This window comes from Emys orbicularis, chromosome 24, assembly GCF_028017835.1.
Source record: "Emys orbicularis isolate rEmyOrb1 chromosome 24, rEmyOrb1.hap1, whole genome shotgun sequence".
NCBI classification, from domain to species: domain Eukaryota; kingdom Metazoa; phylum Chordata; order Testudines; family Emydidae; genus Emys; species Emys orbicularis.
The window spans coordinates 16,074,244-16,199,255 of NC_088706.1; the positions used below are offsets into that span (position 1 = coordinate 16,074,244).

Consider the following 125,012-nt stretch of genomic DNA (forward strand, 5'->3'; position numbering starts at 1 on the left):
ATTGCCCACCTGCACGAAGGAGCCGTGCACACTTCCTGCAGCAGCGAGTGCCGGCAGGATGGGGACATCTAGGACGACGGCTCTGCTCCCTAAGCACCAAGCACTACTTACTGGATTGAAACTAAATACAAAAACAAGCTATTAGCACATCGGTAACTTTCCCCTGGCTGGCAAACAGCTCCCCATTCCACTCCTGGTCACGATGATGATAGCCTGCCAAATCCATCAGCCACTCAATCAGCGCTGCGGGGTCCCGTGTACTCGTACCATGGAAACACAGGATGAACACCACGCGCACACGGGCCTGGCGTTTACAGCTTTGGTTGGCAGCGTATCCAAGTGCAAAGGCAGAGCCTGAGCGAGTTCCACAGTGCAGGCCTGGGAAGCCGTCCCTCTGACAAGCCAGCAGCTCTGGGTGGCTCTGCAGCAAACCCACCATCAGCAGGGAGAAACTGCCCCTGGAACAGACTTGTCTCCAGCTCATTTTCCCCATAGCATCCGATCAGGCTAAGGGGGGTCCGCATCGTCAAGCTGCTTCAGATGGAATAAGAGACCTGACCCTTCACCCAAAATTTGAGTGGACCCCTTGACTTTGTGCTGGTAACTCAGCCTACTTCCCCCCACCCCTCTGTTCCAGCTGATGCCCCAAACTTTTAGCCCAACCCCTTGGCCCTGTGGCAAGGCTGGAAAAGCAGCGCTCTAGCCATGGGAAGCCTGCCTGAGCTCTAGGCGAGTGGCTCTCAACCTTTCCAGACTATTGTACCCCTTTCAGGAGTCTGATTTGTCTTGTGTTCCCCCAAATTATACCTCACTTTAAAACTACTTGTTCACAAAATCAGACCTACAGAAGTGTCACAGCCACACTAGTACTGAACAATGGCTGACTCTCTCATTTTTACCATGCAATTATAAAATAAATCAATGGGAATATAAATATTGTACTTACATTTCAGTGCATAGTATATAGAGCAGTATAAACTAGTCATTGGCAGTATCAAATTTTAGTGTGTACTGACTTTGCCAGTGCTTTTTATGTAGCCTGTTGTAAGACATGGCAAATATCTAGGTAAGTTGATGTCCCCCCTGGAAGACCTCTGGGGTATACCTCCCAGAGTACACCTAACCCTGGTTGAGAACCACTGATCTAGGCAATCTGCCTACAGCCGAGTCTGCTCCCCACGGCTCACTATTTCTCAGGCCTCGCTTACCTGGCTGACTCTTTACAAAGTAGAGGACAGGCTGCCTGGGGTGAAAAGACCCTGTCCTCGGCCAGGCCCTGCTCTCAGGCTGGTCTCCCCCAAAGCCTGCTTCCCCAGGAAACGCCTTGTGGGAGGCCCTGCTAACCGAAGCCTGTGGAGCAGCAGGCACTGGCTTCTGGGGTCTCCTCGGCCACCAGGTCTGAGCATTTCCCGCCCCAGCCACAGCCAGAGGAGAGAGCAGAGCGGGAAGAGCAGGACAGAGCCCAGAGTAGGGAGAGCATCGCCTCAGCTGGGAACGGCCTGGGAGAGAATTGCCTGCACGATAGAGAGCCACGCTCAGGCTGCTTTGACCCCAGGAGCAGAGCGCATGCCCCACCCAGGCCAGGGCCCATGACAGGATCACTTGAACCAGTGGGGGACCAGAGGGACTCATAAGAGCTCTCACCCACTGTCACAGCGTCAGTCCAGGCCTTGTCCCTCCAGTCTGCAGAGCGAGCTCACGCCAGGAGATGTTCCAGTGGGAGCTGGGGCTTCTCCTCCCATCTGAACCTATTCTGAGGCTGAATGGCCATGCAGCGCCCGTGCTCCTTTCCAGGAGATTGGTCTGTGGGGCTTCCTCCCCCTGGGCATAGGGGAAGGGGAGGCAGCCACCTCAGGCTGTAGTGGGTAAGCTTAGCCTCTCCTGGCCCCCTCCCTGCACGCTGCCCTCCGGGGGCGTCCAGCCACCTGAGAACAGGCCCCGAGGGAGCTAGCAGGGTGTGGCTTACAGCTGGGAGCCAGGGCTCCTGGCTCTGACCCCAATTCACTGTGTGACTGGGGGTCAGTCACTCCCTGGGCCCGTCTCCACTGCCCCTCCCTAGATCATGGGGCTGGTGACACCACCCCGTGGGGGACGTGGTCCTTCTCGCTAGCAACATGCCCTGAAGCCAGTCCCTGGGCGAGGCTCCAGCTGCTGGACTGCACAGGGCCCATAGGGCTGGGTCCAGATTGTTGCCCGGGTTCCAGGCCAGCTTCTCCTCCAGAATCCCAGCCATTGCTCCAGGGCATCCCTCCTCCCTCAGTGCTGTGGGTGGGTGTTGAGGGCCTGGAGTCCAGTGGGGCTCCTCCTTCAGGAGCCATGGGGCAGCCCCACAACCTTCTCTTGTCCCAGCCCATGGCCTGCAGAGCACGGGTGCCCCTTGCCCCTCCTCTGCTCCGCCACAGTCAGACCAACGCCAGCCTCCACCGCAGGGTGGAAGGGCTCCTGGAGTGGGGAGCCGTGCATGCAGGCCGATGCGGACAGTCCAGCCATCACCCCAGGGGAGAGCCGGGGAGAGCTGAAGGTACCTCCCCTGAGCATGCTGCCAGAGGTGCTGGCTGCATGGGGCCTTGCCGCTGGAGCGGGCGAGAGGACAGCTGGTGCCTGGGTCTCCTGAGGAAGTGACGCCCGCAGGCACCTGGGAGCAGCACAGAAGCCCCTCACCTCAGCTTGGGGGCAGGCACCTTTGCAAAGGAGAACAGGCGTGGGGGAGGCGGCGCAGGGCTAGGGCCTGTCTGCAGCCAGCCAGGCAAGAGCCTGGCCTGGGGCCGGCTACCGTGGGAACCAGGAAGCCTGAGTCACAAGACGCCCAGTTGCCCAATGTGTGGGGATGACGGGGGGCCAACCACATCAGGGTTCCTGCCCTGTGGCTGGGAGACAGGCCTCTGCGCGATTGGACGTGCGGTGCTGCCACCTGGCGGCTGGCACCTGAACCATCATCTCGCCCCCAGGCAGGCCGGCCCTGGGCAGCTGGGCCAGGCTCCTGCCCGTGCCCTGCGGACCGAGGGGGGCTTGCAGGTCACTGCGAGAGAGGGACAAGCTGCCCGGCATGTTTCACCGCCCCCAGGTCCCAGAGAAGAACAGGCCAATCCCAGCAGGGTTCTAGCACCCCCGTGCCAGGGCGCAGGCGGGGCGCTACGCTAGGGTGAGAAAGACTGAACATCAGGGAGGGGCCATCCCTCCCTCCCAGGGTGTAGGGCTGCCCTCTGATGACTGTGGGGTGCCAGACACACCCCACGCAAACTCTGACCCTGCTTTAGAGCCAGGGGCAGCTGCAGCATGTGCCCAAACCCCAGCTCCCTCTGCCGCCCAGCTGCACTGCGACCCCTCTCACCACACGACCCACCAACACCAGAGACTTCACTACCTGAGGCCAAGAGCATCTTCCCCAAGCAGCTGGCCCACCCCAGTGCTTCCGAATGCCTCAGCTCCCTCCACAGACTGGGGCAGAGGGGTGGCCTCAAGTTACAGCCACTGCCCTCAACCTCTCCCGTTACCCCAAACATCCCCCGTCTTGGCCTGGAGCCCTGCATCCCAGGGGCCTTCGGGCCAGTCCTTGCAGCAAGGCAGCGGGCGTGGTGTGGGGAGGTGAGTTACAAAAGCCCACGACCCAGAGCTAGTCGGTTCTCCCACAGGCCATTGCAGCAATCAAACACCGAGGCAGGGCCCGGGAGTGTGACTTACCCAGGACGTGGGAGGCCTCTCCTCAGTACACTGCGGCAGTAGTCTCATCAGCCCAAGCCCCGGGATTCTCCGCCGGGTATCGGGACAAGACACACATCAAGGCTCATCTCAGAAGTGTCAGCAGCTGATGGCTCAATCAATCCTCTTGCCACTTCCCCTTTCCTGAGTTAGTCACAAACAAACCTGCCCCTCCTGGCCTGCGATTTGCTCAGACCAAGGTAGCTCCGTTGCTTGCAGACACCTGCAGTGACCCTGCTGGGTGACATGGACAGGAGAGGCCCAGAAGCACCCCAGGGGCGCCCAGGCTGGCAGCTCACAGCACAGCCCGAGTCGGCAGTGGATGTGCGGCCAGCAACTGCCACAAATGGCTTCCTGTTCCGCTCAAAGAGAAACCACTTTGCACTTGCCTGCGCACAAGCGCTCAGCACCCCACCTCCCTCCGGCGCTCCTAGAGAGCAGCAAGGCTGCTGGGGAGGTCGCCTAATACTTTCCAGTATCCACAGCCTCGTGCCCTTTTCTCTGGAGCACTCCACTGTCACGGTGTTTTGCTGCCAGGCCCTGAGCATGGCCTGCCTGATGCCCTGCGCAGCCCTACAGTGATGCATGAAAGCAAACAGGAGATGCCAATTGCAGATAGAGTCTGCAGACGGGGTCCCAGCATGACAGGGGAAGAGGTGGGATGATGGGATACTGCACCACGCAGTACAGCAACTGGCACTGGCTAATGGAGACCGACTCACCAGCGGGACAGACCCTCCTCTGCTCTCCAAGCAGGAGGGGGAGTTGGATGCCACAAAGACTCTTTCCTTGTCTGGGCACCAGGCTGGCTCCAAGCCTGAGTGAACCCACCGCTCCTGGGAGAGCTCTAGGTGAAGGGCTGACCTGCTCCCTCCCTCTGGCAGTGGGACCCAGGAAAGGAAGTGGGGGCATCTCCTCGCCCTCGGCACCCCTGTCCAACTGGCTGAGCTCTGGGCCCTGCAAGTCCTGGGATGTGCTGCCACAAGCGGGTTTCTGGTTCAGAGTCACCAAGGGCAGGATCCTTCCTGACATATCCTTGCAGCCTAACTGGTGTGAGCATTGTTTCATGCTGTGGCGAGCACAATCCAGCCCCAGCCCTAACCAGAACAAGCATCGCTCATACTCCAGGTACTGAGACCGTGGCTTCGGCAGCACTTGGAACAGCTATTACCCTGGGCTCCAGGAAACCACAAGAGTGAATAGGAATCAAGGTTTAACTCCTCTGCTGCAAGACCCTGATAAGCATCTGAGCTCAGACTGTCCCACACTGGGCAGGGTGCCCCAGCCGCACAGGAGGCGAGTCACCCTCAGATCAAGCGAGGAAGGGACATTGCTTCTAGCTGCATAGCACCTAGCAAGCTGCTGGCGCTCCTGTTTATAAACAGCCACTCAGCAGAGAGAGGCGCAGGGGTGCCCCAAAGGGCGGGGAACGGAGAGCCCGATCATGCCCTGGCCTGATGCTGGAAGAGTGTTTTCCAAATACAGTTTGTTGGATTTTCTTAGGCCAAACACAGTCACCTTCCCTCTCTCCCATCCCCACCTTCCTAGCATCAGCCGCCTGCCACGCACCTGCTCCAGGCCCACCGTGCCCAGGCCACTTGGGAGAGTGCTCCTCCAGTCCCTCACGACTCCAGGGGCGCACCTCGCACCACGGGGTCCCGGTCCAGAGCTGGGAGTGCTACACACTACTTTGCTCTATTAGCAGAAGGGAGAGGGAGTATCGGCTCTACAAGCCAGGTGCCGTTAGCCTCCTGCTCCCTGCTCTGCATTTACTGCCCCCTTCCAGCGCCCACCTCCCCCTCCTGCCCAACCAAGGCATGCTCAATCACAGCTGCTTTCACCACTGCAGAGGCATCTGACCCAAACCTCGAGGGAGCCGAGCAGCAGCTCTGTGGGGACATTGGCTGGGATGATACCCAGGGAGGTCTAATGGTGGCTGGTGCTTTATGCTCTGCCCTTGGGGAACGTCAAAGATTTGTCCCTGCAGGCTCTGGGATCCCCACATGGCCACAGAGCTCTCCCTTTCCCCCAGAGCCCCATGTGCAGAGTGGAGCCCCAGCCATCAGTGAGTGCTGCAGGTCTGTTTAGAAAAGGACAGCTTGCTGATGTCAGATGTGTGTCCATTTCTTCTTTTGCGTAGAGACTGTCCGGTTTGGCCAATGTACATGGCAGAGGGGCATTGCTGGCACATGATGGCATATATCCCATTGGTAGATGTGCAGGTGAACGAGCCCCTGATGGTGTGGCTGATGTGGTTAGGTCCTATGATCATGTGGAGATTCCACCACCTCATTAGGTAACCCATTCCAATGCTTTACCACCCTCCTAGTGAAATAGTGTTTCCTACTATCCAACCTAGTCCTCCCCCATTGCAACTTGAGACCATTGCTCCTTGTTCTGTCATCTGCCACCACTGAGAACAGCTGAGCTCCATCCTCTTTGGAACCCCCCTTCAGGTAGTTGAAGGCTGCTATCAAATCCCCCCTCACTCTTCTCTTCTGCAGACTAAACAAGCCCAGTTCCCTCAGCCTCTCCTCATAAGTGATGTGCTCCAGCCCCCTAATAATTTTTGTTGCCCTCCGCTGGACTCTCTCCAATTTGTCCTCATCCCTTCTGTAGTGGGGGGACCAAAACTGGATGCAAAACTCCAGATGTGGCCTCACCAGTGCTGAATAGAGGGGAATAATCACTTCCCTCGATCTGCTGGCAATGCTCCTACTTATTCAGCCCAAAATGCCATTAGCCTTCTTGGCAACAAGGGCACACTGCTGACTCACATCCAGCTTCTCGTCCACTGTAATCCCCAGGTCCTTATCTGCAGAACTGCTGCTTAGCCAGACAGTCCCCAGCCTGTAGTGGTGCATGGGATTCTTCTGCTACAACGAGCCCCCACAAAGACAAAACAAGGGAATCCTGAGCACAGAGAGCAGCAGTAGGCCGAGGTTTGCATGCCCTGGACAAGATCTGCTCACTATGGGCACGTTCAGGAGATTAATGGATGTTTTTTATTTGCACCCAACCTGTTGGCAGAGCTGCAGCCCATCTGGGCCCTTCCTGTTCTAAAGGATAAATATTTTCACTAGGACCCTGCCTCCCAAGCCAGGAACGTAGCATCTCCATAACACGCCAGCACGGCACAATGCAGCCTAACGAATTACCTACAGACCGCCTCGGCTGCTCTCTCACCTTTGCAGGACTCCAGCGCAGGCTGCTCCGTCCAGATGCTCTTCAGACCAGCACTAAAGAGCCCCTCAGTGCTGCTGGCTCCAGGAGGATGCAGCCAACTGCTGCTCTTTTTAAAGCAATCCCCCTTTGACACTGGCAAGGGATCTGCCGACAGAGAGGGAGGCGCAGCACTGGTGCCACTTAGTGGGGGCAGCAATGGGGGGGGCAGCTCCAGCGTAGACAGAGCATAGGCACTGGAACTAGGGGTGCAGGGGTGCTGCAGCACCCCCTGGCTTTAAGTGGTTTCCATTATATACAGGGTTTACAGTTTGGTTCAATGGCTCTCAGCCCCCTACTGTACAAATTGTTCCAGTCCCCCCATGCCAGAGTTGTTACTAGTGTGATCTCAACTTGCTGGGAGCAGCTAGAACTCCAGGGGCAATGGCTAGGAGGCCGGCACCTCTCATCACAGTGGGGAATTCCTCAGGAAAAGGCCAGCGTAGGCACTGCAGTATCCAGATCTGCAGGCCACCTGCGGCGTCCCTCGTGCATTAATCAAGTGGTTTGAAGACCTTGTGCAAGAGGCTCTGTAGTGCGGCATCCATGATGCCCCGGAACCAAGCCAGACGCTGGTTATTTTCCAGGCAGAGTCTCAACAAGAAGAAAGGGGAGTTCACCAGGACTGACGTATCTGTGTTTGTGTCTAGTGCCTCCCTGAATTCCCATTAACGAGAGATGGGCCTGAACCAAAACCTGGGATCCAAACACTCCTAAACTCCGAGAAAATCCCCAGCCAGATACAAGCATCTAACCTGGCTCCTGTGTGACACTGAAGAGCCTGAAGGTTTGGATCTGAACTCTGTGGCTGAGGCCCAGCAGGCTGGTTTGCCTTTTGTAGTCCTGGGAGATGTGTGCACACCAGACGCCGGGTCCTGACTTAGTTTAGAAGTCAGGTGGATCACGCTGCTGTCGTATTTTAAGGAATATATGGAAGAGTTTGAAAGGTGGCTGCGCTATTTCAAGCACTTGAATGTGAGTTCTGTATCAGGGACCATTACCTGGTGCAGACTCACAGCCAGCTGCAAGTACACAAGGGGCTTCTCCCCGTATTGTTAGAGGCACTAGATGACATCAGTACAGCACGGCGATTCTAACCCTAACCCTAACCCTAACCCTAACCCTTTACTCTCTCTCCAGTGCACCCCTGGCAGAGTCCAGCATGGTCGGGCGAGGGAAACACTGAGAAAATGCAACAAGCTGCCCTGTGTTTCGTAACAGTACGAAGTGACCAGCAGCCTTCGGGGATAGGAGCCAAGTGCTCTGTGGGCCTGGCGCAGCGTGAGCCAAGACGGGGCCAAGACCGTCACAATTGCGAGTGCAGAGATTGCGATCTGGGACTGGGGACAGTTCAGAGCAGCAGCACCGATTACATAGCGCTAACCGCAGAAGCGGGATGGCATTCTGGGGAGCTACGCTCCACAACGTGACGCAGGCTCTCAGTACTAACGAAGGAACCTGGCATGGCTGGCGATGGGCAAGGCAGGAGAGAGCAGTGAGGGGCTTGGGCAGCAGCGAGCACAGAGAGTCTCTGCCCTGGGCAGGAAGGACTGGGGAGCACCCAGGTGGGGCCTGAAAGGGCAGGTCTGCCATTGGGACCGGCTCTGACGGCATGATGGATTTGTGGAGCTCAGCAGCAGGACGGAGAGCATTATGCTTGAAGCGTTTAGCACTGCGATCCCACAGAACCTCAGCCCGTCATCAGCAAGCCAACCGACCAGGCCTGGGCAGAGCGGGAACGGCCAGCCACAAGTCTGAGCACGCGGCCAGGAAGGGGGGGGGGGGGTCCAAAGGTGCTTCCTGTAGGCAGCTGATGTTGCAGCTACTAGGCACGGCAGTCTCTAGCATTGATCAGACCAGCTGACTGGACCTGGAGCCAGAATACAGATGGCCCCAAGAACTGCTGATCTGGGCTGACGCGTGTCCCTCTGTGGGACACTGGTACATTTCCCCATCTGTCTGGGAACAGCCCCTAGAAACAAACAGGCATAAAACAGCTGCCAGCAGAAGCTCCCCACCCCGCCCCCAGGGATTAGAACTCACTCCAGAGGCGGCGGAGGAGGGGAGCAAGAAAATGAGAAAGCAGCCTCCAAATGAACAGTGCCGCACCCTGCCATGGGGGCAGCTACCCCTCAGTCACGGGCTGATCATTTGAAGAGATTCCCAGTTCCCAGGGCCAGCCAACATCTGCTGCAGGTCAGGAGTGAGCCCCCTCTGGGCGAGCCAGCAGGTGAAGAGACAGCTGGTCCAGCCAGCAGTTCTAGCTGGGAGCTGATCACGTTCCAGACCGGACCTTGCAGAGCATTGTACAAGCTGCTGCCTGACACTCACACCTGTTCTGAAATGAGTTCACGGTTAGCCAGGCTTCCTGCCTGCATGGAAAGGCCCTGTCTTAGACAAGGCAGGGTGGGCCATGTCTGCTGTTCAGTTGCTACCTTGGCTCATGATACAAGGGCAAGAGAACAGTCAATGAAGTTTAAACAACTGATAAAAGGTCTCACTTTATTTCTTTACATCATGCACAATTAGCCTCTGGAACTCACTGCCACGGGATCTTGCTGAGTTCAAGAGCTTAGCAGGATTCAGAAGAAAATGAGCCTTCTTTTGGAGTAATGAGAACATCCACAACTAAACGATGGGACAAAACCTTGCAAAGACAAACAGTCCTGGCCTTAGGGCATAACCAAGCTTCTAACAGGATTTCAGGAGGCACTTCCCCCTGGGAGGTTGCTCTATAATTTTCCATTACTGAATTCTGGTACCTTCTTCGGAAAAGTCTGGCACAGGGCAGGATGGGCCTTTAGTCTGACCCAGCCCATCGCCATTCCTGTGACCTCAGTTCGGTGTTCTGCCTTGTTCCCTTTGCTCCTCACGGTCACTGGATTCCCTCATTTTTCAGGATTGGAATTTCCTCAGATTTTTTGTTTACTTGTTTAACGTATAAATAACCATTTCCCACAGCCAACAATGCTCAGTGTGACAGGCGGGAGGGATACAAAGTACCAGAGGCAAGGTGGCAAATTCAAAATTGACAAAAGAAAATACATTTCCACAAACTATTAAGTTAGTCTGTGGAACTCACGGTCACAAGATGTCATTATGGCCAAGAACTGAGCAAGATTCAAAGCAGGATTGCACACAGCGTTAACAAAGATTACATCAACGCTGCAATAAGAGACTCGTGGCAGGGCCACTGCTGACTCACGTCAGCTGACTAGGGCTTGTGGGACTCTGGCTGTGGGGCTAAAATTGCATTGTAGACGTTTGGGCTCAGGCTGGAGCCCGGACAATATCAGAGTCCGGTGTCCAGCCCAAGCCCAAACATCTACACTGCCATTTGTAGCCCTCACAGTCAGTCAATTGACACAGGCTCTGAAGCTCAGTGCCACGGATACCCAAAGCCTTTTACAGCTAAAGCCACAAGCTTCAGGCCTCAAGCCAATGTCTGTTAGGGGTTAGGACGAGCCCTTCCGGGAGTGCCCACTATGGAGTTCCTGCATCTTCCTCAGAAGCAACTGGTGCCAGCCACTGTGGGAGACAGGAGACCGATCAGATGGAGTTTGGGTCTGACCCAGTCTGGCATCTTCTCATCCCCAGTGCTCCCAGAATTAGGGGAATGAGCCTGGGATGCTCAATGCACTAGAAGCTTCTCAGCTGAAAGGAGTGGGGTGGGGGGTTGACTTGTCCCCCAGTCTCGGAGGGGAAGGAACGAGAAACCCCTGACCAGGGAGATGGAAAGAGAATCTGCTACATGTCAAGGAAACAGTGACCTGGACCAGCCCTCTTCCTTCCCGCCTCCCCCCAAAAGCAGGATCCTGGCCCCAAGGCTCTGCTTTCACAAGGGGAGACAGAGGTGGGGTCAGGTCGGAAAGTGAATAGCCACCTCCTGGTCTGGGACAGGCCACTGGGCTCCCACAGAACTGCAGAGTGGGAGACCTCCAGCCCCTGAGGAGCAGCCGCCAGGAGGGGTTGCCCAGCTCCTGGTTTCCTGTGGCATGTGCGTGACTGGCTATGGGGTGGGGAGATGCCCTCCGGTACATTCTAGCATTTATAGAGCACGCAGGAAGGATCATGCAGACGGCCCTGCAGAGTCACTGAGCCCAGTGGCAGGCCACCCAGATAGGATGGCCACGTGGGCTGCCAGATACCCACTGCCTGGAGGGACGAGAGCAGTTTGTCCCACTCCAGCTGGCTTTTCTCTCCAGACCCTGGGGGCGATTGCTGGCATTCGGAAGCCAGGTACCCCTAGTAGCTTTGTCCTAAGACTGTTAAGAATCAGGAAGGCTCTGTCCATCCAGATCCCGTGGGCTGGTGGGGGTGGAGGTGGAGGTGCCCTCTTTGGCCCTGCTGAACTGTGCAAACCTGGTTTGTGCAGATTGCTAAACTGCCCTATCACCAGCAGCTGCACAAGCAGCTTTTTTGTATTATTCCCAAGCCAAAGACTTTGGGCCAATTTGTGTCTTTTCAGGCCAAACTCTTGTCTGCTGCTGCTAGTAAAGCTACAGGCCAGACAGCGTCAGGCTGCTGCTGTGCTGCCCACAAGCCAGTCTCTCCTGCCTCTGTCTCAAGGCCACACTCTCCTGATCGCCCAGGGAGGCTGAACCATGACTACTGTTGCCATGGGAAGATTCTTCCCCAACCGTTTGCTACGATCTATAGGACAAGCCACCACAGCCCCGACCACGAGCGAGGCTTCCACGGAGATCAGACAGTGTGGGATGAATCCTTACCCGAGCTGCAGCTCCTCTTGCTCACTCCACTCAGTTTGGATTCATGCTGCTGGTACAAAGCACATTTTCCTTTTGCCGTTACGCAGTTGTGTAAATCGCTCTGATCTCCAGGAAAAGCCCATTCGGTAAGAGTCCGATACATCTGCCTGGGCTGAGTGAATTCTTGTGGGGACTTAGCAGTAGCCATAGCCAAGTGGCTGGGCGAGGAGCAGAAGAACCATGCTGAATTGCCTGGAGAGGGCATATGGATGGTTCCTGCTCCAGAAGAAGGGATTTACCTTTTCAATGGTCTGCATTAACTGGTGGCATCTGACAGGACTCACACCATGGATGTCACCCAGACCCTGCCCCCCTCCCTGCAGCTTGCCCCAGGAAAGCCCTAACACAAGCCAGTCCTTACAGAGAAGAGCATTTACAGCTCCAGCTGGAGTCACCGGGCACAGCAGGTGTTCAGCACCTCTGGGACACAAGCCCATAATCCTTAGCCCACAAGCTCCCTCCCGAGCAGGATTTCTCTGCCTCTGCCCCCACTTGCGTCAGATACACACTTAGCCTGGTGAGCTCCTTAGTGGGGCTCATGCGACTTACCTGGTTTGGGTTCAAGGGTGAGTCAGAAGAAAAGCTCTGCACCTCCACCCAAGAGCCTACAGTCGGACACCTGCTTTCCCAGCCCCAACAATTCTGTGATATATCACAGATCACGGTCTATGCCACAAGTTGTACCATTCTCATCTTATGACACATACAACACATTACATGCTAGCATCCCACGTGGCAGTCCACTGTATGAACCTGTAGACCAAGTGGGTGGGACAACACAGTTAAAAGAAATGCCATCAGTGCTTGAAATCTAGTCCTTTTGGGAGGGGGGACTGAGTGAAAAGCAGTTCAGGTCCTATACTTCCCCCAAACCAATTTTTATGGGTTTTACCAACATAGTTTCTTTTGAAAACATTCTTCTCACTCTTGCTGCTTTGTGATAGGCCCAGATGAACAGCAGAGAAGGCTGATCTTAGAGGGGAAAGACTATACAAAAGGCCGGTGAATCTACACAGCAAACTAACTGGAAATAGTTTCCCTCCAGTCTTTTGGTTCTAGCCATTTCAGGGGTTACTTGTAATAACAGCAGGTAAAACATTTTCAAGTGGCATAGTTTTAAAAAGTTGAGGCCATCCCCTTTCCTAGCCTAAGGGATGGAATACAGGTGGCTGTATTTTCTGGTTGCAGTCCAGGCTGCGTTAGTGAAGAGAAGGGTGAATTGCAAGGAGATTCAGAAGGCACTAACAAAACTAGGAAATTGGGTAACAAAACAGCAGATTAAATTTATCTACTGTAAGTGTAAGATAATGCCCAAGGGAAGGGACAATTTGAATTCCTCTCACACACTGATGGGTTCTGAATTAGCTGGCCTCCCAGGAAAATAACCTCCTAGGCATTGCGCAGACATTCACTCACCTCTCAGCAGCAGTTAAGGAAAACAGGGTTATGTTGTACTATAAATACCAACAGGCTCTTCTTTAAATTGGTGGCATGCCCATTCCCTAGAATCCTGCGTTCAGTTTGGGTTCCTTCTTACAGGAATAAGGAAGGTCTAGAGACAGGCGCTGATAATCAGATGATTCAGTGGACATTCACACAGGGAGAGGTTAAAAAGACGAGGGGTATTTTGGCCCTGATTCTTCGAAGAGTTTGGGCTCATTGCAGCATTAGGGCTCTAGTCTGTGAAGCAGTATGAGGAGCCAATCGGGGGCTCGCATTCACTCCATCCCATAACACAGAGCGACAAGGCTTCTAACAAATGGAAGCAGATGCTTTTTACACAGAGTAGAACTGCCCGGCACAGGAAACTATTGAGCCTTACCACTCAGGAAGATGTAAGCAGGATCTATTACTTAACTGAGTAGGAAACAATATCTGCAGTTACAATAGCAACTATAAATCCTGCTTCATGGTTGGAGCTGATCTTCAGTTGGGGTCAGGAAGGAAATTTCTCCCTCCGGTAAAAAAATTAAACAAGATGCAAGTGGGAAAATAAATAAATGAATAAAAAAATGGTTTTACATCTGCCTCCGATGCATCCAGCACTGCTTGATGCCTGTCACGGGACACCAGACTAGATGGGTCATCAGCATGTTCTATCAACTCTCTGGTTAGGCATGAAGGAGGTGCCTGGAACAGTCTTATTTAACCTGCCTGTGTGGTACGAGTTCTCTCCAAAAGGCAACAGTGGGGGGAAAAAACAAACCAAATCAAACACTAATTTTCCCCTTGGTGTAACAGAAAGGCAGCTCTAGACGTCTCCTGGCAGAAGGCGTTCCTTCTTGCCAATGTTTATCTAATGGCTTCATGCTACACACTCCTCTGCCCTAAGGACAGAACCCAGGACAGATCACACAAGCAATTATGCAGAGGAGTTAAACACACCTCAAACCACAAGCCTATAAATTGGCAGGTCTGACCGTTTTTTTCTTAACACCATTCATTTTGCCAGTGAAAGTATCGCTTATTCCAAGAGGTGAATCGAACGCCTTTAATGTGGTGAAGCAGCATTCAGTGCACAGAGAGCAGAGACACAAATTACTAGAGTTATTCTGGGATAATTTATTCAGAATTTTAATATAAACAGTTAATTGTTCAATATTTTACACACAGCAAGATTTTTAATATTCAAAGGTATTTTTTATACTTGTCACTGCTTGGCTCTTATATGAAAACATTGAAAAAATAAATCAAGCTTTTTTTTTTTATTTTTATTTTTTAAAACCATGGCACATTTTGATCCTTTACTTTATTTCAAAAAAGAGGTATATGCAAGACTATCAGCATTCTGGGACCTTGTGTGTGCAGAAAGGAAGGCAGGAACAGCAAGATTAAACACAGAAAATATAAAGACTTCACAGAACTTCTCCTAACATTTAACTGGATTTGCCTTCAGTTTATTTAAGGTACAAGCAGAACAATATTCACTTTTGGCTGAGTCTGATAAAGCTGATGACCAGTACCCACATCTGCGTAGTTCCTCAAACACAAACTACTGTTTTGATACTTGAACAAGTGTATCTGCACCCCACATAAAGCTAAAGGTAAAAGCTTTTAATTTTAAGTAGGATTTTAAAATTTTAATTCAATCTTCCAAAGTCAAAAGTGGCCTCTCTAAAAATTCTATCTTTGGGGGTGGGGTGGGGGTAAATATTCAGTAATGGGTGTTGAAGGGTTACTGGGTGCTGCTGGGAGAATTTAAATTAGATACGAGTGCTTTGGTAACAAGGGGGATAGTACATCAGAGAAATGCAAGGACTTTCTAGTTGAGTCAATATTTCCCAGTTCAACCTAGATTTTTCTGTTCATTGTAATACAAAGCGAGAGCTGAACTGGGAATATACTTTGCAGTGTGTTCATATTGGCCCTGACTCAGCTAGTTGCTCAAGCACATGCCTTAATTTAAGTCAATGAGATTTACTCAAGTACTTCGAAAAGTTAGGCATGTAGTTCATAATTAGACTATCAGGGTTGGAAGGGACCTCAGGGGGTCATCTAGTCCAACCCCCTGCTCAAAGCACGACTAATCCCCAGACAGATTTTTGCCCCAGATTCCTAAATGGCCCCCTCAAGGACTGAACTCACAACCCTGGGTTTAGCAGGCCAATGCTCAAACCACTGAAGTCTGGGCCAAAGCGTCTGTCAATCATGATTTTCTGGAATGAGTGAAATGAACCATTTACTAGGATTTTGGACAATGTAGGGAGTTAAGAACAAAAAAGACTTTCAGGAACGTTCTTTCTTGCTGACTGCAACTACTTCAGCAAAAAAAAGAGTAACACTGTAAAAATTAATACTAACTTTATTATACAAGATAAAAGTCACCACTTCTCCACCTGTACTTTTATAGCTTGCTTTGTGGTGCAGTACATTTGTTAAACTGCAAGAATAAGTGCTTATCTTCTGGAAAGACACGAATGGTTTGTTTTTTTAAAAAAGGACATATTTCATGGCAGCAAGTATTTGATAAAAACAGAAGTTTTAAAATTTCCTTCAAATATTCAAATTCTTCCAAAGGGAAAATTTAGTGTTGGCCTCATTCTTATGATATTCATAACAAGGCAAGCCAAAACAGAACAGGCTGAGGCATGTTAATGCTCTTACATCAACATTTGTGTACAGTATGCAAGCAAAGTTAACATCGAGCCAAGCAGAAGATAATAAGGCCAATTTTAATTTAAGTTCATAGAAACAACAACTAATCTTATCTCAGAGACTTTATGTATTTCTGAAGTTACTATTCCTCGATTCCAATTCATTCAACAGCTCCTTTCCCTGGACACTACTCATAGGAAACTGATAGGCGGCACCAGCTGTGCTTTCAAAGGCAATTAGTTCATGACATAAAACATGCCCACCTAGTCTCCAAGTAAAAGAGAAGATCCAAGAGAAGTTTAGTCAGGCGGCTTTTGAGGCAGGCTAGGAAATAAAGAGGATCAAAGGTTCTCCTGCAGTTTTCTTGCTTCCTCTGGTATTATTCGAGATGCCAGAGCAGAGCCTCGGAACCCATCTCACATGGATTGATGGGGCTCCCAGCATGAGCCTCTTTAGCAAACTTTTATGGCACAAAAAATTTTGGTTTGATTTCTAACTTGTAAAACAAGTGTACAGTCTCAGTAATATCTGGAGGCACCAGCTCTGTAGTGAAGGCTTAGTGCTCCTCAAGGCCCCTTCTTCATAGCACAGTGATATTCAAGAGGGAATTTGCTCTCCTCTCCCCTTCCCCCAAGAAAATGAGGCTCAAGGATAATTGGCACAGTATCTACCTCACTCCTGTCCTCCTCCTCCATCATATTCTAGGTAAATAGCACGGGAAACAACTTTGAGATTTTCCAAAGAGAAACCATCATCATATGCAACATACTAAAAATTAAGCAAAAAAGTGTCCCAATATTACCACACAAATTTGACAGGAAACAGATATACTACCCATAATCCAGAGTACCCTTTAGCAACCTAACAGCAGCCTTTTCCCATCTGATGTAGCTGCTTTACTACTCAATGTAAGAAAGATTGTGAAGCTGCAGCTTGGTCTATGTCATGTCACATGTCTAACCTAATCACTGCTGGCCCAGTTAGTTTACCATAATCAGCTCTTCTATTTTACGATAGAATATTTACAAGCAGCCACAATAGACATTTTTGAACCTAGCAGATAGGTTTTTGTAGTGCAAGGTGTGCTGTATTGCAAGTGAAGTACCACCAGCCTCGCAAGAGACATTCAGGAAGTGGCAACTGAATTTAACGTGCAAATGCTTCTGAGAAACCCGTCTGTTCTCACGCTTTAACGTTTGCGTTACAGAAAGACAGCCGTGCACAGGGACTCACTGCTCATCTCTTCTGCTTTGCTAGCTTTAGAAATAGTGTTACATTGTGGGGCTGGACACCTTTCGCAGTGGGGGATGTGGAGAACTTCCTACCTGCTTCACGGGTTCTCAGGTGAATGCTAGGAAGGGGGGGCCCATCCAGACATATGTTGTGGTCATCAGTACCAATGATAGCCAGAAAGACACGTTTTGGACAAGGAGAAAGAGGGCTTCTCAGTAGTGTGCTGCAACTGCTCATCCTGAGCCATTCCACCCTGGGTCCTGGACTACTGTTCTCCTCCTCCTCACCTCTCACCAAAGGGCAGGATTTCTCCCTCAGCATGTGCCTGTGCTTCTGTTACAGTCACAGTATTTTCAGCTCTGATATGAATCTGTTAAGTTCACGAGAGCAACAGAGCTCCCCAGGGACTAGGAACAAACCAATTATTGCTAACACCCTTTCTGCAAATGAGTTAGTAGGAACAGCTCAAAACCAGAAACTTTCGTACACCACACACAGATCTCATCAACTATATCCATGCGCGGGCCCTGCTGCCTCTTGGCTGGGGTTACAGGAGTAGTTCCCAGCAAGACACAATGCCAGGGTCCTTCTGAGCCCCAACACGCTTCAGGATAATGACAATTTCAACAGCATGGACCACAATGTCAATTGTGGGCTAAAAATGAAGATTTCCCACAGCAAACGTTGGGCTTTAGCAGAGCATTTTCAGTTGTGCTTCTCACCTCTACAGGAAAACAAGCATCAGCTTTAAAAGCTAAGTGCTGTAACAGCTGATTTTTTTCTTTTTTAAAGGAACTCGATTTCAACACCCACCCCCGCACCCACACACACGCATGCAGAGAGAGAGAGAGAGAGAGAGAGAGAGAGAAAGAGAAAAGAAGTTTGAAGTAACCCATTGAGGAACATGTATTTATGTCATGTGAATGGACTGCCTGGACCACAAAACACGGTATGTATTCCCTGCCTTCTTCAAAGAGCTGGACATTGCAAGTCATGTGCACTACACAGGGCCAACCAATATCAACTAAAGCTAGCCAAACCCAATACGGGGTTCCAATATTTGTGTACATATAAGGTCTTCTACAGTGCCAATAACAGCCAGAGACAATCACTTCAATTCTGCAATGTTCCTAAAGCAACAATATGGTGAGAAAGTTGTACTTTCAGGGTCACATCTTGCTATCATTTACTCCAGATTCACACTAGTATAAATTAAGAACATGGACATGATCCAAGCTGTCCAACTCAAACTAGATCTATTACGCACTGTTGATTATCTGGTCCACACTGGTCACATGTTATTCCAAACAAATGCCATTTATTCTATTTCAGGGCACTGCATCAGGAAGAACGTCCAAATACTTAAAATATTTAGCCCTGGAAATTGCTATTTTGTCCATATCAGGATATTTTCCTGATCATAGCAGAACTAAGAGGATTGCATCAGTCAAATTTGGCCATTGTGTACTTAGAGCCACAAATAGGGTCTTTGGTCGTTACTGCTTAAGTTAAGTGATAAATAATGATTAGCTGTTCTCCCATCCCTCCGGTGAATGGTCCCTCGTATTGGAATCAGTTGATATTGATTTTCCCCAATTCATAATAGGTCCAGACCAGAATATTTCATCCAGTCTAGAGATGCACAATATTAAAAATAGCCTTATGGGATACTGAGGTAGACTGTGCCAGAATAGGACAAAACAAAAAACAAAAAACCCACCACACCCTCCTGCCTAGTTTTCAAAGATAAAAATGTACACGTTTTGTATGTTTGAAGAAAGAAAATTGTTTGTTTTTACAGTGATTTATTTTATATTAAAATAAATAAAAATTTTCCTAATAAGAAAACCTCTCTCAATTAGAAAAGTGTGTGACTACTTCTTCCCTGCAGTGTAGTGTGGAGCTGCTAAACAGTTACTAGTTTGTAAAGCACAAGAATGCAAGCTGGGCCTTTCGACCTGTGAAGTTCTGGCCTCAGATTTATACAATACATTTTGCATCTCATTTTGTGAACAATCTTTTTGTACCTTCTCCCTTTGTCCCAACTGAGTCAGGCCCTACAAACATAAGGGGGTGCTGTTCCTTTCAGGAGGTGCAGAAAGTCCATAATTCTTTATCTAGGTGCCGTACTACCAGGCGTCTATAGTTTTGGGTTAGCAGGGAGGGATCAGTGATGTGCTCCCTATTAGCACCAACCCTTATTTTATTTTCAGTGATTGGTCTTTCAATTGCAGGGACGCCGAAGCAGCCACACGTGGTCTGGAGTAACAAGCCACACACCTACATGCTTAGTGCCCCACCCAGATGAGCCAGGACTGCACCCAGCACAGGGAACTCATGGGGTCACAAAGAAAAGCTGCCGATTTTCACCTTCGGTCTCCCTTTGAAACCATCACCTGCATTACAATCGCCTGCAACATCCAGGGGTTTGCTTCTTTCAAGCCTATTAGTACATTCACTCCCCCCTGCTTCAGCCCCTTTCCCTGACAGTACATCCTTTCATCACTGTAGGAGACATGTAGTTTCATGATGCTTTTCTAACACCCTAAGCTAAACAGCTTTGCCTTTTATGCAAACAGCAGCAAAACAAAGCCCAGCCCAAAACACAAAAGTTAGCATCCTGAAGAGCTGGAGGTGTTGGCTAAGAACAAAACCACCCCGTAACTATCCACGGGGCATGGTGCAGGTATCTCAGGAAAACGCCAAAGTCCCACTTGTTGTGCCAGGCCAAATGCCCATGCAGGCTGCAGACAGGCACAGACTAGTTCACCACAGTCACGTTCAGCTTCAGCTCCACTCATGGAGCCAGGAGCCTGGCACTTCCCCCTTTGGGTTGGGTTAGTGTCTGTTGTTCTGTTAGAGTTTTTGCTCTTTCACTTGGTGCCGTTTTCTCCAATGTCTGTGGGAAAGTGCACATGGAAGGGAAAGAAAGTGAAGTAGCAGAGCGACGGAGGGCTGAGGCAATGCTTTGTCTGTCAGCCTCCACCAACCAACTCAAGTCCAAACGACTTTATCTTGGGGCTTTAGCTGGAGCCGGCTGACTGTGTGATATAAATCACGAAACTATATTTTAAAGCCTTGTCAAGTACAAACTTAACATGTGCTTCATAGTTCCTAAGAGGGTAATCAGCTAAAATAAAGTTCATTCTGAAATCCATGGACCACTTTAAGACCAAACAAACTCCCCAATCCCCTCCCCCCAAAAAGAATCATAAACACTCAATAATTTATATGGTAGTTAACATTTAAAACTAAAAACATTTTAAATATGTTACAACAAACAATATATATACTCAATGCTATAAGGACAGAAAGCTTGATATCAGGTCAGGGGTTCCTGTTTTGTTTGGTCTTGAAAGTAGCCACAAATCTCAGATTTCTACTCCTTTGGCTCCTAGCATATTTTTCCTCATATGCTAATGAGAGAAAACTGCTCCCAAGAGTCCTTAGTACAAAAATAATCTGTTTGAGGTTCAATCACTCCAGGAAACTGGGAAAGAGAGGAGTACACACTTCCAAGAAGAGGAAAGCTTCTGTGAGAACATACAAAACTTATGTACAAAAGAAGTGTATATTTGTATATATATACACACCCCATGTATATATACTGCGCGCGCACACACACACACACACACACTCGGATTTAACTCATTAAAAAAGTATGAAAGCAGCAGCTATTGGTCAATCTGAGGAAATGGCGTGTCCAATTGATGGGTGTTAAAATCCTTCGGCTGTAGTGAAAGAAACGCTTCTGAAGAGGATGCCATAAAGCTTGGAATTCTACTGAGAACATTTATGTCCTGCGGAAGTTTTGTTCTGCACTTTTATAATGTAGCTCAGATATCATTGATTTTCATTTCCTTTGTTGGCAAATGTGGATTCTCTTCTTTCAACCTAATTTACAAGGTCAGTTCCTGTTTTGAACCATGGCTACAGAAGGGACAGCCACCATGGAAACCTTTTCCATTTATGTTCACAGATAAGTCCATTGACAACCACTCAACTTGTCAAAAAAAAAGTCTCTTAATCATAGGATGATTAAAAATCTGAACAGAGAATTTGTAGTTGTATGTCATACGCTGTGGCAGCAACAACAAGAGTCCTGAGATTCACAGAGGGGAAAAGCAAAGACACAACCCTTGGGCCAAACAGGAGGTGTTAGGAAGGGCTCGACCTAGGCATGGACAGAATCCGCCCGTTTTTCTTGCCACCGTTCATGTGAGTGTAAGGTATATGCTCTTCATAGTTCCCCTTGAGGCCCATGGAGGGCCCATTGTCCCGCCCCAGTACTTTGTCCCTCTGCGAATAGGAGGAAGGGTCAAGGGGTATGCTCTCCATGTTCTCAAAGTCCATCTCAAACTCCTCTGTCTCGGGAGGTTTGTTTTCTTCACTGTAAAAGAATGACACCTCCTGGAAGCTGGGGTGCAAGTCCTCCTTCAGCATCTCAATGATCTCGATGAAGGTAGGGCGCATTTTGGGGTTGTACTGCCAGCACATCTGCATCAGGCTGTGCCTGAAAGGGGACAAAGATGAGAGTCAGTATCTGGGAATCACTTTCACAGGCACAGACCTGAGCAGGGGCTGGTGTCATTTAATATCCAAACCAATGTTGGGACAAACTCCCTGCAATGGCTGTCAACTCTCTGATTCCGGGTCGAACATTTCCACTTACAGTCTCTTATGTTTTCTTCTCTTCCTCTCCAGTTTCTCTTCCTGGTCTCCACTTTTCCTATTATAGCCTCATGCTCCTCTCCTTCCATGTCTGTCAGGGCCCATGACTCCCTCAGATTCATTCAATTGTAGAAACACAGGAATGGAAAGAACCTCCTGACCATGGAGCCCATTCCGCTGCTACTGCAGGCCACCCCATCATATAACCCTGTTCATAAAACTTACTGAGCTTCATTTTAAAACTAGTTGTTTGCCCCACTACTGCTACTGAGAGGCTGTTCCAGAACCGCTCTCCTCTAATGATCAGAAACCTTCTTCTAATTTCCAGTCTCAATTTTCCCATGGCCAATTTATACCCTATTTTATTCTTTTTCCAAGTCTGCTTAATGTTTGTTCTCTCTCTCTCTCTCTACAAGAGGTTTTCTTTTCGAGCCTCCCTGTATTTCTGACCTCCAGTGTTTGCCCTTTCCCCATCCCTCTCATCTCTACTTGCCCTGCCATTCCTCCTCCCAGCTGCTCCCATGGGCAGCCCAGGTCCTGTTCACGTTCCAAATGCAGGCTCTGGAAAATGATGGCTAACATGCCAGACAACACGCAGTCTAGAGCTGGCTAGGCTTGGGTAGCAGGACACAAACAGCTCCACTGCCATTTTTAAAACTAAACCCTGGAGCTAGCACTCCAGCTCTTAAGCACCATCACTCTCTTAGTAACCCCCCCACCTGAGGGGCCATAGGGGGTTAGCCTATTGTTATTCCCATCATTTGAGAGGAGAGTTTCAGTGCTCCCTTGAGGCTGGCTACAGAAGCAAACACGGAGCACACGCTGGGCAAGGATACAACGCTGATGGGATGACAAAACCACTGGAGAGGACAGACTAACTTAGGGCCCTTGCTATGCCTGAGAGACAGGAAAAAGCACAAGACAAGACACTTTGCGCCCTCCCTTCCCATTCACCATATGAGGGATTCCTGAAAGTTAATGCATGGAAAGTGGCCACCACTCTTGCCTAGAAGCAAACCAGGTGGAATTGTCTAACACAGACGTATGACCAGGTGTCGATTTGCAGACAGCTTCTACAGTGCATTAGCCCCCTCCCCCTTTGATTGATGAGCCTCTCCCCAGCATTTCCAGCCACTTGGCTAGGAACTGCAGAGAAGCAAGCACAGTCCTGGCACATCACTCTGCAGAGGTGAATCACTGTGCATTAAAACACAGTGATGGGAAAAGGCCTTTTGTTTTGGCCTATTTATATTTTAGACTTTCCCTGTGTTCTGGCCTTCACACCCTCTGGTGTGCACTCTCTCTTCTTACGATCATACAGCCCAGTTTAGTTTGGCTTTCCTTTCTGGTCGCCTGAGCTGCCCTTGACTCTCCTCTTCATCTCTGGGTCACTCAGGATGGGGTGACAACATTTCTTTGTCAGGTGGTTCTCAAAATTCAGCTTTGCTCCCCCCGTTCATCAGGGTGGGAGGGGGGTGGAATTACAGTCACCTTCACTGGCCATACCTTAACCAAAGGAGCATAACTTGGTCAGTTCCCACTCGCCTCTAGTACTTACAGTCTCTCTGGACAGTTGTCTGGCTGATCCAGGTATCCTCCATCCATTACAAATTTTAGCACTTGTTCATTAGAGAGTCCCTGGTATGGCTGTTCCGCCAAACTACTTATCTCCCAAAGGACAACTCCAAATGACCTGAGAAAAGACCAGAACCACTGATCAGACTGATATTGAGGATCTAGAGAAGACAATGTTCAGCTTACTTTTGGAGCAGGGAGATTTTAGAAGATACACTACATATTTAAGAAGCGGCTTCAAAATATAATTTCCTGTTCTCTGAAGAACTTACCCGCCCCCCCCACCACACACACACACAGATCGAGTCACACAGATCGAGTCACCCATGTCCCTATTAGGGTTCATACTGCAATTCATCACGGAATGCAGAGTGCAACTTACCACCCATCTGAGTAAGCAGTAAAGACACCATCCTTTAGAGATTCGGGTGCCATCCACCTCACAGGCAGCAGCCCTTTGCCTCCTTTACGGTAATAGTCGGTCTCATAGATGTCTCTGGTCATGCCAAAGTCTGACAAAAGAAGTTAGGATGTATTACTAATGCCCAGTCCTTGCTGAAAGGACTCCGATTTCTGTAACATGTGCACATTAACACTGTGTGTACCAGCACAGAAGGCAGGGCCAGGTACCCACAGCGCAGGACTCCTGCCTACTTCATTCCACAGGTGTCTTCCACAATCCTCTCCTGGATCTCTGCACTGTGGGAGCCACAGTCGCTTGCCTTAGAGTCTGTCCTGCTGCCCAGTGACTCCAACTATATTAAGTTACACCACAGAAAACAATTCCTTTCCTTAGGGTCAGGCTATTGCGCCTATGACACCCCAACTTTCAGTCATGCTGCTATCTTGAGAGTATTTAGAGAATGAGCACATTCCCCCCTCCCCACATCTCCTTCCTAAACTATTATGCAGCCATGGTACCATTCACGCTCACAGTTGTAACTAAGCCCTATTTTGACTGATCTCTTCCCACTCGTTTGATGAAAACAGAATTCCTTTTGGTCTGAAATTCCAGATGGCTGGCCTGAGGCCAGAGGAGGCTAGGGGGGGTTGGATTATTTTTAAATTTTATCGACTCAACTGGTGTTAAGAACTTGTTTTATACATTTGTCCTCCATAAAAACTAGTCCTTGGGCCTAATTACATCTTTAGCAGTCCTTAGCTTTTAGTTTATGCTCCATGAATAGGATACTTTCTCTGTCACAGTTCTCATGGAAGCAAGAAATAATATGACATTTCCTGAGGAGCTCTCATTAGAGGAAGTTATTAACTACATTTCAGTAGAAGCTATAGAAGCTGCAGTGAGGCTCACCTAGACAATCCACTTACCAAAGCGCCTTCAGGTCCTTCTGCAAGGCAGGTGAAACAGGAAAAGATATTAGACAAAGAAGGTTCACCTTAGCGTAGAACTTTAAAGGCAGTTAAAAACCAACGGAGATCAGCTGGCTTTTTATAGCACTAGTCTAGGATTTCACAGAACCTCCTTCTCAACAGGGAAAGCTTAGTATTAGATTTGACACACACATTACATACCTCCAATTTTTACAGTAAAATCTTCTGCAACCATACAGTTACGGGCTGCAAGGTCCCTGTGGACAAACTTTTTGGCATTCAGGTAAGCCATACCATCTGCAATCTCTGCAGCCATCTGGATCATCTCTCTGAGAGTTGGTGGGGGACGGCCAGGGTTATTCTGAAGTTAAGTCAGAAAGTATTAAAGACCAAAGCAAGTCAGTCAGTTGTATGACACCCCCACCCCCCATCCCCTCCAATATCGCTTCTCTCCCACCTTTACCTCAGCATCAGGTCTGAGGGAGCGAAGGTAACTTTTCAGATCTCCATGTGCCATCAGTTCCATGACAACCAGTGTGGGTTGTCCTTTTGAGACCACCCCTAGGAGGCGAACCTGAAAAACAGAAATGGGGATTCTCCCTTAGCGTTGTGTCTGGGCATGGCACATTTGTGAAAATGGAGTTTACAATGAAACCAACTGTGACACATGGCTGGAAAGGGTTAAACAGCTCGCAGGCTGAATGACCCAAAGCCCACCTTTAAAGTCATGTTAGAAAGGTACGTGAATGATAAATTAGGGCCATTCATGCTAAATAGGCTAGAACTTTGAAATGCAAACCTATATTGTTAGAAGTAATACTAATTGTGTGTATCTTAGATGCTCCCTGTAAACAGACGAGATCAAAAGGGAATATTAACATTTAGATGAATCTTGGGTAAAATAATGTCATTGTCTATATGTCTCTTTGAAGTCTGTAATAGACTGCCTAATGGATAAATTGCCCTATGTTAATTTGTGTAACTAATTACTGGTGTTTAGAAAGCAAAAGGTTACATCAAAAGCCTATTGTTTAACCAGGACTGTGTGGTCAAGTGGATGCTAGAACACTGTATAAAAAGACCCTTGGATCCTGATTCTGTCATCTCAGATCTGCTTAGGCTTCGTCAGGGAAGTTTGAGTCGTAAGACTGAGGTCCCAGTTATGCTGGTATGCCCTGAATATGAGATTTGGACATTGGACTATGACCTATGAACTGAATTCTAAAAGGAACTATTTGCAACTACAAAGCTCACCATCTCTGCTATGAATCTGAACCTCAATGGATTGAACTCATGTCTGTATGTATATTGATCTTTTAACCATACTCTCTCTCTCTCTCGTTTTTTAATAAATTTTAGTTTAGTTAATAAGAATTAGCTGTAGCGTGTATTTGGCTAAGATCTGAAACATTCATTAGCCTGGGAGGTAATGTGTCCGATCCTTTGGGATTGGTAGAACCTTTTCTTTTATATGATGAAATAAGATTTTCAAAAATCATCATATTTGACTTAGGTACCTGGTTGGAGGCCTGAGGCTGGATCACTTTTAAGGGACCTGTGTTGTTTGGACTTCTGAGTAACTAGTAAGATAATAAAGAAGCTGTTTTATGCTGGCTTGGTAAATCTAAGTATTGGAATATCCACCAGTTTTTTGTCTTCCCCATTCTTTCAGTTCACCCTAATTGAGTGACCATAGCTGGCCCCATTCCGGTCACACCAACACTTCTGTAGCAGGTTTCAGAGTAGCAGCCGTGTTAGTCTGTATCCGCAAAAAGAACAGGAGTACTTGTGGCACCTTAGAGACTAACAAATTTATTAGAGCATAAGCTTTTGTGGGCTACAGCCCACTTCTTCAGCAAGATCCCAGAGTGCTGTCATGGGACACGGGGCCCTATCATGAAGGGGGGGGGGGGGGAGTTTGAAAGAGCACAAGGGAAATGATACAGGAAGACGAATTTTCCAGACTCTGCCAATCTCTCTCACTGATGGATTTTGCTTCCCTTTTAACCATTTTTTCAGCCTGATTCTCTAGCATTATAAAGCACTAAAGGGACATTAGTTCAAAGGTGGTATTTTCACCAGCAAGTCATTTAATGTAGAGAAACTTCACTTACCACGTGATGGCAGCTGAACCCTTTCATTACAGAAGCTTCATTCAGAAACTCAATGCGCTCCCGGAGGCTGGCAGATTCGTTAACGGTTTTCACAGCTACCCGAGTCTCTGGCTCCCCTTTCACTATGTCTTTGGCTATCCCTTCATACACCATCCCAAAGGAGCCTTGGCCGAGCTCTCGGAGAAGGTTAATCTTGTCTCGTGGGACTTCCCATTCATCAGGCACATAAACTGTCACATGGAGAAAGACATTTCTGAATGAGCAGAGTGGTTACTGGAGAGAGGTTTCTGCAATCAGGCACAGGAGACAGGAACACCCAGGCCTTGACACTGTTCCCACCTCAGCAAGACAGGGGCTAGACTAGAGACTGGGGGCCAAAGTCACCCCCACCTTGTGCAGCCATTTACACGTGGGTGTGAAACACTGCCTAATCAGACAGCAGTATTTCATTCCCACTTTATCCTGGTGCAAATGTCTGCACAAGGGGTGAGGCGAGGAGCGTCTGTCCCACAGACAGTAGGACTGAGTCTTGCAAAGCGTGTGCCAGGGAGAATCTGCAGGAGGAGTGACAGAACGCAGCAGCAAGTGCACAATGCAGGTAAAAAGGGGATTATGATCCACAAGCAGACATCCAGCATTTGCATTCACTAGTTCAAACGCCCATGTCTCGCTCCTGTACTGGATGTAATATTCCGCACCGAGCTCACTTTCCATGAAGATATAACAAATCTAAACAAATAACGGATACAAAGACACTGTTCTAAAACTCAACATCTTAAAATAATCTTGCTTTGTTCAGACTGTCAGCCTCGTACTGCAGAAGTCTGGGCGAGAAGACAAACATGACTGCTTCAGTAAAGAAATAAGCTAAAGCTGGATTCCAGTAAACAGCCCCCTTCTTACTCCTCTTAACACAATGAAATTAGATGCACAGTACTTTGCTTAAACACAGTGTATTTGTCCAAGCTGATAGGCATTCCTACAGCAGGAAAAGGAGGAAACTCCTTTCCAAACCCTTTTCAGTGGATTACACAGAGCAGCCCTGAGAAATGCAGGGCATGCGAAAGATGCAAGTGTTGACTGTGATCCCATTAGATATTCTTTGCAAAGCATCAATGTACCAGAGATTCTTGAGCAAAAAAACCTGGAGATATACAACAGCCAAGAGTGGCAGTAAAATATGTTCCTATGCTGCAGCACACAGCTCGAAGTAGTGAGCATGTTAATAGCACACCACTTCCCAATAGTTATCGCCAACCCAAAAGTGGGCTTATTTTTTTTAAACTAACTGAGCTCCTCTTCTCTACCCTACAATTGCTCTAGTAGCAGCATTTGCCCACCCAGGAATGGACAAGAACATCCTTTAAGCTTTTATACGTTGATCCATGTTTCCTAAGTCATAATTCAAAACCAAGTGAAGCCCTGGAATGGTCAGAACTGCAGCATACTCTCACCGTCACTGGCACTCAGGTACTCCGGGTTAGAGGATGCATAGAGCGGCCCAGTTGGTCCTTCAGTTTGTCTGGAAGCAAGACAGATACATAAAAAGTTTCAGTATTTCTACAGTTTTATGCTTTGTGTTTTTGTCACCTTAGGGCTCGCGGGGCTGATTGCCTGACCAACCTGATTGCCTTCTATGATGAGATGACTGGCTCTATGGATATGGGGAAAGCGGTGGATGTGATATATCTTGACTTTAGCAAAGCTTTTGATATTATTATTATTATAATAATATTGTTTCCCATAGTATTCTTGCCAGCAAGTTAAAGAAGTATGGATTGGATCAATGGACTATAAAGGTGGATAGAAAGCTGGTTAGATTGTCGGGCTCAATGGGTAGTGATCAACGGCTCAATGTCTAGTTGGCAGCCAGTATCAAGTGGAGTGCCCCAGGGGTCGGTTTCGTTCAACATCTTTATTAATGATCTGGATGATGGGATGAACTGCACCCTCAGCAAGTTCACAGATGACACTAAGCTGGGGGGAGAGGTAGATAAGCTGGAGGGTAGGGATAGGGTCCAGATTGACCTAGGCAAATTGGAGGATTGGACCAAAAGAAATCTGATGAGGTTCAACAAGGACAAGTGCAGAGTCCTGCACTTAGGAAGGAAGAATCCCACGCACAGCTACAGGCTGGGGACCGTCTGGCTAAGCAGCTGTTTTGCAGAAAAGGACCTGGGGATTACAGTGGATGAGAAGTTGGATATGAGTCAGCAGTGTGCCCTTGTTGCCAAGAAGGCTAACGGCATATTGGGCTGTATTAGTAGGAGCACTGCCAGCAGATCGAGGGAAGTGATTATTCCCCTCTATTTGGCACTGGTGAGGCCACACGGGGAGTACTGCGTCCAGTTTTGGGCCCCCCCACTACAAGAAGGATGAGGACAAACTGGAGAGAGTCCAGCGGAAGGCAAACAAAAATGATTAGGAGGCTGGGGCACATGACTTATGAGGCGAGGCTGAGGGAACTGGGGTTATTTAGTCTGCAGAAGAGAAGAGTGAGGGGGAATTTGATAGCAGCCTTCAACTACCTGAAAGGGGGTTCCAAAGAGGATGGAGCTCGGCTGTTCTCAGTAGTGGCAGATGACAGAACAAGAAGAAATGGTCTCAAGTTGCAGTGGGAGGGGTCTAGGGCAGTGGTTCTCAAACTTTTGTCCTGGTGACCCCTTTCACATAGCAAGCCTCTGAGTGCAACCCCCCTTATAAATTAAAAACACTTTTTTATATATTTAAGACTATTATAAATGCTGGAGGCAAAGCGGGGTTTGGGGTGGAGGCTGACAGCTCGCGACCCCCCATGTAATAACCTCATGACCCCCTGAGGGGTCCCGACCCCCAGTTTGAGAACCCCTGGTCTAGGGGAACCCTGACATGGTGGCAGCGCGGTGGGATCATTTTGAACCAGAAGCACAGACTTCAGGATTTTAAAAGAACAAGTGGCCTTTTTCCTGAATTTCTGGCTAAATCACTTGGTGGTAGCAGCAATACCGTCCAAGGACAAGGAAAGGATTTGTGCCTTGGGGAAGTTTTTAACCTAAGCTGGTAGAAATAAGCTTGGGGGTCTTTCATGTGGACAGGTTGGATATTAGGAAACACTATTTCACTAGGAGGGTGGTGAAGCACTGGAATGGGTTACCTAGGGAGGTGGTGGAATCTCCATCCTTATTGGTTTTTAAGGCCCAGCTTGACAAAGCCCTGGCTGGGATGATTTAGTTGGTGTTGGTCCTGCTTTGAGCAGGGGGTTGGACTAGATGACTTCCTGAGGTCCCCTTCCAACCCTGATATTCTGTGATTCTATGACTTGGGCTCACGGGGTTGTTTCATTGTTGTGTAGACTTCTGGGCTCAGACTGGAGCCTGAGCTCTGGGACCCTCCCACCTCGTGGGGTCCTAGAGCCCAGGCTCCACCAGTCCTGTGGCCTCAGTCCCGCAAATCAGAGTCGGCTGGCATGGGCCAGCCGCAGCTGTCTAGTTGCCATGTAGACATACCCTTAGAGTCTACATACAGCCATGCAATTAAAACAACTCCCAAAGCACAGGACAGATAACAGCTCCTGAACTTTAGATCTCCAAATGCAAGATGTTTCCTAGACAAGTCATTTAGCTGTTCTGCTAAAATCTGTTACCTCTTTTATAAAGCCACAGAAAACTACTAGCGTATCTCTTTGGTAAAACATTTTGTTGTTCTGCTGAGAGCGATACACGTCACCCACCTCTTTTTCACAAATACGTAGGCAGCTCCAATAATTCCAGCAATTATTATGGAAAAAATGATTGGGACAACAACAACAGCAATATTAGACTGAGGGTTCACTGAGAGAAAGAGAGAGAGAGAGAGAGAGAGTGAGTGTTACGTGGGCTTCCAAGCAGTTTAGTCTTTTCTTGACTGAAATCCCCCCAGGAACACCTGCACACCCATGAGTGCAGGGTGAGATTCTGCCAAAGTGACAGGAGTCAGAGGTGCTCCATGTCACTACAGAGTTGACCCAACAGTGCACAAAGCAGGCATCTCTTCCTATCCAAACCTGCTGTGCTCCACCCAGAACGAGATTGGCAAGCACCTCAGCACTTTGACGGCTGCAGACGATCCAGCTAGCTGGCTAATTCATGTCAAATGTGGGCAAATCAAAGTGCTTAGGAACATCCCTGATGATGGAAACTTTGAACAGAACCAAAGGCGGCTCCCAAATGATCTCCCATCTCCACTGCCTTCTTGCGCTCCCAAACTCAAGTGCAGAGCAAAGCCATTTCCGACACAAAGTGGATGGGAGTGCTTTTCTCACTATTCAACTCAATGCAGAAGGCAGCTCTTCAGTTTCAAAGAGCCCATTTCCAGAGGTTTCTAAGCTCACACACAGGAAGACAGTTTGCTTTGCCCTGAAGCCATTGGCAAGCAATGCACGGCCACCCAGGACTGTGACCTCAGCGTTAACAAATAAGTGAGGGAAATAGATCAGCTTTTAAGAGACTGATTTTCAAGTTTCTCTAACGCGCTTGCCACTTGTAATCCCCATATCACCGTACTTTTCCCCATGCACTTCTATTCCAGTGCACCTGCTCTGTGCTGTGCTTCCCTCTCCAGAGAATAGCCCGGATTTCTATTAAAACATTAAACTTTGAATAAGCAAACTCACAATAATCAGCCACGTAGAAATATGTGGGCTCTGTCCACGACCCATTTCCTGCCAGCGAGGTGGCTCGGATTCGGACGCTGTAGTTTCCAGGCTGTAGTCCACGTAACTTAAAGCCCTGTTCATTAGCAAACTGCTTACGAGAAACGCAGCGGTGTGCCTCCTGCAGGAGGATGGAAAACGACAGCTTTACTTCACTGCCTCTTGAAGAATGCAGCACAGGCAGGAGGCCTGTAACAATCAACCTCCCTTCCACAAATTAATCTGCAAATCTTCCCCGCCCAGCCCCTGCTGAACCCCAATAGACAGAGGGCACAGCACAACAGCCCCGTGTCTAGGGAGACTGAGATGATGCTGGAAATAGCAACTTGTGACCAAGAATTATGAGCTCTCAGATCTGGCCTGCCCTAAGGCTGTTACTCGAGAGCACTGCTCTCCACCTGTGCCCAATGAAACAAGCACGTGCACTTCTTTGACATGCAGCCCCTGTTGCAGTCATCCAGGCCCTTTGCACCTCGAGACATGGCTGTTCCTCAGAACTCCCCCAGACACCAGCGCTGGGGAAGATGAACTGCAGCACCATAATCGGTGCTAGCTCCCTGCACGTTTCCAAGTGCGATTCCAGGTGGTGGGTTTAGACTATAAATTCTAAAGCACTAAGTCACTCAGGACCTGATTTCATGGGGGCTGGCTCTGCCAATGGGATGTAAATAGGTGGATGCTGCTAGCAAGGGTTATCCCCACATTCTGGAGTCTCCCCTCACCCCCAGCTCACTGCCAGAGCCCAGATTAGTTAAGCTTTCCAGCACCTGTACTTGGGTGGAGAGTCTGGGCCATGTAACAACAGAGCAATTCTGGCATTTGGGGTGGATTTCAGAGTCTGCTAGAGCAGACATTCCTATGTATCTGAACACGCTAGTGGGCAGGCAGCCAGAGCACAGCATGGCAGCTTATCACCTGCATTGTTTATACACAATCAAATACAGTTACTGCAAGTCAGAACAGGAGAGCGCCATGAGTCCCCAGGGTCCTTTTGCCTTTGTCCAGGAGGATGTCTAGGAAGGGCTTTTATTTATATCACTAACATCTGGGTGCTTTTAAATGTATTTCAGCTAACGCCATAATGATTTATTGCAGCCAGTGGGCAGTTTCCTATGAAAGCCGCTGAGAATTCTAATACCCTGGTTAATGGTGATTTTCATTTGGCATCAAATCAACATTCAAAACACCAAAAGAAGAGTTCTTAAACAAACAAAAGGGTGGGAGAGCTAGAAAGGCCAAGACTTCAGCCTTCCTACCAACTCATAACTTAGGCACATATTTAACACCCAAAGAAGTTCAGTGACTAGCAGTAGTTTATTCCTAACACTATTTATTCATGAAATCATTCACCGATCTCAGCACATACCCAGCCCACTGCAGGGAGGGAAGGGCTGCATATCACCCTGAGAGTTGGATTTGAAAGGCAAAGAAAGAAAAGCCATAAAAACATGTTGCCCAAAGATCAAGAAAACAAACGAGAACAACAGCTATGTTAGTCCAAAGGTTAACTCTGCAAGTGGAGTATTCTGCTGATCACCCAAGAAGGAAGCTCATACTAAGCACCGTGCTACAACAAGTAACCAAAGGAAGACGAGCTAAATCACAAGCTATTTCAAATGAAGTCCTCCCATGGATACCTTTTAAAGGTTATTAGCATGAGGACTCCGCCCCCCTCATAGTTCTCCTGAACAGCAAAGAGACAAATAATTGTGTGTTGGAATGCTCCGATCTTCCCCATTATAACGGTATATCCTGGGTTTGCCTCTCATTGTTAAGTAGTATCAGATCATGTGGGACGCATGCCATTTGCTGTACTGGGCCTCAATTCTGCCGTTTGTACTGGGCAGGCAAACCCTTCCACCCATGCAGAGCCCCACTGGAACCCTGCCCAGGCATTGGGGTCTGCCCATGCAGTTCAGGTTGCAGGATCAGGGTTGCCATTTACTATATCCTTGAACTGTAACTTCAATTGTTTCGCAATAAGCAGCTGAGATTTACATCTATATTGTTTCCATAGCTTTCTGTGCACTAAAATCCCTACAGAAATCCCTGCACCAGGCTAACAAATTAGAGACTCATGCTGAGGACACCGATATGTAGTGCTGTCCATCACCATGGAACACACTCCCAGAGGGTAAGAGTGGGCACATTTCTGTGCCAGAGTAGCTGGTAAGTTCATGCAAAAAAGAAACCAGTCAAACTAGAACAATAGGGCAGGGTGGGCTGCCTTGCATTTCCGGAGCAACATCATGCAAAACAGAACTTCCACAGCTGGGTTTCCATGAACTCCTGCAGCCAGTCCTCCCTTGCAGCTATAGAGATACACTCCACGGGCAGAGCTGTGCTCTGTGTTACTCCTGCAGGAGGGGAGTGCATAGCTGCAGCCAGTCATTACCAAGACAGACATTCCAGGGCACTTTCATCATCATGGCAAATTCCAAAGGGATGTGGTCTCCTTGAAGATTGAGCACCATCCACATCGCACTCTGGCTAGCTCTTTAAAGGGGGTGCTGCTATATTCAGTTTACGTCCATCACTGGCAATTTGATTGTGCCACCAAAGTTTCTGGCGCCCACACGATTGCCGGCTGTGTCACAGCATTCCTTGATACACACACTTTGGAATTCATTGGTCTTCCGTTCTAATATGTCCATACCAAGAAAGCTACCGAACCAGTGGTGATGGAGGCAGTTGGTGGGCTCTGCTTCAAACAGCCTCAATTCTGATCTTGTCCTGACACTTGATAAGGAGGAGATGAGTCCAGAGAATGTAGGAATATGCAAATTCAACTTCCCAGCTGCCACTACCAGCTATCTCCCCATGTTAAAGCAAGGGTGTAGAGTGCACACCTACTCACATACCATCTATGGACAGGCTGAATGAAAGAAGCTCTCACCTCTGGCTCCCCAAGACGCCCATAATTCACTTCATAGAGCACAATTAGCCCATTCGGCTCCTTTGGCTCCTGCCACTTCAAATGAACAGCATTTTTTTCGACCAGCTCATGCGTAACTGGACCAACAATGTCATCAGCCTTTGCTAAAACCAACAGATTTTTTACAAAGTTATGTTTAGAAAAAACGTTAAGTTCTAAAATATTTTACAAAATGCAAACCTGGCCCAGCCCAATATGTCAGCCTTTCCCACCTAACCAATGAACAGGGATATTTATTAGCAATAGGTACAGCCTAGTTCATCAGCATGAGCTTCCCAAGGCATTTTCTGAAATGCAGCTAACACATCGAGAAAACGGCCATTTAAAAATATTAGATTCCCCTGAAGCAAAGCTGAGTAAAGGCAACTCACCTTCTGGCATGGTTCTGGCACTAACATATGCTGCGACACTGCACCGGAATTCTTGGGCATCATGATTACAAGCATGGAGCTCAATGCGATACCCTGTAAAATGCTGCAGACCTGAGATAACCAAGGACTCCTTAGACTTAACTCTCTCAAAAGGTTTCTGTTCCTCTACAGTTTCAGGTGCTATTGCAGAGGAGGTATTCAATGAAGATGGGATGGTGGGTACCACCACAGTGGCATTAGCCACACTGCCAAGATCTCTTCGTTTTCGTGATGGCCTGCAGAACAATACATTTAAGAAATTATTCACCATATTTAGCTCAAACATATTTATCTGGGAGTTCAGAGTTCATCTGAAAACTCAAATGCAAGTAGAGTGCACTTGCAATGCAGCACAAACTAAAGAATTCAGAACTTTTTGTTCTAACAACCCTGTCTCAATGTCTTTGCAGAAACGTTACCTTTTAGTGGTGCCTGATCTTGATCTACCTTTGTTTCAGAACTGTACATAGAAATAATAAAAGCTAAGGCCAAAGTATGCAATGACTCAAGTTCTCCCAATTCAGCGCAGCTGAACATTGCAAAGATGTTACTAATCTCTGGGTTCTACAGAGGTAGGATGCTGCCTTAACAAGACTGCAATACTCAAGACTTCGCCCCCATTTACTGTAGCTTTGACCATATGGGATCATGTCCTAAGCCCTGAGTTTGAGCATATTGGGTGCTGCACATATTCCAGGCATCCTAAACCTGCATTTAAAACTCATAAGACTGGTTTCATGGCTCACTGGAGTGTGTCCACTACTCTGAGACCTATAGTTTCTGTTTTGTACATGAAGAGAATTTTCACCCTTTCACACCAACCAGGTCTTGAATGTTCATTTCAACATTTTAAAGAATAAAGTTAAACAAAGATCCCAGTACTGCCAGACTCACATCGCACACATTAGTAACATTCAGTAGTGGTTAACTGAAGTTTTTCTTTCAAATTACTGTATATTAGTTAGCAGATTTACTTCAACTTCTTGCTGTTGTGACTATCAAGTTGTCAGACATGACTTTGGCAGTCCCCCATACTGTAAGAGAGAGCTGCTAGTTAACTTCAAAACCAGAAAAGGGGACATTTTTGTTTCACTAGAATTCAGTACCAAGCACCAGCCTGATTCTCTCCCCCCCCGCTTCTCCCCCCCCCCCCCCCAATTATGTTAAATCAAGACAGTTACAATCAGCGTTTGAATCCTGTGATCACATTTGCAACTAGGAATTTCAGGCTGGGAACTCTGAGCGAATTGGGGGATCCAAGTTATGCCAGGAACAATCAATATTAGTTGCATGAGGGGAATCCATGTTCCCTGTTTCCCTCAATGAGAATTTTCCATCAATCTCTTACCAGACACGTTAAAATCCAAATCACATGTTAATGGGAACAATTGTGATCTTTGCTATTAAAGCGAGTCATCTGAAAGGAACCAGCACTATGAACATCTCCAGAGTTTACAAATGCAACAAGCCGTTGAAGCAAATCTTTGCTGCTGAATTGAACTTTCCACTGCCACCCTCAGACTATCAAGCACATGATTGGCTAACTAAAATTGCAGCAGGTGATTGCATGGGTCAGGTCTTTACCTAGAGTCCTCAGTTCCATTCCCTGATGTTATTTTTCTGAAAAAACAAATGCAACCACTTTGAAAGCAGATCTAAAATGTGGTAGATTTAAACATTATGTTTCGCACAGTAATACAGACAAATTCACTGGCAAGAGAGAACGTGACACCAAATGGCAGGCTCAGCACAGCACATTCTTGGCTTTAGATTTCTATTCCTGTAATTACTAATTAACTCCAGACAAACCATTTTTAAGTTGTTGTTCTCCTAACTTGCGCATTGCTCTGAACTGTGCCCTCTAATAATGAGGCAGAGTTCAAAGATGCAATACTAGGTCACAATTAAAAACAGATCACCTCCCACCCACCCCAAGGAATCTTTATGGTTAACTAGAATCTTGTTTACACTTCACAATTTAGCTCTTCCCCAGTTTACAAAGTGCTGACTCAGCAGTTTCCCCAAATCCGAGATTATTTTTGTTTTTCACAAGTACAACAGTAATCTCCCTGATGAGAGCTGTGCTACTCGGCACTCTCCTCTAACCTAGAGCTGTGAATGGAAAAATACAGAAAGAACTCTTAAAATGCTAGAGAATAAGAAAAGCTTCTGAAGCTGCAAACTCAAGAACTCCAAGTCTTTTATTGTTCTAGATCGGACCATAGGCCAAATCGGACCGCAAGACGCTTTTGAACAGACCCCAAAGTCTTTTTATTTACTTATTATTGTTGTTGGGTTGTTGTTGTTTTTTTAATTTTCTCTGGAGTCTGGACCTTGACTATACCTTGACCAATAAATTTGGATCTTGACAAAAAATAATTAACTAACCCTTCCTAGATTTAAAGCAACTCCCTTGCTAAATCCTCTCTGCTCTCCTCGCTGTCATTCCAGCCTCTCTTTTCAATACAACCCAAGGCTATTCAGGTGGCTTCAGTGGTTAGCTATGTGAAATACCCAGGTCTGGTCTCCATTCCCAGATTTCCCTGTCCCCCAGAGAGGCTGGGTCTAGCAGCGCTGTGAGAGAGTGCTCAGTCCCAGAGGAGGGGAAACACCTGGGAACACCCACCAGGGATGGCCCTGGCTGAATCAGAAGCATTTATTGGCTCAGTAGCAGCCATATAGTCCTTTCTCAGGGGTAAGCCTTCAGGAGGAGGGGGCATTTGAGCCTCGCTCTGTTTTATTCCGATGAAATACTCCCCACCCCCATTCGAGCTCTCACGTTCCAATTGCTTTGGAAGCTTCTTCCTTACTGTTGCTCATCCCTGTGTGAAACTCTTTCCAGTACAAGAGCAAACCATGTGATAAAGAAGAAACAAAACATCAGCTTGTGACCACCACTGTGTTCAGCTGCAAGAGGAAGTCACGAATCTCACAGCTGGGGTGAAAAGTTCCCTACCGATGGCTAGGAAGGGGGCTATGGGAAGGCAGTGCCTTAAGAAATCCATAGCCTATTCTATCAATGCAAAAGGAAGTTAGCCTACAAGTTCTATGCAAGTCCCACCCCACCCGCACTCAGTCCGCCTTGCACTTGGCCAGGGAGCAGTCCTTGTGACACTCCTTCCCAGACCGAGTTCTGAGAGTGGGTCAGACAAAAAAAAAAGAAAGAGAGAAGCAGTGGGATTCAGGCTGGCTGGGTGTGTCTGTGGCAGGGCACGGCTTTGGGCACAGACATTGCCTGGGGAACAGGTTTCCTGAAACCAACAGGGAAGGGGGAAGGAGGAAGAAAAAAGCCGAAAGGAAGCAAGGAGAGCCAACAGGGAGGCAATCAGGGGGGAGATGGGCCCCTCTTTACTACCCCTACCACCTTCTGCTTACAGCCCCGCACAATTTCACAAGCCTCCTGCTGGTCTCCTACAAGGGCCTGGTCTTCCTTTTCATGACGAAACAGGCTCTGCTTTCAAGTAGGGGTCTCTGCAATGCTGCTAGGGAGGAGGCCATTGGCAGTTAGCGGCAGCAGAAATGAGATATGGAATTAAATACATACCCGATTCTGCTGCCAGACCCTGGATAAGTTGCCCTGGAGCAGACTAGCAGGCAAGAAACAGCAGCAAAACAACCTCTAATTCACTTTGCCACTCATCACAAAAGTCAACCTAGCAGGCAGACTAGATGTCAGGAGAACTGTGTCTCTGCTGCTGGCTGATGACAGTGAAGGGGCCCTGTATTAGTAAATTAATTAATGTAACAGGGCTGGAGGTTTCTTCCTTAGCAGGCTGACAAGGTGGTGTCTTGGTTATTTGTTTCTTCTTAGAATACATACCCCAGAAACTGGCCTGAGAAGCATCCTGGACTGGCTGCACAATAAAATTAAAAATCACATTATAAGAACCGTTTGCCTAGATCAAGAGGATATTGCCTATGTGATAATGGCTTGTATCCTCTCTGCCTGCTGAGTACACAGAGTCCTGGGCAATCCCACTGTAGCTCTACATTTCACACTGAAACCTGCTCATCGCCACAGCGCAAGCAGCAAGAAAATAGAGAAGTAAGGGACTTTGCAGATGCTTCCATGTGCCAATGGCAGGCATCACTCACTCAGGCTCAGAGAGAGGAATGCTGTTTAGTACTGCACTTTAAATAAAAGCATTCATTGTCATAGCTAGGCCTTTGTCAGGCAGCTGCAAATAAATATTTTCTGGTTAAGTGCAACCAGCAGAGAACAGATTTGATGCCTGAAACTCATTATGATAGTTTAGAGAGAAAATTACTACCAACCCCAACTTGATTCCCATAGTGCATTCTCTGTAACTCATATGAAGTGCGAACACATTCAACGTCACTTAATGTGACACAGTGTGTGCCATTCAAAACAGGCCTTTTACCACCCACAGCAGTTACATTCCTCATGGTATTGGAGGTATTTCCCATGCTAAGTACAGGGAAGACCGCAAATACCGCAGTAAAAGACAAGGCTGTGGCATGGTAAACTTCCCTTTTTCTTCTTTTATTTTTAAGTGGCTATTGCGCAAAAGCTGCAAAAAAGTTTCAGGCAGAAGAAACGGTCATTTCTGGCATCACACAAGTTTAAATAAGCTTCCAGGTTTTTAATAATTCGCTGAGATTTCTCAGTTTATGAGGTCAGGCTGAGGAGAATGCCGAGATCATGCAGCAAACTGGGGTTTCCCAAAACTGAGGTAACATCAGTTGTTCGAGTTCTAGTTTCACCAGTCTCAGCCACATATCCATCCAGATTTTGCTCTAGACAGCCCTGTAGATATCTTTGTCTGACATAGTGCCCTGGAGAGACTGGCAACATGACCAAACCCTGCCTTCAGTCTTCGGTTTCACTTTGTCAATTTACATTTCCCCACCCCAAGCCAACTAAACATAGCAGCAGTGGCAGAGTTTGTTACCTGGGGACAAACACCTCATTGTGGAGATAGTTCTCAAACATTTTGCGGAAGGCAGACTCTTCCTGCTCCTTCTGTATTTGAGAGTCAGTTTTTGGACAGGAACAACATTCTCCACTGATGTCCTCGTTTTCACTTTGATTATATTTATGAGGGTCTTCAGATTCAAAAGGGGGAGACCAAGTCCTCGACGGCAATTTTAGTCCTATGGAGAAAAGAATTCTTAGATCACACACACCGCCTTGCAAAAGTCATTAGCTGATTGGCACAGCAGTTTAAGTCACATAGATTAAAAAAGTCAGAACTATTTCCAGATTATTCCTTGAAGGTCACTGAGCTGACATTCCTTTTGGCATGTCTCTTCCCCACATGGAGCCTTGAAATCCAGTCGCAGCATCCTGGCTGGCAGCTTGTCACATATATACCAGCAGCAGTGAACCATCCTGCCATGGATGCTCCAGTCTAATGAATTTCCGAACACTAAATCAGCTCCGCTTAGCCACGTTGGGCCAGCATACAACATAGCTGATGCCCTCCTCAGCCCTGAAAGGGGTGTACGTATTGGCAGATCAGAGGTTACAAGTAGGATCCTAGGTGAGGTAGAGTTCACCACTTCAATGGATGTTTATGACACACGCAGCAAGACAGCAGGGCATTGTTCACTGGTGACATGTTTAAGGGCTTGTCTACACTGGCTTTCAAACCAGGATTAAGCACAGCATACTGTTGGCTGTAGCCAAAAGGGTCTTCTAACATGACTCTGCCAGCTGAGGTGGGTGAAGCCTATAACCTGTAACTAGGGGCTGCTGGATTCATGAAACATTCAGACAGCCAGTCCTCTCACACCTTGGGTCTAGAAGTCTCTAGTCTGCAGATGTGAAACAGCCTTTGGCTCTAATCTGTGCTTGAAGTGTCATGACACTTGGAAAGACACCCGTAAATCTCTTTAGCCCCAAAACAGATCTAGAAGCCACGGAGGGGGTTACATTTCAGATTAATCTGACCCCAGGTCTCCAGAAGCCCAACAATATTTTCATCTCACTCTTATTAGCTTTGATAAAACTGGTTACCCAGATTAAGAGAAGCAAGAGCAGAAGGCAGATCCCAGAAGGCTTAAAACATCTGATTTTACTGTGTTCAAACCAACCAACCAACCAGCCATTCCTCACGATCTCTGATGGCGGGCCTGGCAATAGTGACCAGGTCAATGCAAAAGACAGTGGGAGAACACAGCCTTAACAGCTTTGGCTACATCACTGTGTGCTCCAAGAGCATCACCCACTAACACGCCACGATCCTGTGTCCCACCCACCTCCCACATGACAGAGAAAAACCCCACAGCTAGTATGAGACTAGCAGAGCCCGGAAGCTTGAATGTTAAACCCGGGATGCGGGATGGGAAAAAAGGGCACCTACCCTTCAGGCAGTAGTCGAGTTCGAAAAGCTCGCTGTCCTCCAGCTGCTTCTGCCAGAACACAAGGTAGTGTGTGATGTTCCCGTTCGGCTCAGAGGGCGGCTTCCACTTCAGAATGATCTGGGACGAAGAGTTGGAAACCGATATTGGATCTAATGGGACTGAGGGAACTGAAGTGAGAAAGACACAGAGGTCACTCAGATCACTGTACCAAAAGAGACCGAGGATACGAGGCAAGAATTATTGTGACGCTTTGGGATTCAACCCAGACCAGGGAGGGATTGTGTCACTGCCTGCCCTGCAACTCTGGGTGCCTTCTGTGCTATGCTGCCATGGCTCACAGCCCTGACACCAACAGCCAGCCTACAACCAAGCAGGTCACACCCTGGCTTCCACCACCCAGTTACTTTTTGCAGAATGATCCCAACACCCTCCCAGCCCTGAATTTCCCCCAAACCGTCTGTCCTGTGACCATCTGCAGGGGTCCCAGAATTAAGAGTTACTGTGTTACCCCTCTCAGTCAGCCCCACCTTAGAGACAGGAGGATCAGAGCCACCCTGCCCTCCCCACAGGACTCCCGGCAGTGCTAGTACCAGTCTCACCTATTGTCTGGTACAGTCTATCGACTTTTTTCACTAAACTGGAGCCCTCTCACTGCCCCCTGAATGAAACATACACAAACTGACCCTGGTCCTGATCTCATTGCTGATAATCATCATCACAATAAGGGAAGGGAAAAAAAGTAAGCTTACTCTGGGTCTTCCAATGCACCTGATTTCACCTGTCTCTTCTCTGGACAGGGACTATCTTTATATTTTGTGTGTTTTGCACAGTGAAAACACACATTGCCAGTACTGAAGTAAGTAATTATGGGGATTCAATTCAGCTCTCTCCCCAGTGAATGGTCAATTCCCTCATATATTATTTCCTTATAGTCTTCCAACCAGGCCTCAGAACATTAAGACTCACCTTTTTCCAACATTACTTGGTTTGTCCTGATTCAACAGTTTGCTTTACCAGGCAAATAAACAGAAATGAAGGGAGAAATGTCCTGCACAGAAAAAAATTCAGGCCTCCCCCATCCCAGATTCAATGGCACTTGATGACACTGCAGCAGGGTTACACCAGCGTGTGAACACGATCATGCACAAAGAATGAACAAGGAGCCTGCGTGCATTATATTCGGGCACACAGCGCCAGTGGAGAGACCAAGAACCATTCAGGCAAGGAGTTTGGTGGGTATGTTTTTCCTTGCCATATGCAAGGGGACAGTACTCACCGGTAGCATTGGTCTGGACATAGATAATTTCGCTCTTTGCACCGTATGTCCTTCGTTCGTCCGAGAAGGTGACCAGCGTCTTAACGAACACAGCGTACTGAGTCCACGGCTTCAACCCCCGCAGGAGCCACCCCGGCTGGGCCTGAGCTTTCGGCTCATTTGACCGTGGGGGAGGGTCAACATCAACCACTGTCCAACTATTTGATCCACAGGCATCTTGTCCATCAAACTCGGTCACATTCTGGTATGGACTTTTTCCAAGGGAAAGAGAAGGACAAAGGCCTCACGTTAATAGAATCCAAACTGCAGGTTTTTAGGAAATAATCACAACAAATATGAAACACCAAAGACCATGATAATCCTTTATCCCAGGATTGCCAAGAGCTTTACAAACAGAGCATCACAACATCCAGGCAGGGGGAGGGTATTATCAGTTGGAGGAATTGAGGCACAGAGAGGTGAAGGGAGTCTGTCCATCCAGGAAGTCTGTCGGGAACCCTGTAATCTTGACATCCAGCTGTCTAACGGTGCCACAAATCATCATCAGTCACTGCTCCACAGACACAGGATTTACCAAGCCAGAGCAAACCACTGGTCTGCAGAACACTATTCTCACTACAGTAGCCAGATAAAGGAAAATGCAACAACCTCAAATGAACCCACTGAGCCCGTGGTGCAATGGCTTAGCAGTGAGTGGGGTTGGATAGGGGGATGGGCATTATTTCTTCCAAACGGTCAGCTGACGCCTTGAAGCAGGAGGCAGCCAGAACCCAAAGCTTCTCCACAAACAAAAATGGAGGAATTCTACTCTTGCTTCAACATATGGAGACAGGTCTTTGCCCTTCTGTTCATACAGCCTGTCCCAAACGATGCTCTACTCAATCTGCCGCCCTGCTAAAGGAAAGCCAGCGATTTACAGCTGGTTTAGGAGAATGGAATGAAATGGCAATCAGACAAAGGTGGCTGTAACTTGATCTGTTATAAGGAAGCTCAGAACAGCTGCTTGAGTCACCCCATGGGGAAAGAACAGTTCTCTCCAGGATCGAAACTAGTTCTTGTCATTAGCTGCATTGCCCACCGCTGAGAAAACAACACAGCAGCACTCAAGGAGCCCAAAGATGCTCAGGAATCCCAGATCTTCTCACATCTGGGCTGGTTTGTTTTTTAAAAACTGAATTCAGGGGCATGGGCTCTACAACCATTCCAGACACGAAAGACCAATATTCCTCCAGCCACAGTAGAATCTAACCCCAAGGAGCGAGCACGAGATGGGCCATGGCAGAGGTAGTCCCTACAGAACATCTGGCACATAGGGAAGGAAATATTCATCGTCTGGGACTTCAGCAGGAAGTCGCCCTCCTTGGGAAGCACAGAGTCATATTGGCCAGTCCTGCCTTCTTATCAGCTAAACTGAAGCAGTCAAATTTTACTGTTTAAATAATTTTTTTTAAATTAAGTATTATAGAGCTCTCTCCTGCTCACCAGGAAACAGGGAAATAAATGCTCCTTTCCAGAAGTTCAGTAATCTCCAGTCAGAGGGTCCAGGAATACCATTCCTTACAATGCATTTTAGCTCCCCAAGCAAGCTACAGCTCATGAGCTGTGCAAGAGCTCCAGACCATGGGACAGCTCAGAGCTCTGAGTTCACGAAAGGGGGTGCAGTTGCCTGGGAAGGGATTTTGTGAAATCTTTATTTTACCGCTGGTGTCATCAATTCACTTAGCTTTCTGCCTGTTGACAAGGGCTTTGATTTGAGCCCACGGACCAATGAATGCCTCCCACATCTCACAGAAATTCTGGATGTGTGGGGTGAGCTATAATTCAGGCCAATTGCGGCCGGCCGGCCTCAGCAGAGCCAGTTTGATATCCCTGATTTTTAAAAAATGGCTCTAGTCTGAAAGGGACCAGAAATGCCCCCCTCCTCAGTGTAAATGGAGAGGTGACAAAATCTACGGCTTCTGTAATAAGTGCTGAATTGAATGAACTTCAATTCTGATTTTTAAGTTATTCTTTAGAGTATTTTTGCTGTACCTGACACAGCTAACGCAGGGATCATAATTAGTACCTCTGCAGCAGAAAAGTGACATTGGAAATTTACATGAAATGGTCAGACATTTACAAGAATTAAACAGTGGTAACAGTGATTGGTCTGAAATCTGCTCTTTGAGGTCAGAAATAGTTTGTGGAAGTACTTTGAGCTACTAAGGGACTGCGTGGCTTGGGGTCATCTGAGTTGGCATCTCCCCAGAGTTATTGTACAGACTTCTCTACTTACGCTTCCTTGTAAAAAAGCATAAATCCTAGGAGATCACGGAAGTCAGGTGGCCAGTACGGCTCCCACTTTAGTAGGATCTTATCATGAGATGTTCTGATAAACGAAAACTTCAGCAATTCATTTTCACCTAAAGCAAAAGACAAAGGATATTGCTTTTTACTTTATTTTAAAACTGAAGCGGTTTCTTTTAAGTTCCTGTTTTGCATAAACACATTTTAGAACCAAAGCTCTGGGAAATGCTTAGAGCTGGAAAGAACTGTATATTTTAGATTACAGTTGTAAAATGGTAGGATTGTGAACAATCCAATGGACTTATTGATTGGTTTGCTCAACATATCCAGTTTACAGGTTCTCTGTTCAGTGAGATGTCTGTTGTCAAATCTACCTACTAGTACTTGCTTAAACAGTGCAGATAACTTGGGTCAGAAACAACTGACACTCTTGTAAAAATTCTTATAAAAGAAACTGTACTTACATGAGCTGGTGTTGAGAATAAAAAGCATTAAAGCGAGAACCGGAGATAGGACTTTTTGCTTAACATTGCATCAGTGATACAGCACATGCTTGCTATGGTGACACACCTAGCTACTATTGTGGAGACAAAAATGAGCCAGGCTGAGCAGCAGAAAAATGGAGGAAAAAGCAAAGCTGAACTGATTTTAATAAGCCAAATCTAGTGAAGAATCCAATGTTTACAACTGGACTGTCTACAGAATGGAGACCCAGGAGAACCCATAGTCAATTATTTAAAGCGATAAAGAAATAAAGCTGCCTCAATCCTAGATAGACAGACATCTAAAGCCTAAATGGGTTAAAATTCATGCTAGTCTGCAGAGACAAGACCAATGAAATGGTTTGTGAAGCTGCTCTAGCTTCTGCCTCCACTGTGATGAAATGCCCAGTCCTGCCAGGGAAGAGCAGGGTCCCATTGCAGAGAAGAACATGAACGACAGAAGCCATTGCAAGGCGAGAAGGCTTACAGTCTATTATTTCCAAGGGACCCAGGAAGGATAAACTGTGAAGCATTGATTGGATTTGCCATCCCTGCAGTAGCTGCACGAGGGAGGAAGGCTGTTAAGTTTGCTGGTGCTTAGTCCAGAAAAAACAATGGATTTTTTTTTTTATAAAGAGGATGCTGCCAATTTGAAAACTAGACTTGAATCAAACAAAAAGCCAAACACATCCGCAATGGGTAGTTTGGGGCAGACGTGAGGAGGAGCAAACCACAGCTGAGCCCACCAGAGGTAGCACTGGGAGGGACGAGGGCTGCTTGAAAGACAAACTGGACAGCCTGCCTGGCAGCTTTGCACCACGAGTCTCTCACAACCACACAAGAGCACAGTTTGGGCCCCAGATCCAGTCTCTCACTCCCTGGGCCAGCAGAGGCAGCGCCCTCTGGCTCTGGGAAAAGCCCACTGCTGCTCTTTGGCTGGAGAGGGGATAGGAATCCTGCAGAGGCAGCACCCTCAGATCCAGTTCACTCTGCCTCACCTAAGGCTGGAGTGGGTCTGAGAGGCTTGACTGGCACCCGTTGTGCCCTGCTCAACCATGGGAAAGCCTGTTTGAGTGGCATCTTTGGCTGGGAACAGGGTGAGATGCTGGCTCTGAGCACTCAGGCTAAGGCCTGGGAATGCTGCTGGAGGCAAAGCTGCCCCCTCTGTATTCCTTAGCTCTGTTGACATGGGACCTTCCTTATTATTACTTGAAAGGAAACTGCCAGCCTTTAAAAATAAGTCACATTTCTGCTTCAAAAGTTTCTCCGACTGTTGTCACAGCAACCGCTCCAGACGAACTGAGCAGAAATACTCTCTCCTTTTCAGTTTATTTTGCAGCATTTGTTCATTGTCACCACTTCCCATCGCACAGAGAAAGGAGACAATTAAACATGTGCACAGCAGCAGGGCCCAGATGCCCCACTCAGGATCGAGGCTGTGGCATGTGACGCGCTGCGCAAAGACACAAGGCTGACCAGACCCTGCCTGAAGAACTCCGAGTCAAAGAGTGGGAGGGGGAAGGGCACCACAAAATGTTGTGGGGAAAAACCGTATAACCACAAAAGCTGGCAGGGGGCCTCCAGGGCAGAGATCAGACCTGAAACTACTTTTAACTCGTGGCAAGTTGAGAGTGTCCCTTCAGCTAGCTTACAGAGTAACTGATGTGCCTGGGGCTTTACACAGAGAGCACCAGGGCAGTCCCTGCCCTGAGAACTTCACAAGACAGACAAGGAGGTTAGCAAGAGGGTGCATACGGCACAGATCTCTTCACATTATGAAGCTTCCTTACAAGAGGCTTGGTCGCCATTTGTCTTCTGGGCTATGTCATTCCTCTCCTGACGTCCCTTAGTCCCAGAGATCTCCTCCATCTTGTGGATTTCTGACAAGCAGAGTTTGGGGTTATAATGAAAGAAGAGCTTCCCCCTTGCTATGCTGAGGTTGTGTTTGCTCCAGTCCCAGAGCTGGCGCAGGTTCTGATTGTCGAGGGCATAGAAGGAGTAATTCCTGTGAGAAGAGACAGAATGGAAGAGGATGGGTTCATTATTAAACTGGCTTTTCTCATGCACTAATCCAGACATCACATGAAAGTTCCCCACACAGAGTATCATAAGGACAGGCTGCAACTATGGGCAGACAGCAATTAAACACACGTTTAAAAATAATTTGCTAACATTTTCCTGATGACTTACATTGGCCCCCAATATGTAATAACAGACTGAAGCATCTTATATAAAAACTCACCCAGCTTCTAACGTCTCCCCTTTAATCAGATGTAGCTTACGAAAAAAAGAAAGAGAAACCAAGGCATAGGAGCGGCGAATTTTTAGGTAACCTGAGATTTCTTCAATCAAGCCAAGATTCGCTTCAAGCTCAGCTGCTATGTTATCTGGGGAGAGGGAAACAATAGGTTTAGGCTCTCTGATACCATGGTGATGAGCACTGTACCAGATCCCATTATTGTTCTAAAAGATCTGCTCTGGGAATTATTCTGGAACAGTTCTATGGCCTGTGTTATACAGGAGGGTCAGTGATCCCTTCTAGCCTTCAATCTATGAAACTTAATTTACGTTTCGATAACTACATAGAGGGATTAATTCCTGAATCACTGTGGGGCTGAAGCACGCTTTCTGCAAACAAATTCTCCGCATTCAAAGCTTTAAAAGCCCTGCAGAGATCTCAGGCTCAATGGACACTGCCTCATTGTCTTTTTTGACATGCAGTTCTCTCTCCCTACTGTCATGCTTTTCCACATTCTGCAAGTTCTCCCTGATGCAGCTCATAAGATGCAGAGCTTACTTCCTCCACGGATGTTTATGACTAAACTTCCATTAATGATGGTGCAGCCACGAAGCTCCTGTGCAGATGTCACTGAATCAATTATCTTCTCTTTGCCGTAGTCACAAACCTTCGGACAGGGCCCTGCACATGGAGAACAGTGCAGGCTGAAAAACAAGAGAGTGCAGAAGATATATGACAGATGTTTTTGCAGAGCATAAACTGGGGCTTCTCCATCAGAATTCATACATGCAGGGTAATCAGTTGAAAACGCAACAGTATTTTGACAATATGCTGAGCAGCTTACTTGCATCACACATAATACCTGGCTCTAAACAGCCTCACATAACACTTGAATATTCCTAAAAATCAGTTTTTTCTTCGTTGAAGTCCCAGCACTGGAATACAAGATATTGTGACAGAGGACAATTTCTCCTCACCAGTCTGAGGATCAAAACCAGAATGAGAGATCTGATAAAGAAAGAATCATCTAATGGTCTAAGCAGCTTTGATTTTAATTCAACAATGAATCATAGGACTGGAAGGGAATTTGAGGGGTCATCTAATCCAGTCCCCGGCACTCATCTCAGGATTAAGTATTATCTAGAGCAGTGGTTCTCAAAGCCGGTCTGCCACTTGTTCAGGGAAAGCCCCTGGCGGGCCGGGCCGGTTTGTTTACCTGCCGCGTCTGCAGGTTTGGCCGATCGCGGCTCCCACTGGTCACAGTTTGCCGCTCCAGGCCAATGGGGGCTGCGGGAAGGGCGGCCAGCACATCCCTCGGCCTGCGCCGCTTCCCGCAGCCCACATTGGCCTGGAGCGGCGAACCACGGCCAGTGGGAGCCGCGATCGGCCAAACCTGCAGACGCGGCAGGTAAACAAACCGTCCCGTCCCGTCAGGGGCTTTCCCTGAACAAGCGGCGGACCGGCTTTGAGAACCAGTGATCTAAGCAGCTTTGATTTTAATTCAACAATGAATCATAGGACTGGAAGGGACCTTGAGAGGTCATCTAATCCAGTCCCCAACACTCATCTCAGGATTAGGTATTATCTAGAGCATCCCTTATCAGAGGGCTAGCCGTGTTAGTCTGGATCTGTAAAAAGCAACAAAGAGTCCTGTGGCACCTTATAGACTAACAGATGTACTGGAGCATAAGCTTTCGTGGGTGAATACCCACTTCATCAGATGCATCAAGTGTTTGTCTAACCTGCTCTTAAAAATCTCCAATGATGGAGATTCCATTACCTCCATCAATTTATTCCAGTGCTTAACCACCCGGACAGTTAGGAAGTTTTTCCTAATGTCCAACCTAAACGACCCTTCTGCAATTTAAGACCATTGCTTCTTGTCCTATGCAATTTAAGCCCACAATTAACCAGCCAACCTCCCAGAGAAATCCAAATGAGAGAACTCATAGCACTGAACTGTTCCTCTACTAAGATGAAATTCCTATGGTGACAAAGGAAAGAAGACAGCTACTTTTCTTCTCACCTAGGCATGTCTGCATGCTGAGCTCCAACTCAAATGGTATTTATTGGAGAAAAAATATTGTAAAGATCTTCCAGAACCAACAGCTCTCTGTTCCCTCTTGCTAATATGCCAGATCCTGAACTTTTTAAGCCCATGGCTTTTCAAAGTCATTCACATGAAGGGGAAAATGATTCTTTGTGAGGACAAGATTGTAGCTCCTGCTCTTAGGGTTAATTAATGCTATTTGTAAGAGATTAATTTTACCCAACAGCAAGAAAGCCAGGCACATCCTTCATCTTAAAGTAGTTAACCAAACAGATAATTCATGAACAGGACGCAGGACCTTTCCTAGGATTTCTCTATCAACAGCTGGAAGGCAGTTCACAGAACTATATTTAAAAAAGGTAAACAGATTTATATTGATGTGTTTTGGACATAGGAGACTGTTTTTTTAATGGCAGTAAAAAGACAAGATGTTCTTGCAGTTATGACACCAGCACCGACTTCCAGTATAATTCAGAGGAAAACTGTCATCTCCTCTAGGAAAAGCACCAGGACATTGTGAGCAAGTCCCAGTGGTAGAAGGACTAGTTGAGCAGGGGCGGGCAAGAGGAGGACCTTGCTGTTACACAAGCAATGCAGAGCCCACTTTTGGGGCTGTTGGTTCACATGTTTGAAATACAAAACAGGAAATAGACTCAAAAATCCAGCCTTAGCATGAATTCCCTGATTTGTTAATCAAGGAGCAAATGTACATGAACACAAAACTACAGATATTCACAGGAAATCTGACTCATCACAATATGTAATTTTATTGTGGGAGAAACAAGGTTTTCTGCGATCAACAGCATATAACTATGTACATTATTTTATTCTTTTGTCCTTAAAGCCCTAAGAATAGTCAGAAAGACTGTATCCTCTCTTCTGCACACGCAATACTTGTTTGTTACATTGTCCCTTTATCATAGTATGATGAGATTGCCTACAATGCCATATGGCCCATCCACAACGGCTATTAAACTATATCTCCAACAGCTGGAGATGGGCCATTAAATGGGGGGCTTTAAGTTACTACAGAGAATTCTTTCCCAGGTGCCTGGCGGGTTGGTTTTGGGGTCTAACTGACTGCCATATTTGGGGTTGGGAAAGAATTTCGCCCCAGATCAAATTGGCAGAGACCCTGGGATTTTTTGCCTTCCTCTGCAGCATGGGGCACAGGCCAGTTGCTGGTCTGAAGTACAGTAAATGGTGGATTCTCTGTAATTTGAAGTCTTTAAATCAAGATTTGAGGACGTCAGTAACTCAGCCGGAGGTTATGGGCCTATTTCAGGAGTGGGTGGGTGAGGTTCTGTGACCTGCGATGTATTGCAGGAGGTCAGACTAGCTGATCATGATGGTCCCTTCTGGCCTTACAGACTATGAATCAATAAGACGCAACACTGGAGTTGTTTCTCAATCAAGGAATAGAATACAAACCCTATGCTACAGCAAGTGTGTGTGTCTAAATAAGTGTGATACACAACTGACAACTCAAGCAACAACACTGGGCAACAACATGGACATCACTTACTTGCTGGAGTTCATGATGTATCCCGATGGGCACTCATGAACACACTCATTGTTGTGAATAACATGGCACCCCGATTCCCTGGCATTTTTGCACTTGTTGTGCAGCTCCTGGCAGAAGCTGAAGGTCACGCAACGCCACCCCTCGAAGCGGTAGTACTTGGCTGGACAGGTCTCCACACACTTGCCATCAAGGTAAAAGTTACGGCAAGCCACACACTTCTCAGGATTGTTGCGCTCCGAGCAGTTGCCTAGGCATTCGCTGTGACAGCAGTGACCATCAGAGGTGCAGCCTTGTGACTTACAAGCAGATGGACAAACTGCAAAGACAAAAATGAAAAACACCTGAGCACTTGTTGAGAGCCTGCTGATATAAGGCCCCAAAGTCCCTTCGCTGCACAGCATCATCCCCCCAGCTTTGCAACTTCAGGCTTGTCTACATGGTGGGGTAATGTACACTACAGGCGTGCGATTTCTAAAGCACATTAACTGGAATGTGTAGACTCTTCAAACCGTACTATGTTAAAGCACAGTAGGGAAGTTCTAGTGCACATTGCAGGGTCTGCACATACTTGTTAGTGCACAACACGTTTGTTTGCTTTAGAAATCACATGCCTGTAGTGCACACTGCTCCTCAGTGAAGACAAGCTCTTAGTTTCTGTAGCGACACCTGCTCAGAAGCTGAATTGGATGTCTGATTACCTCCACTTGCCAGTTCCAAATACCAGGCTTTCACCCATGCTGCTACATGGAGGTGGCATCTTCTACCTCTGTACATTCACCTTGACAACTTATTGGTCCTATTTAAATGTAGGTTTAAAGCAGATTTTTCTAGTTCTTAATCTCAGTTTTATTTTTCTAGAACATGTTCTACGTACAGCACGTTGGGGCTCACAAGAAGTGCTTTTATGACTTTGCAATATCAAATCCCAGGTGGTAATGGATAATGAATGATAAGCCTCATACAGTAAGAGCTTTCAGACCTTGGGATAACCAATGTGAATGATCAGATTCCAGTTCCTCAGTCCACTAAACTAAATGGAGCTCCTTACAACTCACTCAAAAGGAAGCTCCTAATGATGATGCAGCAAATAATTTATTTGCAATGATCCTTTAGTTTAGTCCTTGGCATTAGCTGGATATTCTCAATGGTCTCTTAGCTTTATACTAACCTGTCATGATCTTTGCTGGGGGAAAAAGAGGAGGGGAAACTGACAGGCCTGAGGTCCTAGAAGAAGGGTACCCAATATAAATACTTCAACATTCTCCCCAAAGAACCCAAGAAGAAGGGAACCCACAAGTGTTACTGCTTGTGGTTTTCATGGTTTGTTTTTTTTAATTATCCACTACTCAGTGCTTCACAATACTCGTTAACGAGTGGTTTGGGTTTTGTACCAGAAACCACACAGCAATATAGCCCGGAGCAAATACCATAACTAAAGCTGAGTGACAAACTGCGGGGCCATTGAGAAAACCGAAAAGTGCTAAAGGAAAGTACCTTTCTGCCACTTCACTCAGTGTTTGCGTAGGACTTTCAGGTTTAGTCCTACTATTAATGTTAGATTGAGGAGTAAATCAAATGCAATTACTTCATTCAAAACACAGCCAATGAACTTCAGTTCAGAATGTTATAATGAAAGTCTGAAAACAACTCTAACAGAGTGAGCATAATAAACCAAACATAAACAGCTTTGATCCAGTGTGGCGAATAAAATAACAGTAGGCAAGATTTAAGGACAGGGATGCAGCATGGGTGGGAGTAGAGTTAATTGTAGGATAACAAATACCATTTGGACTATAATGTATTGCCAAGCATCCAATCAGAATATGATCCTATTCTCACTGGAGTCAATGGACATTTTGCCCACGGGGAACGGGTTCTGGGCCTTTGGTCTGAGGGTGCATTTGGTGGCATCTGTAGAACTGGTTCTCACTGCCACTCTCTAAGAAATCTTTAGTTGAACTCTGTCGTCTATGGAGACCAGACCAGGTAACTCTGTACCTCACTAGCCACTGACTCATACAGCTGGCCTCACTTTCTGCCAAAAATGGCCACATAGTCACTTTTTCCTTTTCCTCTCTTGTCCAGTTCCCTAATTAGTCAGAGGAGCAGCTCCTGTCCTCACCATGTCCCCCCAGGACAGTCGCCCATCATATAGCTAGCCCACTGCTTCTTCATGGAAGCGCAGGACCCCCTCACTAGACCTTATTTTAAAACTAGTGAAATATACACACATTGGTCATCTGACAAAGGGCTCTTGGCCAAGTGGCTGAAACCCAACAATCAACCTAGTGTAAAATTCTTAGAATCTAGAGCATTTTTGCATTCAGATTTTTGTGGGTTTTTTTTTTTATAGCCACTATGTGGTAAAGACAAACTATTTGTGCTGGGCCAACCTACAGATAGAGAAAGAGTCAAGCTGTATTTACACTTACAATTTGCATAAACCTTCCCTGAACAGATAAAATACTTCACTTGCAAACACGACTTTCAATATTAAACACTCAAGGGATAAGCATATCTGCAGGTGTAAAACGCCACAGGGCTCACATGGCAGTTCTTGCAACCCAGCACCACTGTTAGCAACAGGCAGCCACACAAGACTCTGCCCACAACGGGACTTGAAACCTTGTGGGAAATAATTTTCTAAACCCTGTTATGGTAGCATGCTTTGCCTCCACAATGCCAGTTACAAGCAGTGGCTTGAGCCCTGCCAGAGGGCACAGTTTTGGTACGTTGTTGCCTGGGAAGAAAAAAAAAAATCCCATCCAAATGGTGCAAGAGTTATGCTATATGTAAGTGTGGGTTCAAAACGTGAATGTGTAGCAGAAGCAAGGGTCCAGTCAGCATAGTTTGCGCTCTGTACGCCTAGGGGAGAAATCAACATGGCTTGTGCCTTCACTACAGATACAATCATCTCAACTACAACATGTGTCCATTCTGTAGACCAGATGGAACCTCAAACATGTCCTTCAACTATACTAAAACCTTGGACGCATCCAAGGCTTTCACATGATCTGGAGCAAGCTTAGGTTCCATCTACACTGCAAGACTGAACCATGTTTTAACCCTACTGGTATAGGGTCTCTCCCACAACACATTTGTATTTGTAGTGCAGACAGAATCCCTTAGCACCCAGAGCTCAGTTTTCTGGATGTTAGGCACGAACATAGAAAGTGCAAACTGGGGGAGTACCAGACACACCTATGTGCAGAGACTATAATACTATTTTTAACATACATTTTCCTAATTTGCTCAAACAGATGAATACTAGAATATGGCTTAGTTTTGTTCAATGAAATTAGCAGTATCTAGGCTCAACAGTACAATATGCCATTGATGCTTTTATAATGGGATCACCACTTGTTAGGAAGAAGGTATGATATTGCAGAATTAAGGGCATTACAGGAATTTAATGCCTTTCTTGGAAGTTTCTAGTATTATCCATGGCCAGAGAATCATAGAAATGTAGGACAGGAAGGGACCTTGATAGGTCATCCAGTCCAGTCCTCTGCACTATATTATCTATCCCTGATAGGTGTTTGTTTAACCTGTTCTTTAAACCTCTAATGATGGGGATTCCACTTCTAGTCCTGTCTTCAGAGGATAAGGAAAGCAATTTAATCACCCTCCTCTATATAACAAGTTTTTACAAACTTGAAGACTTATTTCCCACCTCAGACTTCTCTTCTCCAGACTAAACAAATCAAATTTTTTTCACTCAATCTTTCCCCAGAAGATGGACCACTGGTCTGTTCCAGTCTGGCAAGTCTTACGTTCAGCCATTAGAGGTCTAAAATTTGAATTCTAATGATCACAAAGCTAATTTTAATCTCTTACATATACGACTGTTCCATGCAGCCTGGTCAAGAGAACATTTTTTCCTGCATCTCCTAGACTCAGCCTCAGCATGCACAAAACTGAGCTCATGCAACTGAAAGCCCCCCACGATTCATCTTCTAAACAGTTTGGGAAATATAGCGAAGATCCATAGGAACATGGGAACTGCCAGGCTGAATCAAGCTAGGGTACATCTACCCCAATACCAGTTGCTTCAGAGAAAGATGTAAGAAATCCTGCATTAGCCAGTTATAGGATAGCCTCACCCCAGGAAAAGTTTCCTCATAACCCCAATTAGCTAGGGGGTGGCTTATGCCCCTAGCCGGAAGGCTTCTATCCCTCAAAAAAAAAAAAAAAACCTCTTAATTTTAATATTTACTATAACTACTCTAGGTTTTCTTGCTATTCATATACAGATATAAGCCCTTTTTCAATCCTGCTGGCCTCGATGATGTCTTAGATCTGTAAATCCAACAGGCTAGGTGGGTGTTGTGTGAAAGAGTATTATTTCCTTCTATCCATTCTGAATTTGCTGCCTTTCCAATGTCCCCTTGCGCTATACTACTCGTTATTTTGTACATGTATCACATATCCTGTCTAAGAAAAACAATTCCAGTCATTTCAGTCTCTCCCCAACATGAGAGGCTCCTAATCATTCTTGTGACCCATCAGAACCCCCTCTATTTCTGCTACAATTTCCATAACAAATGGTTTAATGACAAACATTAATGTCCTGCCCTGAGAGCAAGGGACTGGACTAGATGACCTCTCGAGGTCCCTTCCCGTCCTACACTTCTCTGATTCTATGAAACACTCAGTACAAATCTTCCCTGCTGCCAAGGCACTTTATTGCCTTCACAACATTAACCAGCTAAGGAAACAATTTCCAGACAGCCACTCCACCCTCACTTTTCTCTAGGCAAGATTTCACCCTCCTCAGACAGGGCTAGTTCACTATTCAGACCTTTACCTCTCTCATCATTAAGCTGATATAGCTTGAACTTCAAATTATCCTTATAATGGAAATACAATGTCCCTCCCATACATCCCAGGCAGAGTGCAATGAATGTATAGTTGCAAGAGCAGGACTTGCATGGTATTGCACGCCATTTTCACACTGACACAAACTAGTGAGCTCAACACTCAGACCTAGTACTTGGTCGTTTAGGGTCCTTTGTTTTCTTCCAGGAAAGGTACAAGTAAGAGAGCCCTGCGCAGATACAAAAATTTGGATCCACATCCAATCCACAAAATTGTTAAACAATACAACTGCATCTGTGGATCCAGATATTTGTGGCTATCCATGTATTTGAAAGGCTCTAAGTATGAGCAAGTCCCAGGGGTAGGGTGACCAGAGGGCAAGTGTGGAAAATCGGGATGGGGTGAGGGGTAATAGGCGCCTATATAAGACAAAGCCCCGAATATCGGGACTGTCCCTATAAAATCGGGACATCTGGTCACCTTTCCCAGGGGCGACAGGAGACAGGCCACTTTCCTGGATTCCTCTCACGTAGGCCTCCTGACTTTCACTATAAAAGTTCTAACATTTTGGACAAAGGTTATCTAGTTTACTCCAAAATACATTTTAATCCCACCCTAACCCCTGGAAGAACCTCGTGTATAAAAATATTTTCATGGAGGTGTTTTGCCCCCAGCTTAGAAGGAAATATCAGGACTAAGCATGGCGAGAATGAAACCAACACCTGCACACTGTGTATTCTGGATCCAGAGTAATTTGTGAATGTGTAACGACTGTGAAGAGTAACTACTGCATATGCTGAAGCTTCTACACAAACTGCAAATATCAAGAAAATCGAGCACTGTATTTATAGAATAAAGGCTTCAGACACACATTCTTTAATACACCTGTGAAGTTCAAGTAAGAACATGTATGAAAACCACAAGTTGCACGATTTACAGCCCTCATGTAGGACACTAAAAATAGCCAGTCAAGCCATTTATTTTAGTTTTTCTGTGCCAAATCCCTGTATGCCAGTCTCAGGAGAGAAAAGAATTTTAAGAACATAAAACCGGCCATACTGGGTCAGACCAAAGGTCCATCTAGCCCAGTATCCTGTCTTCCGACAGTGGCCAATTGCCAGGTGCCGCAGAGGGAATGAACAGAACAGGTAATAATCAAGTGATTCATTCCCTGTCGCTCATTCCCAGCTTCTGGCAAACAGAAGCTAGGGACACCATCCCTCCCATCCTGGCTAATATCTATTGATGGACCTATCCTCCATGAACGTATCTAGTTGTTTTTTGAGCTCTGTTATAGTCTTGGCCTTCACAACATCCTCTGGCGAAGAGTTCCACAAGTTGACTGTGCATTGTGTGAAGAAATACTTCCTTTTGTTTGTTTTAAACCTGCTGCCTATTAATTTTAATTGGTGACCCCTAGTTCTTGTGGTATGAGAAGGAGTAAATAGCACTTCCTTATTTACTTTCTCCACACCAGTCCTGATTTTATAGACCTCAATCATATCCCCCCTTAGTAGTCTCTTTTCCAAACTGAAAAGTTCCAGTCTTATGAATCTCTCCTCATATGGAAACTGTTCCATACACCTAATCATTTTTGTTGCTCTTTTCTGAACCTTTCCCAATTCCAATACATCTTTTTTGAGATGGGGCAACCACGTCTGCATGCAGTATTTAAGATGTGGGCATACTATGGATTTATATAGAGGCAATATGATATTTTGTCTTATTATCTATCCCTTTCTTAATGATGCCCAACATTCTGTTTGCTTTTTTGACTGCCGTTGCACATTGAGTGGATGTTTTCAGAGAACTATCCACAATGACTCAAAGATCTCTTTCTTGAGTGATGCCAGCTAAATTAGACCACATCATTTTATATGTATAATTGGGATTATGTTTTCCAATGTGCATTACTTTGCATTTATCAACACTGAATTTCATCTGCCATTTTGTTGCCCAGTAACCCAGTTTTGAGAGATCCTTTTGTAGCTCTTCGCAGTCTGCCTGGGACTTAACTATCTTGAGTAGTTTTGTATCGTCTGCAAATTTTACCAACTCACTGTTTACCCATTTTTCCAGATCATTTATGAATATGTTGAATTGGCCTGATCCCAGTACAGACCCCTGGGGGACACCACTATTTACCTCTCTCCATTCTGAAAACTGACCATTTATTCCTACCCTTAGTTTCCTATCTTTTGACCAGTTACCAATCCATGAGAGGACCTTCCCTCTTATCCCATGACAGCTTATTTTGCTTAATTTTGCAGATAATTCTCTCAGAGAACACTAGAGTGACATAATATATAGTTTACCAACTAAAACTAACTGGATAACCATAGAAGAATGCTATTAATTATATTTAAACTGAACTTTCAGTTTAGTTGATCATTCAAACCTTGCCAAATCCAGTGTTCGTTGATGTCAGTAAAACAGCCCTAGAGAGCTGTTGCTTTCACAAGTGTGTGGCTACTGCTACAAAGACTCACGTAAGAAACTTAAAAAGGAGTAACAGGTGACTGCTTCCATTGTTGTGTGACTGGAAACTTTGCACACACACACACACAAAATGGGAAAAGAAATTTCACATCTAATTTAATAGTTTTGTTTCCTACAGAACTGTAGAACATTCACCAGTTCATTATTCTGGCTTCAAAGCCACAGATTTCAGAATGATTCAGTATGAAGGCAATGATTTGTAAGTAATGCTCTAGGCCTATAAACTATCAGAATACTTTGCATAATTGCTTTATTTTTTTCTAGGTGAAGAACTACATGGAGTTTTTTTGCCATCAGTGAATCATCTTCCTTTCAGCACTTAAGGGGGGAAAAGCAATAAACAAAAAACTTCTAGTTAATGCTCAAAGTATGGAAAGAGAAATGCACAGGTCTGCTCAGCTCTGCAGCCACACTTCCCATCAAAGTCAATGAGGCAGAGGGAAAGAAGGCCGGACCAAATATCTTTTAAATTGAACAGTTCACCCACATACTTTTAAGTAGCAGTTAAGTATAGTAAATTGATACTCCGACTTAAAATACAGAAAAATACAGAAATGTGGGTTCACTTTTTTTTTTTTTTTTTTTTAAATGGAGATATCCTATCTCCTAGAACTGGAAGGGACCTTGAAAGGTCATCGAGTCCAGCCCCCTGCCTTCACTAGCAGGACCAAGTACTGATTTTGCCCCAGATCCCTAAGTGGCCCCCTCAAGGATTGAACCCTGGGTTTAGCAGGCCAATGCTCAAACCACTGAGCTATCCCTCCTCCTCCTCCTTCCTTTTACATTAGCAAAGTTTTTGCACTCCTAGAGCAATAACGCTTATTTTATTAACTTGATACTTAGAAGTGGTAATTAAGTTGAGTAGCCAAACAAACAAAAACAACTTGCAGTTGATCCTTTATATTGGGCTAAACATAAAAATAAACTGGGAAGCTTGCAAAAAGACATGCTCACATAATTCCTCATCAGCCCACAAACACAGAACGTGGTCCAGCAACAGATGTTGTGGCAGAGGGTTAATTCAGAGCTTATAATTAAATAGCGCAATATGGTAGATCAAAAGGAGACCTATGCTTAAAAAATGAGCAAACAACCTGGAACTGGCACTAAATGAACTACTCTGGCAACCACTACAAAAACCAAACCAGCAGTTTACTGAAAATATTGCCAACAGAAGTAAATCAACAGAAAAGTCCAGAGCTCAGTCCCAAAATCTCACAACAAAACCTATCAATTCTATAGCCATCAAATGTGAAAACTGGATAAAAGAGGAAAGTCTGTCTGTTTCATTCATCTCTCACCATGCTTGGCAGCTTAATGCTCTTGGTGCAGAAACTAGAAGGCAGGTATATAGCTCTCCATTCCATTTTTAAGCTCCACGCATACTGGTTCAGAGTAAGATACATCACACAGAATTACTAGCAAACAAAAACCTAAGCCAGACTTTACAACATTAAAATCCCCAGAATGGAAAAGGGGTGGAAACAAGGAATTTTGATTTGAATTAATCCAATTTAAAGCTCAGATTTTAATCATGATTTAAATCAGCAAACAGGAAACCTTAATTTAAATAATCTATTTTAATCACACTATGCATGTATGTAAGAGAGGAGTATGACGGCTCAGAGCTCCGGTATGAAACTGCAGAAAAGCCTGAGAGTCTCTGGATTAAGTTTAGAAGTGTGAGCAACAAGGGTGATGTCGTGGTGAAAGTCTGCTATAGACCACCAGACCAGGGGGATGAGGTGGACGAGGCTTTCTTCCGGCAACTAGCAGAAGTTACTAAATCGCAGGCCCTGGTTCTCATGGGAGACTTTAATCACCCTGATATCTGCTGGGAGAGCAATACAGCGGAGCACAGACAATCCAGGAAGTTTTTGGAAAGTGTAGGGGACAATTTCCTGGTGCAAGTGCTGGAGGAACCAACTAGGGGCAGAGCTCTTCTAGACCTGCTGCTCACAAACCAGGAAGAATTAGTAGGGGAAGCAAAAGTGGATGAGAACCTGGGCGGCAGTGACCATGAGATGGTCGAGTTCAGGATCCTGACACAAGGAAGAAAGGAGAGCAGCAGAATACAGACCCTGGACTTCAGAAAAGCAGACTTTGACTCCCTCAGGGAACTGATGGGCAGGATCCCCTGGGAGAATAACATGAGGGGGAAAGGAGTCCAGGAAAGCCGGCTGTATTTTAAAGAATCCTTATTGAGGATGCAGGAAAAACCCATCCTGATGTGTAGAAAGAATAGTAAATATGGCAGGCGACCAGCTTGGCTTAACAGTGAAATCCTTGCTGATCTTAAATGCAAAAAAGAAGCTTACAAGAAGTGCAAGATTGGACAAATGACCAGGGAGGAGTATAAAAATATTGCTCAGGCATGCAGGAGTGAAATCAGGAAGGCCAAATCACACTTGGAGTTGCAGCTAGCAAGAGATGTTAAGAGTAACAAGAAGGGTTTCTTCAGGTATGTTAGCAACAAGAAGAAAGTCAAGGAAAGTGTGGGCCCCTTACTGAATGAGGGAGGCAACCTAGTGACAGAGGATGTGGAAAAAGCTAATGTACTCAATGCTTTTTTTGCCTCTGTCTTCACAAACAAGGTCAGCTCCCAGACTGCTGCACTGGGCAGCACAGCATGGGGAGGAGGTGACCAGCCCTCTGTGGAGAAAGAAGTGGTTCGGGACTATTTAGAAAAACTGGACAAGCACAAGTCCATGGGGCCGGATGCGCTGCATCCGAGGGTGCTAAAGGAGTTGGCGGATGTGATTGCAGAGCCATTGGCCATTATCTTTGAAAACTCATGGCGATCAGGGGAGGTCCCGGATGACTGGAAAAAGGCTAATGTAGTGCCCATCTTTAAAAAAGGGAAGAAGGAGGATCCGGGGAACTACAGGCCAGTCAGCCTCACCTCAGTCCCTGGAAAAATCATGGAGAAGGTCCTCAAGGAATCAATTCTGAAGCATTTAGAGGAGAGGAAAGTGATCAGGAACAGTCAGCATGGATTCACCAAGGGCAAGTCATGCCTGACTAACCTAATTGCCTTCTATGAGGAGATAACTGGGTCTGTGGATGAGGGGAAAGCAGTGGATGTGTTATTCCTTGACTTTAGCAAAGCTTTTGATACAGTCTCCCACAGTATTCTTGCCAGCAAGTTAAAGAAGTATGGACTGGATGAATGGACTGTAAAGGTGGATAGAAAGCTGGCTAGATCATTGGGCTCAACGGGTAGTGATCAACGGCTCCATGTCTAGTTGGCAGCCGGTTTCAAGTGGAGTGCTGGGGCCGGTTTTGTTCAATATCTTCATTAATGATCTGGAGGATGGCGTGGACTGCACTCTCAGCAAGTTTGCGATGACACTAAACTGGGAGGAGTGGTAGATACGCTGGAGAGTAGGGATAGGATACAGAGGGACCTAGACAAATTAGAGGATTGGGCCAAAAGAAACCTGATGAGGTTCAACAAGGACAAGTGCAGAGTCCTGCACTTAGGACGGAAGGATCCCAGTCACTGTTACAGACTAGGGACCGAATGGCTAGGAAGCAGTTCTGCAGAAAAGGACCTAGGGGTTACAGTGGACGAGAAGCTGGATATGAGTCAACAGTGTGCCCTTGTTGCCAAGAAGGCTAACGGCATTTGGGCTGTATAAGTAGGGGCATTGCCAGCAGATCGAGGGACGTGATCATTCCCCTCTATTCGACATTGGTGAGGCCTCACCTGGAGTACTGTGTCCAGTTTTGGGCCCCACACTACAAGAAGGATGTGGAAAAATTGGAAAGAGTCCAGCGAAGGGCAACAAAAATGATTAGGGGGCTGGAGCACATGACTTATGAAGAGAGGCTGAGGGAACTGGGATTGTTTAGTCTGCAGAAGAGAAGAATGAGGGGGGATTTGATAGCTGCTTTCAACTACCTGAAAGGGGGTTCCAAAGAGGATGGATCTAGACTGTTCTCAGTGATACCTGATGACAGAACAAGGAGTAATGGTCTCAAGTTGCAGTGGGGGAGGTTTAGGTTGGATATTAGGAAAAACTTTTTCATTAGGAGGGTGGTGAAGCACTGGAATGGGTTACCTAGGGAGGTGGTGGAATCTCCTTCCTTAGAGGTTTTTAAGGTCAGGCTTGACAAAGCCCTGGCTGGGATGATTTAGTTGGGAATTGGTCCTGCTTTGAGCAGGGGGTTGGACTAGATGACCTCCTGAGGTCCCTTCCAACCCTGATATTCTATGATTTATATGTTTTACTTATTTTCCTAACGAAGAGTTGATTCTCATTGGTTGGTAATCATTAAAACATGTTGATTTGCAACTAAATACAGCCTTTACGCTAATTTTGGTGCTTCATTTTTGTTAACAAGGACATACTACATCTATAAACATTTACTTAAGCAATTATATAGCTTAACTTACATTTATTCAGATTCTCAATTTTTCCATTTTATATTATGTTAGAAATCAGTGAACGACACGTTGCCTGTTCACTAGTTGATTTTTTACTTACAATTGTGTCAAGTTCCATGGAAATTCAATTTAAAATGCACAAAAACTGGATTTTATTTTTTAATTAAACAAAACCACCTTAGATGTACTGGATACACAAGAATAAAGTTAATCAAAACATGTTTTGCATTAAAAGCTAATTTATTTGTTTAAAAAAAAAGTATTATCTGTAGTTAATAAACTTAATTGATTGTTTCTGGTCACCATGTTCAAGACTTTAGCAGATCTCATTCTCTCACATCTAGTTTTTATTCAGAGACCGGATGAGGAAAACAAGCTTTCCTGCTTTTTTCAATTCCCACCTGATTTCTTAACTTTGAACGAACTCATTATTGAGATGAACTAGTTGAATAAACTGAAATGAAGAAAATATTCTCTCTGCACCTACAGGAAAGGCTATGGCTGTTAAAAGCTGGTTTAGAATTTCAATGAACTCTGGTTTCCAATGCTGAGCCAGTGACTTCCACCAGTTCATTGGTCTGACTTTCTTTAAAATTTGGCAGCAAACATAGAATCATAGAACTGGAAGGGACCTTGAGAGGTCATCTAGTCCAGTCCCTTGCACTCATGGCAAGACCAAGTATTATCCAGACCATCCCTGACAGGTGTTTGTCTAACCTGCTCTTAAAAATCCCCAATGGAGATTCCACAACCTCTCTAGGCAATTTATTCCAATGCTTAACCACCCTGACAGTTAGGAAGTTTTTCCTAGTGTCCAATCTAAACCTCCTTTGCTGCAATTTAAGCCCATTGCTTCTTGTCCTATCCTCAAAGGTTAAGAAGAACAATGCTTCTCCCTTCTCCTTGTAACAACCTTTTATGAACTTGAAAACTATTATGTCCCCTCTCAGTCTTCTCTTTTCCAGACTAAACAAAGCCAATTTTTTCAACCTTCCCTCATAGGTCATGTTTTCTAGACCTTTAATCATTTTGTTGCTCATATACTGCTAAATATTATTTTTTGCATTTAATTTAAATGATTTAATAAATTATAAGTAGTTTAGGCCTTAACATAACCTGTCAATATCATATTTAATTTTAAATGTGTTTTTTAATAAACCTGTATTTCATTTAAATTTTAAAAAATAATAAAAAAATTTAAAAAATCATTTACTTATCAACTTGGGTGGAAAGGAGCTTTTTTTGTAGGTGGGAGGCTGGCAGAGTCCTTATCTGAATGGCTGATTTAATGCTAATGTGATTTTGTTGTAGTGTTCATTATGCTTTAGGGTACTAAAGCCTTATATACACATCTTTATTAATTATTATTATTATTATTTAAATACAAAGAAATACAAGTAAAAATAAAGTGTTTGCGGACTAAAGCTTTGGGTAATTAAGGTGGTTCTCCATGATATTTTATGCAGTCATCAACTCTTTCGTACATTTTCAGACTTTGTTATTTTAAATAACTCCAAGAGGAAGTGGAATTGCTAATTTATGAGCATAAATTTGATCTAGCCAGTATTACTGAACCTTCGTGCAATGATTCCCATGACTGGAATGTTGAAACTAATGTTTATTTAGGAAGGATTGAGTGGGCACAAAGGGAGGGGGAGTGGCACTCTGTCAAAAAATGGCATACCTGTTTCCAAGTCACAGATAACTCAGAAGAAAATGATCTTGAATGCTTATGGATCAATGTCCTACCAGATAAAGCACAAGATGGGGTATCTGTTGGTGTCCGCTATAGACAACAAAATCACACTAGGAAACAGGATGACAGGCTCCTTACACACCTGTGTGTAAATTGTAGGGGGGGGAAAGCTGCATGGTCATGAAGGACTTCAATTTTTGTGACATACAGTGGACGTCTCATGCGGTCAGTAGTAAAACATCCTTGGAATTCTAAATATTATAGCTGACAATTTCTTAACTCTAGAAGTGTTGCATCCGACACAGGGGAGTTTTATATTAGACCTGGTCTTCACAGATAGAGAGGAAATGATCACAGAAGTAAAAATTGATGGTAACTTAAAGTATGTCTACACTGCAATAAAACACCCGCATTGAGTTCCAGAGCATGGGCTCCAGGATGAACCCAAACATCTACACTACAATTTTATAGCCCTGCAAGCCCTGGTCCCACAAGCCCGAATCAGCTGACACAGGCCAGCTGCAGGCGTTTTATTGTTGTGTAGGCACACCCTTAGGGGCAAGTGATCACGACTTGATCACATTTATGATGTGCAAACAGAATAAAGTCCAGACTAGTGATATTACATACTTAGTGCTTTAAAAAGACCAAATTTCAAAAAGCTGAAAACAGTTAGGAGCCAAATTAGTTGAGAGGAAGAATTTAATCAGAAAAATGTGAATGATAATTGGGACTTGTTTAAGAACACTTTACTAGATGCCCCCCAAAAATCATAATCCCACAATCAAGGAACAAGGGCATATTGGTTTAAAAAATGACCTGGTTTTAGAGAGGAAGTAAAGCCAGCAATAAAATGTATAACAAATAGAAGAAAAGGGAAGTTGTAAGTAATGAATATAAATCAGAAGCTAAGAAGGGTAGAAAACTGACAAAGAAAGCAAAGAGACACAAGGAAAGATTTATAGCCAGCAGAGATAAGGACAATAAGGAGTTTAAGAATATTAGAAATAAAAAGATTCCTAACAATGGTATTGGTCCTGGAAAAGGTAAGATTATCCGTACTAATGGAGAAAAGGCAGAAATGTTCAATAAATATTTCTGTTCTGCATCTGGGAAAAACAGGTGTAGTTACATCATAGGATAACACACTTTCCATTCCACTAGTATCTCAGGAGCATGTTAAACAACAGCTAGTAAAGTTAGACATTTTTAAATCAGCAGGTCTGGACAACTTGCATCCAAAAGTTTTAAATAAGCTGGCTGGGAAGCTTGCTGACTGTTCATGTTGATTTTCATTAGTTCTTGGAACGCTGGGGAAGTTCCAGATGACTCGAAGAAAGCTAATGTTGTGCTATTATCTTAAAAGGGCAAACAGGATGACCCTGGTAATTATAGGCCTGTCAGTCTGACATTGACCCTGGGCAAGATAATGTACCGTCTCATATGGGACTCTATTAATAAAGAATTAAAAAGGAGGGTAATATAATTAATGCCAGTCAACATGGGTTTATGGAAAATAGAGCCTATCAAACTAACTTGCTATCCTTTTTTTGCTGAGATTATAAATTTGATTGATAAATGTAATAATGTTGATATAATGCATTTAGCCTTCTCTAAGACATTTGACTCTGTTCTGTATGACACTGATTAAAAACTAGAGATAAAATTAACATGGGACACATTAAATGCATTCACAGCTGGCTAACTGATAGGTCTCAAAATGTAAGCGTAAATGGAGAATCGTCAAACAGGTGTGTTTCTAGTGGGGTCCCCCAGAGACTGGTTTTTGGCCCTATGCTATTTAATATTTTTAATCTATGACCTGGAAGATCATTTTGTTCATCATTGATAAAGTTTTCAGATGACACAAAAATTGGGGGAGTGATAAATAATGAATGGGACAGGCTAAAGCTAACAATATGGGTTTTAATATGGCTAAATGTAATGTATAGATTTAGGAACAAAGAATGTAGGTCATACTTACAGGATTGGGGATTCTAACCTGGGAAGCAGTGATTCTCAAAAAGATTTGGGAGCCATGGTGGATAATCAGAAGAACACAAGTTCCCAGTATAACACTATGGCCAAAGGGGCTAATGCGATCCTTGGATGCATAAAAAGGGGAATCTCGAGAAGGAGTAGAAAGGTTATTTTACTTCTGTATTTGGCACTTGTGCAACCACTGCTGGAATACTGTGTCCTCCTCTGGTGTCCACAATTCAAGAAGGATGTTGATAAATCAGAAAGAGTGTTCAGAGAAGAGCCACAAGTATTAGGAAACATGCCATATAGTGATTGAGGTCCTTGAGTCTATTTAGTTTAACAAAGAGAAGGTTAAAGGGTGACTAGATTACAGTCTATAAATATCTTACATGAGGAACAAACTTTTAATAATGGGTTCTTCAATCTAACACAGAATGGCTGGAAGTTGAAGCTAGACAAATTCAAACTGAAAACAAGGCGTACATTTTTAAACAGTGAGTAATTAATCATTGGAACTGCTTACACCACACATCATGGTGGATGCTCCATCACTGACATGATTTAAATCAAGATGTGATGTTTTTCTAAAGGACTGGTTCCAGGAACCATTGTGGGAAAGTTCTATGGTTTGTGTTATACAAGAGAACAGACTAGATGATCACAGTGGTCCCTTCTGGCCTTGGAACCTGTGAATTTTAATAAATGCTTTTTAAATAGTCACTGGAATTTCACAACAAGGGTCACGGGGGCATGAATGATAAGAAGCACATAGGAAGAAGTTAAGAGGCAATACGAGGTAACATTAAGGGAAGTCTGTTTAATTTATAGGCACTTGTGTAAGTGATCTTCACCATGTACCTCAGCACCTCACAGAACAATAGATTAAGTCTGAACATCCTGTGAGATGGGGTGTGTGTGACAGGTTGGATCACAGAAACCCCCTTGGGAGCTGCCACCTAATGTACCAAAACTACCTCTGCTCCTGTTTTCCCTGCCAGCTCAGGACTCCAGCACCCTGTCTTGCTGAGCCAGACACTCCCATCTGCTCCAACAAAGACCCAGGGTCTGAATTACTTGCCCCAAAGCTGCAGGTTTATCTGAAAACAGCTCACAGAAGTGTGCTTGTCTTTAGCACTCAGATGCCCAACTCCCAATGGGGTCTAAACTCAAATAAATCCGTTTTACCCTGTATAAAGCTTATGCAGGGTAAACTCATAATTTGTTCACCCTCTAGAACACTGATAGAGAAATATGCACAGTTGTTTGTTACCCCAGGTATTAACACATACTCTGAGTTAATTAATAAGTAAAAAGTGATTTTATTAAATACAGAAAGTAGGATTTAATTGGTTCCAAGTAGTAACAGACAGAACAAAGTAAGTCACCAAGCAAAATAAAATAAAATGCGCAAATTTATGTCTAATCAAACTAAATACAGATAAGATCCTCACCAGTTCCAGAATGCTCTCTTTTACGGGCTAATCTCCTTTTAGCCTGGGTCCAGCAATCACTCACACCCCCTGTAGTTACTGTCCTTTGTTCCAGTTTCCTTCAAGTATGGGGGGGGTGGGGGAAGAGACAAAATGGCAGGATCTCCCAGGGGTTTAAATAGACTTTCTCTTGTGGGTGGAGAACCCCTCCTCACCCTGTGTAGAATCCAGTCACAAAATGGAGATTCGGAATCACATGGGCAAGTCACACGCCCATGCATGACTCAGGACTTGCAGGTAGCAGCCATTACCCACATGCTACCTTGAACATCCTCAGGTAGACTTCTTATGTGGATTGGAGTCTTCCAAGCTCTTTTGTCTGTTAAGTGCTTCCTGATTGAGCACTTAATTTGCACATTCCTTTCCCAAGAAGTGACCAAATGTTCTAACTAAGGCTACTTAGAAATCAAGCAATTATACAGCCAATGTTCATAACTTTGAACACACACCTGGTGCCTGCATACAACTAGGATGAACATAACCAGTAGATCATAACCTTTACATAGATATGTTACATGGCATATGTAGCAAAACCCTATTCCAGTTATATCATACATACATTTATGAGCACACCCCCCCATAAAGCCTTATGGGTACACTGTCACAGGGTGTTCCTCCAGAGGAATGGAGGCACAGAGAAGTGATTTCCTAGGCCACACGGGAAGTCTTGGCAGAGTGGGAATTGAACCCAGATCTCCTTTCTAGGGGCGTACACCTGCCAAGGAACATACAGTAAAATGCCATTATGCAGATTCTGTGCAGCGTTAGGCTACCAGATGGAGGTGTGGTCTAGCCTACAGTGGAAGGAGGCCAGACCAAGAGCGCCATCACCAGTGTGAAAATGCTCAAGCTGAACAGAGGAAAATAACTTAAGCTAAGGCTATCTGAACAGCATCAGATTCCAGCAAGCCAGTAACACAAGCTGTTGATCCACCAAGGGATCAGAAAAGTCCTAGACGCACACAAGGTATGAAGGTGTCTTCACACTAATCACACTGTGCTCTCACCTACATGGGTGTGTTGCGTATTCACTTACACCCTACTGCAATCACCTACAGCAGCAAGCATATGAGCAGGCAGCCATTCTGGTGGGATTTCTGTGCAGAGCTAGAAAGCATATGCTTGGGTTTTTCCAACCAAGGCCTGCGTATTATGTGCATGTTTTGTACACGAATGATGGGGCATTGTGGAGTAAGCCACAATTATCAATAGCGTCCTGTACTGCATTTCTGCAGGTTTGGCTCTTTCCATATGTGCCCTCCACCAACTACACAAAGAGGTATCAATAATTCCCTATATCAGGGATCGGCAATCTTTGGCACGCAGCCTGTCAGGGAAAGCCACTGGTGGGCCGGGACGGTTTGTTTACCTGCAGCATCTGCAGGTTCAGCTGATCGCAGCTCCCACTGGCCGTGGTTTGCCATTTCAGGCCAATGTAGGCTGTGGGAAGCGGCGTGGGCCGAGGGACTTGGTGGCCGCTGCTTCCCGCAGCCTCCATTGGCCGGGGACGGCGAACCACCAGCGGCTTTCCCTGACTGGCCGTGTGCCAAAGGTTGCCGATCCCTGTCCTATATCTACACTGCAATCTTATGGACTGGCATACTCACACTAGGTCTAACCTAGCTAGCACAGCTAGGGTTACTACCTGGCTGGTATTTGACAGGCCTGGATGTTTTTTTATGGATTTGCCAGTTGCCAGAAAAAATAATTTAATCTGCCAGGGTTTTATTATGTGGGTCTAAAGATTTGCATTATCATCACAATACACTGGGATAGCTAATGTTAAAAGTTTGTGTCAAACTAAAGATGCTGCTACAGTGTTCCCACTTCCGTAAATTAAATAACAGATCAAACCTGCTGAAAACACAGCAGCTGTCTGCCTATCAACAGGCAATCGCACCACGCATGTGCGTGAAAGAGGGTTTGAGTCACGCGAGAGTGAGGAGAAGTGCGAGGCATATTAAATAATGGAAGACCAGGACAAAGATGCGATTGATCCTACTACACCCTCAGGGGGGGAAAAAACAAAACAAAACAAAAAAACAACCTCGCATCAGAAACTGCACATTCAGTGACAACTGGCTAAATGGAAGAGTCTACAAAGACCGTCTGGCAAAACGTGTTGATAAAACAAACACCCGTTTGTTATCAATGATGTTATCAATCTTCTCTATACGGGTTATCGCTCTAGATACTATAAGTGGCTGCTGAAGGTGGAGGATTGCGGAGCTGCCTTGTGGTTGGTGATTGGGGTTGTGGCAGGCTTGTCTGGGGCAGGGGGAGTGCTGGGTCTTTTTTTGCATGTCAAAAGATGGTAACCCTAAGCACAGCTATCAATAGCAATGAGATGCGGCAGCACAGGCTTCAGCACAGCCTAGCAACATGGATACCTACCCGGGGCCTTTGCTGTGCTTCTACAGGCCTCGCTGAAGCGCCTGCTGCTGTGTCTTCATTGCTATTTTTAAGCCTCACTAGATTAGTGCCAGTGCGAGTATGCCAGCCCATGCTGCAAGCACACCTCTGACTGCAGCGTAGCGTACCCTAAAAGACAGCTAGTGACATTAGAGGAAGTTTACCGCATCTTCAATTCCTGCCCTTATTAAATATACTCCTAAAAAGCTGGACAGAGCCATAGAAAACAAAAAAAGCAAAAGTCAGGATATATTGGATAGGTTCTATCAAGAAGAGAAGAGGCTATTTCCCGTGTGTGTGTGTCTGTGTGCGCGTGCGCACGCTCCTGCTGGAGGCTGGTGATATACAGGAGGTCCAACTAGTAGTCCCTTCTGCCTTAAACTCTGACACTATCATGAAACATCAGGGTTTGAACTATGAAGCTCCCAAGAGATTCTAAAAGACTAATGTTCAGTGCAGCAAGGACTTCATGCATCAGGCAGATAATTGTGAGAGAACAAGCCCAAATACAGAACACACAGGACTGTTAATGACAATGCACCTGGCATGTATTTTAGAATATGCCACACAAGGTTTTTATATTTGTAATAGAAACCAGGACTCCAAATTCCTATGCTTATTTTTTATGGCTTATGAATTTGGCTGCAAATAGTCACAGAGCAGAAACTGGTTTAAGTTCTCCGCTCTGGAGATTTCTCTAAATATAAATTTAGCTGTTTTGAAGCAGAAGGGAAGAAGGAGCATTAATAAAAACTGGTAGTAAATGCTGTTCACACTTCTATAAACAGCACTGAACAAAGGAAGGCAGCCAGGACAACTCTTATTTTATTAGGCATTTATTTGGGAAAGGGACTGTTTACTATGTGCTTGTACTAGCACCTAGCATAGTGGTCCCTGACCAGGTTAGCCACAATACAAATGCTTAGGGTTCCAGGTGTCCGGTTTTTTTACCAGAACGCCCTGTCGAAAAGGGACCCTGACGGCTCTGGTCAGCACTGCTGACTGGGCCGTTAAAAGTAAGGGTCAGTAGCGCAGGCAGGCTCCCTACCTGGCTCCGCGTGGCTCCCAGCATCTTCCTCTGGCTCCTAGGTGGAGGAACGGCCACGGGGGCGCAGCACGCTACCCCTGCCCCCAGCGCCAGCTCACCTGCTCCCATTGGCCAGCAACCGTGGCCAATGGGAGCTGAGGGGGCGGTGCCTGCAGGCACGGGCAGCGCAGACAGCCAAGTGGTTGCGCCTCTGCTTAGGAGCCGGAGGGAGATGCTGGCAGCTTCACAGGAGCTCCCCGAGGTGAGCACCGCCTGGAGCCTGCACCCCCCCACCCCCAAACACCGGCCCCACCCCAGAGCCCGCACCCTCAGCCAGAGCCCTCATCCACCCCCAGCACCCCATCCCCCTTCCGCACCTCAAACCCTGGCCCCACCCCAGAGCCCATACCCTCAGCTGTAGCCCTCACCCCCACCCCTCAATCCCCTACCCCATCCCGGATCCCGCACCCTGAACCCCTCATTTCTGGCCCCACCCCAGAGCCCATACCCCCCCACACCCCAACACCCCTGCCTCAGTCCAGAGCCCTCTCCTGCACCCCAAACCCTTACCCCAGCCTGCAGCCCTCTCCTGCACCCCGCACTCCTCATCTCTGGTCCCACCCCAGAGCCCATACCCGCAGCCCTCACCACCACTCCTCCCCCCCTGCACCTCAATCCCCTGCCCCAGCCCAGTGAAAATGAGTGAGTGAGCGAGGTAGGGGAGAGAGAGTGATGGAGGGAGGGGGATGGAGTGAGCGCGGGTGTGGCCTCAGAAAGGGGCAGGGCAGAAAGTGGGGCAAGGGTGTTTGGTTTTCTGCAAATAGAAAGTTGGCAACCCTACAAATGCTAAATAACTTAGTTATTTTTTACAATAAAAACCCTTCAACCAAGGTGTGAGTAAGCCTCTGTTAAGTATCTATGTGGCCTCACGTCCACCATTTAACCTCTCCTCTCACATCCCTAAATGGTTTCAGGTTGTGTGGCTCTCCATGGCCCACCCCCTCCAAAAGCTAAGGTACAGCCACTCCTCGCTGCACTGTTCCTCCCACACCCCAGAACTGCCAGCCAACACAGACAGGTCCATCTCTTCTTTGTGCTGAAAAACATGCCCAGCATTGCAGGATCTAGCAGTCAACTGAGGTGGACTGCCCTCTCCCCAGTGGGAACACTAACTGGGAGTGGGATGTTCTGGGGGCAGTGTCCAGCACTGACAGGGCGGCATGGACCCAGGAGACAAGCTTCGTGTGAGCCTTGAGTGAGACACAACACAACAAAGGGATGGGAGAAAAAGGATCCCAAGAGCTTTAGAAATACAGAGACACTGAAATGCAGCCACTTCTGGGGTAGAGATCAGAAGCAAGCACACTGCACCCTGAACACTGCTGCTCTGAGGAGACATTCTGGCAAGGACACCAGGATAAAACCTAGTCTTACAAAAAGTGCCCTGCTCCATCCTGAACGCCCCATCTGAAAACCAGTAAACGGCACAGTACCGAATTTATTTCCCTCAGAGGACGGGAAGGTGGAGTTGATGGTGCTGGGATTCAAACCTGTTGTTCCAGTGGTGAACAAATATTTAACTTGTAGGCCAGAGTGTCTCTGAAGGCTCAGGAAATAATGCATTTTACAAAACTTTCTGATTATGGATTCAAGATGACAATTTTTCATGCCGCGGAGGCCCAGCAGAGGGGACAGATGGGGCAGAGTCTATACAGTGGAATTTCAAGCCTATGGACCTTTTGCATTTTTTAAATTACTTTCCTGTGCTTCACTTGCAGACAAAATACATCAACAATGTAAAATATTCGCTAGACACAAGCAAGCAGAGAAAAGGGCTAAACACTAAACAATCCAGCTACTAATCAGTAGCCTAATCTGAATGTTTAAGCATCATAAAAATATTTGCATTAATTAGCCCTTATTTCCTGTTTCTGTATGAAATAACTGGATTAGCAGCACAGTGTCGCACTGAGTCAAAAAAAAGATAAAAGGTATAGTTTGGGAAGGTTCTATTTCTTCTGAGTTCCCTAACATTGGTATGATTTGGACAGATATGTTCTGTCAAGTGAGTTGATAAAACAGTAGAACATTCAACTATTGGTAGAAGTTTAGGTGAAATTAAAAGATTGTATAAATTATAAATACTTTAAAAACAGATTCAAAGGAAATCACAGACCACATGCACATCGATTTATTTATTCTAGAGAGCGAGAGAGGAGCCCTATTTTATGGCTGTTTAGTTCAGGGACTGATAGGATCCTGTCTTTTCATAATAAAAACCCCTTCCTCATTCGATACTATGTCAACATAGCTGGAACGCAAACAACATGGATCCTTCTTGTCGATCCATGCTAGGCAGTCGGAAGGCTGCCTGTACAAACATCTTTTCTACACAGCGGCTTGACAAGTGAAGCAGAAAGGAAAGGAGACTCTTTTCACAATTAGAGAGGTTTTCAAGTATTACCCAAATGTGTTTTGACTACAAACAAGACAATTAAGAAAAATTAAAGGCTCCAGTTCCTCAGAAATCCAGGTCAGGAAACAACTCTGACAGGAGAACCGCCCTCACCCTTAGCCAATGTGTTTGCTGCCTAGGCTAGGGAGCCATTCAACGACTTTTTCTATCTCTGCACAAAGCAAACATACACTTAACCCTTTGCAGACAAAGAAAAATAAAAAAATAGAGCCTCTCTCCATGTGAATTATTCTATATAATTCTCAGGGTGAAATTCAATAAAACACATTATACTAATAAAATGTATGGATTTAAGGCAAGTGTCTCTCATCGTGAACTTTAATTTATGAAGAATATTTCTAACTAGAAGAAAAACATAGGAGGAAAAAAATTGAATCCAATGTTGAGACAGCTTAAAATGGCTTGTTTTGGCTGCGATCTATGCAGTTCGATGCCAAAGCCCAGGTTAGTGTGCTTTTACTGTGCAATGTTACACACACAAGAGTAACACAATTCAAAGCCATCGTCCTACAGAAACACTACATTGTGCTCCCTTCCCACTCGTATATATAATTTCCCCTCTTACTGTATAAGGCAATAACTTCTCTGCCTTTATGTATATTTACACACGCATGCAAGTGGAACATGGTTGAGTTACAGTTGCTGTGGGAACTAAAACTTTGAATTTCCCGACTTTCATATCATGTCAACAACAATGTATTAAATGAGAAAAAAATATTTGTTCTAAACAAAAAGAGAAAGAAGAAAACCTCAGAGTAATCACACACTGCATTAAATAAATGCAGTGGGTTTGTATGTATAACAACAAAATACAAATGTGTTTATTACATTGTTTTAGAGCTCTGTAGTTTGCACTCGTGGGCAAATTTTCATACAGGTTGACTAGCCATAATTTCCACTTAGGTCATTAGGAATTTGAAATTACTAGTGGAAATTTATGCGCATAGTGTATAATTTTCACTTCTTGGTTTCTCAACTGATTTTTTCTTCAAAATTAGCCCATTTCTCTCCTTGTTGAGGACATGGTCTATTTGAACGTTTAGAGCACAACTCTGCATTGCCCAGAGTACCTCTTTTTCCCCCTGACATTCTTTGTTAACTCAAAAATGGCCAACCAGAATTTGACTGAACTTTACACACACCCATGGCCATCTCTGACCTGAGATTATTCATCCAAAAGGGGTTAGAAGTGACTGAAGAGAGTCACACACAATGAAGTTACTACTACCACAACCCTAATGAGTGGTATATTATTTTGTACATTCGAAGACAGATATTGTGAAGTGGCAGCATTTAACAAGTAAATCACGGATTAAATATTGCTGGATTTTAAAAAAGGATTTTCTTCTAGTAAAGAAATTGACAAAAAAACTGTTCAAGTTGCAATATAAAGACTATTTCATTAATCCTTCTGCAAGGACCCTGACATTTATTTTATATAAAATTGGATGTTTTACACATTTTGCATGAGACATTAGTTTTGCACAGGTTCAGTATATCATATTAGATGACAAGAAAATGCTTAAAATACTTGTTAATTTAGAAGCTTGATTTTTAAAAGGAATACAAAAAAGTTCTGCTGGGTTGGAGTCGGTGCCAAGAAAGGTGGGAGAAAGAATGATTTTAAAATGTGAACTACTCACACATCTGGACTAAGACCATGCATAAGTTTCAAGTTGAAGCAAATGTTTTATGGAAGAGTAATAAACTCTTCAAATACGGGGTGCAGAACAGAAATGCTGGTGCAGCATTACCTCTCAAGGTTTGAGGCTTTAATACTCATAGGAAAAGATACACCAAATCAGACCCTTGGTTTATCCAGTGCAGCATTTTGCCTCCAAGAGTGCTCACTACCAACTGCGTCACAGGAAGGTGCAACTCACCCCCTGCCCAATTTGCAATTATGGAATACCTACCCAGAGCAGACAGACACTTCCTCCTAACCCACTCAGCCCCAGCAGTTAATGATTGACTCATGCCCTGAAGTTTGAAGGTTTACCTCCCTTCTAAAAAACACTTTACTCATCCAGCCTTATGTATTCAGATATACAAACAGGAACATGTAGTTCTGCTAATGGTTACAAATAAAACTGGTTATGTTTTCACAACAGTTTTACAAATGAATGGTTTGGTTTCAATATTTCTTAACCTAACAATAACAGGATTCAAATGCAATGAGCTTACCATAAACAGCATGGTGAGGAAGTACAAATATAATAAACCTGGATGAGGCCAGACCTGATTAAAGGTTTGTTTCGATAAGACTTATGAAGTTGCCTTTTCTCTCACTCCTAATGGTGGCTTGGCTGCTTTAATAAAGAGTTGAGGATAGGCATGAAAATATGCGAGTAAAATCTTGGAAGCCAAGCCAACATTTTATTAGGCTGCAGCTATTAGGAATGTGTACTCTGATAAATATAAACATTACCTTCCTTAGGAAAAAACAATCACATGATTTACAAATAATGGGAAATTTACATATGGGGTCTGAATGTATGCTACACAATTCTATAGGAGTTTTTATCTGCAGCCTAAAGGTTTGGGAATAGCATGTAAAGAAGAGAAGTATCCTACTAAACTGAACTATTTTTATTTCAAGTGTAATACACAGGTAGCTGTGCCAAATATATACAAATGCCTACAATTATATTCATGGCAACACAATGAAATTATAACCTTAACACAGCCCTTCTCAAAACCTCCAAACTTTAACCTCCCAACACAGAAAGCTAATTTAGCCACTTCTGAGGATAATCTCCAGATATTGCAGGTGTTCTTCTATTGGACGCGCTTTTCTATTTAGTTCTTATATTGCACCTAGCACCATAATGAGAGTGCCTAAGATAGACAAGTGTCAGGTACGATGTGGTTACGTGGCTTCTAGTTCATCTGAAATAAATTCTAACAAGAGGATCAAACCATAGGCCAGCACATGCATGTTAACACACCACATCAACTATAAGAAGGGCAGGAGAGTACTGTAGACGAGGCACTGCTATACAGAAAGAAACAGTGCAGTTGCAACTACCCTAGGCAGAACAGCAGGTCTGCCCCCAATTCTGCAGTAACCCTTAAAGCACTGCTGCCTATTACCAAGTTTAATTGTTAGCACTTTTCCTGTGTTACAAGACTAACTGGACATCCTGTAGCCAAACCAAAATTCCTATTTGAATTTACAATCCATACAGAGCCCTCAATGTCTGTGGAAGTTCAAGGGCAGAGAATTTCAATTTTATGTATTTCTAAGCTACTTATCTCCATGGTAACAAAGAACAGATATCTGTAGGGCCCATGGCAGTTTCACCATGACTACTGTGGACAGCAATTTGTTCTGGAGAACCATGTTATAAAAGCACCTGGGACAATCCACTGACAGCACAACACAGCCACCATCTCTCTCAGGAAAAAAAAATCCCAGTCAACACTAGCCATGTAATCTGTGCTGGAAATCTGCAAACTGTTGAGACATAATTACTACTAGCATGGTTTCAATTATAGGGCAGACAGCATTTGCCCTGCAGCACAGGTAATGAGAACGGCAAGCCTCACCTGGGTCCTGAAGTCAGTACAGGGACACAGCTGTGTATACAATTGGACCACTCTTCCCCCTTCTTAATAGGATTGTTATTTTTCCCTTGGTTTCTCCTTGACAGAGACTCTCTCTAGCTTCACTGAGAGAGAAGGACCTGGCTGTCTGGGAAGTTGAGAAGGGTATCTAGGGTGGAGCCGTGCTGGGGAAGGGCAGAGGGAGCTGGGGAGCTCCAGTCTAGCAAAGCCCCAGGCTGCAGGCCTAGTTGAAGGCCTACAAATAGGTACTGGGGCTGCAGAGGGGCAGCCCAGAGATGGACAAAGGCAGCAGGTCCTAACCCCCTGGCCGATGATGAGTGGTTTACAGACTGCAGTCCGCCCCAGGGAGTGGGGGCCAGATGATGACTGGCAGTAGCCACTGAGGCAAGGTGGGGATAGAGGGTTGGGGGTTCCCCAGGGTGGGGAGACCCAGATTGTGGGTTACTGCCAGGGGCAGAACCCTGACAGAGAGGGACACCGGGGGCTGGGAGGGACATGGGGGCCAGCGGCAGGCGAGACACCGGCCTGCAGAGGGCGCTCCTGGCTGGAAGAGCTAATTCCCGAGACGACCAGCAGGAGGCGTCGCGCTGGTGAGGTTTATTCCCCACCACAGAAGGGAATAAAAGTTTGAAAATGGAAAATAATAGGACTGACTTTCAAATACTTGGGGGAAAAACAAACAAACAAACATGGAAATACAGGGAATTGTTAGACTCAGGAAAGAACAAGTTAATATAATTTAAGGTGGACGATCAGAGCCTATTTAAAAAATCCCAACTACATACAAATGTGAAACAAGAGTACGGAGTTAGACACTCCGTAAGGGGGAGAGAGTTCATAAGAGATTCTAAAATGGCTGCTGTAAGGAAAGCAGTATTCTGTAACTCTTTCTTGGCACTGTGTTCTGCTTCCTTGAGCCATTTCTTAGTGTCACCAAGGCCAGAGGAGCTCAAGTTTAAACCCTACCAATGGTTTCCCTTTGCAGGCTAAGGGCTACCATTTCCCAGTGCCGTGTTATCAAAAAATAAAAAAAAGAAGTCGTCCAAATACTGAGTAACGGCATAAACCCAGATGCCTAGCAGATCACACTGGGTGAAGGGAGTTTAGATCAACTTGCTCAGCTGAAGGCAGGGGATGGTGAATGCCAAGGCTACAGTGACTGTAGCATTCTTAGCAATCCAGAGGCAACACTAAAAGCTGGTGATATAACGGATAAAAGCCAATGTACGTAAGAGTTGCTAACAGGGCCTACCAGAGTAACAAAAAAATCCAGACAAACCTAGAAAAGGACCAGGAAACATCAAGTTAACACACTTCTTTTACAAAGTGATCGTTGTTCGTCAACTAGCACAGAGAATAGTACTATGTCCAAGACCAGGTTGCTAACTATGGTCTCATCAAGTGAGATCCAGGAAGCATCACAACAATGCACTAGAAAAATATAGTGTTTTTTATTCATGGTCTTCAAGTTAATTGCCTCTGGCTACCTTCATCACCCTTCATTCCCTACTACACTGGACACCAAGTCTCAGTTTCTCTCAGAGTGTAGCAATGACACTCACCTGGCCCGGGGGCCGTTATTAATGTACTGAGAATCTCAGTTCTTTGTATGAACTTGGTGATGAAAGAGTGCCAGATAAATTCAAGGTTTTACTATCAGCACTAAATTAAAATGTTATTTATAAAATAAGAAAGTACAGTACACAATGCCATGACCCCTCTGAACTGTGAGTTGGGAATGCTAAGGGAGCCTTATTTATACAGGAACTGATAAAATTAACTGCAGGTGCCTCCTTTCCCATAGACAGCGACTTCCAAAAACAACATTACTGTTACTAGAATGTAAAGGGAAGTCTTTCTGTTGACATGTTTTACGAGACCACCACAATTATCTTCTCATGGATCACCAGGATAGGAAAAGCATATTTCACTTCCTAACTCCTTACAAGTTACATACCTGTTTGGAGCTATGGTAAATTTCTCAAAGAAAGACCAGTACCATTGTCAAGACTCGTACAATGCTAGGGTTTCCCACTATGTACCTGGGGCACCTCTGTGCTCGTGGTGGCCAGCCTAGCAAGGACTGACAAAGATGCTGAGACCCTCACCAAGTCCATGGCGAGATCTCAGCAAACACTGTGGACCTCAAGTAATTTACATGCCAGTTACGCTAAACATTCGTATGCCCCTTCATGTTTCGGCCACCATTCCAGAGGACATGCTTTCATGCTGATGACGCTCGTTAAAAAAAACCAATGTGTTAATTAAATTTGTGACTCAACTCCTTGGGGGAGAATTGTATGTCCCCTGATCAGTTTTACCCGCATTCTGCCATATGATCCAGCACGTTGTTCATTTTAAGAACGCTTTCACTGCAGATTTGACAAAATCTAGATGGACCATTGGTCCGACCCAGCACGGCCATTCTTATGTTCCTAAGGCCTGGTCTACACTAGCCTGTTATTTCGGAATTAGCCGAGTTATTTCAGAAAAAAAAAAAAATTCCTTCCACATGACCAAATGGTTTTTTTCAATTTAAAGGGCTCTTTAATTCGATTTCGGTACTCCACCTCGGAAAGTGGAGTAGCGCTTAAATCGAGATCGCAATCCCGGGTTAAAGGTATTGTGGACACAATTCAACGTTATTGGCCTCCGGGAGCTATCCCAGGATGCTCTCTTGTGACCACTCTGGTCAACATTCTCAACTCCAATGCACTAGCCAGGTGGGAAGGAAAAGCCCCAGGAACTTTTGAATTTCATTTCCTGTTTGGTCCACCATCACAGGAGATCACGTAGTCCTGGATTGCAGACGAGCTCTAGCATGGTTCGAACGGGAGGTACTCGATCTCATCGCATGCTGGGGAGACGAGTCTGTTATGGCAGAACTACGTTCCAAAAAAAAGGAACGCAAATACCTACGCTAAAGTCTCCAGGGCCATGACGGAAAGAGGCTACTCCAGGGACACAGAGCAGTGTCATACAAAAATCAAGGAGCTCAGGCAAGCATACCAAAAAGCCAGGGAGGCAAATGGGCGCTCTGGGTCACAGCCCCATACATTCCATTTTTACCATGAGCTCCATGCAATTATGGGGGGTTATGCCACCACTACCCCACCACTGTCCGTGGACACCTGCAAAGGGGGAGTTGTGGGGAGTTGCACAGAGCGAGGAGGAAGAGACATTGGAGACCGAAGAGGAGGAGGAGGAGGACGACGACAGTGCACCGGCAGTAAGTGGGGAATCAGTTTCCCCCCCCAGCCGGAACTAATCTTAACGCTGGATCCAATAGCCTCCCCTCGCTCCCAAGGCGGGCTCCTGTTCCATGACCCTGGAGAAGGTACTTCTGGTGAGTGAGAGCTTGATTGGAGCCACGCGGTGGGGGGCGTTGTTGTGTGCAGTGATCATCCCAGAGAGCCCGCAGGCCCTCCTTTTATATACCAGGCATTGCTTGCCATGGGAAAGGGGGCCCAGCAGTTTGAAAGCATTGAAATGAATGTAGAAGAAGCAGAACCCCGCGTGCCCCTAGGGGCTGCCTGCAAGATGAATTCTGTTGCCTGACCGTGTGTGATGGCTTACTCATACCAAAGTGCCCCCTTTGTTCTCTGCAATGTATTTTTTAAAATACTACCCTCCCTTTTTCTCCTCCCGCAGGTGCAAATGTTTCAACTCGGCCCCTATCTACTCCGTCCCAGAGGCTGGTCCAGATTAGAAGGCGGAAAAAACGAACTCGGGAGGGCATGTTTGCCGCGCTCATGCAGTCCTCCCGCACTGATAGGGCCCAGCTGAATGCATGGAGGCAAACAATTGCGGAGTCCCGTAAAGCATTACAGGAACACGAAGAGAGGAGGGAGGCGCGCGATGAGAGCAGGCAGGACGCTAGGGTCAAGCTCATGGGGGAGCAAACTGACATGCTGCGCTGTATGGTGGATCTAATGTGGGAAAGGCAGCAAGACCACAGACTTCTGCTGCAGCCCCTGTATAATCAAACTCCCTCCTCCCCAAGTTCCATAGCCTCCTCACCCAGACGCCCAAGAACACGAGGGAGGAGGCTACGGGGACCCACACGCTCAACCCCAGAGGATCGCCCAAGCACCAGAAAGCTGGCATATGCAAACTTTTGATTTGGTTTCTGGACTTGTCCATCCCTCCTCCTCCACCCCCCTAACCCAACCACCCCCCCTCCCCCAGTCTACCTTCTAATTTCTCTCAATGCGTTGTGCATCAAATAATAAAGAACAGTTTTTAAACAATTTTGACTTTATTTCCTTTCATATATATAGGGGGCAGGTAACTTCAAGAGAAACAAACACAACTGTCACACCGTACCCTGGCCAGTCATGAAACTGGCTTTCAAAGCTTCTCTGATAGGCAGCGTGCCCTGCTGCGCTCTTCTAATTGCCCTGTTGTCTGGCTGTGCAAAATTGGCAGCCAGGCGAGTTGCCTCAACCTCCTACCCCGCCATAAAAGTCTCCCACTTACTCTCACAGATATTGTGGAGCACACAACATACAGCAATTACAATTGGAATATTGGTTGTGCTGAGATCTAACCAAGTCAGTAAACTGCGCCAGTGCCCTTTCAAAGGTCCAAAAGCACACTCCATCACCATTCTGCACTTGCTCAGCCTATAGTTGAACTGCTCCTTACTACTGTCCAGGGTGCCTGTGTACGGCTTCATGAGCCATGGCATTAAGGGGTAGGCTGGGTCCCCGAGGATAACTATAGGCATTTCAACATCCCCAACAGTAATTTTCTGGTCTGGGAAGTAAGTCCCTTCCTGCAGCTGTTCAAACAGACCAGAGTTCCTGAAGATGCGAGCGTCATGCACCTTTCCTGGCCATCCCACATTGATGTCGGTGAAATGTCCCTTGTGATCCACCAGTGCTTGCAGCACCATGGAAAAGTACCCCTTGCGGTTTATGTACTGGCCGCCACGGTGTGCCGGGGCCAAGATGGGGATATGCGTTCTGTCTATCGCCCCGCCGCAGTTAGGGAACCCCAGCGCATTGAAGCCATCCACAGTGGTCTGCACATTTCCCAAAGACACTACCCTTGATAGCAGCTGGTCAATGATTGCGTTGGCTACTTGCAGCACAGCAGCCCCTACAGTAGATTTGTCCACTCCAAACTGATTCCCGACTGACTGTTAGCTGTCGGGCGTTGCAAGCTTCCACAGTGCTATGGCCAGTCGCTTCTCAACGGTGAGGGCTGCTCTCATTTTGGTGTCTTTGCGCTTCAGGGCAGGGGACAGCAAGTCACAAAGTTCCATGAAAGTGGCCCTACGCATACGAAAGTTTCGCAGCCACTGGGAATCATCCCAGACCTGCAACACTATGCGATCCCACCAGTCTGTGCTTGTTTCCCAGGCCCAAAATGGGCGTTCCATGGCATGAACCTGGCGCAATGCCACCATGAACTCCCAATCGCCACATGCTGTGCATCTAGGAACGTCTGTGTCCATGTCCTCATCAGTATAGTAATCGCACTGTCGTTGCTTCCTTGCCCGGTTTTGCAGGTACTGAACATGCTGCTGGATAATGCGCGAGATATTTACAATGGTCAAAACCGCAGCAGAGATCTGAGTGGGCTCCATGTTTGCCGCGCAATGGCGCCTGCACGGGTAATCCTTGAAAAAGGGCGCAAAATGAGCTGTTCGGTTCAAGATAGCCGATAAAAGGCGGGAAATGGTTGTCTTCTGTAGCTTCCATGGAAGCCCAGGACAGCTTCTGCCGCTTTCTCCAGATTGTCTGTGCGGCTCTGTTCACGATGACCGAGAAACGGCGGGGAATTGTTGCCTTCTGTAGCTGCCACAGGAGCCCAGGACAGACAACATGGAAAAAGCGGCAAGAGCAGAGCTTGTGGCGGAAGCGTGAGCAGAGTTTGCGGCGGAAGCCGTGCGGCTCTGTTCACGATGGCCAAGAAACGGCGGAAAATGGTTAGATGAAAGAGTAGATAGAAAGAGGAGAGGACATTCGAAGCGGATGCAACATACCAGGTGGTGCACCATGCTGCACCGTCTGCTGGCAGCATGGTGTCTGCCATAGCTTTCACGGAGGGAGGAGCGAGTGACGGCACACACCCAGAAAAACCCGCGAGAATGTTTTTGCCCCATCATGCACTGGAAGCTTAACCCACAATTCCAATGGGTGGCAGAGACTGCGGGAACTGTGGGATAGCTACCACAGTGCACCACTCCGACATTCGATGCTAGCCTCGGTACTGTGGACGCACTCCGCCAAATTCACGCGCTTTAGTGGGGACACAACATCAAATGTATAAACTCGATTCTGGAAATTCGAAAAAAATAACTTCGAATTAATTTCGTACTGTAGACGTACCCTAAGAGACAGAGCAATTGTTAGGTGCTCATGAAACTTAACTGGTCAGAGACAGGCACAGGGTGGCCAGAAACAGCAACGCACTTCTGCCAATGCTACATCGTTTTCTATCTCAGTGTTGGGCCTCCAATGAACAGGGTCTGCTAGTCATGATAAACTCCTGGACACGACCAGCTGAAGGAAACTGATGGGGACATTTCCAGGGAGAAACAGCATCTTTAGTCTTCACTGAAATAAACAGATTTTTTTTACGAGACTGAACTCAGTGTCTTAAGATACCCATTGATCTTCACTCTGCTACAGGCAATTTCTTCTTCCCAGCTGCAGCGGATTCAAAGACCCTGTACAGCAGCTAGTTAACAGCCCAGGATTAACAGGATTATTAAGTTGCAGTTTGGTCTGTGTCATGCTATTAAATACCAATAAAATGAATTTAAAATGCATATAAAGTGTTTTATTAGCTGGCAGTAAAAAGCAGAAAATTAACAGAGCCTTGCTATAATATGCTCTGGGCAGAGCGAGCAGAGCTGCTTGCACTGCAAGGAGGCACTAGCACAGCGTTTCTCAAATGCAGCCACCGTGGCCGCATTCAGCCACCAGGGGCTTTTGTGCAGCCACGACACCTCCTGGGTGGTGATGGGGGGGGGGGGGGGGGGTGGGAGGCAAAGCATCAGCCCTCCTCCTCCTTCCCTGTTGCTCTTGGATGCATGGCCCCAGCTCTGGGGACTGGTGGGGCACAAGCAGACAAAAAACAATGTGGATGGTCAGTGCAATGTGTAGTTTAGTCATGTGACACTGATTAGCATTAATGGGAATAGCAACAGTCTAATTCCGGTGCATCACACAGCAAATGAACCTCTTTGTCTGTTACCAGCTGAAGCTGCCCTATCCATGGCAAAGTAAGTTGCTGCTCCCTCACTGGATTGTTTCCAAACTCTCCAGTCCATTGTTTTAATCGCACTGTTAAACAGAATCCCAATTTAAATGTATTAAATATTTTTCTACATTTTCAAATATATTGATTTCTATTACAACACAGAATATAAAGTGTACACTGCTCACTTTATATTATTTTTGATTGTAAATATCTGCACTGTAAAATGATAAACCAAAGAAACGGTATTTTTCAATTCACCTCAGACAAGTACTGTAGTGCAATCTCTTTAGCGTGAAAGTGCAACTTACAAATGTAGATTTTTTTTTTTGTTACATAACTGCACTCAAAAACAAAACAGCGTAAAACTTTAGAGCCTACAAGTCCACTCAGTCCTACTTCTTGGTCAGCCAACCGCTAAGACAAAGAAACAAGTTTGTTTACATTTACGGGAGATAACGCTTCTTATTTACAATATCACCTGAAAGTGAGAACAGGTGTTCGCATGGCACTTTTGTAGCTGGCATTGCAAGGTATTTACATGCCAGATACGCTAAACATTCATATGCCCTTTCATGCTTCGGCCACCATTCCAGAGGACATGTTTCCATGCTGATGACACTCATTAAAAAAATAATGTGTTAATTAAAAGTTGTGACTGAACTCCTTGGGGGAGAATTGTATGCCTCCTGCTCTGTTTTACCCGCATTCTACCATATATTTCATGTTATAGCAGTCTCAGATGATGACCCAGCACATGTTGTTCATTTTAAGAACACTTTCACTGCAGATTTGACAAAATGCAAAGAAGGTACCAATGTGAGATTTCTAAGGATAGATACAGCACTCGACCCAAGGTTTAAGAATCTGAAGTACCGTCCAAAATCTGAGAGGGACAAGGTGTGGAGCATCCTTTCAGATGTCTTAAAAGAGCAACACTCCGATGTGGAAACTACAGAACCCGAACCACCAAAACAGAAAATCAATCTTCTGTTGGTGGCATCTGACACAGACGATGAAAATGAACATGCATTGGTCCGCACTGTTTTGAATCGTTATCAAGCAGAACCCGTCATCAGCATTAATCAGGATTAATTTTTTTAAATCACTTGACAGCCCTACTTCTTTTACTGTCCATTTATATAGCGCTGCAAGCGAGCTGCACTGATTGAACAGGCCAAAGGCTACAATTCAAGAGCTTCATTTTAGTGTCTAAACCCATTCCTAATCTCTGCCTCAGTTACCTTGCTCAGCAGATGGAGTCAATGGGGTGCCTCAGCAGTCAGCTCCTATGTCTAGAGACAAGACCGCCTTGGACCAAGGTCTTCAGCTGCAGAACTCCCTTCCATCCCTCACTGCCAAGCCGTAAGGAACACTGAATGGCCCAGTCATTTCAGAGAGCTTATTCTCCACCTGTTTTCTCCTCCTTTCCTTGCTTGTTTTCACTCCTGCTCTTCTCTTCTATTCCCACTGTTTATAGTAGGCGGAATGGCGGGCATTATGGGATGTGCATGTGTATGTGTATTAAAACAACAACAAACAACAAAAACTGAAAAGCCTCGTCCTAACCCCATCCATCTGAGCAAGTAAAGAACAACTTCAGAGTTCTGACTAAATTCCAGGGAATCAAACAAGAAACCTCAAAACATGGAGTTTGATTTCAAAACATTGCAGAATTGCTAAAGGCAGAGTGAGTGTCACAAAGTACAGATCGAGATAATGATAAGAAGCTGTAAATACACTAAACTAACTAGTGCTTACAGCTCAGCTCTTGTGCTGCTTTTTGACAAGCATGTCAGGCCTGCTCCTTTGAGTCGGTGTCCAAAAATCACATCAGGATGGACTGATTTAAAAATCAAGGTGATTTAAATCAACAATTTAAGTCATGATTTAAATCATTATGTGGAACGCCTGAATTTAAATAATCAATTTTAAAGAAAGGTGCATTCTCATTGGTTGATATAAAACGTGATTTACAACTAAAGAGTCATTTCACTACATTTAGTACATCCTTTTGCTACCTAGACTGGCACACTATAACTATATACCTTAATATTTTAAGATTCTATTAACTGTACATTTCTAGTATGTTAGAAAATGGTGAATGTATTTGCTTATTTACTAGATAATTAACTTTTTATCCACCCTGCAGGGAAGAGAGGAGGGGAAGGTCACATATTTTGTCAATTTTCTCTTGGACGAAGTCTGGGAGAGCCTGTGCAGAGAGAGAAGTGGAGGCAGGAAGAGAGGAAGGTATGAGGCCTTTGCTACACTCAGGACGCAAGGGTAGTCGCGCTGCCAGCGCTGCGAGAGAGCTCTCGCAGCGCTGTAAGTACTCCACCTCTCCGAGGGGAATAGCTTGCAGTGCTGCGAGCGAGCGTGCAGCGCTGCAGGCTCCGATTACACTGGCGCTTTACAGCGCTGTACTCGCTGCGCTCGGGGGGGGGGCGCGTTTTCACACCCCTGAGCGCAGCAAGTTGCAGCGCTGTACAGCGCCAGTGTAGCCAAGGCCTGAGGAACAAGTCAAGGTGGAAAAAAGATGGCTGGAACTGTGGGCATAGAATTCAAAATTAAGTTGGAGAATTAGAGCTGTTTAGCAAGGAAAATGGCAGAATTCAAAAAGGAGGAGAGAACATATTTGTAGTGGAGGAAGTCAGCTTGCTCATGAGATTTCCACAAAAGGCATTCCACATAATGAGTAGGCATCTCTCAGAACAAAAGCCCAGTTACCAACCCTATAATTTTCATGCTAGCCTAGATACTTACACAAGCTGACATGCAGACCTACCCACCAAAGATGCATTAAGTGTGGCTTTTCTCAATGAAAGTATGATCCTATCCTAGTCTTAAATGCATTTCTAAATTTAGATATTTTCCCCCAAAGGGATTGCACAAGTGACCAGAGAAGAACACACCAATGCAATAAATAAAAGAAGTTGCGAAAATGTCTTGCCTAGCCAAGTTTATGAAGACTGTTGATAAAGGCTAGACTAACTTCTGAAATAGGAGAACTTAACAGCCTATTTGCAGAAATGATCACGGATAAAGGCTTCTCTCCCCAGCTTCACATCCATCCTGACCTGGGGTCTTCCTTATACCAGAAAGGACATTAAAAACACTCCACACACACAGGGAAATCAGAACAACGCAAATACCAACAAACAATGGAAGCTTTACAGGAGCTTTCTGCCAGCAATGGACACTGGAAGGAAACATCTGCCTAATCTTCACCACGGTCTGATTAAATAATGTTCTCACTTCTACTTCCCTTTAAGTTCAATCACATGCTAAAAATAATCAAGGAAACAAGCCTAAAGTGAAGGTACAGATCCCACATACACTGTTTGAAACATTTCAATCCCTATAATCCATTAAAATAATTGAAATTAAATAAGAAAAATATTCAAGCAGTAGGTCGACTATCAATGTTTTAAAGCAAATCAAACCACTGAACTGGTGGAAGTCCACTGGCTAAGCATAGGGTTGCCAACCCTAACTGAAGCTATTCCAGGTCTAGATGAGAGCAGCTGCTAAATTAAGCTGTCATGGGATAAAAGGGAAGGTCCTTTCATGGATTGAGAACTGGTTAAAGGACAGGGAACAAAGGGTAGGAATTAATGGTAAATTCTCAGAATGGAGAGGGGTAACTAGTGGTGTTCCCCAAGGGTCAGTCCTAGGACCTATCCTATTCAATTTATTCATAAATGATCTGGAGAAAGGGGTAAACAGTGAGGTGGCAAAGTTTGCAGATGATACTAAACTACTCAAGATAGTTAAGACCAAAGCAGATTGTGAAGAACTTCAAAAAGATCTCACAAAACTAAGTGATTGGGCAACAAAATGGCAAATGAAATTTAATGTGAATAAATGTAAAGTAATGCACATTGGAAAAAATAACCCCAACTATACATACAACATGATGGGGGCTAATTTAGCTACAACGAGTCAGGAAAAAGATCTTGGCGTCATTGTGGATAGTTCTCTAAAGATGTCCACGCAGTGTGCAGAGGCGGTCAAAAAAGCAAACAGGATGTTAGGAATCATTAAAAAGGGGATAGAGAATAAGACTGAGAATATATTATTGCTCTTATATAAATCCATGGTTCGCCCACATCTCGAATACTGTGTACAGCTGTGGTCTCCTCACCTCAAAAAAGATATTCTAGCACTAGAAAAGGTTCAGAAAAGAGCAACTAAAATGATTAAGGGTTTAGAGAGGGTCCCATATGAGGAAAGATTAAAGAGGCTAGGACTCTTCAGTTTGGAAAAGAGAAGACTAAGGGGGGACATGATAGAGGTATATAAAATCATGAGTGATGTTGAGAAAGTGGATAAGGAAAAGTTATTTACTTATTCCCATAATACAAGAACTAGGGGTCACCAAAACAAATTAATAGGCAGCAGGTTTAAAACAAATAAAAGGAAGTTCTTCTTCACGCAGCGCACAGTCAACTTGTGGAACTCCTTACCTGAGGAGGTTGTGAAGGCTAGGACTTATAACAATGTTTAAAAGGGGACTGGATAAATTCATGGTGGCTAAGTCCATAAATGGCTATTAGCCAGGATGGGTAAGAATGGTGTCCCTAGCCTCTGTTCGTCAGAGGATGGAGATGGATGGCAGGAGAGAGATCACTTGATCATTGCCTGTTAGGTTCACTCCCTCTGGGGCACCTGGCATTGGCCACTGTCGGTAGACAGATACTGGGCTAGATGGACCTTTGGTCTGACCCAGTACAGCCTTTCTTATGTTCTTATGTTCTTATGATCCCTTTACACTCACACTGATGCTACCCACTGGTGGAGCTGAACTAGTGGTAGCAACTGAAGGAAATTTTATTAAAATAAACCTAGTGTAGATAAAGCCCCTTGGAAGAGCTGCAACACAGACAAGATCCATCTAAAAAGGAGATATTTGCCTGGGGTCCTGTCTACATAGAGTTGAAGCCATGTGAGCACCTCCACAGCACAGGATTTTTGCTTGAAAATGCTAAGACTGTTTCAAATATCAGTATAGACAGGCTCTTACTGAAAACAATGCTCTTGTTTAACATCTGCTCATCCAGTGCTGTGCTATCCTGTTGCAGCTTTAAATTATATTTATTTATAATTATTTTATTTACCTTCCTTTTATACAGCACTTTTCACCCACAGATATCCAAATGCTTTACAAAGGAGCTCAGTATCTTTATCCTATTTTAGTGATGGGGAAACTGAGGCACAGAGAAGCAGAGAAGTGACTTGCCCAAGTGAAGTGCCAGAATCATTGTCTCATTGCCATGGCAAATCACTGTACCTACAACTCAGCCTCCACCTAATTGCCCCTTTCACCAAGTCAGCTAGTAAAACTGCTATTGCAGGTTATCCTTTAAATTTGGCAAGAACTACATCAATCTGCACAGATTTACAGAAGAAGCAATAAGAAGAAACATCAACTTTTAAAGGTTTTATTTCAAATTTATTTTGAAAACTCAAATCCTAATTCCTCAATTTGTATTAAGAGCATGCTGGGTGAGGCTTTCAGACAGTCAGACATCACACTGTGAAGAACTCCATTTTGTCTCTGGCTTTTTCGGAGCTTCTGAGGGGTACTTACGAGGGAAGTCTCCTGGACATATTCAGTCTGAACTAAAGTTATGTAAACACTCTCAGTGCAATATACCTTGCTTCAGAAAGACAACATTTAGAGACTAAAGACAAGGAAAAACAAGCCACTCTTGCTAATATTACTTATAATAAATGTCATTGTAACCTGTAGTACGTACATCTGTTGTGTTGTTTATTTGTATAGTCAAGCACCATGTCTCTGGGATTTGAATTTTATGAATACTTTTACTAACAAAGTATTTTAAAAACAATCTTGTGGTGCATGCAATGTGCAATAATGTAATATGCATGACTTAAAAACCAGCAGTCTTCCCCTGTAACTTGAGCGGAGTCTGACAGGCAGGGCTCCTCATGTCAAGGCCCAGAAATTCCAGCGTGGCCACACACCAACAGCAGCAGCAATTCTGCAGCAATTCCAAATGATCAGCAACGTGCACATCTCCAGAAGCCTTATATGTTAAGTGGAAAAACAACTGATGTGAAATTCTACGAACTGCTTGAGAAATGAAACCTCCCATTCTCCAAAGAAACAGCTCTTAACATTATAGCCTCCATCACACACACACTGGTGGAGACTAACATTTTTAGATATCTGTCACACTCATTTCTCTCTGATAGAAACAAAATTTCAATACAACACAACACTTTGAAGCAGTCATAGCTAGTGCAGGTACAATTAAGGGATTGGTATAAATAGCTCATGTTTGCACAGCCCTTTGAAGTGCTAACCATGACTTTTAAAACAACACTTAACAGTAGATTTTACGTACTTGAAAATGAGCAACTTTTATACAAGATTAAAGTCACACTTAATTCCTTAGCTGGGTTATTATTTGTTTCTCTGGCACCTGTCCAGAGCTTTAGGTACCTCCCAAGAACTAAAAACATGCAGTCACAAAATTAAGATGGAAGACAATATTCAGTACAATACTTAGATTCATCAGACTCTCCCAGACAGAGACCTCACCTCTACCCAAGCATATCAAATGAGCACATCCAAATCTTCCTTCCTCTCTTGCTCTTCTTTCTAGGGACCCCCAGTCTTCCATGATGCTTGAGAAGGAGCCCTGGAGTTTGCAACATGCCTACTTAACAGATTCAGCCTTTGGTGAGGCAACACAGAAATGATGTTTCAGAGGCGAGGAACTCACCCCCAAGAACACCCTGCCAGCAGCTCTCTCCTTGTTTCACGAGGTACCATTTTTGGTACTCCTGTCAGAGCAATTCTTACACGTTTAAAAAAGGCAGGAAGTAAATTCCCAGGTAAAAAAGCCTTTAAATCAGAAGTTGGAGACATGTCAACAACTATTCTATTTAATTATTTAAATAGAAGCCTTGAAGAAGAGGAGTTGAGAAAGCTTTTACATTCAAGTTAATTATCTCTTCGCAATGGGGGGAAAAGCAAGCCATGGAGAAAGCAAACGTAAGGTTAGCTGAGTGGCCGTAACTCAACTGCCGTAGTGCCACCAGCTTCCCATCTTACATCTGGGGAAGGTACTGACATGCACAACTAAGTACTTCACAAGTTAACAAGTGAACCACGGAGCACTGGCTTCGTATGCAGCATGAACACCGATCCACAGCAGTATCCGAATAAATTATGGGCATGGATTAAGTAGTTGAAATCTTTGCCAAATATTCACAACTGGAACCTTCCCAGCCTCCTACCACTCAACACTCCTTTTAGCCAACAAAGCGCTACAAGATGTCCTAATAAAAAACATAAAATCGCAGTAAGTTCATTCACTCCTTTCCAATAGGAAGTCACACACAATTAGAGGATATAATTCGGGAAGCACGATCGCTGAACTTTTCAACAGCTATTGTTACAACATGAGAAAGGTTTGGTGTCACTTCCTCCAGGACAGACTACTCCTTGACTAACCTCATAATGGAGTCAAAAGGTCCTCAAATCCTTAAGCCCTGTGCTGGGAACACCTTTGCATTGGTCACACTTACATCACAGTACTTCAACACAGTTTATTTACACAAGTAATACTTGTTAAACTCAATTCCGGCTGGGGAAAGATTCTTACAAAAAAAAGTCAAAAATTGGTACCTTTTAAAAGGAATAGTTTAAGGCAATAATCTTAATGTCAAAGATAAATAAGTCAAATTTCTCTCAAATGCTATTTTAAAAACAAAACAAACAAACAAACAAAAACAGGATAAAGGCCTAAACCATTTTGGTAAGAAAGACAGAAAAAGCACTGCTCCCTAAAACTTCATTCACTTCCCATCCTAGACAACTAGAACAATCCTGCTTGATTTGTGAAATTAAATGAGTACATTCAGAAGTGATCTGGCCATAAGTGTACAATTAGAAGTAGAAGGAGGAAATGAAGCATAAAGAAATTTGTGAAGTTGACTTTTGCATTTCATTGGTACAGAACTGCATGGGAACCTTACCCTCAAAGCAAGGAAGATCCACCATTTAGCTCAAAATCCCATGCAGCATCAGTAACAGAGTTTTTCAAAAATATGCACTGAGACACACCTTATAACTGAGATTAGACTCTGGCATTATATATTCAAACGAGCTATTTTCCCCAGGGGTTTATTATGAGGACAAATCCACTGCTTTTTCTACTCAAAATGCAATGAGTGGGGATCTGTATTCAATCTACAGTCTGCTTCCCAAGGTGGAGTACTGATGGCCTCCAGGTTTTATTCAGAGGAGCGCTAAAGCCAAAAAGAAGTCCTTTGATTGAGGATCTTTTTAAGCAGAAAAAAGGCCAAAGCTGATGACAACTTGTAATTACTGAGGATGGCATGCCAAGAATACTTCTGATAGGATGGAATTGAAGTGGCAAAAATGCCAAAGTTGTCTTGTTTACAAGAACTAAGGAACGGGATTAGTCCTTGTTAGACAAAATATAGATGATTGGCAAGACAGGTAGGGTTACTAGAAGACACTGCCTTGTGGGAGGGTGGGTGGAGATGGATAATTGATACTTCTTTTACTGAATTTGCATTGGCCAAAAGAGACAGGGTTAAGCTGTGCTGCCAATACATTAGCTAAGGTGAATGGAGTAAAATTCACTCTTCTGCTACAGAAAAAAACTTGTACTGAGATCCCCTTTCTTTGCTTATGGGGATCTACTCTAAAATTAGAAGCTATTTTCTCCACACAATAGTCTGCTATGCAATATTCTGTGCCTCCACAAAACCCAGCATTAAGTGCCACACAGCCCTATTAACACAGTTATGGTTTTGGTTCGAGAAAGAGATTTTTTTATGAGTAGCTATATGGCCTCTCTGATTGGTGTCTTACCAGGAAGGTTGAAAAGTAGCCTGTGGTGCCTCTTAGGTAGACAGTCCTTAAAGAAAGTAGAACATTGTATTCTACATCCAGTTAGGAGAAGGGGGAACTTTCTCCTCCCTTCCCCCCCCCCCCAAAAAAAGGATGCGAGAAGCAGGTGCCCAACATTAGCTGGGTAAGATTATATTCCTTATTGCAACCTTAGTTAAATCCTGCAGCTAGCTTGGATTGTGATCAGATCTGCTTTTTAAAAAAATAATCTTTATTCTCTCCCCTCCACAGGGCCGGCTCCAGGCACCAGCTTGCCAAGCAGGTGCTTGGGACGGCCACTCTGGAGAGGGGCGGCACGTCCAGCTATTCGGCGGCAATTCGGCGGACGGTCCCTCACTCCCACTTGGAGCGAAGGACCTTCCGCCGAATTGCCGACGCAGATCGCGATCGCGGCTTTTCTTTTTTTTTTTTTTTGCGCCGCTTGGGGCGGCAAAAACCCTGGAGCCGGCCCTGCCCCTCCATCCCCACTCCTCTTCCCTTCATTTGCTTTACAGTTTTGTAATCCAGAGCTTTGAAATTTGGGTTGTGGCAGGACTTGAGCTTGATGTAATAGCACTTGCTTGTTTTGCATTTGACTTTTTCCCCCCCTCCCATGGTCTGTTTGATGCTGGCTAGATGTTGCTCTTCATTAAAACAATCAATCAATCAATCACTCTCTCTCTTTAATTTGGGCACCAATTCCTAGTAACTTCTATCTAGTTGTATCATGTGTTGCAAAAATTACAGTAGCTGTTTTCATGTCAAACAACTGTCTTCATTTGTAAGTGTGCAATGTGGAGATGGGTGCTTCCTGCGCATCACCGCGCAGGCAAGATTGGTGTTTCACTCTGAATTGAATGAGTTTGTCTAATTTTTTTTTTTTTTTTTAATTCTCTCCCTCATTGAATGTGTCTGAGTACATAAGTGCATCTTGCAGGAGATTATGAAGGGACTAGGCACGATTTACTATTAGGTGTATTAAGCAAGCTGCTTCCCCCCCCCCCCACACACAAGTTAATGCTAGGAGGCACTGTGCTGCAGGATCCACAGTCTTTCAGAGGAGACAAACTGAGCCCCTAATTATCTGATCATAGAAGATCCTTCAGCACTTTTGCTAGAAGTCCAAATGGCAACCCTTGCGTCCTGGCCAAATTCCTGCTTGAGGATTACACCTGCCCCTGAGATTTTAGTGCAACAGTTTGATATATTCTTCCTTACTCCTTACTGTTGTTCAGTGTTGCTGTGCTACATCAATCAGCTGCTGCATTTCAACCCTGAGAGGGCTGTGAATTATTCATAAAATGAAAAATTAGCCAGACTAGTTTCATCCCCTCAGTTTGCAGAGAGTAGAGGGCAGAAATCCATTTTGGTAGAACCCACATCTACAGTCTATTGGATTGGACATACTACAAACAAAAGACAGTTACACCAATACTTTTCATTACAATTTTAATATTTGAAAAATAATTTTGAGAATTTGGGCTGCTTTGCATTTTAAAGTCCATAGTCTATTTGCCAGGATAAATCTAAAATGCTACTGCTCCGCTCACCCAAACATCCTCAAGGGAGAACTTTCTGGTTATTCATGTCTTTTAAACACAGTATTAGCTCAACATGAGAAGTGATGCAGGAAACTAGTTAAAGCAGATTTTAGAGGGATTCCCCCCACCCCCATACCAGTTCTCAAATTTTTTCCTGAAAACCTAGGGGTGTGCATCATAAAGGAAAAGTAATGAAATTGTTGCCTGAATTTGAAGCTACATTGAAAGGATGAGACTTTAAATTTCTTAAATTCTGTTTTCTGTGGCAGTTGATAGATTTATTTTATACATTACTAACATGTTACATTGCTATTTTAGTCATGGTCACTTTCCAGAGAGGAGGGGAAAGGTACAAGTACATCTCTTTCCTATCCACAGTCAGATTTTCAGAACCAATATGCCAAAAATAAAACATCCCACCAAACCAAACCAAACCAAACCATACATACACTTTTTGTTCCTCCCTGTAACTTGCTTTTCTATCTATCAACACAGAATCTAGGTGTCAGATACAAAGTTAGTGAGTGGCACTGAAAGTGTCAAAGGATTCTACATCACATAGGGCTTCACGGATATTGACATAGGAGCTAATCCTCCTCCTCCTTTGGCATCAGGGAGAGTTCTCCTCTGAAAGTAGCTTTTGGCACCTAGCTCTCTTTGGCTCAGAACTGAGACTTTGAAGAGGTAGAGAAGAAACAGGTGAACCAGAGGGAGCTAAGCACCTAAATCTTTATGCTGGTGGGAGCTCTAGTTGATGCCAGAAGACAACAGGCAGCATCCGAGAGTCCTCGAGCAGAAAGTGTTTTATTCTCACCGGATCTTAACCAAACCAAAAAACCACCCACTTATTTATATGGAACATAGGGAAGAGGGAGGGACCATGATGTTTATACCAAGCCTTTCCAGAAAGACCGAACAGGTAAAGGACTATTAATAAGGCTATGGAGAGTGGAAAGTTAGTGTAACTATGCAAAACATGGGAATTAAAATAAGTCACACATATTAGGCATGGAGAGCTGGTTAATACAGGTCATGAGAGAGAAAAAAAGCAGAATGTTAACTCTTTTCTAACCTCCTTGACTAATGAGGCAGTGACATACACCATGGACAAAACAAATGCTATGTCTAGCCTTGGCGCTAGGGACGCGATTGCCAGCATGAGGAAAACATGCTCTCACTAGCTCTGATCGAGCTAGCACACTGAAAAATTGAGGGTAGCCATGGAAGCAAGATGAGCTAGCCGCCCAAGTACATGCCTATGGTGTCAGATGGGTACGTACTCAGTGTATCTAGCTTATCCGGTCACCTGTGGCACCGTGGCTACACTCTATTTTCGGTTCACCAGCTCTATCAGAGTTAGCACAAGTTTGTCTTCTCAAGCTGGGAATCATTCATCCAGCTCAAAGTCCAGACATAACCAAAAAGAAAGTGGCACGTTAGAACCAACAGGAACACAGACATTTCCAGCTTCCATTGTAGCAGTAGAGGCAAGGAAATGCTTGCTCTCTCTTTGCCATGTTTTCTGTTGCAACAGGATTTATGTACAGTGATGCAGCTATTTTGGCATCACAGAGAATTCTCAATACCCATTACTTGCAAGCCTTTTGCTTCATCTGGGAATCTGTGTTCCCATTGTGTGTCACAGCAGCAATTCTTCTCTGCATTAGATGGTACGTGTCAAAGAGTAGCTGATGTCTCAAATGCTGGTCTTGCAGGAGGTAGAACCTGCAGGCCATTAAGGGTGCTTCAGAATCAATGAACTGTAAATGACTTGCAAACCTTCCTGTGTATGTGTGGGCCAGCCTAGGAAGAATGGAGGCTGGGGTCTTAGAGTGACATGTGAACATGTCACCTGATAATGAAATCCATCTTAAATCTGGTACTTTTCCATTTAGAAAGAGGGGTGGGGACCCAGAGAGACAAAAGATTCCCACCTTGTACCAAAGCTATAAAAAGGGGGGTGAGCAGGACAAAGGGGCAGTCATGAGAATGCCCCTGCTTACCACCTGAGATGTCTGCTAGAACTAACAAGGACTGTACTACGGGAAAGGATTGGCCTCAGACTAGAAAGGAGTCTAGTCTATGAAAGAAGCTTACTGGAACATCTCTGAGGGTGAGATGTTACCTGTAATTAGTTTCTTAATGTATTAGGCTTAGACTTGCCTGTTTCTGCTTTATTTTGCTTGGTGACTTACTTTGTTCTGTCTGTTATTACTTGAAACCACTTAAATCCTACTTTTTATACTTAATAAAATCACATTTATTAATGAACCCAGAGTAAGTGATTAATAACTGGGGGAGCAAACAGCTGTGCATCAGTGTTATAGAGGGTGGACAATTTATGAGTTTACCCTAGATAAGCTTTATACAGAGTAAAACAGATTTATTTGGAGTTTGGATCCCATTGGGAACTAGGTGTCTGGGTGCTGGAGATAGGTGACCTGAGCTGCTTTTGGTTAAAGTCTGCAGCTTTGGGGGCGTGGCCCAGACCCTGAGTCTGTGTTGCAGCAGGCTAGCGTGTCTGGCTCCACAAGGCAGGGTTCTGGAGTCCCAAGCTGGGAGGGAAAACGAGCTCAGAGGTAATTTCAGCACATCAGGTGACAGTCCCAAGGGGGTCTCTGTGACCGAACCCATCACACTATGACTCTCATCTATTCCTCTTGTGGCTCCCTTGACAGATGAATGGTTAAACTAAAGAGAAAAGTCAAAGTAGAAATCTGCACAGTGCCAGGTATTTTTATTGTGTTGCTTTTAAGTGGACAGCACTTTCTTAAAAAGTGATTTGCATAATTCATTCTAAAATGTAATCCCTCTCTGCATTATCTGTTTTTCTTCAGAATTTGGGAGTTACATCATGCCACAGAGTGCCATAAATCTCTTAACTGTTCCTAATAAGCTAAACTGAATTAGTTTAGGATGCCCAGTCTTTTACAAGCATCACAATAGCCTCAAGCACAAGCACTGTATGTGCTCAATAAAGCTGTCGCTTGGCAAGGTTCAGAACAGACGCCCCACTGAAATTATCGGGTGTCAACTTCCATCTGGCATTTGTTAGCGCAGGGTTGGGGGGGTGGGGGGTGGGGTCAGCCAATTCTTATCAGATCTCCAAATAAAAAGAGCACTTCCACTTCATGTGCTAGCAACTGGAAACATTTCTTTGTGTTTAAAGCTTTAAAAATATCTTGCCCTTGAGATTGGCTAAGTCTGTTCCGTACTGCCTTCAAGGCCCTTTTCCCACACAGAGGTGATAAAACCAAGTTTATGGTTACAGAAATTCCCAGCACATACAAATCACAGGAAGTTGTTGCTAAGTAATATTTCTACCTAAGTAAACATCACAAAACATTTCCCACACACACCTCTGAACTTTATTATTCAGACCCGCCTTGAAGATGTTCACTGTTTCAGAATTTCTGTGAGCAGTAGCATCTTTAAGAGCCATCAGGTCTATTTCACACTATTTTATAAGAGCATTGATCATATGTTTTTGCTATGGTTTTGTCCCCTGTAATAGGGAACAGAAAAAAGCTGCCTTATCTCATCCCCACAATCTCTTCCTTTTTTTCCCAATCAGTGAGATAGATGAAGATTGGAGGGACTCTCTCCACCTTCCAAGCCTATTTGCTGCAGAAACATTCCAGAAACCTGAAGACAAAGTCCTACAAGCTTGGTCTAGTTACTTTTCCTGCTATGTCATAGAATCATAGAATATCAGGGTTGGAAGGGACCTCAGGAGGTCATCTAGTCCAACCCCCTGCTCAAAGCAGGACCAATTCCCAACTAAATCATCCCAGCCAGGGCTTTGTCAAGCCTGACCTTAAAAACCTCTAAGGAAGGAGATTCCACCACCTCCCTAGGTAACCCATTCCAGTCCATGTCCCTCTCTTGAAGCTTTTCAGCATGCAAACCAGACCAGATCATAGTCCCTTAGACCTACTTATTGACTGATAACTTACACCACCTTATTCATCACTTTTGAATTTCTCCTGAAGTGTTTACACATACCCTCCACTTTTTGTTTTAATAGGTTTAGCTCTACCATACAGTCTAGACCAGGGGTCGGCAATCTTTCAGAAGTGGTGTGCCGAGTCTTCATTTATTCACTCTAATTTAAGGTTTCGCGTGCCAGTAATACATTTTAACGTTTTTAGAAGGTCTTTCTATAAGTCTATAATATATAACTAAACTATTGTTGTATGTAAAGTAAATAAGGTTTTAAAAATGTTTAAGAAGCTCCATTTAAAATTAAATTAAAATGCAGAGCCCCCCGGACCGGTGGCCAGGACCCAGGCAGTGTGAGTGCCACTGAAAAATCAGCTTGCGTGCCACCTTTGGCACGTGTGCCATAGGTTGCCTACCTCTGGTCTAGACTGTACGAACTGATGTGAGGGACTAGAAGAAAGTGCATATCTGCAGACTTGGTAAGTAACCTGTACTAGTGAGTCACACAGACTTCTGATTCCGCAGATACCGGACATCACGATGTTCAGAGAATGTTATAGACGGTTCTCTCTGCAGCTCTCAGATATCCAGGTATTACAAGTCTTGTTTTAAAGACCATTTTTATTCATCCATTTCACCTTTCTTCCTCTTTTACACAGTTCAGTAGCGTACCTCAGGCTAAATGCTTCTCATTTGGGAAATACGGAGTTTAGATTAAGTTACTTTACCTTTAAAAAAAACCCTCTACACACCACTGATCCATCTCTCCTCTCCCCGCTCTCCATTCTCCTGGTTCTTCTCCCCTCCTCCAAATAATTTGGATCATGTATTCAGAAAAAGGTGGATAAAAATAAATGATTTTTAATCATACTTTTATTTAAATTAAGTTATTTTTGTTTTTTAAAAACAGAAATAACTCAAAATAGGACAACCATTGTTAAGGCCTAAATTTACTATAATCAATTGATCACTGAATGTAAAAAATTAATATTAAGCAGTACAAGTCTGCTGTCAAAGTTTTCAAGAAAGTGAAACTATTGAAGTGGTGGAAGTCACTGGCTAAGCACCTGGAACCAGTTTGTTGAAGTGCTATACCAGCTTTTGACAGCAGTAACGGCTTCTGCAGGTCCAGAGAAAATATTTTCTTCATGTGAGTTTATTCAACTAGTTCAGGTCTGTGAATTTTGAATGGTCTATTAAGAAACCAAATGGAAATTGAAAAGACAGAAAAACTTATTCTCCACTTCCAATATATGAATACAAACCAGGTGTGGTTGGGTGAGATCTACTAGTTCTAAAATCTTAAAGGACATGGTGACCAAAAACAATCATTAACTAAACTACAGATTGTTTATTAAATCCCCAAGTAAAAAGTCATCTGGTAAATAGAAAAACTGTAAATGATACATTTCTTAACATAAATGTAAAAAGTTAAGAAGCGGATTAAATGCATGTTAAACTATATAATTACTTAAATAAAAGTGTATATAGTGTATTTTTCTGGTTACCAAAAAGAAGTACCAAATGTAATGAGTGTAAAGGCTATATTTAGTAGCATGTTCAACATGTTTCAAAGATTAAAAACCAATGAGAATCAACTTTTCTTTAAGAAAATAACTAAAAATATATAAATGCAAAACAAGATTAAAATGACCTAAATCATGGTTTCCTACCTGCAGATTTAAATCATGATTAAAACTGGTGATATAAAAATCAATCCACCCTTGGTTCACAAGTAAATGACTGAAAAGTCTTTATAGAAGAGACACCTTATGCACACCAGACTGCCTCAAAATCTCACCGGAGAATGTGAGAGCAAAGCAAAGGGACTTGGGAGGGAATTCTGTTTTGGAGCAGAACTATCCCTCCTCAAGTGGAAAAAGACACACGCGCACACGCACTTACTTTCTTACAGTTAAATGGAAACCACATGGAAAAAAATCAAAATATGAAAATGATGTTTGACAAACCCAGTCTGACAAATGTGAGGACAGAGGTACTGCACTTCCAACTATTTCGCCTACTGAATTCTTCAGCAAAGACAAGATCTGGCTGAACAGAGTGCAATGAACTGTGAATTATATTTTCATGGTAATGGAAGTGAATATATGATTTAAAAACTATGCTTCAGTAAAACTTGACTGTAGATGCACAACAGCCTTACAAAACAGGGCTCTTGAATAGGATACAGATCCGCGTGTTCAGTACAAAATAAAACAGGAACACTTGTCAGCATTTAACTGCCAGAGACATCAGTGGCCTAGATTCAAGTTCAGAATACAACACATTCCTCCTCCCCCCCCACCCACCCCCAAATTTTAGCAGCCTTAATTGTAAGTCGACTGAATTGCATTTCCCCTCCAGTACAAATCACTAAAAAAAAAAATTCAAGGAAATTGCTAGTTAAGCCAACATTCATATACTGACCAATCTCAATTCACGACTTTCCACCCACACATCGTAACACTCAAACACATGCAGATTCTTCTTCCCACAAATCCCTTTCCTCTTCCCACAGGCAACTGCCCCTGAGACATGCATTCAATCTATCACAATTGCTCACATGCACAACCTTAACTCTGACCTCAGAGTGATGGAAATCTTACTGAAATAGATACTTTTAGTTTGGAAATAACACTTTATAGATTTCCAACTAAAAAATTCTTGGCAAGAGTTAGTTATTTGTTTGAGTGTGATTCAGAGACTTGGACATGTGCCTTGTGGAAAGTTGTTTGCTGAAACAGAGTTAGCTATGAAGCAGAAGTCAATGTTTTTAGTATTAGGACTGATAAAAATAAGAGTAAAAACTAGGGCTATCAAGCGATTAAAAAAATTAATCGTGATTAATCACATTGTTAAACAATAATGGAATACCATTTATTTAAATAGTTTTGGATGTTTTCTACATTTTAAAATATTTTTATTTCAATTACAACACAGAATACAAAGTGTACAGTGCATACTTTATATTTATTTTTGATTAAATGTTTGCACTGTAAAAAAGAAACAGTATTTTTCAATTCACCTTATACAAGTACTGTAGTGCAATCTTTATCATAAAAGTTGAACTTACAAATGTAGAATTATCTACAAAAAATAACTGCATTGAAAAATAAAACAAATGTAAAACTTTAGCGCCTGCAAGTCCACTCAGTCCTACTTCTTGTTCAGCCAGTCGCTAAGACAAACAACTTTGTTTACATTTACAGGAGATGCTGCTGCCTGCTTCTTATGTACAATGTCACCTGAAAATGAGAACAGGCATTCGCATGGCACTTTTGTAGCCGACATTGCAAGATATTAACGTGCCAGATGTGCTAAAGATTCATATGTCCCTTGATCTTCAACCACCATTCCATAGGATGTGTCCATGCTGATGATGGGTTCTGCTTGATAACGATCCAAAGCAATGCGGACCGATGCTTGTTCATTTTCATCATCTGAGTCAGAAACCACCAGCAGAAGGTTGATTTTCTTTTTGGGTGGTTCGGATTCTGTAGTTTCCACATCAGAGTGTTGCTCTTTTAAGACTTCTGAAAGCACGCTCCATACCTCGTCCCTCTCAGATTTTGAAAGGCCATTCTGATTCTTAAACCTTGGGTCAAGTGCTGTAGCTATTTTTTAGAAATCTCACATTGGTACCTTCTTTGCATTTTGTCAAATCTGCTGTGAAAGTGTTCTTAAACCTGGGTCATCATCCGAGACTGCTATAACATGAAATATGGGGCAGAATGTGGGTAAAACAGAGTAGGAGACATATAATTATCCCACAAAGAGTTCAGTCACAAATTTAATTAACGCATTATTTTTTAATGAGCATCATCAGCATGGAAACATATCCTCTGGAATGGTGGCAGAAGCATGAAGGAGCATACGAATGTTTAGCATATCTGGCACATAAATATCTTGCAACACCTTGCAACTACAACAGTGCCATGCGAACGCTTGTTCTCACTTTCAGGTGACATTATAAATAAGAAGCAGGCAGCAGCATCTCCCGTAAATGTAAACAAACTTGGTGGTCTTAGCAATTAGCTGAACAAGAAGTAGGACTGAGTGGACTTGTAGGCTCTAAAGTTTTACATTGTTTTGGTTTTGAGTGCAGTTATGTCTGTCACACACACAAAAAAAATCTACATTTGTAAGCTGCACTTTCACGACAAAGATTGCACTACAGTACTTGTATGAGGTGAATTGAAAAATAATTTTATTTTTACAGTGCATATTATAAATATTTGCAATCGGATTTCAATTACAACACAGAATACAATATATATGAAAATGTAGAAAAACCATCCAAAATATTTAATAAATTTCAATTGCTATTCTATTGTTTAACAGCGTGATTAAAACTGTGATTAATTTGAGTTAATCACATGAGTTAACTGCGATTAATTGACAGCCCTAGTAAAAACATAAAGAAAGAGAAACAGTAAACATGAAATGGGTCAGGGATGTGGAGTAGACAAGGTGATGGGAGAAAAGGAAGCTGGGCTTGGGAAGTGTATGGAGTGTTACTGGAGAGGCAAATTGGACAGACAGAAGCCCTGCTCCCTAGGTCTGCTGCCTCCCTAGCTACACTCTAGCACCAGTCACACCAGACTTTACTGTGTCTCTACTCATCCTGCTCCCCTACTGCGGTTCACCAGTGGAGTCCCAGCAGGCCAGACTTAGTAAGGTTTGTCAGATGGGTCTTCTCTGTGGGGAGCTGAGTGTTGAAGCAGAACTATCTGGGAACCCTGACTCAGAGCAGGGCTAGCAATGTTTAATCCAATTTGCTGTGACTCTGAAAATTGTTGTTGTTGAAAAGCAGACCATGCTCATGTCCTATGAAGGAAAAGAGCATGTGAGAAATCCCAAGTGCAAGAGCATAATGGTAAGTAAGTTACAAGAGCCTGATAGGTAAAATTTTAAAATGAGTTGTTCCTTTATTTGCTCCTGAATGGAAAAATACTGATCCCTCTATTAGCAGCATTACCTAGAAAATTAAAGCTCTGCTTGCTCACTCCAAATATATAACTTTGGTAAGGGAAATTCCATGATGAATAGAGGTATTTAATCCACGCTCCAAACATCAATCACGGCATAATTTGAACCACAGAGACAGCAGAGTGACTCCAGAAGGAGTGACTATATATCTTTAAACTGCTATACAAATAAACTGCTGTGTAACAGTCACAATCAGAATCAAGCCTGTCTCTATTTTATTTTGGGGAATGGGCAGGAATTGAGCAGTAAATTTTAAGCCTCAGATACCTTAAAGGATGAGCTGCAAGAGCTTCCCTGAAGTGAAAAGGCCAGAGACTTTAAAGCATGCTCAGCACCCACAACTGGGGCCAGATTTTCAGAAGAGCACAGCTCCCATTCAGAACACTTCACTACATGGTGAACACTTCAGTTCAGAAGGGGAAGACGTCTAACATTGTTTAAAGAGGTAGACAGCTCTTTATTTTAACATAATTGGAAGCAACTACTATACTCACCTTCTTAAGGCCGAGAAAGCTGAGCAGTAGACGAAGGACAAACTTCTCTTCCTAGAGGCACATGGCTCATGTTTGAGTTTCTGCTGTCCCTATGCATGTGGATTTTCTATCAGTCAATGATATCTGAGAGGAGAATTCTACCACATAATATGTAACTCGCTACAGCTCAAACACTGAACATGAAAGTATTCATCAATATATCAGTTATTCATGATGTTTCAGCCCAGGCAATGCAAACAGGTTGAGGGAGGATTCAAAAGTTATTTTATGTATCTTGTCTCTGCAGCAACACAGCTATTTTTAAAAGAAAGATTCCTGTGACTAGAGGAAATGTTGCAGTGCAGGGAATGACAATACCTCTACAAGTAGAAAATTAGAACAATGAATGATCTGGATGATGGTATGAACTGCACCCTCAGCAAGTTCGCAGATGACACTAAGCTGGGGGGAGAGGTAGATACGCTGGAGAGTAGGGATAGGGTCCAGAGTGACCTAGACAAATTGGAGGATTGGGCCAAAAGAAATCTGATGAGGTTCAACAAGGACAAGTGCAGAGTCCTGCACTTAGGAAGGAAGAATCCCATGCACTGCTACAGGCTGTGCACCCATTGGCTAAGCAGCAGTTCTGCAGAAAAGGACCTGGGGATTACAGTGGATGAAAAGCTGGATATGAGTCAGCAGTGTGCCCTTGATGCCAAGAAGGCCAACGGCATATTGGGCTGTATTAGTAGGAGCATTGCCAGCAGATCGAGGGAAGTGATTATTCCCCTCTATTCGGCACTGGTGAGGCCACACTTGGAGTATTGTATCCAGTTTTGGTCCCCCCCCCACCCCCCCCTCCACTACAGAAGGGATGAGGACAAATTGGAGAGAGTCCAGCGGAGGGCAACAATAATGATCCGGGGGCTGGAGCACATGACTTACGAGGAGAGGCTGAGGGAACTGGGCTTATTTAGTCTGCAGAAGAGAAGAGTGAGGGGGGATTTGATAGCAGCCTTCAACTACCTGAAGCGGGGTTCCAAAGAGGATGGAGCTCAGCTGTTTTCAGTGGTGGCAGATGACAGAACAAGGAGCAATGGTCTCAAGTTGCAGTGGGGGAGGTCTAGGTTGGATATTAGGAAACACTATTTCACTAGGAGGGTGGTGAAGCACTGGAATGGGTTCCCTAGGGAGGTAGTGGAATCTCCATCCTTAGATGTTTTTAAGGTTAGGCTTGACAAAGCCCTGGCTGGGATGATTTAGTTGGTGTTGGTCCTGCTTTGAGCAGGGGATTGGACTAGATGACCTCCTGAGGTCTCTTCCAACCCTAATATTCTATGGTTCTATGAACAAAGGAGGAAGAAGAGGGAAAGCCAACATTTCAGAAATTCAAATCAGAGAAAACTAGGCAAAATTCTCCTTCCATATTCTCTACAGTCACTATGTATCTACCTTAAGCATTTAAAGCAGGGCTTCTCAAACTGGGGGTCGGGACTCCTCAGGGGGTCGTGAGGTTACTATGTGGGGGGTCGTGAGGTGTCAGCCTCCACCCCAAACCCCGCTTTGCCTCCAGCATTTATAATGGTGTTATATAAAGTGTTTTTAATTTAAAAAGGGGGGGAGGGTCTGCATTCAGAGGCTTGCTATGTGAAAAGAGTCCCCAGTACAAAAGTTTGAGAATCACGGATTTAAAGCACCCATCACCTTAGCATCTACGCACCAAATACCAAAATGAAGAACCTGCATTAAGTTTAATTTATTAAACTCCAAATATAAACCTCAGCAAGGTTTATTTTATTCCAAAACAATGATCCTACTGAGAACTTTGACAGATCAACTGACTGCATTTTGTCTCAGCCTCAGTAGTTTAAAAAAATAGTTGTTTGAGGTCACCAGGTAAACCCCAGAAATGCAGATTTCAAGATCAGATTTCAAGACACTGATATCTATGGCATAAGGAGTTGCCAGGGGTTCTCTGGACAAACGAAAACCAGAGTACAATTCACACAAGCTTACCTTAAGCTTAGCAAAACAATCACACACTTTAAGGCAACCTTGGTTGAAGATTATTGTGGATGGCACAAGAACAGAAGCAGCAAGGGTCCAGTAACACATTCAGCTTGAGAACCGTCATTTAATCTCTGCTCTAGTTACCAGGAGACTAGTGTGCATGTTTGTTAACACTTTCACCACTTATGACTGACCAAAAACAATTAACTTAAAAAAAAGCCAAAAACTTGAGGCAGGCAGGCGTCAGAGAATAAGTAAATATACATTCCTACTGAGAACACCAATTGCAGAGCTCTTGAATTCAAAGATAAGTAAGTTAAAATACAACTTATCAAGTATGTTTTTCAAGTCAGATGTCAATTACAAGTGTTGCCACTCTAAATATTTTGACCAAGTTTTGTAAAAGGAAAAGAAAATATGCAAGTGTGTGTGTGTGTGTGTGTGTGTGTGTGTGTGTGAATGACTTTTCAAGCAAGCAAACTAAATGTCTATTTACTTTTGAAAGTTACCATGCAAATACAGAGTTGAAATGTAAACATTATATATAATCACATTCTTCATTTGAAGGAAGAGCACGTGCACATACGCACAGATCATTAAACTGTTTCCAAATTTAAAATGTCAGTAATTTTCTTTATAAACAAGCTAGATGACAGGTGGATAATGATGTTATTTTGGGGAAGGGGGATCTTGAAGAAATTGCCATTAATTAGTCACATAACCAGGGGTGGGGTTGGGGAGAGAGGTAAAAAAAAATTACAGGAACAGTTTAAAAAGCTAAACATGCAGCTTAGGGTATTATTAGCTATTTTAGAAGGGGGTCCTTTTAAAAAAGGAAGCTGTGCAATAAGAAAATGTTTGAAAAATTAAAATGCCATAAACTCTCTTACCTGTGCTCCTTTTTAAATGTGAAGAAAAATGTAAATCCACATTTGAAATAAAAGGTCAGAGAATAGATATATCAACTGATCAGAGAATAGATAGATTAGTACTTAGACACATCGAATGGCAGCAAGGATGGTGCAAAAGCTGCCAGAAGAGCATTCTCAAAATGAAAACAATATGTTGCTCTGTATTCCTACCTCTTTGACAGTGATCATGGGTCCAGCAGCGTTCAATGAAATTGCCATTTATTACAGTAGATGGGCAGTTGCTTTTTCCTTTCACAGTTCCTGGACACACATCTCCACACTCTTCTGTGTCATCCTTGTTGGCAATGATGTAATTGTCTTCCACAGAGTCTAAAATCCTAGACCAGTCGATTGTGGACAAGTAACACAGTTCATTGTTCTTCTCGATCCGCACTGCACCTCGAGTAATGTTCATCAGGTTATAAAGGCCAATCTCTTTCAAGTGAACCATCTCAAAAATGACCAGAGCATAATTAAAGAAGAGATGAGTTCCTCGAATCACAGTGAGGTTGGGGAAAAGCCCCTTTAAACTCTCTAAGCCATATACCCGAAAGAGCAGTAAGTAGTCCGTAATCATAGTCAGTTTGGGAAAGCTGAGCTCACGGAAATCTTCAGGCTTGGTTTTAAACATCAGCAATATTTGCAAGTGGCCCTCGATCACAGTGCAGTTCTCAAGCCTATTCAACCGGGTCAGGTTATTCCGGATGTCCATGCTCCCGCAAACTGGAAGGCAAAGAACAGAAATAAGCAAGTGACCATTTTCTAAAAAAAAATATATGTTCAACCACTGTACAATACACTGCACAGTCGGAACATGACTGGGTACATTTTAAAGTAGTATGGCTTAAGCACGAGGAAATATTGCAAGGAACAATCCTGCATATATGTGCCTGTCGGTATGGGCTAGAAGACTTCATAGGTCTTTGTTATCTGCAATTTCTAGAATTTTTTGTTTGCTGTGAATGGAGTCTCCACATTGAAGTAACAGTATTCTAGACAGCCATCTGGCATACACAAGAGACGAATAAGTATCTATTCAGCAAAGGATTTTTGGCAAGTATTTAAAGAGAACACCATACCTACCTCATGTCAGATTATGCAATTAATGCAAAAGGATTTAATGGGAGTAACTGGGCAATATGGCATCGTATGCAGGGGACTGAGCGAGTGAAGGAAATTTTGTGAAAATGAAAGAACACAGCCTATACTCTAGCTTGGCCTTTATTGAGAGGGTAATAATGATATTTCTAGATTAGTTTATTTTATTGTTTTTACATTTCAAGGTTGGAAACCTTTTCCCTGCAATATCTAGTTAAGCATTTTATTCAACAGAACCAATAATCCAGAGAGAAAACTGGCAAAGTGAACAATCACACATGGCTCAAATTAGAAGAAAAACAGAAACGTAAGACCAGGCACCAATGAAACAAGGAACCAAAGAAACCTGGGTGTATTTATTTACAACTCTAGACCAGCATTTCTCAAATGTGGCCAGCCGGGGCTTTTCTTGCAGCCAGTCTCCCGGGCTGTGATGTGGGGGAGGCAAAGTAGCGGCCCCTCCCCCTCCCTGTTGCACTGCCTTGGTGTTGGTTGCTGGAGACACAGGGCTTTGAACTCAGGCTGTGGGGCTTCAGGCTCCAGTCCCAGTCTGCCTTCCCTGACCTCCCATCCAGGGCTGAGTAAGTCTGCTGTGAAAAGTGATACTTGTATGTTTATTAATATCACTTTTCACAACAGACTTACTAGCTAGCAGTAAATAAATTACAATAATTTGGACATGTATATATGCATATTTGTTTGTTTTTCCTAAAGCTAATAAGTATTTTAGGAAAAAGTGTGAGAATGGCCACCAGCACTCTGATGCCACCAAATAATTTGTCCTGAGAACCCCTGCTCTAGACACTGAAAACAAATTCACCAAGGAGATCAATTGCAACAGCTGGTGCAGGACTGAGTGACAGCGCAAAATCCACATGTGACTGAGTCTTTTTACAAAACCAGGCTGAGAACCACAGTATCAAAACACAGAGTCTACTGAAAAAGCCTACTACAGGAATAAGATGTCTAGCAAAGCCCCAAACAAACCATTGCTGAAGTTACCCACTCTACTATTGCATCACAGAGCTCAGGCCTTCTGTCTAGCCACACTGCCAAGTGAAGGAACCAAATCTGGCTTCTAATTTTGAATCTTCAGCTCAGTCCATCTCTCCTCAAGGCAATAGGGGAGGGGAGGCAGACATCCCTCACTGTCTACTGATTCTTCTTTCCCTTTTCAATCACCCCAGGCTGAACAAGCTGTATTGACTACTGCCACTCTGTTCCCTGTGACCCCCAAGCCCTTGCTCACCTGCACAGAATGCACAATTCATCACCTTGTTCTTCAAATCAGGCTGATCATATATTTCAGTATCAAGTCAAAGTTATCTTCCTTGATTTTCCTATCCTCCGTGGACTTGCTCCAGCTGTTGTCAGATCTCGTCTCTCTCTCTAGACTGCTCTTCACCCCCTCTATTCTTTTAGCACCAACCTGCTCTTCCCTTTCACACAAACTTTCAACTGTTAATGCAAAATTCTTCTCTCTATGCCCAACACCATGACCTCTCTAGAACATCCTCCCTGAATCTCTTCCCCTCGCTAACTCTCAATTGCCTTCCTAGTCTGATTGAAAAAGGTTATTTTTCTCCCACCCCACCCCCACCTCCTATCATCTGGAATACTAGTTACCATCAAAGGATTTTTGGAAATGAATTGATTCCAGAAAAATAAATACAGTTCTAATGATTAATCTACAAGGCAGTAAAATTTGCATGCACATAAAAATGCACATGGCACTTGGACTGATAACATATCCACAGTATAGGGCTCTTGGCACTTTTAACAAAAGTACCATTTTTTTGTAAAGGGACAGGACAAAGCCTTGTAAGGAGCACTATGCACTGTCTAAGGGGATGGACTAAATGGAATCTGGTAACCCTTTTTTCATCTTCCTGAATTTCCTTTAGTAGGAGAGAGGGGGTTTGATAGGATAATATTTTGCCTTTTTGTATCACAAATTCTCTTTAAAAAAAATTCTGTTCATGGAAATATTAAAACAAACTCCTGTTGTGCAAGATGTCATGCCAATGGCAGGGCGAACTTGCTTCTTAATCAGCACTGGATACAAGGAGGGTTCCACAAGTGTACACAGCCTCTGGATGGTCAGATATAGCATATGTTTCATTGCAGCATCCCCAGAAACAGATAATGAAGCAGAATCCTACCCTTGCTGGTAACAGCTTGCCTTCCCAAATGCAGGACAACTGCTTCAGGTAAACAAGGATGGGGAGGAAGAGAGGTAAAAGGCCAAAGTGAAAAGGTCAGATGGTAGTAGTAGTCAAATCCCAATTTGCACCAGCTGCATCTAACCTGTTCTTGACATCACTTTGAGGATACTAAAATCCCGTTAGCATACACCCTTCTTTTCCTGTCATAGGAGAAAGATGTGTGTATTCCTGGATGCTTGTAAACATTCTGCCACCACAAAATAAAAGTCAAGTGGAAAGTGAGCTAAAAACTTACTAGAACAGAAAATCAGCATTAAATCTGGGTGGGTTTTTTTCTTGGTTTGTTGGCTTTTATACATCAATCCTACCTTTTATTTGCAAGAGGCAATCTGCAGAGCAGGAGCTATTAACCAAAATGTGAGTAACATGAGACATACTAAGCCTATCCCAGTGTTAGTTAAAGTTATAACTCCTTTAGTAACTGGTTCTAACCTTAGTATTCGGACTATGTATTGAGTTATTTAAACGTGTGTGTCTCTAACAGCATTGGACGCTGCAGTCTCCTTAACCTATCAAAATTCCTTTGGAAGCATTCCTCAAAATGATCCCTGGTGACAGCTCTTCTGATTCAGAGTGTACAGCTCCTCTCTCAACAAATTATATTTGAAGATCCAGGATTTTCTATTTGGAGATTACAATGTCCGACCAATCACCTACTTATCAAACTGTGTGTAAACAACAAGGCTAAACTAAAACAGTTATCATTCATAACATTTACCTGTATGTCTAACTCCATACCTGAATGTACCAGTATCTCTACTTGTGTACTTAATTAGCAATCTTCCAGTGCAGCTACCAGTAAATGCCTTTTAAAACAAAACAGTGCAAGATCATACAGACTTTTCATCTCTATTGCAAATTATGAACTTCTATCTCAATTATACCATCCAGGGCCAGTAACCTAATTCAATTAACATCCATACAAACATCTCTGTTGCTCTGATTGCATCAGATGCCACTGGGGCAATGCATGTGTGCACTGTTTTGTTGCTGTGAGATGAAAGTTTTAAGTACAATTTGCAGACTGTCGCCCTTGACTGAGACCCCTTTAAAAGGTCACAGGTACAGGAGAATAAACCTCTAAAAATTCTTTACATCGAATTCTGTTCTTAAAACTCTTTAGCCTCTACTCAAATACCTCACTGTCAGTAAGCACCTTTCATGGTCACACCTTCTACCAGTGATCTTTAGATAAGTACCACAGATCAGGGTCAAATCTTCCAAGATAGAATTATTTAAATCTGTTCCTATTAATCTGAATTGAAGTCAATCTTTTTTTTTTTTTTTTTTTTAAAGCAAAAGCTTAAGATGATTTTATACACTAAGCTTTTAGCTGGAGTAGACTTATGCAGCTGTATTATAAACATGCACGTTTATGGCACTACATGATAAAAACAGCTTTAGAAGAGAGGTTTCTAAAATCTAGACCCTGTTCATGCTCACAGAACTGTTTGTGGCAAGCGGATAGTTTCCATACTTATCTGTAAAACACTTAGCATGCTGCTAGCACCGCACAAATTAAAGTATTAACTATTAGTGGTGCAACTGAGTATCATTATATGGAAATTCAAGACTGAAAGTTGGCTACTTTTCAAAACACCAACAACAACTGAGGCATGTTCAGTCTAGACAGAGCATTTTGTGCCTCTTCATTTTAACTTTTGTAAGGCATGTGATGCATTTATCTTTGATTTCTATCACTGATATCATCCCTGCTTTCTGCTGAGGTGTTAAAACAATTTTCCATAGAAATTTAATTAGCACATAAACGTGATATGTTTATAACTTTCATACTTGTGAGAATTCTCCTTGTCTAGTTGCTTTGCTATCTCAGTAAAGACTTATCTCTGCATGTGCAGAAATCCCTTCCTGAATCAGAATCTGCATGAGGATTGGGTGGCTGAAAGCTTTAGAATCCACATTCAAAGCTTCTTATCAACACAAGAGGCAGCGAGAGATTTTTAATTATAATTGGAATAATTTAGCCATTTTTCTAGCAGATTAATTGCAAAATGTGATTTGCAAGTATAAAATAAATCTTAAAACAATACTGCACTATTCCTGCATTCAGTGCCATGGAAGTACCTAGCACACATACTACTACTAAGATTTGCTTTCAGCCTAAAAGCACAGTACTTCACAAGTTGGCCAACAGATTGTCTTAACTTGGTTTCATTACATTTACTTTAATAAAGCCAACAGGAGTAACATTAGGCAACTGAATTCAGATTTTACCTCTTTCATAAACCCCAAAACATCAAGTTAGCCACCAATCCAAGAGTACTTTTCAATGTTTGAGTCCAAAGGACACAATACTGAACGCAAAGGCAGACTAGTTTAACTTACTATAGAGGCCTTCTATCCACTTCAAATACAAATCAAACCATAAATTAAACAGTTTTTTTTAACAGTTGACATTTACAGTAATAACTTTAAACTTAAAAAAATAATATCACTTGGGTTCTCTTATAGAATAAAGCCACCGTAGCTACTTCACTCTGAAAAGAGCTCTTCCAAAGACTGTTGTAACTTTTTCCTGCAACCTTTGCTTTCTCTTCTACACGCATATGAAAGCTACACTATGAATTTTTTTCTCACAAAGACTATATGCAACAACAACAACACACCCTGAAGTCATTTATGTGGTTTCCTAACAGAGACTCTTCCACTGAACACAGACATTCAAAATTAATTCCAAGTATCTTGGGCCATTATGGCCTGGGAGGCAAGTCACTGTTTTAAAGCTGTCTAAATATACGCTTTCACAATACGATCACTTAGATCAGCTTATAAATAAGTGAGGCACAGTTAATGGGTTCTCCTCTTTAAATACTAAGCCATTTAATATTTGAGATCTGGCTGCTTACTGATTGGTGTGTTAAATCAGAATTTAATCAAAGCACCCTACCAATAGAAAATAGGTGCTGCAGCTTATAAAGGAATCAAGATTGAGAGTGCCACCCCCTGCATGAACATAGGAGTCTAGCCACACAGATAAGGCCTAGTTTCTTGCTCATCCACCCATGTCCACTTGAACCCATCTACTCTCGCAGTAGCTTACTGAGTCCAATGCATTCAAAGACACTAGAGTTTGGGATCTTGCAGTAAAACATGCTCAAAGTTACATATTAAAAGGGCTCATGGTGCATTAGATTAGTCTTTAAAAAACGCTTAGTTCTATTTGTTTGACTCGTTTGAAAGCATAAGAGAAGCAAAGATCTTTGCAAGGGCGAGCAGGAACACACTACAGGGAAGGCTTGTTTCCCACAACACACTTCTTGGGTGCTGGAAGCACAAGGCCTTTGGCCACGTGCCACGATATACATAAGCCCCACTCATTATACAACCACCACGCGTGTTGCCATTTTAAGAAGTTACTAACTGGTGTAACACACAACCTAGCAGTTTAAAGGCAATGAATATTCTGACCTTAGTTTTCCACAGACCCCTAATGTGTTGTTGTTTTTTAAAAAAAACAATTGTATATAATTTCTAGGAAAACCTTATAGCAATTGTTCATAAAACTGATTCATTGCAAATAAAAATTAAACCTGGCAATATTTGGAGACTAAGCAATAATATTGCTCAATGGGATTTTTTTTGCATTACATCCAAGTTGCTTCAAAAATCATTAGCAGAAGAATTTTACAATGTACACAGCACATCAAAATGTGTGCCTTTAAAAGTGGGACAGGGAATCTTGTGACCAGCTAACAAGAACCTCTTTTACCCCACCCTTGCTTCTGGGTAAGGTGGGAGGGAATCAACAAACTCTCTCACTGGGCACCCCAAACATGAGAAATATTGGGAGAAAATTAAACATATCGTACATGGATGGTTTTAGTATTTCTTCAGAGCAAGTTAGAAGGGGAAGGATGCTTTCAGGACAGCAAATGCATGTTGGGGGTGACACCCACAAAGTGGGGCTTTCCCCCAAAGCCTTAAAATTTCATACAAATTATTACATTTAGCTCAGCAGTATCTCATCCATATCCACTATTTCTGCCAACCTAGTAACTAGCCTTACACTAAATTAGATAATAGCTAGCAAGATATGAAATAATCTTGGAGGGAACTGGGGGAAATTTAAGGAGTTTGTTCATTCTAACAAAGCAAATATTTTCAGCATCATTTTTCCATTTAAAAACCAAGACATCTCAAAATAACAAATACAGTTTTAAATTTTTGGCCATACCAAGAGGCCAACAACTTTGCTGGAGGCCTTGTTGCTGCTTCTAATGAAGTGCCAGGACAGCATGCTATTTGGGGCAACAAAGAGGAATCGGCAGGAGCAGTAACATGATTATTAGTTAAGCGGTGCCAAGCATCAAAGCTTCAACAAACTCTTCTAAGGATGCTTTGAAGCAAGGAACATGCACTTCTCGGCAGCCACACACAAACTGCAAAACTGATGGCTAGGGAGGCACGTTTTTCTTTCATTATTTTCCCACTGGTAGATTCAAGTGTCTTGCCAGAAAAGAGAATATTTTCTATTAAAATTTAATTTTTAAAAAGGGTTCAGGAGTATTATTAAAGGTAAAAATCAAGCTATTCTTCATGAAGAACATAAATCGACTACCAAATAAAACTTAACCTGACACTTAAAACACAGGTTTCCTCTAGAAAAAGGAGAAACAACAGAAAGAAAAACCACCACAATACGTTGATATTCAATGCATAAACCACAAGTGCAACTAAGATAGGATTAGTAACACAATCAGCTTAATTCTTGGTTTCTGCTTACCAAATGCACAGGTAACAAGTTTCAGCAGACAAAGTTGTTACACAGGAGTAGCTACTTTGACACATATAAAGCTCTGTTTAATGTAATTTAAATATGTACAGTTAACTTCTAGGAAATGGAAAAGACAATAAATATTACTCAAGTCTTTTCCATAAGAAAGGAATTACTACCAAGAATAAAAGCTCAGGGTTCAAGGCCACTAGACACACATGTAGCAGACTGCAAATTATTTAGTACATGGATGCAATGGTAAGTTAACTATCCAAGTCTTTTATCGCTTAAGAGTTAGCATTAGGTGAATCCTTAGAAAAAACAATCACGGGTCAAGAGCTTCTTTTCTAAAATACCAACAACTTCTTTAAAGGCACAACCTATCTAAGGTTATAGCAATTTTAAATGAAATTGTATTGAAACTTTTGTAGAATTTCACATTTCTGTGGAAATTCTTAAAAAAAAATACCATAATTTATCTATTGACTTACAAGGGATTTTGCTCATGACTTCTTATTCTATTCAGGTTCTCATTCTACGGCCATCACCATGCTATGTGAACACCATTTCATGGTGCATCACAAAGTTAGACAGTTAAGAATATTTTATAAAACTTCAGAACTGTAGAATAGAAAAAAAAGTCTTTCCGGAATATATTTGTTGAATTCTACCCAGCCATTTGAGCCTTCTATTTGTGCTGCAGCCACTCTCATGTCAGCCCTATAACTTCATATTACCAAAGGAACAAGGGTTTTTTCCCAGCTTCTCTCGGCAATTTCTTCTTGGGGAAAAATTCAGCAACAAAGGAATATGAAAACTGGTCAAATTAGCTCCCAAAAGAAAGACAAAAGTTCAGAAGCCAGTTAGTGAGTTTTTCTTCAAGACAAATAAACTGAGTTCTGCTTTGATGTTGGAAACTTTAAGGAAAGGGATCGAGCCTCAAATATCTGCTCCACCATATTGTATATACTAGGGTCCACCATTGCTCCCACTAAAGTTGCTGACAACATTCCCAGTGAGCCAAATTTTACCTATGACATCACATAATAAATTTGGACACTAATCTCAATGGGAATAGGCACAAAGCCCAGGCTGCATGCTCTCTCTCGCCAACATACAACAAAAAGGGAAGGGACAGCCAAATAGGACAGCAGCCATATGGGAGGAGTAAAAAATACTCCTGCATCCTCGGTTATCAAGTTATTCAAAGTAACTTTAATTAAATAAATAAAATAAACCATTTCTAGACATTTCTAATCAGGCCACCAAGAAAGAATTAAATGGCAAGGCACAGCAATTTTTCTAAAATACATGCCGTAAAGACAGGCAGAGCCTCTTGTACAAACTAGTTTGGCAGCAATACTAAGGTACTGAATGGAGAAACTACATCTGATGTCAGCTTTGGTTTTCAAAATACAGTGACTGGGAGAAATTCTGGAACCTAAACTTTATTTATAGTAAACAGTGTGGATAATAAACCTTAATGACTCACTACTCCAGAGCTTTGTTTCTTTATCCATTAAGTCAGAGATAACATAGTACTGTTCATGAAAAGAAGACCACAGACCATTTAACATATTAACGCCATAGTTTTTAAAATGTATACAGCCTGCCTCAGTAACTGAATCACTAAAAGAAAACAACATTCACTTTGCTCAATCCAAAAGCATGACACTTCACACATAATAAACTCTTGTTTTGAGGAATACGATATGGGAAGCGGAAAGAGGGCTTCTGAGTATTTCTTTTTCTTACTTGTATGACAATTTCTGAATCTAGTGACTGGGGTTGTCCACCTTGCTGAGATGAGAGGTCATGAGTACTACCAGCCAGGTGAGACCTCAATGCAAGGGACTGCAAAAGCCAGTTTCCAACCTACTTTAATGGTTTAACAAACAGAAAAAGATCTAATGGTTAAACTGTTTAATTTTAAACTTCAGTTTGCCACCCCTGATAGCGAGATCTGTGCGGTGAAGCAGGTTCAGGTAAGGCTGTGATGAAGGTGAGAGTCTGTTCATTTACCCTTAAGCTACCTCAGATGACCTTGTGAGGCAGCTGCTGCATTCATTCCTGTAGGCAAGAAAGGAGAAGGCCTCTGCTAAGGCCAGGGCAATTCCCCTGTGTCCTGGAGACAGCTTCTCCTGTGCCAATCGCACACAAATGCCACAGCCTGGCCTGCTGCACTCTGCCCCAAACCTGGGATTCTATACCATTTTTATGTTCTATATATTAAAGTTATAACAGGAGCCTATTTCTTTACTGCTGTGCCTGTCCTCTACAAAGACAAATGACAGACTGGAGCAACCAAAGATGAATCCACTGAGCCCAGGTGTTCAGAACTAGACAACCAAAAGGGTGAAAAAGTAGATATTAGAGGAGTTTGAGTTCAGGTAGAAAGCTCTCATTGACTTCAGAGGAAGCAGTCAGGCCTCAGGTCTCTGCCATGAGGCAGCTATGCTGCCAGTCTCACAAATGAGAACTTTTTTTTACTTACACAACACTTTCAAACGATAAGCCTGGAAGCTTAAATTAATAACTTTGCTAGATGCTAAAAATTATGGTCTTAATAAAGACACTAGATTTATGGCTCATTACAACAATCTGTAACCCACTAATACCCCTTTTTGTCTTATGACCACAGGGCTGTTACCAGGCCACTTCATCTGGAATGATCCCCTAAAACAGCAGTTCTCAAACTGTGGGTCATGACCCCATTTTAAATGGAGTCGCCAGGGGTGGCATTAGACTTGCTGGGGCAGAAGCTGAAGCCTGAGCCCCACCGCCCAGGGCCGAAGCCCAAGGGCTTCAGCCTTAGGTGATGGGGCTCAAGTTACAGGCTTCCCCCCCACACACACCCCTGAGGCTGAAGCTCTTGGGCATTGGCTGTGTCCCCCAACCCGAGGTGGTGGGTGAGCTCTGGCTTCAGTTCCCCTTCCTGGGGTCGGGTTGTAATTTTTGTTGCAGAAGGGGACCATGGAGCAATTAAGTTTGAGAACCCCTGCCCTAGAATATTTGCTACTTATGCTAAACTATCTGTTCAATCTTGTATTTAGCTGTGACACTCTCTGTACCTTTCCCAGACCTGAAGAAGAGCTCTGAGTTGTTCAAAAACTTCTCTCTCTCTCTCTCACCAACAGAAGTTAGTCCAATAAAAGATATTCCCTCACCACCTTGTCTCTAACTTTTTTCAGCAAGATGGCCATGCCCAGGACTGCCCTGTGAAAGGTTCACCAGGTTATTTTTGGTGATGAGTGCTTTTCATTTTAGGACCTCTCCAGGCTGCAGGCAGAGGACAGTTTCCATTTATAAAAGAATATTTCATGGAACCCTACAACTGCAAGAGAGAAGGCCTGTATAACTATAGTGACAATTGACTTTTTCATATTATAAACTCACAGGAGCAAAGTTGACTTCCAGGGTGATGCTCAGCATATGACAGAACTAAAAGAACTGGGGGAAGGAGGGGCATCTTTTAAGGAGCTTTACAAAGACAGAGTTTTACATGTGGTCTAGTGGTTAGAGCAGAGAAACGGGAGTCAAGACTAAATTGAAAATTCTTTGGACTAGGGACCTCATCTTCCTACACATCTGTAACATGCCTAGGACACTAATGGCACTCTTTAAATAATAAAATTAAGTAGAAATATCCTTAAATTCCATTATGGGCCCTGCTATAATCTGACTCCATGGGCATTGCTCCCATTTCTTGATCTGTAATACAGAAATAATACTTCCCTATTTCACAAGGATGATGTGAGAATTAATTCATTATGTTCATAAACACACATGCAATCCAAGAACAAAAGGTGCTACAGAAAGCCACAATAGCAGCAATTTGTTTGTAACAGTAACAATTTGTAAAGAACTTTGAGGTCCGTGGATTAAAGTTGTATCGGTATTAATATTAGTGTTGTGCACTGGAGAGAGAAATCTTCACATATCTCCACAGGCCACAGTTTGGGCTGCTTGCTGACTATATCTCAACTCCTAGATGAAAAATACAGTAGTAATCCTTTTCAAGATTTGTTGTTAATAAATAAATAATTGTGTGGTTTTTTTTTAAAAGAGCTTGTGAGTGAAGAGGGGGAAGTATTTTTGATTACATGACCAGCCAAATAGCCTGATTTTCCAGCAGTCAGAGGTGTTTCCTGCTTTGTACCCTTTATTATTGTATGTATGTGACAAGTCCATCATTGCAGTATCTGGACTCTGAACCACCCTACTGATATTAATTCCTTTTGTGGGAAATGTGCCAAGTACAATGAAAGTTATTAAATGAACAAATTTCAGTACTTAATTCTCTTTATGCAAATATTTACTAACGGGTTCTTTCATTTTCTATAAAAACAAACAAACATTCTACATTAAAACAAAAAATTCTAGCTAAAGTAATTTATTTAAGCAACCTTATCCAACAAAATCAGCCATAGAAAACAATGGTCTGACATTAGCTAACTAAGATAGCTGTGAGTTTCATTTATGAGTCTCCCCAATCCCTCCACTGCAGGTTCTTACTATTATTGTTTTACTGTAACTTCTCTCCACACCCTTGCTTTTAATACCTGTAGACTACAAGGCCTGCCTAAGAATATTTTTGTGGTTAATTTCATACCCTTGCAACTCTAAGCCTACACTGAGCTAAGAGCCTTCTGGAACTATATCTGGTGTTGAAATTAACCAAAAAAAAAAAAGAGAGAAGTGAGGGGGAACTACAGTTAGAATCCTCTAACATGGCATAGAAAAGGCTAGAGTGGCATGCTTTGTCATATTTAAAACAAATTAGACCCACAAAGGCATTACTTGTAGTTGTACTTTTACCCACAAAAGCTTATGCCCAAATAAATCTGTTAGTCTTTAAGGTGCCACTAGACTCCTCCTTGTTTTTGTGGATACAGACTAACACGGCTACCCTTCTATTACTTGTAGCGTAAATGCCAACAGAAAAGCATGGGCTAAGTCTCTCAGCTCCCTATTTTATATATAGACAGATGATACAATTATACCCCCTTCACATGCCAAATGCCACATTTAAGAGAAACAGTTTTAGAACCTGATTCAGAAGTCAACTTAGAGGTCCCATTTCAAAATATTTTTGAGAAGTAAATATTAATGGCCACTAAGGTAAAGTTACCAGCAACAAAGATTTTTCATTTATCCCCAAATCAAAATAAAATAAAAATTCAAAAACAAGTAACTCCAACTAGAGTAGGCCAAGCAAAGTAGGAATAAGGTATTTTACTCATGACCAAGTCTATTTAAAGGAATTTTGTTTGTTCAAAATAAACACCCACAGCATCTTTTAAAAAGGTGATCTCAGCTATACGCAGGTACTTTGCACACTAGTTGAATTTCTGGGAGCTTCCAAATAACACTTCCCTTTTAACATTCAGACATGCAGTAGACTATTTTCTGATAATTTAAGACAATTCCTGCACATAATTATACTTCATACCCCAAAACCTACATTTAAGAAATACACTGGTTGTGACAGAAAAAAATTAAAAGCAAGAAAGTCCACAGCTAAGGGTGAAGAGTCCTGGAGCATTTGCTCCAATATCTAGGCAGTCTGCTCGTACCCATGTCTCACTGCTCAGGTACAAGGTAAATGGGATGGAAGCTGGCAGACTGGCTGTGAAGCAGGGTACCAAGTTAGGGTTGTGTGGGTGACCCTAACTCCCATTTCCATAGTGCCTTATTGCGACAGGACACTCAGACACTCTCTGGAACAACAGGTTTTTGCATTTTAATGATGTTGCTGTTTACAGCAGTACATTGTATTTATAGTTGCATCCACGAACCTGCGGTTCCAGTAGATCTCGAGGTGTCCATTTCCTGGGGGGTTTGTATTTGCTGAACAGCCTGGCAAGCCATACAAGGTGGGACACGCGCAGCTCGGCTGAGTAAAGTCACCTTTACCAGCGGGCCGGGCATGGGAGCTGCAGCTGCACCCACAGCTCTGGGACACGGGGGGGCAGCGGCCGGGAGGGGGGACACCCCGTAACCCGGCCCCGCTGTTCCCCACACAGCCCAGGGCAGCGGAGCCGCCCCCGCCACGCCTCCCTCCCCGCCGCGCAGCGCCGCGCACGGCTCTGCCCCGGCCCCCGGCCCCGAGCCCGGGTCCCACCGGCGCGTCCCCGCCGCCCCCGCGAGCTGCGTGGCGCGCGGCTCCCACCTGAGGGGCGCGGAGCTGGACGGAGCCGCCCGGCCCCGCGCGACGACTAGGCCGCGCCCCCCCGCTACTTACTCTCCCCCCGGCTCGGGCCGCAGCAGGCCCCCAGCAGCGCCGCCACCGCGAGCGCCGCCGCCGCCCTCAGCGCCATGGTGCGGAGCCGCCTCCCTCAGGCCGCCGCTCGCGGGCTCAGAGGCCACGGGGCTGGCGCGGGGGCCGAGCCCGGAGCCGCATCTTCGGCGAGAGCCCGGGGCCGCCGCCCCCTTATAGCGCCCGGCCGCCTGCCCAGGAAGCGGGGAGCCAGGCCCCTTCCTGCCCGCTCGGCACCGCTCGCAGCCCGCGGGTCCTGGCCGGGCTCCCTCCGCTCCGCTCCGTCGGGCCCTTCCCGGCGCAGGCCGGGCTCGCCGCTGCCTCCCTGGCCGGTAAACAAGGGGCTGCCCCCGTCAGCTGGGAGCGGGCGGGCGGCGGCAAGAGGCGGCGCGGAGTCTGGCTGGGGACGGGACGCGGCCGGGGGAGGGGCCCCGGGGAGGCGACATCCACCTGCCGGGCCCCGCGGGCAGGGAGCCCGCCCCGCTCCGGCCCCCGCGGGCGTGGGGAGCTGCCGGAGCCCGGGTCACTCCCCACACGGCCCCGGCCGCCGCCCCTCGCCGCACCTAACCGCCCGCGCCCGCACCCCGCTCCCGGGGGCCCGCACCCCCGCCGGCCCCCAGCCCCCCTCCCCCCAGTGCCCAGCCCCCTGTGCCCGACCCCCAGCCCCCCTCCCCCCAATGCCCAGCCCCCCTTCTCCCAGTGCCTGGCACCCGGCCCCCTCACCCCGTGCCTGGCCCCTAGCCCCCCTTCTCCCAGTGCCCGGCCCCCCTCCCCCCAGTGCCCGGCCCCCAGTGCCGACCCCCCTCCCCCCCAGTGCTCGGCCCCTGGCCCCCCTCCACCCAGTGCCTGGCGCCCAGCCTCCCTCACCCTGTGCCCGTCCCCCATCCCCCCAGTGCCTGGCACTCGGCCCCTTCACCCAGTGCCTGGCCCCTAGCCCCCCTCCCCCCAGTGCCCAGCCCCCTGTGCCCGACCCCCAGCCCCCCTCCCCCCAGTGCCCGGACCCCGTGCCTGGCACCCAGCCCCCCTCCCCCCAGTGCCCGGACCCCGTGCCTGGCACCCAGCCCCCCTCCCCCCGTGCCTGGCACCCAGCACTAGTGCTGCTGCACCCACCCCTGGGTACTAACATGCCCTGCACCCAGGACTAGTGCCACTGCACCACCACTTCCCTCCACCAGGCAGCCCTTCCCCCTGGCACCCACTCTCTGTGCACAGGATTCCCCTTCCCTCTCTACCCCCATGCAGGGTGCCCAGCCCTGCAAATGCACAGACCCATCCCAGAGCCCTGCCACACACAGGCAGACACTGAACAGCCAAGCTGAGCAGCAGCAGATAGGAGAAGAAAAGGGAATTTGAATGATGGCAGATTATTAAATAACTAAGAATGTCACATTTATGTAACACTTTGGAGCGCAGGAGATGTACAGGGCCTTGAATACTGGGATGAGCACCTTTATACCCGGGTAACTGCCCTGCAAAGTTGCACCAGTTTAACTGTTGGTTTCTAAACCAAGATAGATGACAGCAGTCCAAAAACCATGTGTAGAGCAGCCCAAATTCCTCACCCTGTGCCACCCCAGTCAGCAATGCTGTCCCTATTGCACATATAGGCCTTCTCAACATTAGGAACAGAGGGTCCTGTGGCACCTTTAAGACTAACAGAAGTATTGGGAGCATAAGCTTTCGTGGGTAAGAACCTCACTTCTTGCATCTGAAGAAGTGAGGTTCTTACCCACGAAAGCTTATGCTCCCAATACTTCTGTTAGTCTTAAAGGTGCCACAGGACCCTCTGTTGCTTTTTACAGATTCAGACTAACGCGGCTCCCCCTCTGATACTTGTCAACATTAGGAAACATTCTTGTATAGAAACACAAATGTTAAGGATCTAGTTAGCTGAGGCAATGCTGATCCCAACTTTGTAGTCAATGTAGACAAGGACCATAGTGTCAGCTAGCCATGGTTAACCCCACCTAGTACCAGGATCTGGCCTGGGAGGGCATGCAATTTTTGCTACGAGTCCCCCACTTCCTCATTAGGTTGCAGTTGTGAAGGTGCTTGTTTTTGTAGGATGAAGGGCTTCTGCAACAGGCTGACCTTTTTGAGGAATAGGCTAAGCCTGTTGGAGAGCCAGAATTTGGGACCTTTCCAAAATCAGGCAGTCTGGAAAGCTACACGTATTTTCCTTTGAGTAGAGGTATGCCATGCCATTGCTGTAAGTCTGTGGAAATTAATTTAGTTAAGGTGAAATTGCAATTTTGTTTTCATAACCTTTACAGATTTAAAAGAAAATGTTTTTCATATAATGGCTAAGATGTGACAGTATTTGAATCTCAGAATTTTTACTACATATCTGAATTCATCACTTAATTTCAAGGCCCTGATTAAAAAATGTTGTATACAGATATCTTTATCCAAGATGCTATAACAATATTTTAAAACATGTATATTTTAAAATCCAGTTTATTGGTCAATGTTTATATTCTTGTTTACAATGAAAAAATCAGAAGTCAGTTTCACATTCATCTGCAGTTAGATTTAATTTCTAGGGCCCAATTCTAGTACATGGTTAACTTTGTGCATGGTCTATAGGTCTATTGAGTGCATAGTCTTTGCAAGTTCAGGGCCTTTGTACTGCAATGTTTCGCTTTCACACCCTGCAGTGTTGATTTGTTTTATTGTTTTGATGAAGTTTACATTTTGGGTGATATTCAAGCTATGTCACTTTTAAAAGTTATAACAAGAAGAAATAGTTTCACGCTCATACTAGCTTTGACTTCTTAAAGTTAGAAGTGCATAAGTCATATATCTAAGGCTTACTGAAACAGTCATTTGTTTTTAGTGTTGGTTGGCTGGCCAAGTCAGTTCTACACGTAGGCTAAAAGCCACCTTGAAAATGATATGGTTCTTTTAAAAATCTTAATTTTACTAGCATTCTTTCATTCACTCCCAACAGAACTCCTGACAAAAAAAGCTCAGTTCTACTAGAGTTCAGCCCTGCGATGTGCAGGAGAGGGTATGCTATGTTAAGCATTGGCCTTTTCAGTGCCTAAGATTACAGTCCAGATCTATGTTCCAAAGGTCTGGTCGGTTTCTTGCTCCAGTGGGATACAGACTTTGATGCTTTTCCTCCATTCTTTAAATGTTTGTCCTTGAGCTAATGCATCACAACGCATTTCCTGGCAACCAAGAGAACTACTTCCAATAATTTTGTCTGATATTTGCACAGTCCCACTGCTGCCAGATTGTGAGTTATACAAACTCTTTTAATACAGAGTTTATAATTCTAACATGCCTTATAAGTAAACAATTATTCTTTCCCAAAATCTTTGCCTCTCCTTCTCCAGTACCCCACTATGTACCAGACCGTTTACTTCAGTTTTATATTTATTGATAGGTAACCTGGTGCAGAGGCTCTCAAACTATGGTCCGTAGACCACTGGTGGACTGCAGAGCACTT

The 125,012-nt window shown here is 44.5% G+C and overlaps 1 protein-coding gene across 1 annotated transcript; it reads right to left on the minus strand.

Annotated features, from left to right (window-relative positions):
* Positions 1-20,888: 20,888 nt before the first annotated feature.
* On the minus strand, positions 20,889-107,953 carry INSR (insulin receptor). The gene is made up of 21 exons (XM_065422398.1): positions 107,413-107,953; positions 50,910-51,225; positions 47,893-48,038; positions 47,338-47,482; positions 46,886-47,100; positions 44,603-44,729; positions 42,328-42,578; positions 41,051-41,218; positions 39,638-39,839; positions 36,309-36,344; positions 34,686-34,960; positions 34,276-34,418; positions 31,341-31,497; positions 30,420-30,519; positions 28,165-28,232; positions 26,711-26,940; positions 25,060-25,170; positions 24,798-24,957; positions 23,647-23,776; positions 23,248-23,382; positions 20,889-21,531 (listed from the first exon to the last, which is right to left on the minus strand). The coding sequence occupies exons 1-21, from the start codon at positions 107,951-107,953 to the stop codon at positions 21,177-21,179; spliced, it is 4,011 nt and encodes a 1,336-aa protein (XP_065278470.1). The 3' UTR covers positions 20,889-21,176.
* Positions 107,954-125,012: the final 17,059 nt, after the last annotated feature.

What these genes read in the sequence shown, in the direction of transcription:
- INSR (XM_065422398.1), bottom strand. Translation starts at nt 107,953, where the DNA reads ATGGACATCCGGAATAACCTGACCCGGTTGAATAGGCTTGAGAACTGC. An exon ending in AATGGAACTGAGGACTCTAG is followed by an intron (nt 34,961 to 36,308) that starts GTAAAGACCTGA and finishes ATTGTTCTGCAG; the next exon opens with GCCATCACGAAAACGAAGAG. An exon ending in TTTTACTGTAAAAATTGGAG is followed by an intron (nt 23,777 to 24,797) that starts GTATGTAATGTG and finishes TTCTTTTGTCAG; the next exon opens with ACTTTGGCATGACCAGAGAC.